Source organism: Manis javanica, chromosome 1 (genome assembly GCF_040802235.1).
Source record: "Manis javanica isolate MJ-LG chromosome 1, MJ_LKY, whole genome shotgun sequence".
NCBI classification, from domain to species: domain Eukaryota; kingdom Metazoa; phylum Chordata; class Mammalia; order Pholidota; family Manidae; genus Manis; species Manis javanica.
The window spans coordinates 35609513-35753691 of record NC_133156.1 but is presented as its reverse complement, the minus strand read 5'-3'; the positions used below and the strand labels follow the sequence as shown (position 1 = coordinate 35753691).

General features: G+C 42.1%; 2 protein-coding genes and 1 long non-coding RNA gene across 6 annotated transcripts; 1 reads left to right on the top strand and 2 right to left on the bottom strand.

The window, feature by feature from the left end:
• Positions 1 to 13326: 13326 nt before the first annotated feature.
• LOC140848348 (uncharacterized) lies at positions 13327 to 39821 on the bottom strand. Its single transcript, XR_012129078.1, has 3 exons — positions 39749 to 39821; positions 17982 to 18039; positions 13327 to 17629 (listed from the first exon to the last, which is right to left on the bottom strand). It is a non-coding gene; the product is annotated as an uncharacterized lncRNA (long non-coding RNA).
• Positions 39822 to 46798: 6977 nt separating this feature from the next.
• Positions 46799 to 61302, bottom strand: MFAP3 (microfibril associated protein 3). The gene is made up of 3 exons (XM_017671285.3): positions 61218 to 61302; positions 53337 to 53799; positions 46799 to 50243 (listed from the first exon to the last, which is right to left on the bottom strand). The coding sequence occupies exons 2-3, from the start codon at positions 53629 to 53631 to the stop codon at positions 49453 to 49455; spliced, it is 1086 nt and encodes a 361-aa protein (XP_017526774.1). The 5' UTR covers positions 53632 to 53799; positions 61218 to 61302; the 3' UTR covers positions 46799 to 49452.
• A 14-nt stretch (positions 61303 to 61316) lies between these two features.
• On the top strand, positions 61317 to 105316 carry FAM114A2 (family with sequence similarity 114 member A2). 4 transcript variants are annotated; one of them, XM_037025131.2, is made up of 14 exons: positions 61317 to 61449; positions 65109 to 65377; positions 65754 to 65853; positions 66258 to 66350; positions 70528 to 70619; positions 71757 to 71891; positions 72366 to 72524; positions 73139 to 73262; positions 82052 to 82131; positions 89097 to 89207; positions 89685 to 89824; positions 99138 to 99210; positions 102094 to 102147; positions 103971 to 105316. In XM_037025131.2, exons 2-14 carry the CDS (start codon positions 65123 to 65125, stop codon positions 104070 to 104072), a joined length of 1518 nt encoding a protein of 505 aa, XP_036881026.2. In that variant the 5' UTR covers positions 61317 to 61449; positions 65109 to 65122; the 3' UTR covers positions 104073 to 105316. The 4 variants fall into 4 exon arrangements, with proteins under 4 accessions (XP_036881026.2, XP_036881025.2, XP_073087266.1 ...); XM_037025130.2 differs by having other exon boundaries at positions 61324 to 61470; XM_073231165.1 differs by lacking the exon at positions 61317 to 61449 and adding an exon at positions 61519 to 61646 and having other exon boundaries at positions 65109 to 65368.
• The last annotated feature ends 38863 nt before the right edge of the window (positions 105317 to 144179 follow it).

Sequence of the window (144179 nt, the reverse complement as noted above, 5' to 3'; positions counted from 1 at the left end):
GTGAGGAAACCATGGCTTAGAGAAATCAAATAAGTTGTTCACCCTATGTCACAGAGGAAAGAACTGGAACTTGAATCCAATTATCCAGAGGTTACCCAGACAATGCTGAGCAGCAGAAGACCTCTAGTGAGGATGTTAGGAATCCTGAGGATCACTCCACCAACCCCAGCCCCCAGTTCCTGTGTTGGAGATCAGCTTAAGGCTAAGAGTCCCTGGTGACCCCCCACCCACCTGCTCAGTGTTACTGGCCAATACACCCAGCAGGAGGAAACCAGTCCTTCCCCAACAGAGCCAGCTGGATGCCTGGAGCAACACCAGTGTGCTGTTGCCGCCAAAGATGACAGTTGCCACCTGGCAGCCTTTGGATGATGCAATGGTTCAGGGACGTGTCATTGCCAACTCACTCACACCTCCCTGCTGCATGTGGCAGCCACAGAACAACAGCATGAGCACTGAAGGTGGACCTTTACTTCTAGACACGTAGATGATGGGTAGGGGGCTGGGCAGGCTGGTTCCTGTACGCAGCCTAACATACCTGCCTTCCCAATCCTCAGGTTCTGAGATTAGGATTCCACAGATACAACTTTTTTGATTTCACCACCACTTGCAACTAACCAGGATTACCTGATATATGGGGAAACAGAGGAACAGACCAGGCAATGACTTGCTCATAGCCATTGCAATTATGAGCTCTGGCTAGAACCTGGGACCCTTCTAAGAACTGGTCTTCAGCCAAGTGTTGAGTATCTGCTATGTGCCAGTCACTGCGCTAGATGCTGACAGGCTCATTTCTACTGAAAAAGAGAGAAGCAACAACAGTTATGAGCACTACATGTGAAAGGAATAGATGAGTACCATCTTCAGGGAGACCTCAAATTAGGCAATCAACAGTCTTCAGTGATGGAGAGAGTAGGCACGGTATGTGGGGTTTGAAGGTCTAATGCAAAGAGCTTTCTCTTGCTCTTCCCAGTAAGATGCATTACTTTTCCATTTGCTTAAACTCAATGAAATTTAAAAAATTTTTTAATTCACTTATTTTAGCTTCAGTTTTGTTTAAAGTGAGCATTTAATCATGAAGGAAGCATTATCATCAAACTGTGTGAGTTTCAGCCAGTCCCTAAACCTCTCTGTATCTCAGTTTCTTCAAAGTGTGCTTGGGAAGACTGAATGAGTTAAAATATACAGTGCTTAGGAAGGGCCCTGCACTCTGCTGTAATTCTTGCTTTCCATTCCAGAGGACACCATTAGGTGGAAATCGGGTATGAATAAGCAACTGCAGCAATTCAGACACCTGCAACTTCCAAATCCTGCCCCTGCAAGCTGCAGGAGCCATGTCTAACCTCAGTGAGCTCGGACCTATGGATGAAGCCTATACCACAATTAATCTACAATCTGCTGCAAGGATCGCTGTGGGATATCCATTTGGTGTGTGAACACGGTGCTTATTGTTTCTCAAAAGACAACCATGTGGCCTGTGGGTTTGTATTTTCTTGTCACAGGCCAATATTTGTCTTGTTCACTAAAGCATGCATACTAAGAAACCCCCCAAAAAGCCTACCCTGCAAATCATTGCTATTGAAAGGCAAGACGCATGTTTAGGCACATCAGGAGACAGGAATGATCATCAGAGCTGTTTTCAAACCCTGCTGAGCTTGTGACTGGGCTTGGAGAGGTCCTACACAGAAGTGACACAGCAAGCAGGTCTTAGCCTGGTGTTTGCTGACATCTCACAGGAGGGGTTGGCAAAGACAGGCCAGATGTGAGTGGAAGTTTGGACTTCAGAACAGGGCAGTAGATGGGAACTTAGAGCCAAATCTCAGTCCCAAGGAGGCTCTAGGACATTAAAGACACACCAAGAAGCCTCTGGAGATAGAAGTACCAACAGCCACTGACCTCAGGTATTAGGGTTGGCTGCCTATGAGCTGGTAAGGGAAACAAGCAGAATTTATCTGGCACTCAGGGTACAGAGCATCTCCAAGTTCTCATAGCCTGGGGGAGGCAGGAGGATGCTCAGTGTTCAGGCCATGCCAAGGTGTAAAAGAACTAAAAACTCAGTTTCAGTGCCCAGTGGAACACAGTAGCTTCTGCAGCTGCTCTGTCTCTGTACCTTCAAGGATGTCATTGCTTTGCCCCATTCTGTGGAATTTTGTCCTCCAGAGGCATCCACCTGCCTACAGCTACTCTTCCAAACCCTGCTTGAGACTTGTTAATTGAATCATGTCACTACTCAACAACCCCTCAACAACTCCCCAGTGCATACTGAATAGAAGTTCACATCCTAAGCTCAGCACCCATGGGTGTGTGCTTTCCCTATATATTGTGGCCCTTAAGTCCCACCGCTTCCTTTATTCCATGTTCTAACCACAGCATACCTACTCACCACGGATAAACCTGTATTCACTATTTCTGGGCCTTTGCCAATGCTGTTCTCTCTGTCTGAGGGCCTTCCTTGCTCTTTGCTCATCCCAACCTTATCATTCATTTGACAAGATTTCATTGACTAATGTGTCTACCATGTGCTAGACACTGCTCTGGTGCTGTCTGAAATGGCCATAGTGGCAGACTGCAGGAAAGGGCACCTCTTTCTCCGCTCTTGGACCCCATGCCCCCTTGCTGTGTAACTTGGAGTGTCCTCTCATGCTCATGCTGGCTTCAGTCACATGACTTGCTTTGGCCAATGGATGTTAGTAAAAGTGATTTGAAAAATGTAACTGAAAAACCCAGGGAAAGATGGAACTATGGCACAGACTGACCCAGGGCTATGTGTGATGCCTTAGACCCACTCTCTGCCTTTCAGTTCTTCTCTTCTATGTGAGCTGTGTGAGCACTCAAGGCTGACATTCTCCTACTTTAGCCTAGAAAAAGAGGATTATTGTTCCAGACCTGAACTCTTTTTTTCTTGGAATCCTCTACCACCTTGTGAATGAGCCTGGGCTAGCCTGCTGGAGGCTGAGAAACCTTGTGAAACTGGGATGATGGCTCAGCTGAGGGCCCTAGACCAGTCAGCCCCAAGTGAACTCTGCCCCTCTTCACAGATACATGAGCGACTCCAAATCCCCAATCACAGAATGCGGTGTTAAATAAATAGTGGCTGTTTTAGGTTTCGCTTTTTGGATGGTTTCTTCAGCGCAATAGATACCCAATGCAACCATCAATTGTTCTTATCAGTCTAATATCTCTTTCCCCTTCTTTTAATAATAGCAACCTGACTTTATATTGATAAACACTGTCCTCCAATCTCAGTCTACACTGCATGTTTCTGGTGATGCTGATCCATTGGCTCTGACTCCAGGGACAGTCAATCAATGTATCTCTGACCAGCGGGTCAGGCACTTGGCTCAAATGGTCTAACGGGACTCAGATCCAGGGTTTTTGTTGAAATTCTTGGAACAATAATCCTCTTTTTCTAGGCTAAAGTAGGAGAATGTCAGCCTTGAGTGCTCACACAGCTCACATAGAAGAGAAGAACTGAAAGGCAGAGAGTGGGTCTAAGGCATCACACATAGCCCTGGGTCAGTCTGTGCCATAGTTCCATCTTTCCCTGGGTTTTTCAGTTACATTTTTCAAAAAATCCTCTATTTCTGTTTAAGCCAGTATGAATGGGACCTCTGTCATTTACAACCAAAACTTTCTGATGCTACATTCTCCAAGAAATTGTACTTCATCTCGCAGAAAAAAATGGAGGTTCCCATAGATTTCTGCATATTGTCAAGAACACTAATTTCGACTCAAAGAGATCGGTCCCCAAATCCTGGGTTTACCATTTGCTGCCTGTAGATATGAGGCAAGCCACTCAACATCTCTAAGCCTGGATAAAACGGCTGCTTTAATATTACACACCAGACAGAGATGCTGTGAAGAGTGCATGAAACCATGAGTATAAATCCCTTGGAATACATTTAACGGTTGCTATTCCTTAGAGCAATATTTTATGATTCTGTGTTCTCCTGATGGCAAGAATAATGGCTTAATTATTCCTTTATACCTTATTTATTATGCCTTAATTTTCTTTCTTTTCTCAGTCCATTGCATAAGGCTTTAAAAATAGCAGATGTACATATTTTTATATGTAGGTTCCTTGGGCAAGATGATAAAGAATATGTCCTCTCATCCAAACACCCTGACAACTTTCTTCCTGCTTATCCAATCACCCCAATGTAGGAAAATGGGTGATTTTTGAGAAGGTATGAGGTTAGAGTCTCAATTACCTAGCATAATTTTCTGGTTTTCTCCTTTGGAACCCATCGGGAACATGAAATATTATCTTTGCTAGTAGTATAGCTTGGTTCCAGAGTGGCAGCCTGATAAAGCACATGTTGTATGTCAGGTACCATGCCAAGTAATTTACGTATGTGATGGAAGTATGTGGCCACTTGTCAGCATTGTGACTATAGTGGACACTGATTTTTGTTGCCAGCCTGTATCCTTTCCTTCCTGTCTTGATACTGCAAGAATCACCCCTGCTCTGTGAAACTGGAGGGGTAGAATTTCCTCTAAATCCAGCTGTGGGCTCTTGAGTCAGGCCTGGCCAACCAGGGCATTCCATCACCCTGACCACAGGGCTTGATCTGGAATTAGCATGTGACCCATGCCAGGCCAGTGAGTGTCAGTTCTGTATGAAACTTTTGCTGAAATATTAAGGAAGATAAGCTGTCTCCGCATTGGGGTTGGTAGGCTAGAAGGATGAGACCAAGAAGAATCTGTGACCTCCGTCTTGCAACCAAGAAGAAAATCCTGTCTAGGGATGATGGAAACAGAGAGGAAGGCCAAGGCAAGACATGGACTGTCATGGCATCTTTAAGCCTCTCTATCTAGTTGAACTTGAAGACCAGCTTACTGGGGCTTTTTAGTCACTGGAGCCAATATATTCCTTTTTTATTTAAGAGGGTCAGAATTGGGTTTCTGTTACTGAAACAGTTCCAAACAGCCTCAGGTTTGTCTTCTGCTACATGGGGTTTAATAATAACTCTCCCATGTATGTAAGGTGTCTAGCACAGTGCTGGCACATAATGGGAGCTCCCCTACTGGTAACTGGCCTTCCCCTGAGCTCTGGGAGTGAGACTGGCTGTCATCTTCTCTTCCCAGGAGCAGTGACTCCTCTGCTGGTCCGCTGACTCGAAATTGCTTAGAAGGCCAACCAGAGAGGCCAGCAGCCTTGTTTTCTTAATGCAAATTGCATCATCTCCATCTGGGGAGATGGAGGGGCTCAGTGGAATGTATATTTATCACGGAGTTCTGGTTTTGGATTGCCACCCAGGATGTGCCCAGCAGGCAGCCTGCTGTGTTCTCCACACCACAGAGAGATGATACGTCTTTGATTTTTTTGCTCTTCTCTGCCTCTTAGAAATAATGGATTCATAATGAATTATATCCCCTCAAATAGCTATAATTGTAACAATGCCACAGAGTGGAAGTGGTAAACCAGCCAGTCCCGTGAAATGTGCTTACTTTGTTCCAATCACTGTCTTTGGAATGGGTACCAACTTTATTTGTTTTTTCCATCCCTAACTTTAAATAAGCACTGGGTTTCCTGTGGGAAATACAGAATGAAAGCCATCCATATAGGAGGTTGTATTTTTGGTTTGCTTACTTTATTCCCTTATCTGTACAATTTCCCTTGGAATTTGGTCTCAGGGAAAGAAGATTTATGAACCCCTTCACCCCCAATATCTTAGCTACCACCAACGTGGCATTATGTCAAGGAAATTGGCACCTCCTTGATATGTGGAGATGTAGAATCACTTGTACACTGTCCAAGGTGCTGATAAATGATAGTCTTACGGAAACCTCAGGAGAGTGGTCTTGGCCCAGCTCAAAGATGGCATTGTGCACAATCAGGGAGATGGGTGGTTGGGGAGGGGATGTAGCAGGGCTGCAAAGGCTGGTAAAGAGGCGAGATCCCTGGCTACCCTGGGTCATTTCCTGTCAGCATCTTCTTGGAAGTCCAAAGCCATCTTGGCTCTCTCTTAGACCCTGTGATCCACACAGAACCATATGATAAGCAGTTAAAAGGATAATAAATATGACTCCCGAATGTTCAGATTATGTAGGAAAACATAAGGAGAATCAGTATTAATTATATTTTAGTAGCTACAATTATTACATACTTGCTATGTGCCAGGCACAGTGCCAAGTACTCAGTATCCATTTTCTCATTAAATCCTTACAACAACCCATTAAGTTAGGTACTAGTATTGTCTCTGTTTTTCAGTCAAGAAAACTGGAACTTAAAAGGAAAAATGGCCTGAACCCAGTGAAAGGTGTGGAGTCCTGCTCCAGTGAGTCCAGGGGTTCCCTCAGGATGGATGGCTTTGGTGAGTGAGTGAGGACACGGACACTAGCAGAGATGCTAGCTAAGCTGGCCATTTATTGACAGAAACTTCAAGTATTATATAGGGATTGGTTACATAAAGTCATCATAAAGCATGCATCATTAGGTATTTTATGACATAATCTACTTCTTGGAAAGTTCCCCTGCTTTTCCAACTATGAAAGGTCATCATGGTCTTTTCCTCAAGATTTTTCTGTTGTTCTTTTACTTTTAGATTCTAATCTCAGGTTAAATTTCTACAAGGCAACACAATGTCTCCTAAATGTGTCTTAAAACTTGCTTAATCTAGGAAAGGTCATCTTAAAATTGGTCTCTCACCTAGACTCGCTGCAGGGGCATGTTTTTTCTATAGTTCCCTGAAACCATTTACAGTAGAATGAGCAGCACTCCTTCTGTTGATCTTGGCTGTAACAACACTTACCGTAACCCCTATAGTAGTGGTTCCTAAGGAGACTCCACCAAGATGTTTGGCCTCTCCAAACAAGGCTCCCGTCTGCTCTCTTGCACCATACCTTATCATGGTCATCTCTTAATTCTCCTGGGAGCCAAGTTGGTCTTGGGTTGTACCCTGAATTCACCTGAACCTTCTTTTATTTCCCAACCCAGGGATAATAACTTTCCGGCCTGGGGGGAATGTGTAGGGTTTTATTTTCTCTTTAGATGAGGGGAGTATCTTTACACAAGATGGGTTTTTATGATTGCTCTACGGTTCTCAACAGTCCTTTCCCCGGGGGCTTTCTTCATTGGCTCATTCTGAGGCCCTTGGCCCCCGGGGGCATTTTCTGATTCATGGGGGCTGTTTGGACTAGGGGAATAGTCCAATTAAGCAATAGAGGAGATATCAGTAGCCTCCCCTTTGGAGGCCCTCTGTGAGGTATCCATCCATTAGCCGCCTGGGCTGTGCCATCAGGCAGGTGGTGTAGGTCGGCTCCTGGCAGAAAGGGCTGGGTTCTGACCCCAGAACCTACCCTTTTAACCATCATCTTATGCTTAATGAACATGCTCAAGGCTGGGTTCTAGAAGACCCAGAAAGGTCAGCCTCCAATGCACTACGTGACTCAGCATGATCCACTACTCTCATCTGAGCCTTGAATTCCCCAACTGAATCCATGGATTAGCTCTAAGGCTTCCAATTAATCAGGTAGCCCCAGCTTAATGGCAATTCCCTATCAAGGGAAGTAAGCTGTGGCAAAGAATGGGAAGCACATGGCAACAGTCACAGAGGGGATTCAGTGGTGGGATGGTGAGCTGGGCCCCCATGACCTTTACAGTTCTCCTGTGAGACTTCTGATGCCAATATATTTTTTCACCAGTTTTCAAATCTAAAAGACAAACATTTGTGCTCCCTGGGTCTTGGTCTTGCCAATCGCAAGGCAGCTCTGTTTGCCTGCTGCCACTTTCTATGGTGACTCAAGAGGAGGCAAGGAGGAGGCACCCATCTGCTCAGCCTTCTTCCTGAAGTCCTTACTTGGCCAAGCACAGGGACACGGGGTAACAGGGCCCCAAGGTAATTGCTCAAAATATGGCTGTTGCTGATGGCCTCTTTGTCTTCTGCAGGCACCACCTTTCCACTCCTAGAAGGTTCTCACTCTGTTGAATGTTGAGTGTACATTAGAGAAGCTTGTCACCATCTTATTTGTGGGAAATGTCTGACACAGAAGGGCAAGTCCCACTTAAAATGTCAAAGCAGCAGTATAGCTGGCAGGTAAATTTCTGGGTAAAAATACACTTTCTTCTTTGGAGCAGGAAAATGATGCAAGATTTCTGATGGCAGTCAGACATGAGGATTGCCTTCAGCCAGAGAGGAAGGGGTAACAATCTCAGTGATCCAGCTGGGTCTTTTAGCAGTCTGACCAGTGCTGATCCCTCTACCTTCACTTTGCCGTCTTCATGCAAGGCACCCTGTTCCCATCCCAAGGCCCCTCTCCACGTTCTCCACTGAGCAACACCTCCATCATTACTTCTCCAATTCTATTGTCATGTCCTCTTGGGATAATGTCCTAACTTATCTTCCTACCTTTAACTTTTCTGCATGACAATATATTCTGCAGTTAGCTGCCATTTGAAGGTGGTTGAAAGGGAATTCTGAGCAACAGCTTTCTCACATGTGAAATTTAAATGGCTTCTTAAATATTAACAAAAAACAAGCAAACCTAACATTGAGTGCTTGCTGCATGATGCCAGGGACTACACTAGGCATTCGTGCATTATCTAGTTTTCACAACAGCCCTATGAGATGGGTATTAAATAGCCTTATACTATAGCTGAATAAACTGAGGCTGAGAGATTAACCTAAGATCTCCCAATATTTAAGTGCATAACCCAGATTGAAACCGAAGTGGTCTGCATTTTTTTCTCTATTTATCATTACTATTTTTTAGAGTAGTTTTAAGTTTATAGAAAAGTTGAGTGGAAAGTATAGAGAGTCCCCATACATAACCCTCTCTAACCCTCCCCCAGCAGTTTCCCCTATTATAAATATCTTGCATTACTGTTGAGCCAGATGTACTATTGGTACATCTGATGAGCCAATATTGATACGTTAGTATTAACTGAAGTCTTGAGTTTCCTTAGGGCCCACTCTTGGTGTTCTACATCCTGTGAGTTTTGACAAATGTATAATGACGTGAATCTGCCACTACAATTTCAAACAGGATAATCTTACTACCTTAAAAATTCCCTGTGTTCCACCTATTCATCCCTCTCCCCAATTCTTGGCAATCACTGATGCTTTTACTCCTTAAGTCCATACCTGGCTGCCTAGAGGCCCTCAGGAGTTTCTAGCTTCTACCACTCCCTGGAAGGATAACGCAGGGCAGGATTCAACAAAGCTATACCCTCCTACCACCACCATTGTTGGGAAGAGGCTTTTTCCACTGACTAGGCCTGGTTCTTATTGGGCTTGTAGGTGCCTAAAAACTCATTATCTGTTTGCCAGTCTCCACAGACTTGGCAGGTGGCTATGGGTGGCGAGATGGAACTGAGAAGCATCATCAGCAGAGTCAGATACTTCAGCATAGAGAGCAGATGATGGGATATGGTAACAAAGAGTTGTTGGGTCAGGCTCATTAAGGCTGGGATGGGGTAGCTAATGCTTACTGAACCTGCTAGTGCCAAGCCTACCTGTAGCATGGCCTAGAGAGGAGCGTCATCCCTACTCCCACCAAAAATGTAGTGCAACACTTCTGAAACTTTAATATACATGTGGATTTCCTTGACATCTTGTTAAAATGCAGATTCTAATTCAGGGAGTCTAGGGTAAAGCCTGATATTCTGCATTTCTAATAAGCTCCCAGGTGAGATGGAGCTATGAGAGGAGCAGGGATGTCAGGTAACAGAAAATGAGTTTATCGTGGGCCCATTGCCTGTTTTGTCATTGGGCTTACTGCCTAATTTCCTTAAAAGCTCTGATTGTTCCTTATGCTTCAGAGAAATACTTGTACCTGGTTGAGTTCAACTCTAAGTTCCATCATTAAACAGGGGCATTTTCAACTTGCAATGTGCTCAGAGGAAGGCACCTGGGATGGATAATGAGGCCAATTATTCAATAACTAATTTAGTCTTTCAGTAAATATCTGCTGAGCTCCTGCAGTGTACTCGACATTGTGCTCTTGGGACTTCTAGTCTAGCAGCCAAAAGGACCAAACCTAAGCAAACAATCAAAGTTATTTCAAGTTGTGATAAGTCCCTGGATGGATAATAACAAAGGACAAAGTCAGAGACCAATGAGGGGGAAGGGAGTATCTTAGAAGTGGTTTTATTAGTTTCCAACTGCTGCTGTGACAAATCAACACAAACTTAGTGGCTGAAAACAACACAAATGTATTCTTTTATGGAATATATATTATAGAAGTTAGAAGTTCAAAATCATTCTCAGTGGGCTAAGGTCTAGGTTTCACAGGGCTGCTTTCCTTCTGGAGGTCCGAGGGGAGAATCTACTTCCTTACCTTTGCTAGCTTCTAGAGGTCACCCACATTCTTTGGCTTATGACCCCTTCCTCATATCATGGCAACCTCTGTGTCTGTTGTCACATCTCCTCTCTGACTCTGGCTATGATTACATTGGGCCCATCAGAACAATCTCTCCTTCTCAAGATCCTTAATCACACCTGCAAAGTCCCTATTGCCATGTAAGGTAACATATTCACAGGTTCTGGGGATTAGGACATGGGTATCTCTGGGCAGGGGCAGGGGATGGGGAGTAATCATTATTCTGCCTACTGCAAGGGTCAAGAAGGCCTCTCTGAGGAGTAACATTTGAGTTAAAGACTCAACACAAGTCAGACATGAGAAGAAGAGAAGAAACAACTTTCTTAGTGGTGGAAACATCAAGGGATAAGACCCTGAGAAGAGAGTTTTTAAAGCCCAGGCATGGAAAGAATCCCACTATGGCAGAGCACAGGGAGAGACAATGAGAGTGAAGCAGATGGCAGGGCTGGGACGTGGGCCCTGTGGGCTGTGGTGAGGACTTCGGGTTTTACTCTAAGTGTGATTGGGAGTAGTTGGAAAGGCAAAGCCAGTTATAGACATGAGCTGTCTCCAAAGGGATAACTGCTCCTGAGCTCCAGCCCATACTTGCCATGTGGAAAGGTGCTACAGACCAGCATGGCCAGGTCTCCTGACTCCACAGGGAAAACTGCAAATTTGGATATTATAAATGTCAAACTCCCAATTTTTAACTACTGACAATATGTTGGAAAATTTTAAAGCACAACACACAAGGAAGGTTTGGCAAGAGATGCCAGGCTATCATCACTGAAAAGGGCCTGCTGCCTAGTTATGGAATGATGGTTACTTCTGGGCCTCAGGTTCCTGGTCTGTACGGTGGAGATAATTATGGTGGTTACTGCAAATAGTTGTGAGGATTTGAAATCCATTAATGAGAGAATCCATATAACATACTTAGCACAATGCCTCGAAGCATTCAGTATGTACATATCCATGTATATATGCTTTTTAATTTGAGGGGATTAGATGAAAGTTTGAAATAGATGACCTTTAAAATTGCTTCTGGCTTTGAGATTCTAAGGTGATAAAAGATTCCCCATTAATCAGACCATATATTTAATAGCAGGAGACTTGAATTGTCTTCCCTTGCCTGGATTTAATTTCCTTACCCAGTATGCCTCGCATAGAATGTTTGTTTAGTGAGATGACAACAGACTCCAAGACAGCTTTGCTTGATGGCCAAAACCATTATAATGAGAAACAAAGCCCCTGTTGCTGACTGTGCACAGCACCAAGGAGCTAGAGTCCCAGCAATCAAGCAGTTAGAGACCCAGCTTCTGCTCAATTTGCCCTTTGCCTGAAGAGTTTTGGAATTAACAACTTCTGGAAATTCACATGTGGTTCCTTCTTTCTACCCAGAGCAGTAAAATCTGGAGAAGGGGTGGGTATGTACAGCTTCTAGGTAGGAGTCTGAAAATTAGAAATAGAAGCTTTTGCAAAGGAGGGCCTCCTCCCAGGGCCATGCTAGGTATGACCCCACCTCCAGGACCCTACTCAGAAAGGCACAGAGCAGAGCCAGGCAATCCTGGTCCCAGGCAGAGTTCCGGGGAGAGTGGTTGTCACCAGGCTCTGGGGGATGTGGTAGGTTTGAATTTTGTCAACAAGAGCAATGATTGCAAATGACAATGATGAATAAACTGCACGGCTCCTTGGAACTCCATCCAAGGACACCTCTGCATACATACACACTCACATGCACACAGAGCTTTGATTTCTTTATCAACCTTCAGGGCAGCTTGGAGTTGGGAAGAGAAAGAGCTATCCCTGATCACCAGCACATCTCTCTCTAACTGAACATCCCCACCAGGAGAATGAGAGCACAGTGGTTGGCTGGCAGGTCCCCAGTACCATGAATCTCAACTTTTAGTCTCTGTAAGGTGAGTATGAGGCCCCAACTGTGCCGCTTTAGGGGGATGCGTGAGGGAGCTGCGGGGCAATATACGATCAGAAGGCATGGATTTTCTTGCTACTCCTGACCTGGACTGGTATTGTTTTGCCCCAGTCTGGCACTCAAGGCTATCTGTTCAGGTTCTTTGCTTGCAAGCCACAAGACCGACTCAGGCTAACTCAGACCCAAAGGGGGCCAAAGGAAGGCTGAGAGGCTGACACAATTTAAAGAAAGGCTAAGGCCTTGGACAGGATCAGCAGAGGCAGCTCTGGGATCCAGAGCAGAGAATGGCTCACTCCCCGAGGACTCCAGCTGGTGAGCTACTGCCGTGGTTTTCAGTCTCTGTGTCATTCTGCATAGGATTCAAATCCCTGAGAGATTCTGGTGGTCAGGATCAGCTTTCTCCTGGCAGGTGTGTGGCCAGGACTGACAGGCCCACCAGACTGCATGCTATGGGGAAGCAGGTTTCCCCAAAGAAATATTTACTGCCACCAGAAAAAAGGGAAGTGGACAGACTGGCAGAAATAGCAGCTGTCTACTGCAAAGACCCTGCATGAAGAGGATGCAGCCACTCTGCTGACCCGTTTCCCATGACTCCCAACACACACTGTCCCCTCTTCTTCACTACATTCCCCATTTCTTCCAGTTCGAGCTCTTATTTCTCTAGGATGTCCTTCCTACCTATTTCTGGATGTTCCCCAAGCTTATGTCACATGAGGTGGACTTCCTCCTAATCTCTGCCTGTTATGCATCAGGCTTTGGGTTGATTTGCACATGGATTAAGGAATAGGCTTTACTGTGGAATGGAAAAACTTATAAAGCTGGCACCCCCGCACCTCACAGAGAGAAGTCATTTCTGGGCCCACAGTGAGGGTCTCATTTCCAGCAGGGACCTACTGGCCTGCCTCTTCTCCTTTTTAAAGGGCAAAAGTGAGAAAACAGCCTTGGGAGAGGAACACATAGACTACTTGGTGCCATTAGTCCAAATGTAGGGTGCCAAAAAATTATAGGAATAGTCTGGGAACATTAGCTGCCCCACAGTTGAACTTGGGGTCCACAGACAGTTAGAGGTCTTGCTATCAGATGAAGGAAGCCATCAGTCCTGTGGAAAGCTGAATTTGGTCCAGCCCCTCTGGTGGGGTGAACAGAGAGGGTTCCTGGTCCCAGCCAGGTGGTTTCCAGGCAATCCTCATACCCAACTCCAAGGCCACTCCTTCTATAGATCTTTTACTGATCCACACTCATAACCTCCTAGCCCCCCAAACTTGACATCTCTCATTTCTCTGAACTCTTGGGTATGACTGCCTTGAGAATTGCCCCCTTTTTCCTGTTTCCACCTTTACTCATCTGTGCCCAGGCTCATACCCTTGATTTTAGATGTCCACATGCCTGCCTTCTCTACTAGATTGGCATCTCTTTAAGGGTATCTCCCATACTCCCATATGTCTCTTATCTTTGCATTCCGTCACTAACTGGAAGCTTAGCCCAACAGGTTTTCCATTCATTGACAGATGAATGAATAGTTTCAGCTGCAAGATGGAAATCTGCTCAGAGATGAAATAAGATGGATCATCCCAAGTAGCTGTCTGGAAACCCGAAGAGGTGGTACGGATGACAACACTCAGAAACAGACGAACAAGGAGAAACTTTTTATGGTATGGAAATGGGGTGGGGTGGCAGGCGTGGAGACAGGTAGAGATACAGTTGTTAAAAACATTGATTTCTTCAACAAATATCCTTGAGCATCTACACACAATAGGCCCTGGGCAAAGCCATGGAATATACCAGTGAATAAAGCATTTAGGTTCCCCACTGTGACAGAGGTAACTGGATCTTCCTTAACTTCCTCTAAACCCTGGGAGTGAATTTTCTTTGCTTCATTAAATCCTTAATACTTCAAGGTAAACTGAGACTTCTCAGATTCAGATTTATTGGTGCATGGCATTGAATCAGAGCGAAAACTGGACCAAAAATGTCCCTATGTTTGTAAGCATTAAAAAAAAGGAATGCTGTCTTTCCTTGAATCCCTACACATTCACATGGTCACATGAAAGTTGAATCAAGACTTGCTCTGCTCAAGCCTGTTATTATGCCAGAGGCACATCAGGGGATGGCATTGTTTTGACAAACTTAAAGGCTTCAAAACCCAACTGGTTTAAATGTAACATGCTGTCTGCATGAGCTGTCATTCAGAAATTGCTCCAACCATTGATCTAGTGAGAGTGAGGAAGGATCAATGGTGGGGTATGGAGAGGTCTGGCTTTGAAGTCCATGCTTCTCTTACTAGCTCTGGTCTTAGAGAGGGATGTGGGAGAGAAGGCATTGGGTTATTTGGAGAACCTTGGTTTAATCAGGAGGAATGAACCTTAGAGATTCTAAAGCATAGGGCCCCCATTCTGCAGATACCGTGGGTGAGGAGCCTTACTAGTGCCTTCCCTAATTGCCTGACTTATTCATTGCCCCACTGACCACTTTATTGACCCTCTGGGATTAAGGAGCCCCAGAGGAGGGAAAGCTCCTTTCTTACTGGGTTACTGACATACAGGAAAAAACTGAGGGTTATACATGTGTCAAAAACAACTCAATTCATTAGTTCTTGTTTGACAAATGCATGTGTAAGTCACTGCTATTTGAATGAAGACCAAGAACTACAGCCACTGAGTGATTAGACTCTTTTAAAACGTAGATTTATTTATTATGTCTCAGACCCAGTGTCTGCTCCTCTAGAATAGCTTTTTCTGCCCCACTCAGTTAGTGGGGTACTTCCTGTATACACCCACCCCATGTATACTTGTGGGAAAGCACTTGTGGAAGCAATTGTGGTTCTTTGGAAACATTGTCCACTGTTAGTCTGTCTCCTTGAGAACAGAGAACCATCTTATTCTTTTCTATATCCTTAGCACCTAGTAGGTATTCAGTAAATTGGTCATGAATGAGGAGCAAATACCCAATTATTACATGCATTCCATATTATAGTAGTTATGAGAGAAAGAGATGGAAAAATTGGAGGTAGAGTGAGGGAGTTCTTAAAGTCAGAGGGAACAGGGAGATAGGAAATGGAAAAAGAGGAACAGACAAGAAAAGAGGGGGACAGAAGGTGACACCCCAGGAAGAGCGGACTTATATGGCAGGAGCTCAGTGGCTTTGAGTGTGATTCCAGAAAAACATCCATCAGACCCTGTGGTTCCCTGGAGTTATTGCTGAGAGTAGATTTCTGTTATCGTTTCTCTCTGAAGTGCTAATTAGAAGATAAGCTATCGTTCTGAGCTCTTTAGCCACTCTTTATCTTCTCCAGCTCCACTCTGTAGAGGAGACTTCAGGGGAACTAATTTTCTGTTCTGTCACCCAAAGCCAGAGTACTACAATGAGAACTGGGTGAAACCACATTTGGCTCATTGAGCTGGCTCATGGGGGTCTTCTCTGTCTCTTTGTTGAAAAGCAAGGTTTTTGCTTCTACTCTGATCAGCCATAGAGATAGATTTCATTCTCCCTACTCAACCACATCTGTTATAAAAAGAGAGATATACAGAGAAAAAGGCAGAGGATGAGAAAGAGGGCTGTGGGGTCCCCATATCCCATTTTTGGCCTCTTACCATGTGCCAGGCACTGCCCTCAACAAATTATATGCACTGCCTCACTTGATTTTCATTTTTGTGGTAGGCATTTTTGTTATTCCCATTCACAGATGAGGGAACTGAAGCTGAGAATGAATAACTTGCCCAAGGTCAGATCCCGGGTCCTAATTAGAGCCCATATACATCTGAGACCAGCCTGATCTGACTACAGAACCCATTCCCTTCACCATGATGTTGCTCAGCCACCACCCACCAAGAGGCACAAGATCACCAACGATGATGGTGATGATACATGGTAACTAAACTATTATACAGCATTTATTTTGTGCCAAACACTACGCAAAATGATTCACATACATTGTCCCATTGACAATCTCCCAATAACCCAGTGAGATGGGTTTTATGACTTATTTACAGATGTTTAACAAATGACGTAAGCACTCATCCAAGGTTGCCAGTGAGTTGTGCATAGCAGAGATCAGGATTGAGACAAAGTCTATCTGACTCTAAAAATAATGCTCAGGATCAGAAGGGTTAAACCGGAGAATTTCTTTCCTGACTGGAGTTCACTCTGACTCACAGAACCTCCCTGGAGGAAAGACTTTCCAGGGACCTGCCTTCCCACCCACCTCTTTTCACCCACCCCTCTGCCTTTGGGCAGGTAAGTCATTATTATCTGCTTTTGATAGTTGCAGTGGGGCCAGGATTTTCAAGGGGCTTGTCCAAGATCACACAGGTTGGATGCTCAGAAATATGTTTGACCTCAACTCAAGTCTCCCTAAGATTGTCGGGTGATTAAGAGTTGTCTGCTCTACCTCCCATGCTCTCTTGGTCTGTCACCATTTCATTCCCCCACCCCGTGGTGCCCACGGTCCATTTGATGTTCCTGGGTTGCTGGGACCCTTATTACTCCTGCATCTCTGCCTTTTTTGACTACCTTTCTTTCAGTAGAATTTATCTCTCCATGTCCCTCCTGACCCTCAGTGGCTAAAGTCAATTTGATCAAACTCATTTGCACTGAAGCATTAATGGCTTATGACAGCAATCCTTCTGGGTAAGTACTGCATTTGAAAACACCCCATCTTAATCCTGGACCAAAGCTGTACTGGTCCAGCTGTACTGCAGCGTAGTGGTAGGCAGCCTGAGAGGTGTTTTGGTGAGGTTTTCTTTCTGGTTAGGTGAGGCTGTTGACCTTCACAGGAAGCAGATTTCCCCAGCGCTTAACCAGTTCAGGGAGGTTTTGCTCACAGAGCTTGTTGCATGAATCTACAAAATGGGGATGGGGATTCTTGCCTGGAAGAAGAGGATTGGGTCTGCTGCTCTTTTGCGGCATTAAGATCAATCTAATTCCAGAAATCTAACCTGGGGAGGCAGAGGCTGTCAGGCAGCCAACAAAATTAATGAGGAAACTGGAGTAAACACACTGTGTGTCTCGTCCACGGACTGAGGTTGGGAGAAGGTGACTCAGTGCCAGTCTGCAGAGTCGGGCTCTCCAGGGTGTGTACACGCGGCCTACGTGCCTCTGTGAAGTGCTGTGTGCTCTGAGCTAATGAATTCAAAGGCACGGATGAGGGCTTGGAAAAGAATCCCTATACCTGGATTGCTGCTGGAGAACCTTTCATTTACTTGAATCACATCTTAGATCTGCCCTCTGTGATCAAACTAATGAGGAGTAGCACACACAATAAAGCCCCTCAGTGTGAGATGAAAAAGACATCATGCTCAATAGGAACGACAAGAGAGAAAAAGCAGTAAGTGATTGAAGAGCTTCTGTGATTCACTGCTGAGGCATCAGCTTCACAAAGCAGGGTTTCTTCTTTTCTCTGCACTGGGAGATGCAAACATCAGGAATGAGAGAGAGTTGCTGTTTGACTACATCCTTGTAATGGGGAGATTCTTTTATAAGGGATGGGCACAGCAGGGGCTGCCATTTCTGACAACCCACTTGCTTTAATCGATCCAATATTTTTATACCTGGCTCTTTCTTTGGGGGAGAAATTTACTTGGCAGAAAACAGGTACAAGTTGGGTGATGAGGATCTAGTCCCATGGACCTGTGCACAGGAAGTGGGAGCAGGGAGTGAGGGCCAAGTGTAGTTTAGGGTGAGAATGACACAGGTTGCCTTAATAACTCTAGAGTTTTTGCTGTCCTGGAAGGGGCATTAAAAGAGCAAGACTTACCCTTTTAATCTTTATAATTGAGGAACAAGAACATAGTGCATAGTTGCATATGCAATACCTACAGGAGGAAAACAAGTGACAAAATTAGGAAATTGGGCTATGTGTGAGAAAGGCAACAGGACAAGCCCAAAAACAAACAGTACTTACCCTCAGTGTCTGGAAATAATAGGCAGTGGTGGGGACTGTGCTGAACCGCAAAGCACTTGGACTGTGAGGGAGCAACCTCTGGAAAGCAGTCTATTTGAATTGGAAACCTGGATTAGAATTTCAGTTCTCCACCTTATTCCTTTTGTGACCATGGGCAAGTTATTTAACTTCACAAAGTGAAAATAGGAGGCTAAAAAGCAGCATGAGGAGGAAGATCCTGTATTGGTCAGTTTGGGCTACAAGGTAACAAGCATCTGCTGCTAAGGATTGAATTGTGTCCCCTTACACTCCAAGTTCATATGTTTTAAGTCCTAACTCCTAGCACCTCAAGTAAAAGCTTTACTGAGGCTTACTGGGAAGTAGGATCATTGCACAGATAATTAATTACAATGAGGTCATTAGGGTGGGCCCTAATCAAATATGACTGGTGTCTTTATTAAAAGGGGGAAATTTGAACACAGACATGCACACTGGAAGGATGCCAAGTGAAGATGAAATCAGAGACCAGGGTGATGCTTCTGCAAGCCAAGGAATGCCGAAGATGGTGGTAAATCACCAGAATCTACCAGAGAGGTGTGGAACAGATTCCCCTTCACAGCCCTCAGAAGAGGCCAAGTTAGGTTGACATCTTGATCTTGGACCTCTAACCTCCAGAATGTGAGACAACAAATTTCTGGTGTTAAGCTGCCCAGTCTGTGTACTTTCTTACAGTAGACCTAGAAAACTAATACATTCAGTGAATCCCAGTGGCTTAAAGCAATGTTTATTTCTTGCGTATGCTATATGCCCATTTGGGGTTGGCAAGGAGCTCTGCTACCATAGTCTTTCAGGTACCCAGGTCAATGAAGTGGCCACTATCTCAAATTGAAGCTTCAGGGTTTGCCTTAGCAGGGGAAGAGGACATGAGGAAGGGTACACCAACTCTTAAACATATTGCTCACATTTCATTGACCAAATCAAGTCACATGACCATGCCTAATATCAGGGGACTGAAGTATAATTTTCCCCTGAACCTGGAAGGAGAAGAGAACAGGTGATGGGCTCAAGTAATATCTATCACCATTATTTCAGAAACTCTACAGAGAGAAAAATGATTGGATACAAAATTTACCAAAGCACTAGTTGATGCTAGGGTGCTTGGATTACTGTATTATTGTATATTTTCAAGAATTTTCCACAAAGGGTGTATATTACTTTTATAAGCAAGGGGAAAAAAAACTTTCACTTTTAAAAAATAAAATAAAGGTTAGACCACTTATCTAAGTTTAACAAGTGGGTGGACCAAAAGAAACTCAACTCTGAATTTCATACTTTTTCTTTCTATTAAATGAATAGGATAACATTATATGTAGTGAAATTCTCTTATCTAACAGGCTTTGCATATAAGATGGACATGGACACCACCAGGTTGTGTTTATTATTACCTAGAAACCTATGGATAAGAGTAGAGAACTTTGAACGGTGACATTGCTATTTACCATGTTTAGATTAATCAGGGAGACTGATTCTGGAGATGGTGGGGAGGGGATGTTTATTTAAGGGAAGATCATCTGCAGACATGGAGGAACAGAAGATAAATGGTGGATGAGAGATGGTGTCTTAGGTCAGGCTCCCCAGAAGGAGACCCTGAGATGATACTGTATTTGCAGGTGGTTTATTAAGGGAGTGTTCTAAATAGAAACTGGTGAGGGATGGGGATAACCAAACAGGATGGGGAAGAGGGCACTCAAAGGTATGATGTAAGGCTTAACTCCAGGCTGCTCCATGGGGAGCTCTGGAGCATAATACCTTGGAGTTGGCCCTGACATGATGCAAGAGAGCTGGGTTTTCATATTCCTGCTCTAGTTGGGCATTGGCTCTTAGGCACTTGCAGCTCTGTGCAAGTGAGGGCAGAGGAGATCCGGCAGCCCAAGGACAGGCCTCTGAAGAAAGTCATAGGTGTGAACCATTAGAAGCAGAGCAACCCAAAAGTGGCTGAGGGATCACAGAAATAGTAAAAGGGGTCTGAGGAGCTACTGGTGGAACATCGACGGTGCCCACTACAGATGGAACTTCCCTAAAGGCTGAGTTTCTGGCCATTCAGATAACATGGACTTTATAGACTGTGTTTAAACAACATGGCTCATAACCTGATCTTTGATGGCAGTGGTGGAAGGGACCCAGGTGGCTTCTGGACACAGATATTTCCATTGGCTGTCATTGGGAAGGACTGAGAGAGATGGTTTCAAATCTACATGGATAGCTAGAAAAAAACACGCATCACTTGGACCATGTCAGGACACACAGTGAGGAATGAAAAATGAGTGGGACTGGTGCCATTATGAAGATTTTCTGGGATGAGGAAATCCTCTCTGCCCTTTCTCACCATTGTCTCCACTGGAATCAAGTCTGCCTGCTTCTCTTCCTCTCTCCCCTTCTGCTAAATGCTAGAAGGCAATAAGTAAAAGTTTTACTGAGGCGTGCATCAAAGAGCACAGGGATAAGACTTGCACAGAGTCAGACCTAGATTCAAATGTGTACTCTATCACTTACTAGCTGAATGAATTAACCTCCCTGAATCTCAAATTCCCTATATATAAAATAGGGAATGATAACACCTACACCTATTGGGACTGTATTTATATTGAAGGTGACTACAACCTTTTTGAATCTTAAGTTCTTCATCTATACCCAAAGTATAATAAAAATAATGATAAATGATGAAAATGCTGATGACCAGGTAGAAGTGGGATTTAAGAACTAAATAGAGCTGATTTTTTGCATAGTGTGCTGTAAAAAGGTTGTTGGACCTGGCCCATCCCAGCTGCCCTTCTACACCCCAAGTCTTATTAAAGTTGAGAAGACCGAGCCTTTCCATTCTTGCCACTACTGCTCCTGCTGGTTTTCTTATAGACTTGAAACCCATTTGAAGTGCTGCACCTTGAGTTTTCTAATGAAAATCCTTTTCTTTAGATGGCTGGTTAGCCAGAGATAGGTAAGATTCCTCAAGGGAGGAACAACCTAAGACAGGCACAGTTGCAGGGGGGCCATCAGGTGAGAAATTGGGGATCAACAGAGGGGAGGCGTAGAACCTCACCCCCCCTGTTTTGAGAGAAATATTCTGCATCTGTGGATGTTTTGTTGCCCTTGTCTAGCTTGGATTAATACTTAGTCTATAGGCACAGACCTGATCATCTACATTTGCCCTCTTACAGCACTAAATTATGTTTTCTACCTTTATCTTGCATCTACCTACCACTTCAGCATTTTATTAAAAAAAGAATAAGGGAGAGATGTGGGATTCACATATAAATCAAGTATAAAAATCAAATGAATAATCATATTTGACTTGATTGTTTATAGTTCATGATGCGTGATCAAAACCGAAAGTTTCTGTGATATGACTGCCCTTGCACTGTTCACCATGTAAGAACTTATTCACTATGTAAGAACTTGTCCACCATGTAAGAACTTGTACATTATGCTTCAGAAGATTGGACACTGTTGAGAATTAGGCTTGGGTTGATTAATGATTGTGCATTGAGTCCCCTATACAGAATTTTATTGTTGTTAACAACCATTTGACCAATAAATATGAGAGATGCCCTTTCAAAAAAAAAATTCCTTTTCTTTTCCTTCCAGCCTTTGTGAGCTCATGACCACAGATATTCCCGGGCAAATGGACACTGAGCTCTCCAGAGGAGAGAAACTCCATGTGGGCAAAATTGCAATATTTCCAGAACTTCTCACCTGGCCTTGTGCATCTCCATTATCAGTAGGTGCTTCCATGGGTGGAGAGAAGTAGTCCATCTCCATATCAACAGGTGATTACAAGGGTGGGGGGAGAGAGAGTATAACTGAACCAGAGAAGTTTGGTGGGGTCCCTTTTTTGCAGTTGGTTGGTGAGAGACATGGGTGAGCAAAAGTAGATGACTCCTTGTAAGCAATAAATGGGTTTCTCCCACTTTATTTCTCCCTTTGACTGATTTTGGTTTCAAAGGTAATTTGCCCAGGGCTCAGAGAAAGATTTTCCCCCAGAGTTACACTTACCGGTAGTCCGCAAGACCTCTGAACCCGAAATCTGTCTCCATGTGTGTGACCCTTGGGTGGTTGCCTCTAGGTGCGGAGATGCCAGAGCACCCCTGTGGATGGGGGGAGGCCCCAGTGGCTGCAGCAGTAGAGGGTGCAGGTTTCACCTGGGAGCCCCCTATCATGGGGCTTCCACTTGGGGAGCCCCTAGTGGGGAATGGTCTAGGGTAAAGTACCTCCTAGTTGGGTGGGGACTTCCCCCAGAATTGGGGAAGGGTGAAGACACTAGAAGCTGTGGAATTAGCCCTCTGTGACATAGAAGACTGCTTAGAGGCCCTGAATGGCTGTGTAGCAGCCAGGATTGTGGGATGTTTGTTTGTCGAGATAGTAGAAAGGGTTATCGAGAAGAGAGAGAGACTTCAGCAGGAGAGAGACACACTTCAGCATCACTTGGAGGGGCTGGGTGATGACCTATGGGATGCCCTTAAGAAAGAGAGACAGATATTGAGAAGACAGGTTGTGCTCCTTGAAGATTCCTTAGCAGCAGCGAGGGAGGAGACAGCAGGAGAAGCCCCATTGCAGGAGGCTGTGGGGGAGGGGGAGGAAAGAGAGGTGCCTTCAGCCCGGAGATGGTAGAGGACATGTCAGGAGAAGATGAGGGGGTGGGGCCAAGGGCAGAACGGCTGCTGAGGCCACCGCCAGAGGCACCAGCCTCTTCTGTATCAAAGGCCCACCTGGTTGTAATTGAGAAAGTAAAAACACAACACTGGGCTCCTCAGGGGGAGTAGCAGCCCCCTCCCTAGGTTGTGGAGCACTCCATGCTCTGCCCCTAGACCCAAGATGAGCTGGTGGACATGAGCATCTGGTTTCAGCAGAAGCCGGGGGAACCTCTGCCTGTATTGCATTTGCATCTTTGGAATCGGGGGTGGAAAGCATTGTTATGTTGGGTTCTGAAATGGGTAGATTGGTTTCCCTGATGACTCCCCCTTCCCTCTGGCAGCAGTTGCAAAGTGCCCGTCACACCTCAGGGAATCAGGTGCTTCTGGTTGGCTGACAGCAGCCATCAGGGCAGTCTGGTCTAATCAGGGTGATTTACTATACTTATCCACTAGCTGGAAAAATGTAGTGCAGAGCTCCAGCAGGTATTACAGGAGCTGGGCATGAAAAATATCTATAATATGGACCCCCAGGGCTCCAACAAGGAGTTTTCACCATAGGAATGAGAAATCTGGTGCTGCATACAGCTCCCCCATCTCTCTTTGGGTCCCTAGTGACTATTCTTGCCCCCCACATAGAGCAACCCATAAGTGAGGCTACTCATACTTTAGCAGATCTGGGGGAGGTTGAAACAATAAGAGCATGGAAGGAAGCATGGGCTATGAAAGGAGAGGTGTAAAGGGCCCCGTGAAGGTCTCGAGGACCCAGATGTGGGTTGATATGATAAAGGACAGGGTAGTGAAAAAAAAACCATGATGGACAGCCCAATAGGATCTTGTTAGAACTGTGGCATCAATTAAAAGCCATAGCAGCAGTTCACTGAGGTCTAGGACACCAAGTTGGAGGCAAAGCTCCATGTCCAGCATGTGTCCCTGAAAGACTCCCTGGGGGAACAGTACTTAGGCTCTGCCTGGGCCCTCCCCCCAACAGGAGGATGACTGGGCATTGCAGTTTGACTTAGTGGGAGTGGTCAAGGTCCCCACCTTGTGGGACATGGTGGGGACCAGTGGCCCCATGTAGAATTAGCAATTCATTGGTCCTCTCTGAATGTACAATGTGTCCTGGCACTGGTGGACACAGGAGCTGAATGTTCTGATTTCTGGCAACCCTGAGCGTTTTCCTGGACCCTCTGCTGTGATAGATGGCTATGGGGGTAAGGCATTTAGAGTGAAGAAAGCCCAAATACCACTGGGGATAGGGCATTTACTCCCAAAAGAGTATACTGTGTATATTTCTCCCATCCCTGAATGTATTTGGGGGGTAGATATCCTGCAGGGCCTGTGGTTACAGACCACTGCAGGTGAGTTCAGACTGAGGGTATGCATATTAAAAGAAGTTCTGAGGGGACATGCTAAGCACCCTCCTGTAGCTCTGCCTGTACCTTTGCAGGTGACAAATACTAAGCAGTTTAAATTGCCAGGGGGCACAAGGAAATTGGAGAAACTCTACAGGAGTTGGAGAGGGTGGGCATCATAAAGCCCACTCACAGTCCTTTTAATTCCATGGTATGGCCAGTGAAAAAGCTGCACAGCTCCTGGCATATGACTGTGGATTACAGGAAATTGAATAAAGTTACACCCCCTTTGTATGCTGCTGTCCCATCTATAGCAGCCCTTATGGACACACTCAGTCATGAACTAGGGACATATCATTATGTCTCATGGACCTTGCTAATGCTTTCTTCTCTATTGACATAGAACAGGAAAGTCAGGAACAGTTTGCCTTCACATGGGAAGGCTGGCAGTAGACATTCACTGTCCTTCCACAGGGATACCTCCACAGTCCCACCATTTGTCATGGACTTGTAGCCCAGGACTTGGCCACATGGAAGAAACCACAAATGGTGCGGCTGTATCACTACATAGATGATATCATGCTCACATCTGATTCTCTTGCAGATTTGGAAGGGGCAGTTCCTAGACTGCTGCAACATCTACAGGAGAAATGATGGACTGTGAACAGCATCCAGGTTCAGGGACCTAGTTTGTCTATAAAGTCGTTGGGGGTTGTCTGGTTGGGTAAAACTAAAGTTATCTCAGAAGCAGTAATAGACAAGGTCCAGGCTTCCCCACCCCTACAGCTGTGGCAGTATTACAAGAGTTTTTGGGTCTTTGGGGCTACTGGAGAGTGTTTATCCCACACTTGGCATAAATTCTGAAGCCCTTATACCAGTTGGTATGAAAGGGCATCAGGTGGGACTGGGATGAGACATGTGCAGCTGCTTTTACTGCTTGCTAAGTGAGCAGTCAAGGCCATACAGGCCTTGAGTGCAATGGACTCATCAAGGCCCTGTGAGCTAGATGTTCATGAACCGAAGATGGTTATGGATGGGGTCTTTGGCAGTGGCTTGAATGGACCCGGCAACCTACTGGATTTTGGTCACAACTATGGAAGGGAGCAGAGTACACCTTGATAGAGAAGCAGCTAGCTGCTGTGTTCCATGCCTTGCTGGCTATGGATCCCATAACCCAGAAAAGCTCCAACTAAGGTAATAACCACCTATTCCATCACGGGGTAGGTGTGAGACTGGACCCAAAGGCCACAGAGTGGTGTGGCACAGACACCTACACTGGCCAAATGGGGTGCATATTTACAGTAACATAGTGCCCTTTCTACTAGGTCCTTAAGTGAAGAACTCCAAAGTTTATTGGGGCCAGTGATGAACACCAGTGGAAAGCAGGAAGAACTTGCTTTTGACCATTGGTAGCTGAGAGTCCTTATCAGGAGGAAAAAGTCTCTATACCTGAAGATGCTTGGTAAATAGATGGCTCCAGTCATGGGCAGCCCCCAGAGTGGAAGGTTGTGGCTTTCTATCCTAAGACTGAGACAATATGGATGGAGGATGGAGAGGGGAAGATCAGCCAATGGGCTGAGTTGTGGGTAGTATGGCTCGTGATCACCCAGGAGCCCTCCCTTGTAGTTGTTCTGCACTGACGACTGGGCCGTCTACTGGGGCTTGACCCTGTAGCTGCCGACATGATACCATGCCAACTGGATGGTTGGTCACTGGTCCCTTTGCGGGCAAGAGTTGTGGCAAGACCTAGTGGCCCAGGTGAATTGGCTAGAAAGAAAGCCTGCCTCTGATGTTGCCCAATGGTTACATCAGTGTTTGTTGCATGAGGGACAGAAGACAATGTGAGCTGTAGCCCATTGGTGGGGCTTGTGATTTACCTTTGAAGAAGTCAGCAGAGCCCAGAAGGAGTGCCTTGTGTGCTCTAAGAGGGACTTACACTGAGTCCCGCAGCAATATGGGACAATAGTGGCAGATAGACTATATTGGGCCTCTGCCTATATCAGAAGGATATTGGTATGCCATGATTTGTGTGACACAGCTACTGGCATGTTGGTTGCTTTTCCTGCACATTGTGTAGATCAGCAAATGACCAAAAGGGGCCTAGAGCACCTCCTCGCAGTTCATGGCTGGCCACAGGTAATTGAAAGCAATCAAGCTCCCACTTTACTGGATGTGCATTACAAGAATGGGTACAGCAATTAGGAATAAAGTGGAGGTTTCTGTACCACATAACCCTACCAGGGAAGGCTAGATAGAGAGGTACAATGGTTTGTTGAAATCTGGCTGGAAGTCGGACACCAATAGTCTATGGTGCTGGTCAGTTCACGTATGGACAGTGCTATGGCATTTGAATGATAAGCCCCCAAAAGGAGGCTTGAGTCCTGTGGACATTCTGACACACATTGCTGCCTCTCCTATACACTTGTATGTGCAAACCAAAAAGGGGTTATTGAAACCAGGATATGGCCAGCAGAGCAACATCCTGCTGCCAGCTCCAACTGCGTTAAACCCTGGAGACTCTGTTGAGTAGACATGGGCCTGGACATTTTGCCACATGGACCAGCAATGGCTGGCCCTTCTGGCACCTTGGGGAAAAGGCGTAGAAGCTGGCCATCTGTGTGTTTCTGAATGAACAGCAGAATGGCCCCCAAGATCACAGTAGTGTACCCAAAACATCTGGGGGGTAAGAGCATCTTATGGGTAAGTTTTTTTTATCTTTATGGCCAGTGCATATACCTCCTGTAGCCTATAAATTGACCCATCTGTAATTCCCACAGGGAGGGGAGTGAAAGTGATACAGTAAACCAGGATGAGATCCCATTCCTGCCACTGTCCTATCACAGGACCACTCTCTTGCATGCATCCTACCTGATGGACAAGATTTGCCTATGCTGGTGTCATTAAAACATGTATTTTACTGCTCTTAAGGTTATTTTCTTCTACAATCCCTGTGGCCTGGACCCACCCCCTGGATGCAGCTGCCACATGATGATTGCTTTGAATTCCCTACCCATTCAGCTACTGACTGCCTGTGGAATGGGCAAGTTATGGACTAAATCTACATAGGACTTTGAACCTAGCTGAATCCTGTGGCTTGGGGATTATCATGATTTTATTGCTGTTGTTATTGTATGTTATTATTCTGGTTACAGTGCTCCAGTTTTCTTGCACAGGAGCCATTGAGGAAGATGGGGAGCAAGTAGATTGTGAGGTGAGATTTCTGGAGGGGAGGGCTGTGGGTAAAATTGCAGTATTTCCAGAATCTCTCACCTGGCCTTGTGCATCTCCATATCAATAGATGTTTCCAAGGGTGGGGAGAAGTAGTCTATCTCCATAGCAATAGGTGATTATAAGGGTGGGGGCATTGAGGGTATAACTGGACCAGAGAAGTTTGGTGGGGTCCCTTTTTTGCACCCAGGTGAGAGACATGGGTGAGCAGAAGTAGATGACTGCCTGTAAGCAATAAATGGATTTCTCCCACTTTATTTCTCCCTTTGATCTCAGTTTCAAAGGTAATTTGTCCTAGACTGGGAGAAAGATTCCACCACCCCCTCCCCCACCCCATGGTTACACTCTGTCAGGCAGACCTTCTGGGACTGGGGGAGAATAACTACAAATGAAGGGATGTCCAGGGCCTTCTCTTTCTCCTGGTACATGCCTGGCACCAACCTGGGCCTGTTTAATTTCTGGGCCAGAAGCACAAATTGAATGTTGCACTATATGCATTTGTCTCCTCTCCCTTTTCTGTTGGAATCTAGTTGGGGATTAATAGGCTCACTCTAAGAGGGAAAGACACAGGACTGCCATTCAGTCCTTTGTGTTTACAGGGTTTGAAAAGATGAATCTAATTTAAGTCTAATTTAATCTTGGCTTAAGTGAAAGTACAGTGAATTCCAGGACAGGAAGAATAAATTGGGATGCCATAGAATGTTAGAGATAATTTAATTTAACTTCCTCACTCAGTAGATAAGGAGTTTATCTTAACCTCAGAGGTTACCCACCCCTGAGGCTTGGGGTAGGGGTGGGGGGCTGAGGTGTCCACAGACATACACCAAGCTGCTGCTGGCTAGAACTGGGGCCAGGTTGCCTGAATCTTGGGTTATCTAGGCTTTGTCATTCCTTTCTACACCATTGTCATGATTTTTGTCATATTTACACACCATCTGTACTTTTATTAACATGGTTTCTTTAATAATTGAATTGACTATTTTTTTATTCCTAAACAAACTTATTTTGGAAGAAAACTGCTGTGAAGGAGAAGCAAGGATCGTTTGCCACAAATAGAGGCAACCATAAAAATAATTGCTGTGAAACATAGCAATACAGTTAAATTTTAGCAAGATAGTGCTATTGGTGAAGAGACCCTTCATTCTCTCTGTTGAGAGAGGTTAGTAATGTCAAAAAGAATTTAAAAGGGAATAGCTTTCTCACCAAAGGAGAGCAGTTTTTTACTGTGTTTGTGGATCACCTAAAATTGTCTCTCATACCATGAGTGACTAAGTGGATCAGGAAAGAAAACAGGTGTAGAAGTTTCTGAGGAAGTCTGATATTTTATACTACCTGGTGAGAATCCCACCTGTGTCATTTACGAGCTACTTCACCTCCTTCTGCCTCAGTTCCTCACTGTAGGTGAAATTGCAGTATTTCCAGAATCTCTCACAAGACTTTAGTGCATCTCCATATCAATAAGTATTTCCAAGGGATGGAGAGAAGTACCATCTCCATATCAATAGGTAATCACAAGGGTGAGCAGGGCATATCTGGACTGGAGAGGTTGGGTGGAGGCCTCTTCTGCAGCTGGGTCGAGAGAGATGCAGGAACACTGCTTGTAAGAAATAAATGGGTTTCTCCCACTTTGACTGGTTTTGGTTTCAAAGGTATTTTGCCCCAGGATTTTTCCCCTGGAGTTATACTCACTCATAAAATGGGAGTCATAGTGTGTGTGTACCATGGGATTGTTGCAAGTATTAAATTAGATAGTACATATAAAGTCCTTAGAAGAGTACTTGGTATAGAGCAAGCACACAATAGAATCAGATATTACTGTAAAACTTAAATGGTATTTCCTCTACAGCAGGATTGCTAACATTATTTGCAAGGGATCACAGAGTAAATACATTAGCCTTTGTGGTCTGTATGGTCTGTGTTGCAACCACCCAACTCTGCCACAGCAGTGAGAAAGCAGCCATAGGCTGTACATAAACAGATGGATTAAGCTATGTGCCAATAAAACTCTCTTTACAAAAATAGGCTGCAGACTGGATTTTGCCTGCAGGCTATTGTTTGTGCTGGAGGCTTATAGGTATGGAATCCAAAAACAGGCCAAATGCTTTGAGGACTATTTTGAATAAAATACCTACTCACAAGAGGTAGCATTGTATCTTATACTTCAGCCCAAATTCCAAGCTCTTGAAGTGAATCTCATACATGTGAAGTTTTATTCTTATTACCTGCCATCTTCTTAACTGTCCCCCAAATGGTCATGGGACCTGAACAGCCCTTGAACTTGAGGTAGAATCAAAGTTAAAAGCATGGGCTTTGGGAGTCAGAATGACCTGGGTTTGCCACTCACCCTGCAAGGGGTGTCATTTCCTTCTTACACAAGAGGAAATTGCTTCTCCGTGGGTGGAGTAATTTGCCCAATGTCACATAGCCGGCAAGTTGGGATCAATTCCACAAACATGAAATTCAGTTCTAATCCAGAAACCCCAGGGCCAGCTGCACATCACCATGATACTTCCTTTTCTTGTTTCTAATCTCTAGACAAAGGAGGGGAGAGCAGGAGAAGGACTGATAGAGGGGGTGACTGATGTTAATGGCTGAGTGCCCAATTGTTACCCAAGGAGGAAGGAGACTGTAGTAAGTTAGAGCAAATAGTGCATGGGCCTGACCCACTTGTCTTGCACTGTGTGCCCGGGCGGGTCTGCTCATCTCTGGGTTCCTCACTTTCCCCCTGTGTAATTATCAGAAGCAGCATTTATTGAGCTGGTACACAGGGCACAATAATTTCCAATACCTTTATCTCATTTTCTCCTTACAACAATCCTGATATTTTTATCCCCATTGTACAGACAAGTAAGGTGTGGCTCAAAAAAATCATTTAAATTGCTCGGGGTGACACAGCTAGAGATAGTGCAGCTGGAATTTGAGTGCTGGTCTGTCTGGTTACAAGTTTTTCCAGTGCAAGATAGTCCTCAAAGGAGTCTACATCCCCTCAAGGTGAGCCTACACTCCTCAAATGAGGAGGATGTACCTGGGTGTTCTTTAACTCTAGAAACAGAGCTATCTCATGTTGCACTCTTATCAAGTGCTTGGCATTGTGCAGGGCCAACCTTCCCAATGACCCTGGGAACTGAGAACTAATGGGATCTTCTTTCTGCAGATGTAGAAACTGAGGCTCAGAGACCTTAAGGAACTTGTCCAAGGTCACTCAGCTACTAAGAAGCAAGACAGGGGCTTGTATCCAAGCCAAACTCACTCCCAAGCCAATGCTCTTAATAGAGTTTATTGTCCAACTCAGGACACTTTTGAGAGTGAAGTCACTATCAGTCTTTAAACCAGGGTAGCAAGCAGAGACAGGAATGTGTGGTTAGACTTGCCCTTGACCCTGGGGTCCCCCCATCCCTCAGGACCACTGTGAATCAGGGTGACACAGAGAGGAAATCTACCAGAGCTTGGCAGCACTATTACAATGAATACTTTTATTGCTCTTAAGAAGCATTTTAGGGAAGAGATAAAGTCCTGTGGAAATGGAGGATTTAGTGCTTGAGATTTTTAGGAAGGGGTGAATTTAATCACTCCTGGAATTACTACAGGTAGTCAAAGCACCGTGGGCACCAGGCCCTTCCTTCACTCGCTGCCTGTGGGCGCTGGGTGAAAAGGAGAGATGGATGCAAAGGGTGCTCCAAGAAATTGGAGATCAATGACTTCACATTTGGTAAAGAAGACTAAGGAATTTCTTAGATCCAGAAACGATAGCAAACCTTTATCAGGCTATTGCTTGAAACCACATGTACCTCTAACTCAAGGCTATTATCACATGGGGGCAATGCTGGTTGCTGTCCCCACTGGACGTTTGCAGGCAGGCTGGAGACAATTTTCTACATCAGAATTCCTAGAATTCTACCAAAAGGGCCTTATCTCTTTGGATAAAGGTTTCTTTCCTCTAGGAGACCAGACTTTAAAGTAAACAGCCCACAGAACCATTTCAGCTCATTATCAGTCATAAACATGGTCAAACTCAGTACAGATCAGATTTCCTTTTGTATTTGACAGTTGGCTGGGATGTAGGAAAGTTAAGTTGTGACAGAGAACTAGGCAGAGAGGAAGCTTCAGCACAGGGACTTTTGCCCAAGAACGTTACCTTAGTGTGGGGTCCTGGGCAGCCAAGGGGCAGCAAAAAAAGCCTTTGGGCCTAAGTGGTGCCAGCAGAGGAGTGCTGGGGGAGAAGGTGGCACCAGGTGGGTAAAGTCTACCACTGCAGCCTTGTCTACGCTCCACTCCAGGGCAGCGGCCGTGCAGAGAAGGGTGAGGTCATGGCAGTTAAGTGAGTGCAAGGAAAAGAGGCCAGGGAGCAAGGGTCTGGGGTGCTGAGGCAGCTGTGCTAGAGGCGAGGCCCCAGGCAAGCTAGTCATCCTGTGACACCTCATCTACCGAGTGTGAAAGCTGGCTGAAAATGAAATAATCCAAGGTATTTTTCAGCTCTAATACCAGATGAGATTCTAGACTGTGTCACTAAGTAAATCGTGCTGTGCCTGAGTAGGTGGCTTACAGCTAAGAGGCTCTCGACTGGAGTGCAGGTGTGACCCACGGCACTGATTTCTCCCTCCACATTATTCCTTCTCTTCACCTTAATTCTCTTGATGACCAAGGGAGCTTTTAACCTCTCCTTGTCCCATTTCTTCCTTTCGATCCATGGAGAGGCGGCATGAGAGAAGGGCCAGCAAGAGGGAGGGTGGCTGGACCAGAAGCAGGCCCTGCCTTCCAGGGTCCCACCTTGGCGGAGTCATAATGGGCTGAGAAAGCAGCCAAGCTAAAACCGTAGCTGGAGATGGCCCAAGGCCTGACCACAGAATCTGAGAGAACACTCTGGGTACAGTCAGTAAGACAGTTAGTCTCTCAGTGTTTTGTTTTTTTTCATCTTTAATAAGGAGTCAGGGGTGGACTAATATTTATACATCTACTTTCACGGAACTGGCTGGGTGCTTTCTGTGTTATCTCATTTATTCTTCACAACAACCCTTCAAGGGAAATACTGTCTTCGTTTTACAAAGGAAGAAACCACAGCTTAAAGAAGGTAAATCATTCCCAAGTTCACGCAGCTCAGAAGTAGCAGAGCTGGGATGCAGAGCAGTCTGTCTGACCCCAAGGCCCAAGGCGGGTCTACCACAACATGCTACCAGTTTACAAAGGAGCCGGATTTCACTGTGCACCTAGCTCACTCACAGGCTGGGGGGGCAGGAGGCAGACTGCCTGCGTGTAAATCTCATGTATTAGCCTGTTACTTGGGGCAAGCTCCTTAACCTCTCTGAGCCTTAGTTTCCTCATCTATATAATGCAGGATTAGAAGAGCTCTTATCTCATAGATTTGTTGTTAGGATTAAATAAAATTACGTATGTAATGGGTTTATAGGCTCATAACAAGGACTCCATATTTTTAATATATATAATTATTATATAATTACAATTATATAATATAATTTATAATAATTATATTTTTATAATTTATATTATTCTTAAATTACATGCAAACCACATGCAAATAAACCTGTGGCTCCCTGAATTCCACAACTGGGTGGGGTCTTCTGATAAACCCCTGCTGGTTTCAAGTGCCATCTGTGAAAGCTAAGAAGGCATTCCCATCATCATCAGGAAAACACTCCTGACATTTGAACAGCTCCCAAGGACCCTTCGTGATGTTTCATCATCTGATGAGCACAGCTAATCTGTGTGGTAGGGAACAGAGATACACAAGCCACTTTCTTCAGGGAAGATGAGTCACACAGCTGTAAATGGGACAATAGTCTTTTGTTTGGGTTTGGTTTTTAGTTCCTAAGCCCAGAGATTTTTTCTCTTGTGTCATAGAGAATGAAAGCTTTGAGGTATATGTGTGTATGTACGTATACGTGTGGATAAGTAGATGCTATATTTATGAGGAAAGAGTAAAGAATGGGCCCTGGAACATTGCAGATTCAGGTAGGGATGTATTCAAGCTAGACGCCTCACCTATTCCCTTTGAATTCTTAGAAATTTGGGTTTTGGACTTGAACTTGGTGTTACTACCCCACAGTCTAATTCTGACCCTGCGTCTGCCAAGACTAGGCTAAATTCAATCCTTCCCCTCAGCTTTTCCCGGAGAGTTGGTGTCCATCAAACCCCCAAGGAGACTTATGGAAATGCTTTCAACCTGATGTGTTCACTTCTAAAAGCTTACCGAGTGTGGGTTGCAGCTGATCTCCTGCAGCTGCTGGCTTGGTACTGGGCACCAGGCTTTACGAGGCAATAACAACGTTCCCACCCGGAGCTGGGCCACCCAGAGCTCTGTCTTAGAGGGTTGGCTATGCAGCTGCGAGCCTTCCTCTCTGTTCTGTGATGCAACAGCGCCCTCTGGTTTCCATCTGCAGGCACTCTTGTCAGGTCCCTCACCAAGTTTCGGGGTTTTCTTCCTCCTTTCTGTTTGTATTTATTGAGACCTACTGCGTGCAAGCCAAGGTTCTAGACTCTGGGGACATATCAGTGAACAAAACAAAATCCTTTAATTTATAAAGTTTACACTTCAGTATGTGTGAGTTGGGGACAGAAAATATGTATACATACATGTGTACATATATGTCAGAAGAACTATGGAAAAATAAAGCAGGGAAGATGGAGAGAAGGGTAACACTTTTCAATAGTGGTCAGAAAAGCTACAGTGATAAGGTGACATATCAGAGGAACTTGAGAAAGATGGGGAGGAATACCCAGGTGGTTGAAACAGCAAGGATTATAAAGGCCTTGAAGTGAGAGGCCACCTGGCCTGTTTTAGGGACAAGGAGACCAGTTGGGCTGGAACAGACTGAGTGAGGGAGAGGTTGTGGCATGAGATCACATAGGCATGGGCCTCAACGTGTGGTCCCAGCCTGCCATCATCACTGTCACCTGGGAACTTTTTAGAGATGGCAAGTCACCAGACCCTGCCCCAAACGTGCTGAGTCAGAAACTGGAAGTGGGTTCCAGCAGTCTGTTTTAACAAGCCTAGGTAGGTGAGTCTGAGAACCACTCACACGAGGCCTCAGGGCCATTGTTTTGAGAAAGTCAAAAACTTTGACTTTAATTCTGTGATCAGAAGCCATTGGAAGTTTTTGGGCAGAGGAGTCATGTGATATGACCTTAAAAAAAACATACTTGTGCCCTGGCCCTACAGAGTCTGACTTAATTAGTCTGAGTTATGGGCTGGGCATTGGACTTTCTGAAAGTCTCCAGGTGTCTTTAACGCATAGCCAAGAGTGAGGTCACTTTGGCTTTTGGGATGAGGATAGGCTTGGTGGGGGGTGGTCGGGGGAAGAAGCAGGGAGCTCAGCTGGGAGGCTATTGCTGTAACATAGATGAGGAATGATGGGGCTTAGACAAGAGAAGCAGCAGTGGAGGTGGTGAAAAATAACCAGATTCTGGATCTGTTTTGAAGGTAGTATTATTAGGATTTCTGATGGATTTGATACAGGGTGTAAGAGAAAGTGAAAAGTCAGGATGACCCCCAGGTTTTACCCTGAGCAGTAGGAAGCATGCAGATTCCAGGGAGGATTGTGGGAGGAGGTTTTCCAAAGAGGGGAATCAGGAGTTGAACTTTGAACATGTTAAGTTTAAAAGGTCTATTTGAGATCCAAATGGAGATGCTTAATAGGTTCAGGGGAGAGGTCCAGGCTGGACATCTAAGTTTGTCAGCAGTCAGTGATAGATGGTGTTAAAAGCAATAAGGGTAGAAGAGATCACTTAGGAAGAAAGTGTAGATAAAAAAGAGAAGTTGGAGGGAACCCTAGGGCACTCCAATGTAAGAGGGAAGAAGGGTTCCTGGAACACCGAGGGCTAATGGTGTTCCAGGAACCCAGCAAAAAAGTATTTCAAGAAGGAGAGAATTGTCAGTTGTCACAAGCAGCTGACTGGTCAAGTAAGGGGAAGACAGAGAACTGACAGCTGCAATAGCAGCATCTAGGTCACAAGTCATGGAGGACCACAGTGACTGAGAACAGTGTCAGGGGAGGTGTTGGGATGGGGCTGGGGCAGGCCGGTGTGTAGAATGGGGGAGAGGAAATGGAGACACAGAAGATAAATAATGCTTTTGCAAAATTTTGCTGTGAAGAAAGGTTTTTGGGGTTTTTTTTTTCCCAATATGAGAGAAATAACAACTCGCTTCTACCTTTGTTGGGAAAGATCTTCCAGCCTACAGAAAAATTGGTAGACATCTTAATAACAACAAATATCTATTAAGCATTTTTATGCTCCTAGCACTGTATTTAATGTCACTCATTAATGATTTTCCTCCCATTTCCTCCTCACCACAATCCTATAAGGAGGGTTGTTACTATTCCAATTTGTAGGCAAAGGAGCCTGAGCTCTGAGAAATGAACTAGTGTTTCCAAAGACACAGCTGATGAGATGGGAGACCAGAGGTTCCTCCCTAGAATCGCCTCCAGAGCTAGAGCCCTTCACCTCTGCTCTGCAGAGCCTAACCATCAGACTTGCTGCATTTTAAATGTTTAAATTTTTGGTAGGCATGAAATGACTCAAAACAGTACCCAAGAAACCAACGATCAGTTAAAAGTAATCATGACTAGAGCATTGTTAAAAAATCTCCCAGCTGTACCTCGGAGAAAAGCTTCCAGTTATCTTACCCTTTACTCTGAAACCCCCAACACAATGTTGCTCTCGCACAGACCCTTTTACTACCTGTAACATCCCGGCTGCCCCACCTGGCCATGCTTGTCCTGTCATACCTATCTGCAAGGAAGGCAGTCTCACTGATTCCATTAAACTCACTCCCTTCCTTGTTGCCAGCCCCCATGCTCAGATGTACTGCCTACCTCTTCCTTGCAGAGTGACCCTGTGTGTACCTCTCCTGCTCTGTGTCTACTGGTAGTACTGCTTAACAGTCCCTATCCTTGGTAGAAGCAAAAGGAAGTAGCATTTCTACTGAGCTCAGGAATGTCCCTCACCCCCAGACTTCATGTCCACCTGGAACCTCAAATGGGAAATGGAAATGGGTCCTTCCAGGTGTAACTGCAATTTAATAGATGAATCATATGGATTTGGGTGGGCCTACTCCAGGGCGTTGCCCTTAGAAGAAGAGGTAACAGACACAGACAGATCCTCAGATAGAATGCCATGTGACCACAGAGTCAGAGATTAGAGTGATACAGCTACAAGCCTTGGGTTCTGGCTTGGAGGATTGCTGGTAACACCAGCAGCCTGGAAGAGGCAAGGAAGGATCCTTCTGAAGAGCGTTCAGAGAGAGCAAGGTTCTACTGACACCTTGATTCCAGACTTCTTGCTTCCAGAACTGTGAGAGAATAAATTCCTGTTGTCTTAAACCACTACATCTGTGGTCATTTGCTGTGGCAGCTAAGGAAACGAATACAGTACATATTGCTCAGAACTAGGCAGTAGTCCTGTGAAAGATTTTGTGGTACCCTCATGTGCCATGCACATCAATTAGTACTGCTTTGTATTGAGAACACCATTGAAAACACATTAAGGAGAGGCACAGAATGATTCATCTGGGAGGATCCTTGGAGGTAATGTAGTTCAGCCAGCTTAATTTGAAGGTGTGGGAGTGAAGTACAAGAAGGGTAAGAGGCTTGTCCAAGGTCACATGGCTCTGTAATTCAGGTCCCCTATATGTCTGGTTTACATTGCATCCTCTGTAATCTGGAACCCTGACTGGTATCTAGCAGGTGCTCAATAAGCATTTGTTGGATAAATGAATGGAACCCAAATGCCTGGTCTCCAGTGCAGGGTCCCTTCAAATCGTGTTTCATGGCTTGGTAAAATGAAAACCAACACTACTTTGCTTACAACTGGCAATTCCTTTTCACCATATGCTCAGATTAACACCTACCAGCTATGGATTGAATTCTGTTGAAAATGTCAAAGTTTCCTGGAGATCTAGCTAGGGAAATTTTCTAATATTGGAGCATAATGCTTTGTAACTTTTCATTTACCACCTAAAAAGGACTTCCCTGTTCCATTGGATATTCCTCTTAAATAAATGGGTGAGTATTCTAAAAATAGTGCCACCTAAAACTTACTAATACTACATCAACCCATTGACTCCAGTTATATTTAGCCTCAGGTTTGGAGATATATTCTTGACTGGCTGTTTACAAGGATAAAGGCAATATGACTAATAGCTACTATTTATCAGGTAACAGGTATGTCAGATATTCATTAAGCACTTTACTACATTATCACCTATCTTCACAATAAAGATTAATGATACCTTTCAAGGTACTGACTGTACCTGTGTTGTCCAGTAAGGTAAGCCACTGGCCTTGGAAGGAGCTCTTTTTTGGAAGTTTGATGTTAGCAATGATAGGCTGAGGGCTCAGTGAACACACAGGAGGATGTTTAATCTGGGTTTTAAAATCTCTAAGAACTTAATTTACAGATAAAGTCCCTCAAGTGTGCAAAGACATATGTCCAAAGATATTTGTTAAAGAAATGTTTGTAAGAGCAAAAGACTGGAAACATCTAAAATGTCTATCAAAAGAGGTTAGTTAAAAGATACATTCCATTAATAGAATGCCAGAAAGCCACTCGAAAGAATGGGGCAGAACTATAGGTATTCCTATGGAAAAATGTCAAGGTATAGGGTCTGAATAGGAAAGTCCCATTTGTGTAAAATAAATACAATGATATAAAATACATGTAGGAAGGAAGGCGGGACAGAAGGATGGTATAATCTTATTTGTGTAAAATAAAGACAATTATGTAGAATATATACAGAAAGAAATGAAGGAAGAGAGGGAGGGAAAACATTTCTGGAAGAATGTACGAAATACAGCTAATCAGGGAGCTGGGGAGTGGGGGCAGTGGGGGGACGAAGCAAAGAAAATATATATATTTTTTTACTTAAAAACTTCCTATACTGTTCATATTTTTAAACAATGTGCATGTATTGAACTTGTTATTTAAAAATAATAAGAAAAATAGGGTGTATATAAATTGTTATTAACACCCTTAGGGGCTACAAAGACACAACAAAGAAACCAGGCAAGCTCATTTCTGCACCAATGTTCAAAAATTAAGAAAATGTTGACTTTCAGCAGAATTTATACTGATACATGCAAGCTCACGTTAATAACATGCTCAGAATAGATAGACCAGGCATAGTAGCACTGAACACATTCAAAGCAGAGTTTGGTCAAGCTGTTAGAGGAAAGATATTCCAGAGCACAAATGTTGGACAGATGGATGGCACAAGATGCTTCCCAAAAAGTTACCAAGTCTCAAAAGGATTCAGAGAAATGTAATATGTAGCATGAGTTCTTAATTCATGAAGAGCCTCTTTTTTCCTGAAGGAAACATTCTTTCTTCTGCTTTAGAGGGCTAATATGTGAGCCTCAGTATGTGAGATATTAAGCTATAAAATTAGGGTGATCCTAACATTTACTAATTGCTTTCTCCATGCTAGGCATTCAGCCCTGACAACCAAAGTTTTCATAGGTAGGCAATCTGATGTTCAAAGAAGTTAGTGACCTGTGGAAGGTCGCTTGATGAGTAGGTGGTGGAGCCCTGAGCCTGCTGCCTGCTAAGCTATCAGCATTCCAGAGTGGAGGGCTCCTCGGGCATCATTTATTCCAGAGGAAAGGAAAGTAAGGTCCATAGGGGAAGAAAATTCCCCAAGGCCAGAGTACAGGTGGTGGTTGAGGTGGGCATGCAGTTCAAGCATCTGGTCCGAGAGCATGTGCATCCACCCTAATAACCCTCTCCTTAGGCTCTGGGTATATAGCAGATGTTTCAGACAAGGCTGAACTGAATTAAATGGGGCTCTTCTCTTACATGTACAGCATTGCAATAGGCCTCCAGTAATGAAGTTCCTCTCTGAAAACTTGCACTTCCCAAACCTAGTCTCCCCTTCTGGAGTTTTGCAGTATCCGGATGCCCCAGAGCACTACCTGACAATTTCCCAGTTTGTGGAAGGTGGGTGGCACCACTTATTGTAAATTCATCTAAACCAAAAATATGTGTGAAAGCACAGGTTTAGTGGTTAATGTTCTAACAGATATTTTGAAGTGCAATGCTGATCATGTTACTCCCCTTTTTAAGAATATTTAATTTGTTTTTAGAATGAAGACTCAAATTCCTGGCTGGGCCTATGGGAGGAGGGGTCTGCCATCTGGCCCACTGGCTCTGCAGCAGCTGTCAGGAGCCACGCTGGGCTTTTATCTGCCCAAACGCACCTTGGCTCCCACCGCTCACAGCCTCTGCACATGCTCTTCCATCTGCCTGGAGCACTCTTCCTCTGAGCAACTCATTTGTAGGAACCAGCTCAAAGGCCACTCCTTTGGGGAGGCCTTTCCCAAGTCCCAGGGTAAGCCTTTCAGATTCTTGTCACACTTGTACTTACTTGAACCTGTAATCTTCCCCAGCAGACTGTGGGCTCCAAGAGGGCAGAGACTACATTTTGCTTGTTTATCAGTTTGGGTGTAGTCCTCAGAGCCAGCCTGCAGGCGCCAGGTGCCCTACCAATGGATTAAATGAGAGAAGGGAGAAAAACCTATGCAATACACATAAGGGATCTCAGATAGCATAACGGTTCTACACATCTGTGATTTCAGAGTTTGTCACTATTTCACCCCCAAATGTAACAATGTAAGCTTATAATGATGCCCCCAAGTTATTAGCAAAAACTCTGTTCACTGTGCTGCCAGAGAAAGTGGCACTGAAATTCATTTGAAAACTATTTCCATTAAGACAGTCAAACTGAAAAAATTCTTCTTACAATGGGAACATTGTCTAAAAAAAAAAACACTTAGCAAAATACCTATTGATGCCAGATAAACAGAGTGATACTCTGCTTTGAATTAATGTAAGCTGTATTTATGAATTTTTATACTACAGTTGGGTACATTTCATTTTCCTCCATTTTACTCAGTCCCCAGGAGGTTCATGGGTAATAAAACAAATGAATTTCTTTCTCCATTAGCCTATCTTTGACACTTTCACATGGCTCCTTGCCCATACAATCCAGTATTTTTCTCACAAATGGTAAAGCCTTCAGCCTTCTCATTTATTTTAACCACTTTCTTTGTTTTCCAGAAGAGACAGTAGTTATATCGCCTTCTGTCTACATGACGGAAGGGGGTAAAATGAAGCAAAGATGCTAAATTATTTCTTATAATTAGTTCATATAATCAGTTTTCATCCATCCATCTTTATCAATGGTGCAAAAAATATTTAGTGATTGCCAACTCTGGTGCCCAGCTGTTTTAGTTGCTGGGAATATAATAGGAAACAAGATAGATAAAGTCCCTGCTTTCATGTAGCTGATAGTCTAAACAAATAAATAAAAAATTAGTATAATTAGTGCTATATACTGAATGTTTGTGTCATCTTCCATCCCTGCACCTCTCCCCTGCCACACACAATTCATAGGTTGAAATCTAATCCCCAGTGTGGTGGTATTAGGAGATAGGGCTTTCGGAAGATGATTAGGTCATATGGATAGGATTAGTGCCCTGATAAAAGTGGCCCCAGAGACCTCCCTCACCCCTTCATGTGAGGACACAGCAAGAAGACTGCTGTTTGCAAACTAGAAAGCAGGTTCTCACCAGACACCAAATCTGCTGGTACTTTGATCTCAGACTTCTCAGATTCCAGAATTGTAAGAAATAAATTTGTTTTAATCCACTCAGACTATGGTACTTTGTTTTAGCAGCCTCAGTGGACTCAGACAAATAGTAACAAACACAAGAATGAAAATAAAAGAGAATTATTCTTAGAGTTATTTAACCCTGAACTCTAAGCCCAATCAATGCTGGGTGCATCTACTCTTGTGTGGTCAGGGAGACCTCTCTAAAATGATAGTGAATATGCTGAGATCTGAATGCCCAGAAGAGGCTAGTAAAGGGAACATCTGAGGACAGATCACTCTGGGCAGAGGGAACAACAAGACCAAAGGTTTCGAGGTGGGAGCAAGCTTGGTGTTCTGAGGAACAGCAAGGAGGTCAGGGTGGCTGGAATGTGATGAGTGAGGCGGAGAATGGTGTGCAGTGAGCTCAGACACGCAGGAAGGAGCCAGCTCATCCAGAGCCTGTAGGCCATGGTAGGGAGGATGGATTTTCTTATGGTGATGGGAAAAACCATAGAATATAAGCAGAGAAGACATGACATGATTTATTCTTGAAAGTTCATTCTGGTTGCAAGGTGGAATGGAAGACCTTCTACCACAGTGGAAACAGGGAGCTCAGGGGGGCCGCCAAATAGTAAAGGCAAGAGATAATAGTGTCTTGGAGTAGGATAGTGTCCATGCAAGTAGAGAGTAATGGGTAGAGTAGATACATGTTTTTTGAAGCAAAACAACAGAACTTGGTGATCTATTGGAAGTGGAGAGTAAGGCAAATTGAGTCAAGAATGACACAGGTTTTTGGCTTGAGTGAATGAATAGATGATGGTGTATTTATTGAGAGAAGTATTCAAACAAGTATAGAAACTGATTATTCTTTTGTTATTAGGGTAGGGAATCAAAAATTCTGTTTTGGACATATTAATTTTGAGATGCTTTTTAGAGATGCCTGGCCAAGCGGAAATGCCAAGTAGAGAGGTGTTAGATCCACAAGTGTGGAAGAGAGCATTTAGAGCTGAAAATATACATTTGGGAGTCACCAGTGAAGATGGTATTTAAAACTTTGAAAGTGGGTGATGTCACCAGGAAGAGAGTGCTGTTGGAGAAGGGGCAGCCACACCTCCCAAACCCTCATCCCTAAGTCCCACATTGACCAATGGTCATGATCATATACAGTGTCACAACACTGTCACCCCTCCCATCCCATGAAACAAACATTTGCTGTCTCTCTTTTTTTTAATTTTATTATCAAGTATACATCACAGTGGTTCAACAGTCCCCCGCCACTGCCTTGGTAACCACTAGTCACTTCTCAGTGTTTATGAATCTAATGCTGTTCCTTGTTTGGCTTTGTTTTTATATTCCACAAATAAGTGCTGTCTCTTCTATATGAAAGGTGTTACACTAATGAATAGGTGACTAATGATGCCATCTCTCAAGTTGCCCACAAATTGATAAGAAAAGAGTACTTATAATATAAAAGGTAGAAAGGGGAGTGGCGGGGCCTCCAAACATAAGCTTGGGAGGACTTATGTCAGGGAGGATCAAGAAATTAGATTTTATCTTTCTGCTTAGATAACAAGATACCACTGAAGACTTCTGAGTTCCATGATCAGATTAATGCCTTTCCTTCCCATCCCTGGTTTATTCATTTTCAGATAAGATCAAATGTCATCCCATTCACAAAATATTTCTTACCCTCTGCTACCACTCACTTCACTTCTTTTAAGTCCTTCTGGGTATTTTACCTAGTACTAATACATTTAGCACTTGATGACAGCACTGTCTCTTCCAGTTGGTTTATTTTAGGAACATTTTACTTTTTCAACTGGTCTATGCATTCCTTCCAAGCAGGATCCATAACTTAAGTCCACAGTCTATGGCTCAGGGATAGGAACATGTCAAATACCTGCCGCTTCAAATGTCTCTTCTGCAGGGAATTCTTCTCTGACTTCCGATTGGATCATTTTCCTTTGTTCTAGGCTCTCTCATAGAACATTTTCTAGCACACTTCTCAGTTTTTCCTTATAAAACCCTTGTGTGACTGTTTGAATAGGATTCGCCTTCCCACAGGGTATAAGTTCCCAAAGAGCCTCTTGTTTATGGTAGCATTCCTAGGTTGTGAAAAATCAAATGAATAGGCATGGCCTTAAGTATTCAGGGGTCAAGGGGCTTGAGCAGAGCAGCCTCAGGCATGGTCCAACTGTCTGCCTGCAGTTTCGGTAAGAGCAATGAAATGCAAATGGCAAAACTACTCCACAGAGGGAGCTCCTCCTGATGAACTTCTCTTCTGCTTAGGGACAAACTATTTCCCAGAGGGCAGATCTTCTATCAGAAGGAGGCTCCTCGAAGGCTGATTTATCATCACTCAGGACACTTGAATTCTCCCTTTTGCACAGCTGAGCAGGAGGGAAAGCAGAGTGTTTCCAACTGTCAGGAAGAATAAGATGCACGCTGGCAGCAGTCACTGATCTTCTAGGCAGATGGAGCAACATATGTATATTTACATATATATTTCCTAATCAATAGATTCCAGCAAAAACATGAAAACTCAAGAACATGATTGGAATTCAAGGGGCCCTGAAGGAGTTTAATTTTTTAACAAAAATCAGCACAATTTTTTTTTTATGCAGCAGATGACTTCAGGATAAAACAAGGACTACTGAATAATCAAACATCACTCCCTAAATATGTAACTCTCTTCTTTTTAATCAGGTACTTCCAGCATTTCTTTTACAAAAAGCGTTTCTGAGGCCAGCTAAATTGCGCTTTGAAATCTTTTCACCATATTTCTGGCCCCTTACCTGCTTCTCTGTCTCCCTTCACTAGCCACACAGGCCAATTTCTTCTATATCTCCAACATGCCAACCTGTGGTCCCCTAGGGACTTTGTCATTGCTTGTTTCCCTGTTTGGAGTGCCCTTTGCCCTAACCTGTGAGTATTTCAATCTGCAACATTTGGGGCTCAGCACAATGTCTTCTTTCAAGAGGCTTCCCTGATAACACCTGCCAGTTACTGTGGAGTTCCTGGCCCCTGGAAGCACCTGACACTTTGCATGTGGTAAGTACCTGCTATTAAACAAACAGATTGATAAGCCAATTATTCCTCAGCAGAATCCCGTAACTTGTCTGCTGTTTGAACCACGTATATTGGAGATAATAAAACTGATGGCCTGAAGATTTAACCGAAGGTTTATTGCTTCTGATTCTTGCTTTTTTCACACATGTGAATATTTCCATGGAACATAGTTTGCAATTTTACCCACTACAGAATCACATTTTGCTCCTGTAATTCATGTGATGATTGCACATTATTCATTGCCTCCAACTTCCATTCTTCCCTACTCTCTTAATAATAGAACATTCTGGGGCAATGTGTCCAGTTAAAAAAATACTCATACTTATCTCCCAGGCTTTCTTATAGCTGCAGCAGGTAGCCAGGTAACCCAGTCCTGGCAGCTGAACAGCAGAAATTGCGTGAGGCTTTGGGAAAGCTGTATCTTGACAAAAAGATACAGACTCAGCTGCTGCATGTCTTTTGCCCTTTGACCATCTACCCTTCCCCCTGCCTGGAATGCAGACATGATGCTGAAGGTCAGAGTTGCCCTGGGTAGCAGGTGCTTGGACCTATAGAGTGTAGCTGTCATTGCTCTGCCCATAACCCCTTGACACTCACCACTTCTATATTCACTGCAGGTTTCTTACTGAAAGCTCCCGACTCTGCCTGAGGGCTTTTGCGGGCTACAGCATCATGCTTAGTCTGTGTGTGGCAGGTTGGAAATGCCAGAATTAGTGAGCCTGGGAGCAGCCCTCAGTAATAATGGGAGTTGGCACATAAATATCTGAGCTCTGTGGCCTCTGGATGGGGCAACTTTGAGCCATGAGCTACATACACTGGGGGGCAGAGCTACATAGCTCTGAAGGATTTCCTCAAGAAGTGATATAAAGCAACAGCTTTGAGACATGAACTATATATACTGTCTCACTTCCCTAGCCTCCTACCCTTCTGAGATGACCTTTCAAATAAACTACTTGGGAACAAATTCTTGTCTCAGGGACTCTTAGGGAAACCCAGTCCAAGACATCTTGTGACCATGGGGATGAAAATCACATACAAAGTCAGGGTGGAGAGGAATCTAGAAGGAGCCTAAGGCCTTGATGCCAGACTTGAGCTCATGCACGATCCCTGGACCGACTTCCTCTGGACTTCTTGACAAAAACAAAGCCCTTGCATGGGTAGACACCACAGTTGGGTTTCTAAGGCATGCAGCCAAATGCAATTGTAACAGAGAGATCTTTAGAATCTAGTTGAGTCCAAATGCCGTCAGTCAGCGGGACACTGCTGCTGACACTGAGGCTGCATGGTTACTCATCCCTTACACTGTACAGCAATGTTACAGCAGGAAGAGTGTTTACTCACCTGTTGCTGTATTTAACCCTATTAATTTTGTGGGGTAGGCATTATCAACTCCATTTCACTGAAGTCTAGAGAGGCCAACTCCCATGGTTGCATGGTTATTGGTGGAATCAGGACTCAAGTTGTGATCTTTTGCCATAGGGAGATTGGGGCTAGGTTTTCATTCTAAGGAGTCTGTGGTATTTAAATGAGTCACACCTGTTTCCTTTGCCTGTCTCCTGACATCCTGCGCTTTTCCATGCCTGCTCTCCATGTTCACTCTCCACTCCCATGGAACTGCAAATGTCGTGTCTACCACAGCTGACCCCTTCCCAACTGCCAAATCTCACCCCAAATGACATACTAATCACATGTTCTTCAAAACACGTGCTAAATCCTTTTATCTCTAGGCCTTTGCTCCCGCTCTTGCCTTTGCCTGGAATGTTTTACTTCAGAAGTCGAAAATACTCCACTTAGGGATGGTCTGGTAATTGCACTCATGATAACTGCAGACAGGACACCCATCTCAGTATTGTTCATAGCACCAAAAGCATATGGATACCTAGTATATATTCGCAAAGCTGAAGTGGGTAGCCATAGTGGAATCCAAGTTGAATTAAAATTTACCTGTTTAAAATCATTAACATCAAATTCCATCACATGTAAAAATGAATATATATACTCTATAGTAAAGATTTCAGACAAATGAAATATTCTCCATTGAACATTTAATGTTACATTCAAGTACTGTTTTTTAAAAGACAAATTATAATGTAAGTATTCATTATTATAAGTGACCATTTAAACATCATCTGAAGCATACCGAATTAATACTCACTTACTTTCAAGAAATGTGTTGAGAACCTAGGCTTTTTTTTGTATAAGGCTGAGCATTTTCAACATTCCCAGCCTAGATGAGAAAGACTATTCTCTTACTGGTCACTCAGGAAATATGGTACTCTGTATCACAGCTGCTGGTGTGTGGAGATAAGGTTAGCACCCATGACCGGCTGCACTCTGGAGAATGAGCAGGCCATGCTCCCATGCCGCTCTGGGACATGGGAGAAGAAGTCTGATCTAGGCTGAAACTGCACACAGGATGTGAAGAGCATGGCGTCACAGGGTCCACTGAGGCTGGAGAACCAAAGCGAGAGTAGTGTGCTTTGCCTTTAAAATACATGTTTAGTGGGGCAAAGAAGCCAGGAGCTTCTCACAACTATTCCAGGCCAGCAACTCCTGAGATATTTATATCAAGGGAGTTGGTAGGAAATACAAATATTCACTGGGCTGGACTCAAGAATTAAACTATCATTAACAGATGCAACTTTGAGGATGGGCTTATCAAACTGCCTATGAACTCAAGTGGGGTATCAGCTCAAAAGATGCCCATCTGTCTGGTTTCAGCTAGTAAGGAATCAACAAAAATGTTCACATGTCTACTTTTGGAAGATTTATTTCACAGAGCCACCATTTCATTTTATAAGGATAAAGACAAAATTTATAAATGTGATGACAGAACTATATCGAACACATTTTGTTCAGTAAAGACATTTTCACTAACTATAAAATCCAGTGAGACAAAAGGATAATTACACCACAGTGAAGACTTTTAGACTAGTTTAAGTTCAAAAGGTTAAGATTTTACAAAAAGATAACAAACTATTAATTATACATAAGAATACTTGATTAGACACAGAAAATATTAAGTGTGATTTCCTACCTCTTGAAAACTAGCTTCAGAAACTAATAACAACTCCAATTAAATTTTGACATACTTTAATTCCTTATCAACAGCACTATAACCTGGAATATTCAAAGTAATCCAGTTACTTTGGTGACCAAGTTACATTTATGTTTCCAAAATAATTTATCCAGGATACACTCAGTAACCAATACTTGTTATACAGTATTGTGTAAACATGTTTTTTTTTCAGTATTTCCTGTTTTTCCAAAGTTCTATTTCCCAAGATGCTGATCATTAAATGTTTACCTTAAGATTTCAAACACTCATGTTCACTGTGAAAAGATGTGGAGTAAATCTTTTCCCATTAATGTGACAAGCTACATTCAAAGAAATGACCCCAAGGTTGCTATACTGGGATGAGGCTGTACTATCTGAAGATCTGAGGGCTCTTCAGGGACAGATCTCAAACACTGAATTTTTAAAATAAAAAAAACATTTTTCAAGAGAAACATTCTGGGAAGGGAAAGTGTTCTATAACCCAAGTATGTATGTTCAAGAGCCCTTGCTCTCAAAGCCAAACGTATGCAAACAGTTTTCCTTAAAGAAATACAGGTCTGTGTATATAGCAAGCTTTGGCTAAATGATTGGTAGGTTTTGTTTCACTTTGGAGGTTTCCATGGAAACAGCCTGAGACAGAAAAGGCAGCGTATCTTCTTAATCCTTAACACCATCTGACAAAGCTGCACTTTGATTCATTCATGCTATCCAGAGCAGATGTATTATGCCTGATAAGCCTGGACAAAAGGAGGCAGGAGTTCCGTCTGGTTCCTCTCTGAATTTCCTGCCTTCCTCCATTTGAGACCTTAAATTAAAATCCTGATAAAACCTCCTCTGAACATTTCCTGCAGGAACCTCTAGTTCAAGGAAAGCTTCAATAATCAGAAACCAAATGAAGAAACATGAAACACCAAATGGAGCTCCATTGCCAAGTTCTTAAAATTATAGACACCCAGGTTCCTGTTGCTAAAGAAATAATTCTGAAGAGTATTTACAATTCTGTTTTACCAAATCTTAGCCAGGCAAGAAATACTGTCTTATGTGTTTAGTTGAATCAGATGGCACCACCCATAAGTTTTCTTCCTCTTCATGTCTAGATCATTTCTGTGTATATACATCTCTATCTATATCTGTATCTACATATTTAACATAGTAACATACAGCACACACCATTATCTAATCTTATTCCAGGTTAATCCTTCTCAGAAAGGCTGCAAAAGCAGGCCTAACTCAGAATTTTGTATCTGAAATATAGAAAAATAAAAACTTCAGTAACAATAAAATATAAACAAAGCAAACAAGATAAGGAGGCATGCAGCCTTTAGCACCATATTTAAGACCATGGAGAACAAGACTGTTGACAGAGGTCTGAAGAGGAATGCAGTCCTGTTATTTTCTGCCTGGAATGGGATCCCAAACACAACCCTCTGAGAGTCTAGTACTTTTAAAAAGCGAAAGCCTGAGAAATTCTATTACCAGAAATGTCAAAATTCATGATTTACCAGAGACAGATGATTTGACACTGTTTATTCTAAAAGCATTGAAGGCATTATTCCTTAGCAACAAATTGCTCTTTTGTAGATCAGCTGGGAAATCACTGCCAGCTCAATGAACTAAATAATGCCTCAGTAAGTTAAAAAGACTTGATATATCCCCCAAAAGGACCAATCTACTTATGGAAAGTGGTTTACTAATGAGCAGTTAGCTCTGGTATCTGTATAACAATACAGACATAGGCTACACTGAAAAGATTCAACTTACCACATAAAATTGTATGTCATACAAGGCAAAACATATGAACACCTCCTGCATCTCTGTGCAACTATGGCACTGGAGTGGGAATCTAAATCATGAATTCAGTCTCAGCTTGGTCCCTTCCATAAAAAGGGACTACAAGTCTAGGGAAGGGTTTATTTAGAAGATGTGCTTTAGATTTTGGTGGTTTAAAGGTGACAGGCAAGAAGCTATAGAGCTAGAAATGACTTTGGATATCATCAGATGCAAATTCCTCATCTTATTGGTGTAAAACTGAGGCCTCAAGCCAAGTGTCAGCCCTAACCAATGGAAGAACCATGGCCAGAAGAGAGGCCAGGGAACTCTTAGTGTGGTACTTCCCCTGTTGTTTATCTCTCAGGTTCCTTTAAATCTTAGTATGTGTCATTTAATTAGGCTCAAGAGAAATATCAGATAGGATAAATGCTGAATTTTTACATAGATTTTGGCAATAATTCATGTTCTGATGTACTTAATATTCACAAGGGGAAAAAACCCAGGCATCTCTTGGTATAGATGTTATTTCAGGAAATAACACCTCTCTTTTTTGAGCTGTGTTTGTAGGTACTGGGATAGCTCACAGCTGGCAGCTTTCATATGCTCCATCTTTGTAGTGAGAGTTCAGTTCTGCAGGTCCTGTATCATCAGGTGGGCTGAAATGGCTGCTGTCTTGAGAATCTGTATCAATACTTTTGGTCTCTGACTGAAGGTGAACAGAAACCTGAACTGCTATCTCCTGGCCTTGTTCATTCAGAGACCCATCATCTGAATCTCCTGGTGAATTACTCCGGCCCATCTCTGGGTTAATGACATAGATGCTACCTTGTGCATTCAAGGCAGGTCTCTCTTTAATTCTTTCTCCCATATCATCAGGGTCATCCACGCGCACAGCCTCAAACATCTCCTCCACAAAGGCCCGACAGTTTAGAATAAGGGGTGGAAGAGGGACACTTCTTGCCAGTTCTTCAATATAACGAGCAAACTCCATCGTCTTAAATTGTGTGACTTTGGCAAGCTCCAGAGTCTTGGCTGAGGTGATGATGGGGATACGTTTTGCAATCTCAAAGGCCTTCTGAAGTTTCTCGGCCCCCTCAGTTCTAAAGAATTCGTTGATAGCCTTCTCAGTCTTACGAAGATGGCTGCTCATCATGCACAGCCGTGTGACATTCAAGATGAGAGTGATTGTAAAGGCAATCAGGCAAACAATCATGTAATAGACACTCATGTCTCCAGAGGTGAAGATAACACACAGAGTGACAGAATAGGAGGCACGAACTGGAGAGGTGACGAAACACGTATAGAGCCCACGGTCATCAAAGGCTACACTGGTGATATTCAGGACGTTACCAGAAACCAACCATTTTCCACCTGATAACCCAACAGAAATAAAAAATCCAGCATGAAGAATATCATTAATAAATACACCAACTGCCTTATCAGTATTCCACTTCTCTGTGAGAGTATTTTAAATCAACTCATCTCATCTCTTAGGTTCTGCTATTTGTTTAAATCATGTAAGAAAGGGCAGACGTTTATGTCTAGAGTTGGAATTTAAAAAGCCTGGAACTTAAAAAGATAATCAAGATTGTCCTTCCTGACACTAATGATTATCATAGCTACTTTTTCACATTAACAAGCTTTTCAGGGAGACAGGTATGTCTATACAACGCTACATAACTCATCTTAAAAAAATGTTTGGATGTTGTTTACACCACAATCTCTACCTATACATTTTCATACACTAGAAGGATATGACTCAGAAATATAAAGCAGTGGTTACTTCTGGGATAATGGTTTCTGACTAATTTTTATTTAAATAAAAATCTTTTTATTTAACTGTTTACTTTTGATAATGAACTTATATAACAAGACAAAAATTATTTTTAAAAAAACCCTACCAATTTAACACATTCATTCAATTACTAACTGCCTAATCTGGCATGCTTTCACATGTTAATTTGTTTTGTTAGAAAAGGTCTGTTGATATCCTGATTTTCTGGCAAGAGAAACTGAAGGACAAGACAAAAGCTATGTCTCACAAGTCAGGGTTCGAACAGCTTGGCAAAGAATAAAGTTGCCCTTAAGATGCACAGGCTTCTGTGTTAAACCTAAAACATGCTGCCTCTTTTTCATATATGAAGGGGTCTTCATTCAGGGAACACGTATACATTGGTACTTGAGAGTGAAATGCAAAGCATACTGACCTTCCAGCTAGATTCAACATCTTTAAATGACCTGGCTCTGCCTGAACAATTCTCATGTTTGTGGTAAACTGTCAGTGTACTCTGTGCTTTAACTCTGAATAGATGGAATGGGCTAACCTAGGTGTAGGTGTATGTCCCAGTGACTAGAGGTGGTACTCCAGGGGAGGCTGGGTGAAGGCTTAAGAACTGAAGGGTCCCCACCAGTAAGATGGCAAACTTCCAGCTTCTCTTCAGGGTCCTCGGTTCCCGCCGGCGCCACCTGAAGCCCAATCACCTCTCACCCCCCTCCCAATCCCAGCACCTAGCCAACAGCCACCAGCCCCGTAGAAGTAACACCACAATCACCCTATGCCCCTTCCTAAATAACCCAGCACCTTTCCCTAATAAAGCGGAATTCTCCGGTGAATTGCTGCTGTGTGTCGCTCCTTTCCTTTCAAGAACCACCATCTGAGTGGCTCACTTCAATCTCTTCTCTGGCTCCATATTATTTTATGGCACATCAATTAGTAAGTACTCTGGATTGTGCTCACTTTTATCATCATCAAAATTTATCTAAATTCTATAGTTACATGTAAGAGCTATCACTTCACTAATGTAGAAGAGAGAGGAGGAAAATACGTTATACTGAGCATATTCATTATTCCACAAGTTTCTGTTCTATGAAAAGGATATACCCTATGAATCCAAGGTATGAAGTACACAGACTCCATTCCTCAACTACTGCAATAAGACCACAATCCAAACTCTCTAGCTTACTTGCTGATAATAGCTCAAGATTTATGAACCTCATGCTAGACTGATACGCTCTTTAAACTACTCTCACTTGAGATTCATAAAACTTAACAAAATTTTCCAGAGCTGGTACTGAAAGCAGCAATGATAGATGTTAGTGATTTTCAAAGTAAAAGCAAAACAGGAAAATCAAACTGCTATTCTACTTGGTTGGTCTCATCCTAACCTAAGCTTTGTTTATGCAGTTGATCTGTAATGATCATTGACTGAATAATTCAGATCTCAGATGCACTTGGTTAGGATCCCAAAGCCCAAAGGAGATAAGAGGCTAGATCAGTGTGTCCAATGTGGACACCAAATATGTTCACAAAATACACATTCTGAGCACCACTCTAGAGATTCTAATTCAATAGGTCTGTATTTTTAAGGAGTTGAAAAAATACTCTATTTTAACAATTCAAACTCTTCAATCCCTTCGTGGTCAGTTAGTCTGTAGGTTAAAATGTTTTGTGCATATTTTAGAAGGAAACACCATTTGTCTCCTTTTCTGCTTTCCATTCTAATATGAATAATTAAATATCCTTTACATTCCAAGAGGTAAGACTATCCTAGCAAAAAATATAAGGGAACCTTTGAAAGTGTAGCTTGTGAGGATCTCAGAATTTAATCTTATCCAATATATAAATTTTTCATGGTGATTTCTTTTTGAGGTGCTTTAACACAAGCAGTCTTCAAAAAGATCTTTCTTGCAGAACACTAGTTAAGGAAATAGTATTCTGATTAAGAGTCTTCACAGGTCTACAAATAGCAAAATTGAATAAAAACCTCTCAAAAAGGAGACTCTGCTCACATTATTATTATGTTTGTGTGATTTTTAAGACTGAGAGACAAAAAAAAATACAAGAGAAACTCTCCTGTTCAAGTAAATTAAGGTATAGAATAAAAAAAAAATTGAGCTGTAAGGGCTTATAGCTCTCCTCTTCAGAGCCCTTCTAATTCTCAGATGGACTTTAAGTTTTCTGCACAGATATATAATCATTTTAAAACACTAACCTTTTTTGTAACTCATTTCCAAGCAACATTTTTTTTAATGTATGACAAGTTTACTTCAGTCTAGCCAAAACCCTTCCTGCTGTATTCTCGCAGGGCCTCCATCCCGCACTCTTCATATTACAGTCTAGTGGAATGCTGAGTGCCCCTGGAGTTGTGTAGTGCACAGCCTACATGGCTGTATGCAGCAACCCTGAAGTAGTCTACCTTTAACAGCTCACCAGAAGGAAAAAAATTGTTCATTATCATCATGTGAGCACCTTTCAAGTTCCTAGTTATTTTTTTCTTCTTTTGGTTAAATAATTTTAATTATTGCTTTTTGATAGGTATAATGCTCCAGGCCTTTAAAAAGTTTTTTAACTATTTACCCTGGAATCTCATTGTTGAAATTTCTTGTTGAATATGCCATAAACCCAGTAAGACAGAAATGACAGGAAATGAGTAACCTTGATTAATTATATCCTGGCACAATTACCTCTGCCTCTGTCATCCAGTTGCTGTCCTTTCGAGTTGTACCAATTGACATCTTCATAGTGGTTGACTGTGAGAAGACACTCAATCGAAACACTTGTTCCTTCTTTGGCTATGATGACATCATCACCTGAGTGAGAACCTGCTGAGAGTTCAAAGCCTGGAGGAAATGATGCATTGAAAGAACTATGATTTGTTCCCAGTGGGGCCATTCGGTTGAAGCCTACATCTTCCCAAACAAAAGCCACCGGCACAGTAACGCTCACCACTAAAGTGAATAAACAACACTGTGGCTTCATGGGAAAATGCAAGAAAAATCTTGTTTAGATTTGGAGAACTGAAGAGCTTCTAAAGTATAACAACAGCACAGTGGCTAATTTATTGCTTGGTATTTGAGTTTTCCAAAAAAGTGGCAGATCCAGGTATTTTGAAGTCTTCAAGATTAAAAGATGTTAGTGGAGGCCAACCTAAAAGAAAGCCAGATAATAAAAAAGTTTGACCAATACTCATGACAGGTGACACTCTATGTTCTAGAAATGAATATATATGAAATTGATTAGAATAACTGGCACTGACGTCAGGGAGTGAAATAGAATATAGCCTAAAAATCTCACATACAGACAGTAGAAAGACAATGAGTTGGGAAATGGCAGACCTAGATTCTGGTGCTAGCTTTGCTATCAAGCTATACTGATCTGGATAAGCAGCATTCCCTTTGGGATTGTTTTCTTATCTGTCAAATGAAGAACTGGATGAGAGCACCTCTAAAGGCTCTCCAAGTTCTGAAATGCTGTGATTCTATTTCACTGTGACAACTTCTATGCAACAGGGAGACAATGAAGGCTAAAATATTTTGCTTACTGATCTTTTATTTCAACCTACACTATTACCATCTGTTCTTATATCAATAATGTAAATCAAATGGTACCTCATAATCATTACCATGGAACTCAAACTTTTAGTAATTCAAGTATATAATATATTAGATATAAATAATGCAAGGACACATAAGTTTGTTTTTCTGTTTTAATATTAGAAAGAAAATTGCACTGCTACAAATATGCAATTACTCACTTCTGAGGCTACTCACTTGGGCAATAATATTAGACAGAAGAATTTTCCTTTAATAGTTTCTTTAATATCAAGAGAATATAGTATATTTAACAGTCTGTGTGACTACCAAGTTTCTAACTCAAAGTATGTAAAAAATTAGCTAAGGGAGGAACTGACAATTTAAATGTCTAGTTGATAGAAATGCAAATATAAACTACAGGGAAAGACCGCCTGACAAATATCATCAATAAAGAGCAAAATAAGATCCCAATCTAAAAGTCTATGTGATTATGATCATCTTCTTGGTAAATTGATTCCTCTTATAAATCACTGACTCTCAAAATTTTCAACTTCTATTTCTATAAAAGATGAGATGAAACACCTAGTTCTATTTCTTATAAAGGCTCAAAATAATTAGTTTTTGAAATGACGTTAGTGCCCTTTACAGTTACATGAAAGCTGCTTCATAATACAACATAAAAAGCAATGGATCATCATATTTTGCCATCAAAGTACTCAAAGTATGAATTAAAATAAATTGTAAATGTCATTTAATTTTTGTTAGCCACTGAAAGGATGGTAAATGATAATTTTCTGTATCTTTTTATAGCTTTAAAGTTTAAGGATAGACTACTTAGACTAAAACAAAGAACTTCAGATTTTGCTAAACATAATAGACTGAACATGTATTTACTTTCATTCCTTCCCAAACCCCAGTAAAATGACACTAAAAGAAACAAAGAACTTGCATATCTGAGGGGATTTTAGAAATAATCTGATCTAACCCACTCACTTCACACTGACTTGCTCCCTTGGATTATAAATTAGGAGAATCCTCGTCTCTGTTAGGAGGGAGTGGTGAGTAGAAACAATGGAAATAACATTAAACGAATGCCTTAAACCAGCTAGAGGCTTGACATGTGTGAACTCCCAAGTTCTTTTTCACTACAAGATAGGTAACAATTGGTGGATATGACTTTTATCCTTTATTCTAGACTAGGGCATTCTCAATGGTGACAGGAAATGAGTGTACTGAAAAAGTGCTCCAGGTTTTCTCCAGGACTTAAATAATGTGAGTTCCTGAGGCTCCATCCAAGTCAGCATTTTCCAGATTTCATTAATTTCTTCTATTGTTAGGATTTTTTTTTTGCTGTGTCTGTGTACCAAATTATTATTTATACTTTTTCCTTAGATCAAACTATTTTCCTTTTATACATTTTAGAAGAAAGTTTGTATGATATCTGTGGATAAAAGTACTGTACACACTGAAAATAAATCCATGTTATTAACTTCAGAGATACTGTCATCTGCTAAAGGATCTGAGCTGGAGCCCTGCTCTTTGTAGGGAAAACAAACAAACAAACAAACAAACAAACAAATCACTCACAACTCCACTTTTTTCTAATAGCACATCATTTCTTATTTTGCCATCCCCATCCAACTCCGCTTCTTACACACTGGGGTGTGGCACACAAACTGCCCATGTGGCCAAGACCTGCAATCCCTGCTCTGTACAGACACAACCATTTGCCTCTACTAAAAGTTTAGAGAGCCCTACAAGGCAGGATCTAGAAAAGTACCATGAACATCCTTAAATTGCACATAGGTCAAAGGTGGCACAGAAGCTTGTGTACAGAGACTTTATGCATGGGAGCAGTAGATCCCATAATATGCTTTTATGTCCAGTCAATAAAGGGAGGCTCAGCCTGGGAACTTCATACTCATACCTTGGGCATCTGGAACACAAAGGACTTCTAATCTGAGCTGCTAAGAGACACAACCCATTTGCAGATAAAAGGCTGTAGAGCAGCTGGGAGAGGAAACACTGGCAAAGATACGGGTCCAGGATGGTGACAGAAGTAGGGGTCTGAGGGAACAAACCACCCTTGAAATCAGGATACCTCTTGAATTATCTCCTCATACTCACTTTCTTTTTAGTTAAGTAAGCATGAATTGGTTTCTGCTACTTTCAACAAAAACTACATTGACTATGACCATTTTACTCATTCTGGAGTAATGATTTTAAAGCAGCTCAGCTAAATTGTGTGCAAGATAAAGTACTGGGTGCTGCAAGGGATGCTCAGATTAATGAGGATATTTTTCCAGACCCTCAGGAATTTATACACTAACATGGAAGGTAGGGACAGAAACAGCCAACTATATGCAAGACAGTATGAGAAGTACTGAAAAGAAGTATCATTGTGCTGTGAATGCAAAAGAGAAAGGACTTCATGAATTTTAGGAATGCAATTCACCTCTAAGATTGGGACTTCCCATAATATCATTCCTGCTATCCTCAATGCAGCAGCTGACATTTGAAGGCTAAGAAGAAAGCATTCATAAAGGAAAATCAAAGTGCCAACTTTTTATAAACAGTTAAAAAGGGCTATGCTTTGCTGTGGGTGAAGTTACTTGGTAGAATTTGTTATTACTTCTCTTTCAGCATTAATAAAGATAACAGAAAAGTAAAAAGGGCTATGCTTTGCTGTGGGTGAAGTTACTTGGTAGAATTTGTCATTACTTCTCTTTCAGCATTAATAAAGATAACAGAAAAGTGTGATGTTCAAGTTTAATCCAATTCCTTTTTCATTTTTTAAGTAAAGTGTAAGCTTTTCTAGGATCATGAATAATCAGAAGTGTAGATAATACTACCCTGAAGAACCATTCTGAATATTGGCTGTACCATTAAAATAAAAAAAAAGAAAAGAAAGACATGAAAGGACTTAAGCTATCATCCCTACCAGATTGTCTTGTTGCTCTTCCTGCCAATTTCTAAGAGAAGATTTATCTCCAGTCTGTTCCAATTCTGTTCTTGACTTACAGAAGTAAATAAGGAAGTAATGTGGCTGATTTCCATTCTCGTAGCTCCATATTAAGTTGGTTGAGGAAACTGCCGTTTGCAGAAATAGTTCTGGGATAATTCAAAGTTGGTGGGGGGAGAAACACTGATGCCCAGATGGTATTGGTTTTTGCTCCAACTATACTGCAATATTAATGCTTCTTTCTCCATAATCAAATGTGTTCTTGGCTGTATTTACAGCTCATCCACTCTCTGCCAGCACTGTTATACTTGAAAAATGAAGTTCCCCCACAGTGGGCACACAAATGGTCAAAGTGCCGTTAAATTGGCAAGGGGAAGAAAATGCAAATAAAGAGCAGATTGTTAGCACTCCTCTATCCTTTTCAAAGAACAAATAGAAAGCTGTTTTGCCTAAACTCAAGCATTATTATAGGGATCTTAAACATAAAGAAGGTTAGTAGTATTCAAACAGAAATCATCATTTTGAGAGCTATTTTGTGAAAAGTTTCTAGTTAAAAAAGCTCCTGTGTCCCCAAAAGTATTTTGAAGCCATCACACACCTCATAACTGGCATTTGGGCACTCTGATCAAACTTCAACATATTTTCTGGCACACTGAAAAACACCTGATTTTATTGGAGCTTTGCTCTAAATTCAGGATTGTTATATCTGTGACTTTTACCCTTTTTGCCATAATCATTTGCTGAAGCTACTGGATGCAAATAACCAAGACATCAATGCAACAGGCTTAGATTCATAATCTCCTTGCCCAATTTTTTTCCCCTCTATAGTCTAAAAATACCTCGAACTCAGTATAACTAGAACAGAGCTCCTTACTCTCACCCTTAGATCTACCTGTGCAGCATATTATACATAGCTTGAAAAATAGCCACATAATACAATTCTTACAGTTTTGCAAGACCAAAGTTTCGAGATCTTCATGGCACCATGGTGAGGAGTATACAGAGTTGAGCTACAATGCCTGATCCTATCCCTGGGTGAAGCCATGGGCTCGTGAGCCTTAGTTTTCACATCTCTTGGGTAAGGTTATTACAGTAATGATCTCATAGGGTAGTTGTGAGCATAAGTTGAACTAATGTGAGTACATTATAAATACACGCTATTGCTATTATTATTCTGCCTCTTAGGTGTTTTTCAATTGAGTCCTACTATCCCTGCCCTAGGTACCAGTCCTTCTACCTTACCTGGGTACAACACTATCCTTTAAATTTCTATGAGTCTCCTTCTTAACTCTAACCATGCCCCTTTGATGTCCCAACACTGTTCCTCTCAGAATTGGTCTTGAACACAAATCCAAGAAAGTGAAGGTAACTTTAAAGGCCATTGTTGATTTTCCATTGTTCATGAGATTAAGCTTCAAATTCAGGCCTGATATCCCTAGTTTTCCAGGAATAGATTCACATGGCAGAACAGAAGTAGCTGGACAGAGTCCAGCACTGCCTGTATGCACAATGATTGCTTGCCGAAGGAATAAATGAGTTTAGAAGTCTGGTGTTCAGTTACACCTTTATCACTAACTAGCTATCATCTCTGGTGGTCTTAGTGCCATCATCTAGAGGCTGACTGTTACTAGCATTCCTTTCTCTGCTTAAAGACTATGCTCTTCCCAGTTTCCGTCATGGCTTAAAGCCCTAACTACACTTGTTTTGTTCTCTATTTCACCTTTTCACTTTAAAGTTTTGGTTCTCATTGTTCCTTTTGCTTGAAACATCCTGCCCCTCCCCCACCATCTTCCTGTGGAAATTCCACCCTCTCTACAACTCCAACTGAAATTTTACTTATTTAAGAAGCCTCATCTAAACTCTCACCTGTGCCCTCTTAATTTTGGGTAAATTTCTTTTGCTGTCAGTCCCCTTGCACACTGAAAGTACTCGACTGTGAGCAATCAGTTGCCTCTTCTATCAGTTATATATTTGCCAAAGGACTGTAAGATTAGATGATAGGATCTAAACACTCTCTCAGTCCTTGACTAAGACTGGATTCAATATTTTGAATTCAGACACTCATCAACAGGGTGGTTGGAATAGTACCCGCTACAAAGCTTGAACTGACTCTCCAGAGTCCTAGACTCTGTAAACTGTTGAGATATTTGAAGATATGGAAACAGCATTTTTTTTTCTTTCTTTAAACACTTTTTTTCTTTCTAAAAACACTATACAGTGTTTTTAAAGTGGGCAAAACACTGTATAGAGTGAATTTGATCTATAGCTAGTTTTCTCAGAGTGTACATCAAATTAATCTGTGGTGACTGTCAAAATGCAGATATATTGGCCCCACTCTGGCTTACTGATTTGCTATCTCTAAGGGTGAGGCCAGGGCATCTACAATTTTCATGTGCATGTAATTTTAATGACTTACATATCAAGCCCTTATTTCTTTCAATTGTCATAACAGAATTGTAATTTAGCAATTCTCAGTGTGGCACAGGGGTTGGGCGAGGCGGCAGGGGGCGGGGGGATACCTGAGATTCTTATCCTTTAAAATAATTTTCATAATAATACTAGGACATTATTTGCTTTTTCACTCTCATTCTCACACAACATGGTGCAATTTTCCAGGAGCTACATGATGAATGATATCACAGGAGAATGAATGCAGAAGGAGATAGGAGAATCTGGCTGTCTTCTATCAAGCTAGATATTAAAGAGCCTTGTAAAAATGTTAAAACAATGCCATTTTTAATAACTTTTTGTTTTAGAAAATATTCTTCATGGAAATGTTGTTTATGTTAATTTGTAATGAATTTATCATTTTTAATAAGTTAACTTATTTGAAAGTTGTTTTGATATCTAAAATGGTAAATATTGTTAGATATAACCCAAACAAAAACCTTTTTTTTGATGTTCTCAGTAAGTTTTAAAAGTGTAATTGGATCCTAACATCAAAAGGTTTGAGAACTGCTGCTTTATTATCAGCAGCATTTTAAAGATAAGACACAGTTAAGTGGCTTACTGAGATTCTATACTTAACCCCTAAATTTATGCACTTTCAATTTCAACAGAAAAATCAGAGAAAATTACCTATTTTATACTTATGGTTTTTTGGAGCAGGCATTTTAATAAGCTTCCTGGTGATACTGATGCTCCTAAATTTAGAGAACCGCCATCGAAAGCAAACTAATCTGAAGGGTTTTAGGAAGTGCCCATTTTTATATATGGATATTAAGATGATAATTCTTAAGGTATTAAACGGATTTGGGAGACTTCAGTTCTTAAAGGGCCAAGTCCCTTCACCTCTCTTGGACTTAGTTTCTCACATCTTTACAATGAGCGTGTCTCTAAGACCTTTCTGCTTGCCAGTCTGGGTTTCATGGATTCTCATTGCTCAACGCAAACATGAATGATAATATCTTTCTGATGAGGGGTCAGCAGTAATTTTAAAGTCATAAATCAGAGCATGTTACTCTTCTGATTAGAAACCTTCAATCGTTTTCCATTGCTTTCCAAATAAAAGTCAAACCTTGTCATGACTCTTAGACCCTGCAAGATTTGGCCCTTAAGTCTCTGACCTCATCTTCCTCTTTTTGTTCTATTCACACCAGCCTTTTTTGTTTTGATTGCCATTACTAAGTTTGTTCCCGTTTTAAGCAAGGTCTTTGCACTTGCTATTCTTTCGGTCTCGAACGCTTTTCTCCAAATTTTCATAAGGCTTACTTCCTCATTTCGTTGTCACAATTACCCTGGTTAATTTTCCCTAAAGCACTCACTACCTTCTTAGATAATCGTGTTTGCTTGATAATTTGTTCAAGACCCCACTAGAGTATCAATTACTTGAGAGCAATGCATAGTGGGTTTGTAATTCGTATGTCCCAGGCGCCCAGGGTAGTGGCTGGCAGGTAACTGGTGCTCAGTAAACGTAGGATGGACGAACTCCTGCAGCCCAGGCCGGGCTTTCCAAAGGCCCACAGACATCCTAGCTTCCTTTACGTCGGACCTCAACCCACCGGCTTGAACCCCTGCCTCTGCCACCCCAGAACCTCCCTCGCAGCAACCCCAACGGAGCCCTTACTCACCGGACCGGCGCCGAGCTCCTTCCGGCCTAAGCGGCGGCTTCACCCAGAAATACTCTCCGTCGGGGCGGGGGAGGGGGGGAGGTGCCACACACACTGAGGAAGTACTTCCGGGGCAGCAAAGAGGCTCGTCGGTGGCTGTGGGGACGGTGAGGTTGGCGGCGGGACGGTAGCGAAGCTTCCCGGGAGGAAGCTGGCGGCGTGCGAGGTCGTGGGGCCCCGCTCGGCAGACCAGGTCGCTGGGGAGGGGAAGGAGGTAACTTGGGGCTGGGCGGTCTATCCCTCGGGGCCGGACGCGGAGGCTGTGAAAGCGCTTTGGTTATTGAAATTTTATGTTTGTGTGAGGACTTGTGGTCGTTGTCAGCGTCGGAGAATTTAGGAGCGGATGTTTACACCGTATGTCTCGTTTGGGATGTATTCCTGCACGTGGGCGTAAGTGAGGGCCGTGTGTTTGTCCGTCTGGGGACCTGTTAATAATGATAGTAATGACAAACCACCACCACAAGCACTAACAGTTACCTGTGCGACGTTATGTTCCGGTCTGTGTTCCAAGGCCCTTACCACAAACATCGTATCGTTGAGTCTTCATAGAGGTATTACTACTCCCATGTTACAGATGAGAAAAGGGAGACGCAGGTAGGTGAACAAACCCCCGCACAGTTAATGCGGCAGAAAGTTGGAAGAAAGTCTAACTCTAGAACCAGTGCTCTTAGCTGCTCAGCTACACCGCCTTCCACATTGGTAACGCCGTGGCTGGAAGTTCCCATAGAATATGGAGCTGTTTATATACATACTTTTTTATTTAAAAAATATATATGACTCAGCCGTTCAGCTGTATTTATAATGATCCGGTTCTTGGAATCTTTCTACTCTAATTATGAAAATAATACTAAAGAACACATGGAAAATTTGCAAAAACATTTAGCAGTACAATCCCAGGTATCTGATATTTATTTATTTATTTATTGTCCTTTTCTGCTAGATTATGAATCCTTTGAGAAGAGGACGGTACAGCCATTCTGATAACAAAAGGAATGATAATGATGGTTAAGATGATACAGTCACCACCGCAAAAAATTCTCTTCTCACCTAGTTCAAATTTCTAGCACATTTTAGATACTTATGAAATCTTTGCACAAATGAAAGAACACAGCAAGTGTTTAACGTTTTGGAGTATGTCCTTCCAGTCTTATGAAATTTTATGAATAATTAATGTAATGTGTACATTATGTTATGCATGATATACAGCATGTAAGATATATATTTATTATGTATTGTAACTTGGAGAGTGCATAGAGCATATGGACAGTGAAATAAGTGTAAAATAAGTACATATTTATTGAACTACACAAAACTGATTGAACTTTGTGCAAGAACGGTGTAGTCTTTCCTATTAGGCCCTTGGAGTAAGTGGGGCAACCAATTGTATCTTAAATTAGTTCTTAATCTCCAGAGCTTGGTATATTGTAGGTGACCAAAAAATGCTTGCAAGAGAAGGAATAATTATTTCAGAGTTGGTTTGTGGGTCTTTGGGTAGTTGTATCTGGATTTTTTTTTTATCTATGTGTTTTGGGAATGTATAATGTATGTATATCATGTACTCATATGATCTGGTATCCATGTTACTGTATAATATACCTTTCTAGCCTTGTATCTTCTTCCCACCATACTCCTCCCTCTATACTACTTATGTCTGTCCATACCGTATTGTCAGACTTCAGGCCGTGAGCTTTTGCCTGTTTGTTTCCACACCGTTGAATTCTGTCATTGGTATCTTCATCTGTCAGAATCCTAAGTGCCCTTTAAATCAGGTGTTGCATGTTCAGATGCCTGCAGGGGCTAATTTGGTAACATAAATAAATCAGTTGGATTTGGGTGGAGATTGTAGGGAACTAGAGAGTAAAACCCTGTCTAAAAAGGCTTAGCAACCATTTGGTCTGAGCTACTTACTACCAAATCATGTCAGCACAGTGTTGCCACTTCTTTAAATTTTACAATGGAAGTTGAAAATCTCTATTTATATGCAAAGTCTGATTTTTAAGTGTTAGCAGTTAATATAAAACAAGTTTTTAAAGACTGTGCAGGCCAAATAAAAGCATCTGTAGGCTTCATTTGGTGCTTATTCCCACTTTTTGACCATTATGCTTATTTCAGATATTATGTGCATGAATTTATTCCCTGATTGTAGCAGAGTTCTACCTCTCTGTTCTTTTAGCATTTTGTGTATACCTCAATTATAGTGCTGCTTCCAAGCTGCCTTAGTTGTTAATGTCTCTTTTTGCTAGTATGTTAGAAAACATTTTGAAGACATAGATTGGGTCTGATTCTGCACTTAGCACATATTGGTATGAAGTATATACTAAGGTCTTGGTGTATGGATATGTATGGATGTGTGGGATACATTCATTTCTCTCCAGGTAATAATTTGGTTATCTTGAAAACCAGCATCTACTTTTTGTAAAAATACCAATAGTGTCTTGGCTTTAATTGCCAAAGGGCTGTACTTCAGGGAGGAATTGAATTGTTTTTTTTTGAATTGCTGTACAAAAGCTGGTCTGATGTATATCCTACCTGAAGGCTTAAATTTCATAATCTCCTCTCTGAGAAACTGAGATAGAAATGGCTAATGACTTCATTTTTTTTCTTAAAGTATCATTGATATATAACCTTATGATTATTTCATATAAAGACTCAAAAATTTTAATGATAGTCCATAAAAGGAAAAATTGATATAAATTGGACCTCAGTGAAATTAAAAAACTTTTGCTTTGTAAGATCCTATGAAGAAGATGAAAAGATAAGCTACAGACTGGGATAAAATATTTGTAAACCCACATGAATTTAGAATATATAAAGAATGCTTAAAATTCAACGGTAAAAAAATTAACTAGAAAATCAGCAAAAAATACAAATAGGTATTTCACTTAAGATAAAAATATAACAAATAAGCACATGAAAAGATGTTCAGTATCATTAGGCATTAAAGAACTACAACTTAAAGCCATTGCTTGATTATCATTATACACCTATCAGAATGACTCAAACAGAAAAATAACAGTACCACCAAATGCTGGTGAGAATGGAGAGAAATTGATCATATATTACTGGTAGTACACATTCATGAAAAACTAAGCAAATACTTAACTTATGACCCAGTGATTTCACTCTTGGTCATTTATTCCAGAGAAATGAAAGCTCATGTTCCCACAAAAACCTGTATATGAATGTTCATAGCTGTTTGATTCGCAATAGTCCCAAATTGGGATCAGCCCAGGTATCCTTCAACAGGTAAGTGTTTAAACAGATTGAGACAGCATCCATACCAAGGAATGCTACTCATCCATAAAAAGGAAGAAGCTGTTTATTGATGTACACAACAGCTTGGATGGATCTTGAGGGACTATGCTAAGTGAAAAAAGTTGATATCAAAAGGGTATGTACTGTATGATAACATTTACATAACATCTTGAAATGACAGAATTATAAAGATGGAGAACAGGCCAATGGTTACTGTGGGTTGGGAAAAGGGTGGGACATAGCTAAAAAAAGATAACACAGGAGATCCTTTGAATTGTTCTGTATCCTGAGTGTGGTGATGGTCACACAAATCTATATATATGATAAAATTTCATAGAAGTAAATACACACAATATGAGTGCATGTAAAACTGGTAAAAACTGACTAAGTTCAGTGGATTGCATCTATTAATTTTCTGGTTGTGATGTTATAGTATATAGATTGTTACTACTGGGGAAAACTGGGTGAAAGGTATATAAAATCTTTCTTTGATCTGCTTGTGAATATATGATAGTCTCAAAATAAAAAAAAAACAAAAAACTGATGCCCAAAAAGCCTATGTAATTAATTTTTTTCTTGGGATTTTATTTTAACCAGGTGATGATCTAATCATGGCAGATAAGGATGACATTGAGACTCCAGATAAGGATGACATTGAGACTCCAGTGATAACCAAAGCAACCTTCACCCATGGAGATGGGAAATATGAGCCAGCTGAGAATTCTGAGTCTTTTGACCAAAGTACCAAGCCAAAGAGTAAATCAGAGTCTGTGGCTTCCACTCGGAAAAGACCAGAATCCAAACCTTCCAGTGACCTTGAGACTTTAGAAGTTCTCCCTGTCCAGGCTTCACAGGCTGTAGGCAAAGTAGAGTATCTCTTAAAACATTGGTATTAAGAAAATGTCCAGAGTTAAACAGAATTGGGGAACAATACCACTTTTAGGGTTGTACCTATTTTTTCCTTCTACAGCCATAAAACACAATTTTCTCAGTTCTGTAAATGGCTGTATGAGTGGCTGCCTTCGCGGCTTTATGAATGGCTGCCTTTGCTATGTGGTGCTTGCATGTGGGTAACATACATCTGTCTGTCAGTCAAGCAATACATTTCTTTAGCCAAGTGATATGTATTTATTTACTCATACTTTTAACTAATAATTAGATATCTTGTTTGTATACTCTTATTCTCCTCTAATTTTTTCATTTTCCTTTGCCTTTTGTTTTTCTGTCTACTGTGAAAAATAGGAGTCTGTTTCCAAAGATGTACCCCAGACTGGATGGGGCTACTGGGGCAGTTGGGGCAAGTCCTTACTCTCCTCAGCCTCAGCTACAGTAGCTACAGTAGGTAAGGTCCATTAGTCATTTTATTAATTTTATGTGTATTTTGCTATAGATCAGTGTTAAACTGACTTTAATAATTCCTCTTCCATGTTCACTCAAGGGCTTTATATAGTTTGAGGATGCATTAGTGTTGATGGGCTGATTTATAATGCCACCAGAATTTTCAGCATTATCTCATTAAGGTTGATATCTAGGAATTGTTAGTATAAAACTATTCTTTGGTGATAATGAGTCCTTTTTTTTTCTTTGGTGAGGATACACTCAAAGATTAGTTATATAGAGTCACAATAGCATGTATTTTGGCTGTAATGATTTTAAAAGCATACAGTTTTGATACTTGGTTTGTTTCGTAAGTTTTGTTGACTAATAGTTAATATTCAAATTAAAAATGTATCATTTTCTCATTAGGGCAAGGTATTTCAAATGTTATTGAGAAGGCAGAGACTTCCATTGGAATCCCTAGTTCCAGTAACATTTCAACTGAAGTCCAATATGCAACAGGTCAGTATGTGGAAGCATTAATAACTAGAGTTATGGATTGAAATGGAACAATGAGCTCATTTTTTGTGTCTGTTTATTATCTGATATTCAGAGCATTGTGGGACTTGTGAGAAAGGGAATTTGGAATCTTTGACAGAGGTCTGTGTCCTTTAGCCACTTATTTGTCTCTTCATTTCACTTTCCTCACCTATGAAAGGGGATGATATTTTATATCTCTTTATTTATTTATATATATTAAATAAATAAAGCCATGAATGTAGAAAGTAAAAATTTTCTAACATTGTGCTTGGCAGAACTGAGTAAGAACTCAGTAAGAATTAGCTGAATTTGACTCTTGTCATGGCCTGAAAAAATATTTTTATGTATGAGTTTTGGGAGTGTTGTTTTTTGTATCTGATTTTTATGAAGGTGAAGTTTAATTCTAGAGGCCTGTGTTGATCAAATAGAAACCTGCTTTCACTTAAGCCATAGTGGGCAGAGTTATAACCAAGGATTAAGGATTAATGGGGCCTGGGATCAGAAAAACAAAGCTTTTCAGGGCCTGCTTTTGCGTTCTGTATCTCTCAGGGGCTTTATTGTCTCCCATTCTTGCTTCTCTTTGATCATCTGTATCATTTTGCTTTTGAAGTAGACTGGTTTTCTCTGCTTATCTTCCCCTGCTCCAGCTTTCTGTTGGGTCATGGTATAAGTGCCCATTAAGGACAAACTGGAATCAGTTATTTCTACTTCTAACTCCCCAGGAGAGAGAATTAGGTGAGCCTAAGCTTGGATTACATATCCATGTACCAGCTGTAGCCAGCAGCCATCACATTATACAAACATCAATGTAAAGGACTACGTGTATAAGCTGGGGTCACTGTTAGTGATATCTGCAGCAGACTACTTTGGCTGCAAGTAATATGTGACTAAAATGAGTTTATTTTTCTCTTAGGAACACCAGACGTAGGCTATTTTAGATTTAGTTTAGTGACTCATTGATTTCAGAGTTCAGTGTTGGCTTCTCCATGATTTTCTTTGTGTCTATGGTTACCAGACAATACTGCAGCTCAAAGTATAGTGTTCTAATATTATAGTGCTCAAAGTCAGGAATTAAGTGGATAGGAAGTATCATTCTCCTCATGTATCTCTCTCCCCTAAACGAGAGAAAAACTTACCAGCAATGCCTAGTGTATTTCCGATTCCATTGGTTGAACAGTGTCTCATGTTCATGCTGTAGCAGCAAGAGATGCTGGGACAATGATTTTGGGGCATTATTGTAAACCTCCATATTAGAAGCTGGGCTTAACAGGCAAGGAGAAAGGGATTAGAAATGGTCTTGGTTAGGTAAACAGCAGTGTCTTCCATGACAACCACAAAGATGTCTGCCACACAAGTCATATTTTAAGAAAGGCATTGAAAAACTGGATCAATCTTAAAAAGAGTGAGCTAGATAGTGAAATATCTAGAGTTAAGGTCTTACAAGAGAAAGTTGAAGGTATGGATATGGAATCAGTAAATTTGGGGAAAGGGAGATTGGAGGAACATGTCAGTTCCTTTCACATCTTTAAAGACTACTGTGGAGACGTTGGCTTAGATTTATTCTTTGTGGCTCATGAGGAGAGAACTAGTACCACTCTGGAAGTTATATGGTTTTAGTTTAGTAAAAAATTTTTAAAAGATTATGAGAATAAAGATAATTTTTGTCAAAATTGTTAGAATAAAAGAGAAGGAACTTCGCAAAATTAGAATGAAAGCTTTATAATAATAAACTCCACCTGCCAAGGGGAATTAATGCCCCTGCCAAGGATATTGTAGCTGAGATATGTCTTCTCAGAATTTTGAGGTAAACAGAAGCCACTGATGGAAATCATTCAGTCATCTTTCAGGGTTGGGGTAGAGTGATCCATCCTATGACAGGAAAGACCAGTAATTGATAGAGGGAATAGGAAGAAAGAACTGGTATGACCTGAGACACAGACTGGTACTATACAGAAGTATTTGTTGAGTGTTTACCCTTCAAGTGCCCTATCTGTGTTCTTTTATGCTTACAAACCCTCATGTATCTCTCTCCTGGGGGAAACGGGGGGAAAATGTCAAATGAGTACATTAGTGGGTTAAGGAATAAAGCATGTTTTATGCTTGTATTTGCATCAAAGGTTCATTTCCTTTTTAGTGTAGGTAGGCAGTGTCTCTTGCTTTAGACATCAGAGATATTATAGGAAGATTATTTTTCTGAACTCATTCTGACAGATTAATACACTCAACAGAAATTTACTAGGTGCCTGTTCAGTGCCAGACACTATTTTAAGTGCTGCTGGGGGAGGCATCAGTGAGCAAACCAAACAAGATCTGTACCTTAATGGTAAAATGAAATGAAGAAAAATGAGGAGGCAGAGTGCCTGTCATGAACAAAGCCCAATGCTTGGTGTTGCAAGAACTTGCAAATGAGTTAGACATAGAACCTGACCTCCCTTCTGGATTTAATGGATGAACTCATCACTGAAAGAACTAACCAGAGCACAAGTTGGCTGAAGTCAAATGTGGTTGAGGTTCCAACAAAGGGCTGTGGGATCTTCAAGCAATTAATTTATGTTTTCAGGAAGTAAGATATTTGAGTTAGATTTTGAGAATGGTTATAGTGTTGACAGAGAAGCTGTGGTAGGGATTTTGAGGTTAAGGAAGCAGCATGAATTTTAAAAAGTGAAAAGACATGGGGGTGTTTGTGGAAGACCAAAACCCAGGGTTTGTATAGGGATGGAGGAAGAGATAAGCCTGAAAAGTGGGTTACATGTCATAGACATACTTGTTTTTCAAAGCAAAAATAACTAAATTTTTTCCTGATTTTTGAAAATGATAATGCTCATCAGAGGAAAACTAATAAAAAAATAGAAAGTTATAAATAAGTAAGTGAAAAAATCTGATTCTGTCTAGAAATAACATTTTGGTATTTATCACTGCAGATTTTTTTTGTGTGTATATAAATACATACATTTAGGAAACTGTAATCATACTACTTTTTTTTGACTTACCTTTGTTTAAAGCTTAGATTGATCATTTTAAGGCTTGTTTTTAAGCTTCTTTAGAGTGAATCTAGAGTAGCCTTTACTCTTAAGTGCTAATTGAGCCCCACTACTAAGGCCTCTGACCCTTCTAAGGTCTCTACCTAATACTAAGTGTTTAACCCTAGGTCTCTCTACTTGATTGGTCAAAGTTAAATGTCTCTCAGCCTAGCATGAACTTTGGACATTGTTTAGATTATGACTCCATGGTAGTTCTTTGCTCAGTATTGTGGAGTCTTCCAATGCATGAGCACCTTATTTATCCAACTGAAGACTTAAGGGCACTCCTGTGTAGATTTCTGGAACTCTTTACTCTATAGCCCCCTCTTCTCTAGTTCTCTGACTCACAAATTCCAAGTGCTTCAGTCTTTCTGTTCTCCAGTCTTTGTCTCTTCCATTCATTCAGCAAGACTACCATGCTCTGCTTAGTTTTCCCCTCTCAGTGCTGAGGTCTGGAAAGCTAAGCCAGTCATATGGTTCTTGTCATTTGTTTCTCTTATCTCCTGGACCGTAGTCCTATACTGTCTATGTCCAATGTCTGAAGGCAGTTTTTTCTTATGTTTTGTGTAGTTTTCTAGATGCCGTGGTAGAAGGCCAGTTCCAATACCAGTTAGTCCCTCATAGCTGGAAGTGGAAGTCCTCCCTATAATAGTAATTCTTTGTTGATCTCCTATAAGAGATTTCAAAGTAAATAAAATAGGACAGATTTTTTTTTAGTGAAATATACCCATGTTTGTAATGCATGTCTGACTCCTATGATTAAGCATATTTTTCTAGGATAAAATTTAGAATAGGCTGGATTTTTAAAAGTAAGTTTTTTTGAGTAATAAATTTATATACACTACGTTTACTCTTTTTAGGTATACAGTTTTACTTGTTTTGACAAATATATAGTCTGTTGTTACGTATATCAGTAGTTTGTTCAAAAGACTGGATTTTATTTTTGAAATGAAAATGAGAAAAAGCCATCAGCTTTCATTTTTAAATAGGCAAATAGTTTAATAATAATAATAATAATACAAAAAGGGCCTTCTGTGTGGGAAGCAGGGTCTAATTTTTTTTAATTCACGTAGATGCTAATAAATCAAAACTACTTATGGACCATCCCTTCATGTTTACACATCCTTTCCCTCCTATAGGAGAGACAAAGGCCAAAGAAAATGAAAATGCCTCTCCAATGACTGGGCCATTTGGTGTATTCTCGACCATCTCTACTGCTGTTCAGAGCACAGTGAGTAAAAAGTGTTAGGTGGCCTGCTCCCTTCTATGATTGTAATGGGTTTTTGTCTTGAAAAGCCATGGGGACTCATTACCTTTATGGGAGTTCAAATCTCTGAGGTCAGTCACTTTGATCTTTCAAAGTAGAATGAGAGCTACTTGAAAACTTAAAAGAAGTAAAAGAGGGAACAGGAGATGAAAAGTAATGGGGGCAATGTATGTAGTATTTTATGGACTAGGAAGTCTTAGTTTGGTGGCCCTAGAAAACTTCTCTGCCTAACAAAAATGTGTTTCTCATAATTGCATCTTTTAGGTAAAGGGGAAATTATACTATTCATGATAGATACTTATAAAACTATAGATGATTAGAAACATTTTTGAAAGAATTATATAGGAAGTTTAATAGCTTTTCTACATGAGGATAGATGGCTAATACTTTTTAATTTTAACTTTTTTTCAAGTATAACATATATACAGAAAAGTGAAATCATAAGTACTCAGTTTGAGTTTTCACAGTGTAAATATTCAGATTAAAAAACAACATGGTGGTGCATCTGGTGTCTCTCCTATGCTCACTCTTAGTCATCTGTGCCTCCCCCTCTTGCCCACGAAGATAACCACAGTCCTGACTTTCTGCTGTTACAGATGCTGTTGAACTTTATGTAAATGAATCGTACAGTATGTACTCTGTTGTATCAGCTTCTTTCATTCAACATAAAATTTGTACGCTTTATCCTTGGTGTCATTTGTGTGGTGTATTCCATTTTCTTTGCTGTATTCCATTGTGCTACTATGTCACATTTATTCATTCCACAGTTGTTGAGAATTGGTTTTTAGCTTTTACAAATAGTGCTGCTGTGAGCACTCTTGTATGTCTTTTGATGAACCTTTGTACACATTTTTCTTGAGTTACACACTCAAACGTGTGGAGTTGCTGCGTCATAGGATATTAATATGTTCAACAGTGGTTGGTAGTGACAGTTTTCTAAAATGATTATACTAGTTTACATTCCCACAAAGAGTATGTGATTATTTCAGTTGCTCAGCATTCTTGCTTGTGCCTGGCATTGTTAGCCACTACTTCATACAGACAAAACATGCACATGTCTTTTTTCAATATTATTGTAATGAGGTTGTACATGTTTCCTAGGGAAAGAGTGTTATCAGTGGGGGCTTGGATGCCTTAGAATTCATTGGGAAAAAGACAATGGATGTAATAGCAGAAGGGGATCCTGGATTTAAAAGAACCAAGGGTTTGATGAATCGGAATTCTACACTCTCTCAGGTACTGTGTCTTTACCTGTTTATTTCCTGTCTCTGTTTTAATCTGTGTTTTGCCTGGGGCAACTTGGGACCTTGCTGGGTTTTCCTTTTGAAGAATTTTCAATTATTTTTTTGGCAGTGAGAGCTCTAGTGCTCAGAATGCCCACTTTTTTCCTCCTCTTTCATTTGCATAGGAGTCTCATGTCACTGCAGTATATGATGTCAAGCCCTTTCAGAGTCATTTATTAGATTAATGTGTAAACCACTTTCAGAGAAATGCTGGGTTCCTTGGGTGTTATTTACCTGCCTAGTGTCAAAGTATGTGTGATCATTTTTTTCTTGCAGCTCCTCAGCCTGTTGGATTTGAATTGCAATGGCAAGAAGGAAGGGTGGTGTCTGTACTGTTACCAGCTCAGCTTTGCTTCCCAGAACTCTCCAAACTCACCTTTGGGCTCTTATTACTTGCTTCAGTGTAATGCCTCCATCTCTTTTTCAGGCTTTACGAGAGGCAAAGGAGAAAGAAGAGCTATGGACCTCCAGTGAGATTAGCATGGAAACAGACAAGAAAACTCATTATGGGCTACTCTTTGATGAATTTCAAGGCCTTTCACATCTAGAAGCTTTGGAGATGCTGTCCCAAGAAAGTGAAATAAAGGTAATTCCAACCAAAAATTTCAACTGGAGTAGTGTCCAAGCAAAGGAATACTGCATAGTTTCCTTTCTTTTTGTAAGTTGGAAGATGGAATGTATTTCAGGTGGAGGCTTGAGACTTTGTAAAAATACCATACCAAAACAAAAAAGCAACTAATTGCTAGAAGTAGAATGAATCAAGTCTTGTATCTTGAAATTTAAACAAAGAAGAACAGATTAACAAAGAGGTTGTAATAGCACATCTGTTTTTTTGCTTCATGTTAGTCTTTTCTTTTTCCTTTTTTTTTAAGTTTCTTTGGTTCAAACTGCCAATTTGGGTACAGTTACCCATTAGTTTTTAGTAGATTGAAGACTATTTCATTTCTGCCTAATTTCTAAACTACTGTTAAGCACTAATAATTTCCAGACATTTCTGACTTGTATATTTTTGAAAGTCCAAATTCTCCCTTCCTTTCTATAATGACCAGCATCTTGTGTTAAGGTTCTTAAGGAATTAGCTGTGTTGACTGGTGAGTTCATAATTTTGATTTTAATTTGATCTATAGCCTTTTCTCCATTTGAAGATGTTTTTTTCTTTCATACTCCACAAATTTTTATTATTATTTTATATCCATTCAGGTGAAATCTATTCTTAATTCTCTAAGTGGAGAAGAATTAGAGAATCTAAAGCTTGAATTGGAGCAACTCAAAGAAGCATTTTCTCTGGAAGAGTTCTTTGAGGAAGAGGAAGAAGAAATAAAAGGTAATGTGAAAATCCAGCATCTGAGTGGAAAGGGTGTACTGTATTTATATGAAGTGTATTGCCCTTGAAATAAACTATTTTCTCCAATTACACTAGCCCACTAGCCTGATTTTAATTTTTTCATTGAGAATTTTCATGCAAAATTCTCTGGAGCCTTGCCCCAGACTAGGCATAGATGTAAGCAGTTGACCGATGTGCATGTCTTACCCTTCCATTCCCTACCCCACACTTTTTGTGGCTGCTTCTCCAAGTCTAATCTTGCAACTCATATCTCTGCCTGCTTTTTCAGTTAGAGAGCTGCCCTTGTCTGATTCCTGCCTCAGTTTGACTGGTCAATCCTATGAGCTTTTTCTGTCCCTAGATAATCCTTTCATGCCTGATTCTTCTGTCCTCTGTTGTCATCTTGAATTGAGGTGTGAGGGGAGCACTTATCCAAAATGTGGGTGATGGTTTGTCTTTTTTGTTTCTAAAAGTTTTTAAAATCATAGTAAAATATTTGCATCCTTCAGAAAATAAAAGCCTAGTACCTACTCATTTTTGCTAACTTATCAGGACATGAGGTAGCATAATTTCTAGGCAATTGAATCTTAAGCTTTAAGAGTTGTTCTACTTTAAAAATTTAGCTGGGATTATTCTAATATATTTTATACACTAACTGGCCTTTTGTTTTTTTAGCAAGATGCACTTTTGCCTTTTTTTTTCCCGAGTAAGCAATAAGTTATAAGCATTAAAAGTGAATTGAAAAATTCCCTCAGGGTCCATCAGGACATGTAGGGCCAGTCACTCATGTTGTAAATTAAATCAGTGGTTTAAAAAGTATGGTCTTCAAATTCTCTTCAGAGAGACCTCTTCAGGGAGTCCATGAATCAAGATGTTAACGTTGCATACAATACCAAAATGTTACTTGCTTCTTTCTTTTTTCTTTTATTTTCTTTGTTTTATTATTTTGACATTTGCTGTGATGGTTAAAATGCACTCATGGGAGAAACTACTGTTGCCTTAGCACAAATCAAGACAATGGCACTAAACCTTATGTATATTTGTGTTCATAATATTTGCCATGCTCTCACATTAAAAAAAAGTTCTAGTTTCATTCAACTTTGTCCGGGTGAACCAGTAACAATTACTAATTTTATTAAATCTTGACCCTTGAGTACACTTATTTTTCATATTCTGTGTGATGCATACTGAAATTGTCTCAAGAAAAAGCACTTGTATTATTTGAGTTGTAAGTAGAACTCCCTGTTTTTTTCATGGAGTGCTATTTTTATTTAAAAAGATTATAGTCAGTCACATAGACTCCTTAGAGTAGGATATTTGGCAAACACTTGCCTAAAAATGAGTGAAATAGCCTTTACTTCCAGGAAAGCAACTGACAGGATTTGGGAGCAATAAAGTTCAAAGTGTAAGTTGTAAAATATATTTCTACTGTGGTAAGTTTGATAGTTTCCCAGTGCTTATGGATTTTTCTGATGAAATTGGTGGTGATAGTAACAAATTTGATATTTTGGGAATATCTTATAATGAAATGTGCCAGAGAACCAGTATTTCCCAAATGACTAATATATGTTCTTATATATTCATGCATGGACAAAAGATAGACTAATGGATTTAATGTAACTGAGTTCAAAATTTCATGATAATGGTTTCAGGTTCCACATTGCAGCTAACCTTTAACAAGTAAACCTTTGCTGATTTTGGTGTAATGATAAATATCCTCAAGTGTCTGAAAAGGCTATTCCCCCTCTTTCCAACTGCATATCTTTGTGAGCTTGAATTTTCTTCATCTACTTAAACAGATTGAATATAAAAACAGTTAAAAGAATCCAGGTGTCTTTAAGCTATAAATTAAAGAGATTTGCAGATACAAAACAATGATACTCGTCTCACTAAAATTTTTCTTTTTTTGGAAAATGTAGTTATTTTTCTTAGAAAGCATGATATTTGTGTTAAGTAATGGGTTTATTATCATTTTCAATGAATTAAATACTTCAAATATTTCAGTTCTAATTTTTAATATGATAAATGTTGATAGATATATAATTATTAAAAAAAGACTGGAGTTCTCAAAGCACTTAAGTTTAAGGGGGTCCTGAGGTGAAAAGGTTTGAGAACTGCTAGATTAAATTACCCTAAACTGCTATACTTTTAGGAATATCTCTTAATTACTTTTTAAAATTGTGCATCTTTCTCTTCACTGTCATTGAGCTTTCTTTTCATATCCATTGAATCTTATTTTCTATTTCTAATATGTTGTGGTAGAAAACCAGGTAACTAGTCTTACTCAAGTTGTATATTAAAAGCAGAGCTCTCTGAGTGAGTGTTATGGTCTTCCTTGTGAGAGAAAGATGTAAAGTTGAATGCATGGATTTTGTACGGGGATAAACTTTTTCTTTTTTATTCCCATTTGTGTTCTGTATTGTGTTTTAAGAAAAATTGGCTGGTTATATAACATCTTTCTAAATACTCTATTGTTTGGTTCTTGAATGTAAGTTTTAAAGCTTACCTGAGGTGTTGAGAAGGCTGTTTAGGATGGTGAATGAAAGGAGGGCTTTGGAGTTAGATCTGGGTTCAAAGTCAAGATACCTTTACTAAGCTATGTGACCTTGGGAAATAACAATGAGCTTTTGTTTCAATTGTAAGAATAGAATGCTAGTTCCTCTCAGGTTGTTATAAGGACTAAATGACATATTTAATCTGTGACATATGGTAAGCATTCAACAAATGATGACTATTATAATTTTCATTATTAGGATGGCATAGGTAAATAGGTAAAGATCTGTGTTTTTGAAAGTCTTACTTAGGAAATTCGTAAAATAATTTTGATTTGCTTAAGTTGCTCTATTGTTCCTAACCAAGGCCTAGTATGACAATCCCTAGTTACTTATAAACTTAATTTATTTGTACATAGTGCTATCAACAGTATTTGTTCATTTAGTCAACATCTGTCTCTGTATAGTAACCAGAAATCCTGGTCTTTAAACACCATTCAGAGGACTCTAATGGGGTTTCTAAACAGGTGGATTTTTGTCTATGATATTTTTCTTCCCTATCTGCTTGTCAGAGATCAGGACTCTGACAAGATTGCACTGAAGTGCTGCTCGCCCGCCTCCCCAGTAGTCCTAGTCCTCCCCATTCATTTTGAATGAGGTTGCAACACAACCCTTGGTAATTAATTATATCTTAAAGAAGTTGTCTTGAAAGATGGTGGTAGTAGCAGAGGGGAGAGCAAAAACTAGAATCTCGTTCTGGTGATGATAGTCATCTTCATTTTCTATCAGTGTCCCTAGCCCTTGCCCTTGTAACTTACATCCCTGATCCTTTTGCCTCAGAAGACTTCCTCTTCAGGGAGATGCCAGTCTCTCTCCTGAGTCCCTCCAAAGCACTAGCCCTGCCTCCTTTCCATCTTTACACAATTTTACTCAAATGCAACAATTACGTTTATACTGAGGTCTGTGGGGTGTACATGGCAGGTATTTCCAAACATTTTTTCGATCAACATTTAGCAGTGAAAGTTTTGAGTACCTAGACCTAATATATGTATATTTCAATGTTTTTATTATATACATGCACTACTATAATAATACATCATTTACACCCTAAAGTATACCCTAGAATAGAAATTTTTAAAGAATAAGACAAATGTCTACTGAATGTAAGTCATGAAACCATACAACTCTAAGAAGAAAACATAGGCAAAAATCTCTTGAATATAAACAGGAGCAACTTTTTCATGAACATATCTCCTCAGGCAAGAGAAACAAAAGCAATAATGAACAAGTGGGACTGTATCAAACCAAAAAGCTTCTGTACAGCACAGGACACCATCAGTAGAACAAAAAGGCATCCTACAGTATGGGAGAATATATCCCTAAATAACATATCTGATAAGGCGTTGACATCCAAAATATATAAAGAGCTCATGCACCTCAACAACCAAAAAGCGAAGAACCCGATTTAAAATGGGCAGAGGATCTGAACAGACAATTCTCCAAAGAAGAAATTTAGATGGCCAACAGGCACATGAAAAGATGCTCCACATCACTAATCATCAGAGAAATGCAAATTAAGACCACAATGAGATATCTATTACCTCACACCAGTTAGGATGGCCAACATCCAAAAGACAAAACAACAACCAATGTTGGCGAGAATATGGAGAAAGGGGAACCCTCCTACACTGCTGGTGGGAATGTACATTAGTTCAACCATTGTGGAAAACAGTATGGAGTTTCTTCAAAAAACTAAAAATAGGAACACCATTTGACCCAGGAATTCCACTCCTAGGAATTTACCCTAGAAATGCAGGAGCCCAGTTTGAAAAAGACATATGCATCCCTATGTTTATCGCAGCACTATTCATAACAGCCAAGATATGGAAACAACCTAAGTGTCCATTAGTAGATTAATAGATAAAGAAGATGTGGTACATATACAATGGAATATTATTCAGCCATAAGAAGAAAACAAATCCTACCATTTGCAACAACATTGAAGGAACTAGAGGTTATTATGCTCAGTGAAATATGCCAGGCAGAGAAAGACAAGTACCAAATGATTTCAGTCATCTGTGGAATATAAGAACAAAGAAAAAGCTGAAGGAACAAAACAGCAGCAGACTCACAGAACCCAAGAATGGACTAACAGTTACCAAAGGGAAGGGGACTGGGAAGGGTGGGTGGGAAGGTAGAGATAAGGGGATTAAGGGGCATTATGATTAGCATAATATAGCAGGGAGCACGGGGTGGGGGGGGAAGGAAGTATAGAAGACAAATAGTGACTCTATAGCGTCTTACTGTGCTGCTGGACAGTGACTGTAATGGGGTATGTTGTGGGGACTTGATAATAGGGGGAAGGTAGTAACCACAATGTTGCTCATGTGAAACCTGAGCGTAAGATTGTATATCAGTGATACCTTAAAAAAAAAAAGAATATGACAGTGTCTGTAAATAAAAGTTTTGTTTCCTTCTGCACTCTATTGGATTGTTTTGTGAATATATCCCCATATGGATCCACATTCATCCCTGGCACCCAAATAATTTGGAGCTTAACTGGAAAACAAAATACCTACCTGAGAGTCAGGTTTTAGATTTTTTTTTAACAGTAGAATATGATTAGGAGTTGTTTAGATGAGGTATAAGTCACAATTGTATCATTTAATGAGATTAGCTTTTCCCAAACCATATGATACCTGGGATTCACTAAACCATTTTAATTCTCTGCCTTAAATACTGAGAGAGAAGGACAAAAGGAGAGCAGATGGAGAGAGCAGAATCATGTTAAGAATTTTTTTCTGAGGGTTTTGAAGAGAAAGTAATAATTTGCCTTGGTAAACCATGACCTGGTGACTAAAAAAGTACTCATGTAGATTTTAAGTGTTAGAAGATTTCTGTGTACAAAGGCTCTCTCTCTTCATTCTATGCTGCAGAGAAGCCATGGGCTGGGCTTCAAAAGGGAGATTGGAAGGCATTTATATGAGTCAAGGAAAAGAGAACATTTCCTGCCATTTTTTTGTTTGTGTCGATTATTTTTTGATCTTGACTCCTCTATTTACTTGTATCTTTTTCAAGTACAACTGTTCTGTGTTCCCCATTATCTCTTAACAGGCTTGTTTAACTAAATTTCCTTACCATCTTTCCAACATTCTGGAATCCATTTTCCTTATCCTTTCTTCTTAAACACCGTTATTTCTTACCTGGATCCTGGATTATTGCCTCACCCAGAATTAATCCCTATGCAGAAGCTGAATTGATCTTTCTAAAATTTGAATTGGACATATCTGTCTCTGTTTAAAATCATTCAGTGGATCCTCACTGCTTTAAAAAGTTGGACTATCTCACCTAATTTATAAGGCCATTTATTACCTGGATCCTACTTACCTTTTTGGCTTCACTGTTACCCTCCCCTTAAATTACTCCCAACATATTCAGCCTTTTGCCATGCTTTTTTCTATCTCTGGATCTTTGTACTTGCTTTCTTTGCCTGAAACTCTTCCCCTTTCCCCTGGCAAACTTTATGTCCTTTATGTCCTGCTTTAAAATTCCACTTCCTTGGTAGCATATGTGTATGACATAATTAGTGCTCTGCCTTCACCAGTTCTGCATTCATACTTCTGGGATGTAATACAAAGAGCACCAGCTTTGAACTGGGCGTGGGAAGGCAAAGGTTTGACCCCTGATCTTTGCTAGGAAGATTTTGGGGAAATTTAACCTCTTCAAGCCCTAGTTTCTTTCTATTTTTTTATTTAATTTAATTTAATTTTCAAAAATTTTTTTATTAAGGTATCATTGACATACATACTTATGAAGGTTTTACATGAAAAACATTGTAGTTACTACATTCACCCATATTATCAACTCCCCCCATGCCCTATTGCAGTCACTGTCCATCAGTGTAGTAAGATGTCATAGAGTCACTACTTGTCTTCTCTGTGCTACACTGTCTTCCCCATGACCCACCACACACCATGTGTACTAATCATAATACCCCTCAATCCCCTTCTCCCTTCCTCCCCAACCCCTCCCCTTTGGTAACTGCTAGTCCCATCTTGACTCTGAGTCTGCTGCTGTTTTTTTCCTTCAGTTTTGCTTTGTTGTTATACTCCACAAAATAGGGAAATAGTTTGGTACTTGTCTTTCTCCGCCTGGCTTACTTCACTGAGCATAATAACCCTCTAGCTCCATGTTGTTGCAAATGGTAGCATTTGTTTTCTTCTTATGGTTGAATACTATTCCATTGTGTGTAGTACCACCTCTTCTTTATCCATTCATCTACAGATGGACACTTAGGTTGCTTTCATACCTTCACTATTGTAAATAGTGCTGCAATAAACATAGGGGTGCCTATGTCTTTTTGAATCTGAGATCTTGTTTTCTTTGCCTAAATTCCTAGGAGTGGAATTCCTGGGTTAAATGGTATTTCTATTTTGAGTTTTTTGAGGTACCTCCATATTGATTTCCATAATGGCTGAACTAGTTTACATTTCCACCAGCAGTATAGGAGGGTTCCCCTTTCTCCGTATCCTCGCTAGCATTTGTTGTTTCTAGTCTTTTCTATGTTGGCCATTCCAACTGGTGTGAGGCAATACCTCATTGTGTTTTTAGTTTGCATTTCTCTGATAATTAGCGATGTGGAGCATCTTTTCATGTGCCTGTTGGCCATCTGAATTTCTTCTTTGGAGAAAGTCTGTTCATATCCTCTGCCCATTTTTTAATAATGTTATTTGCTTTTTGGGTGTTGAGGCGTGTGAGGTCTTTATATATTTTGGATGTTAACCCCTTGTCGTATATGTCATTTACAAATATATTCTCCCATCCTGTAGGGTGCCTTTTTGTTCTACTGATGGTGTCCTTTGCTGTACAGAAGCTTTCTAGCTTGATGTAGTCCCATTTGTTCATTATTGCTTTTGTTTCCCTTGCCTGAGGAAATGCATTCAGGAAAAAGTTGCTCATGTTTATATTCAAGAGATTTTTGCCTATGTTTTCTTCTAAGAGTTTTATGATTTCATGACTTCCATTCAGATCTTTGATCCATTTCAGGTTGAGTTTTGTGTATGGAGTTAGACAATAATCCAGTTTCATTCTCTTACATGTAGCTGTCCAGTTTTGCCAACACCAGTTGTTGAAGAGGGTGTCATTTCCCCATTGTATTTCCATGGCTGTTTTATTGTGTATTAATTGACCATATATGTGTGGATTTATATCTGGGCCCTCTATGCTGTTCCTTTGCTCTATGGGTCTGTTCTTGTGCCAATACCAAATTGTCTTGATTACTGTGGCTTTGTAGTAGAGCTTGAAGTCAGGGAGCATAATCCCTCCAGCTTTATTTTTCCTTCTCAGGATTGTTTTGATTTTTTGGGGTCTTTTGTGGTTCCATATGAATTTTAGAACTATATGCTCTAGTTTGTTGAGGAATGCTTTTGGTATTTTGATAGGGATTGCATTGAATCTGTGGTTGCTTTAGGCAGGATGGCCATTTTGACAATATTAATTCTTCTGTCCATGAGCATGGGTTGTAGTTCCATTTATTGGTATCTGCTTTAATTTCTCTCATGAGTGTCTTGTAGTTTTCAGAGTATAGGTCTTTCACCTCCTTAGTTAGGTTTATTCCTAGGTATTTTATTTTTGATGCAATTGTGAATGGAATTGTTTTCCTGATTTCTCTTTCTGCTAGTTCATTGTTATTATATAGGAATGCAACAGATTTCTGTGTATTGATTTTGTATCCTGCAACTTTGTTGAATTCAGTTATTCTAGTAGTTTTGGGTTGGATTCTTTAGGGTGTTTTATGTACAGTATCATGTCATCCATAAACAGGGACAGTTTAACTTCTTCCTTACTAATCTGGATGCCTTTTATTTCTTTGTGTTGTCTGATTGCCGTGGCTAGGACCTCCAGAACTATGTTGAATAAAAGTGGGGAGAGTTGGCATCCTTGTCTTGTTTCTGATTTTAAAGGAAAAGCTTTCAGCTTCTCACTATTAAATATGATGTTGACTGTGGGTTTGTTATATATTTCAAGCCCTAGTTTCTTCATCTCTAGAATGGGATAATGACACTCTTTACAAACCCATTGAAAAAATTCACTGATACAGTATACATAAAAGGATTCTGTAAGTACTGATGTACCATGCTCACGTAAACTGCTGCTGCTGTTATTACTACCATTTCTGCTGCTACTACCATGTCTTTCCCTTTTCCCTTTCCTCCTTGTTTTCCCCCAGCACACACTGTGGTCCTTAATCCTTACCAGTTTTTTTGTAGTGTTTTACATGGGACCTGTTTATTTTAGGAGATGAAGATTTTACCAAAGAGATAACAGAACTATTTTCTCAGCTGCATGTCTCCTCAAAACCAGAAAAACTTGTCAAGGTAAGTTATTACTTCTTGGTAATTTTCATTTTTTTACTTGTATGGATTTAGTGGATAATGTAAGATTGTAACTTCTTGGCAAAGGTGTCATCAAATTCAAGGGTATATTCTTAGTTACACCCTTTTGCTTGCCTTCTGCTGTTACAGGTGAGCCTGCTGAACTCACATCTGTTCCCTGAATGTATCTGCCATCCTCATGTATTTTGATTTGTAATGCTTTGCTTCTCTGAAAGCTTATATTAGGCCTCAGTATGGTCACTTAGGTTGGCAGTGCTCACCAGCCTTCACGGTACCAATGGGCTGGCTTCTATTGAGGTTTCACTGTTTTCAGGGCTCTCGGTGATTCAGAGACAATGGAATGTGGCCATTGCTTTTAGAGGGCTGAAGGTTACTCTTTCTCAGAGCCCAGCGACCTTTAGCTTGTGAAAGTGAGAAAGTCCCATGGACCTAGACCTTTCTTTGGTGGTGATGCCTGAGCTGTCTCACAATGTGGAAATCTAGTGGCTTTAGTGAAAGCCCAAGTGAGTAGGGAGGGCCTGTTTCCAGAGCAGTACTCACATGTCATAGATGCCAGTGTCAGCTCTACTCACTGGGTCTTGGGCTGCTTGCTGCCTCTTCACCTTCCTCCCCCAGTCTCAGGAAACATCTCAGGACCAGTTAGTAGCAGGCACACATTGCTTCCTAGCCAGGGATTGTTGATAGCCATTGTATAGTCACCATAGTTACCTTCTGCATATGCCAGGGTAAGGAATATACTTTATTTGTTATCTCATCTGTGCCTGGTGAAAATGCTGCAATCTCCAAGGAAGCTTTGCAGACTGCGCACCCAGCAGCTCATGTTCCTCATCTCAACTGTAACTGTAGCTCTTTCTAGCTTGTGTCATAGTGTTTTTTTTGTTTTGGAAATAATACCAAACTTAGAGAAAAGTTGTACAAATAGTGCAGATAACATTCATTACCTTTTATGCAAATACATCTATTGCTAACATCTTAGTACATTTGTTTACTTTGTGCTGGCTTGGGCATGTGTCCTCTCTTTCCCCCTTCATATCCCTGTGTTTCCCGACCTCCTTCCTTCCCTCACCCTCATATAGTTATTATTTTTGAGAGTAAATTGTAAACATAGTCTTTTGTACATTTCAATATGTATCTCCTAAGATATGGGTATTCTTTACATAATCACACCAGTTATCAACTGCAGTAAATTTAACATTGATGACACATTTTTATTTAATCTGTTGTCCCCTTTCCAGTGTTATCAATTGACCCCAATATTGCCCTGCATATCAGATTTTTTTCCCTAATATTGGAGCCAGTACATGATTATGAATTTTTGTTAGCTGTCATGTACTTCTTCTTTTTATGATTTTGATTTTATTTTCATTATATACTATTTAAAAGTACTATTACATTGTCTATTACTGGAGCTGCTGTGTCTTTATTAGTTTAGATTATTTTTTTATTGAAGTATCATTGATGTACCATCTAATATTGGTTTCAAATGTACAACATGGTGGTTCAGCAGTTACCCATATTATTAAATCCTTACCCCCTCTAGTATGGTTACTATGTATTAGCATAGAACGATGTTACAGAATCATTGACTGTATTCTCCATGTTGTACTGCTGTCCCCATTACCGACTTATATTGTGATTGTGAATTCTTGTGCCCCTTACCCCTTCAATACCCCTCACCACCCACCCCAGTTGTCATGTATTTTTAATATCATTTCATTTGGAATAGTTCCTTAGCCTTTGTCTTTTATGATATTGGCATATCTATTATCTCCTTCAAGTACATTAAATATATGGTTATCAGTTTTTCTTTTATGTGGCTTTATCTCTCCCCATTTTTCTTTCTTTTTTTAATCTCCGTAAATCAAGAGGTAAGCCCTTTATAAAACAGAGTATTCCTCATTTGGGGTTTGTCTGATGTTTTCTCATGATTAGTCTTAGGTTACGCATCCCCAGGCGAGAGACTTCAAAAGTGATACATCCTTCCCAGGGTATTGTATCTAGAGGCACACAATGTCCATCTGCCCATTATTGGTGATGTGTTGTCTGATTTCTTATGGTGTAGATATGATTTTTTTCCTGTGGTACTAATTAACTGCACCAATCTTTACTATGAGATTTGCTAAGTGATGACTTGTTTCAGTTCCAGCACTTGTTCCATGTTTACCAGCTGACTTTTGGCCTACTACAATTAACAGCCCTTCCCCCTCTACTATTTCTTTTATCTACTTCTTAGTAGCATGATATCATGGATTTCTATTTTTTCCCCCCTTCTGTTTATAATTCACTGCTGTCTTTAAATATTTTGGTATTCAAATTGGCCTTTAGTCTGACCTTTAGTCACACAAGCCTTTAGTCTTGTGTGACATGCCCCCATCATTTTTTGAGTATTTCCTTATTTTGTGGCATAATAAGATATTCTAGACTCATCTTGTAAGTCTCCATACTCTACCCCTGGAATCAGCCATTTCTTCAAGGAGCCATCATTCCTTTTCAGCATTACCAGCCAAGATCTGGGCATTGTGTTCCTTGCTTCTGGGATGTCTTTTTGTTCTAGACCCTGTTTGCAGAACTAGGGAGATGTATTCAGGTAGAAATACATATACCTATATGTGCACATGTACAGGTACACATATGTTAGAGATCATGAGTTCACACATAACTCAATTTTCAGTCCATCTCTACAGGGTTCTTCCTTACTTTTCCCCTTTACACATTTGTATCTCTTTAAATGTATTGTATTATTGTATTATTTTGTATTATCTCTTTGTAGGGATAATGTAGGGCTTCTGTGAGGATTGAGTGTGTTAATATAGAAAAAACAAAGCCCTAACAAAGTGTGTGGCTCATAGTAAATGCTCTCAGTTGATGGTCCTATAGCAACTAGCCTAATGTACTTTACATTTTGGCATATTATAAATATATGTATATTCAATAAGCCTTTATTTTGCTAGGTGCTAGGGAAGTAGTAATGAAAAAGATCTCATTTCTGTGCTCAAGGAGATCATAATAATAAATAAATAATTTTTAAGCGACTAGTAACCTCTTATCCACCTGGTAGTTCTTGTCATTCTCTGAAAGCAGTCTTCATATTGTTTGCATTTTGGGTGTTGAGACATAAGATGTAGAATGGGTGAACAATGGCCTGATTGTTCCCAAGAACTTATAGAAGTGGTGCAATGCAGGAGAAAAGCAATAAAGCAGGAGTCTGAGAGCATAATTCTGATTGTTATTCTGACCCTTCTGTGTGGTAAAGGAAAATTCCATTCTTTCTCCAGGCCTCACTTTTTTTCAGCTGGGAAAAAAAAGTGGCTGGAGAAGGTAAGCTCAAAAATGCCTTTTACTTCCAAAGTCTCCAGATCTTACCAGTGGAACCACTGGACTAAATTCTGGGTGTGGATGGTTGGTAACATTGATAATTTTCAAAAGGGATGTTAAATTACTTGAGTTGGTGTAGCAGTTCCTTATGACTTCATTTACCATATTTATTCCAAGAGGGGTCTTTTGAGTATACACTATGCCTACTAAAATACCTCTTCTAAGTATATTATATTTATGGTATCAGTTTTTTCCTTTTATGTGGCCTTATCTCTTCCCCTTTCTTTTTCTTTTTTAAAATCTCAGATAAATAAATCCCTGATTTTTCTCTCATTGTATCTCTTCAAAGAAATTGCAGAGAATCACATATACTGTTTGGACTCTTAGTCTCTTGTCATGATTCTTTCCAGTCTCATCTCTCACTATTTATTCTCTTATGTAAAAATCCCAACACTTCAACCTCATCTTCTAACATCTACCAAATTGGCCTTCGTTCTGTTTCTTGAATACACCAACCTGATTTCACTCCACTTACAACTCTCATTGTCCAGTTATTTGCATGGCTGACTCTTTGTAAACTTTGTATTTCAGTTTAAATATCATTCCTCAGAGATCCTTCCTGACCACCCAAACCCATTGTGCTTTCCACTCACCCAGTCCACACTTGCCATTACTCCATTTTCTTCACGCATTTGTTTGCTTGTTGATGGTCTTCTACACTAAAGAAGAGCAGGGCCATAGTTTGTCTTAGTCTAGATACCACTGTATCCCTTAGTCTAGATACCACTGTATCCCTAGGATGTAGGATAGTGCTTAGTACATATTTGCAGTAAATGAATTAAAAAAGATCTGCACGGTATGCTTTGGTCTTACTAATTACATCACAGTTTACACAGCACACTTTTGTTTTCTTGTTTCTAATCCTTTATATAGTTAATTATTTTTGTTTTTTGTTTTTAATTTGAGAGGTTAGTGCCTAAGTGGTAGGTAGATTATAGATCAGAGCAGATTATTCCTGAGGGTTTTTGTGGTAGTCTGTATAGGGAAAAGAACCTTGAAGTGAATGTCTCAATATATAGGTTCTGCTCTAGTTCATTCATGTTGAGGCTATGGGTGTAGCCCTACCTGTTGATTTTCAAAGGTTCAATGCCAATGCTAGTCTGTAATTAATCTGTAATTGATTCTCTCAGTTCTCAGTTGGAATGACTCAAGATCTCTGAATTCCTATTGCCAAGTTACAGCTCTGAACACATTCTGTCTCTATAAAGTTACTCAAGTGGATGCCTTCATTTAATGACAACAAACCTTTCCTTAGAAACCAGGACTCTTTTGGTTGCAAATGACAGAAACTCAAGTCAGACTGGGTTAAGGAAAAAGGGGCTTTATTAGCTCAAGAAACTAGAAAATCAAGGAGCAAGACTGGCTTTAGGCATGGGCTTCCACTCAGGAATTTCCCCCCTTTCCATCTCATGAGTCTGCTTTCTTCTGTTTTGGCTTTATTCTTAGGAGAGCTTTCCCCCATGGTGGTAAGATGACTACTGGTAACCTCAGGCTGATTTTTTCCAGCTGAGTAGTAACTCCAACAGAAGGGAGCCTCCCTTTCTCAGTAATTTTACCAGATGTCCTGAGGCTGATGCCCATTGACCTGGCTTGGGTCACTTTTCCATCCATGAGTCAATCACTGTAAAGACAGGGGGATTAATTTTCCTAGTAGGTAAACCTGAGTTGTTTGCCAACCTTTAGAGTTAGAGGATAGAAGCAACCCCACTCAAACCATATAAACTGAGAAAAATCTGGAGGCTACTTAAAAGAAAGGAGATATGGATGCTGGCCAGGTAGAACAGTGTGCTAAGCATGGTATGCAAGTTCAAACAAGATACTATACAGCTATCCAGTAATAATGTAATTTATTTAGGAGGTAGACACAGTTAATTTCAGTGTATTTTAGTAAGTACTGAGTTTGAAGGGGTGTTCAGGAGATGGGGACATTCATAGAAGGGTTGTTTAGGTGCGCAGTCTTCTCAGAGGCCTTGGAAAATTGCCTAAAAGAGAGAACATCTTGGTGGAGGATTGAAAGAAAGTTAAGAGCTGCCCTGATTTAGAAGGAAAAAAAAAAATGGAAAGGGCATTTTATCCTACGAAAATAGTGTGAACAAAGAATGGGCACATTGTAGGTCATTATTATCAGATCATAGGTGGAAAGTGGTGAGAGATGAGGCTGGAGAAGTAGGTAAGGTCTAGGTCATGGGGACTTCTTAGATCATGTGAAAGAGCATGATCTAGTTGATGGGGTGCATTGAAGGAAAGAGGGATGATCAGCTCTGGGCTTAGATAGACGACTGGTGGCATTATGGAAGATGGGTTTAAGATGAGCCAGATCAGAAACAGGGAAAACAGAGTGCTATTGCCATAAAGGGGATCTAAACTCAAGTGGTAGTAATAGGAAGAGGAACGGTAGACTGGGGAAATACGTTGGGTTAACTCAGATCATGTTGGTGATTAATTGGAAAGGGAAGAATCTAGGATGGCTCTCATATTTGGCTTAGGCGAATGATATACAATAGCTTCTCTAAGCTTTAGGGAATAAAATAGGGTGAAATACTTGGAGGTAGGGAGAGAAGAATGATGAATTCCAATTTTTTACATGTTGTTTGTGAGATGCCTATAGAATATCTTGATGCATACATCCAGCAGGCTGTTGGAATATGTTGTCTTCAGGAGATGTCAGTGCTGGAAATAAGGATTCAGGAGTCACCAGCAGGTAGGGAATATTTAAAAATCACTGAAATAGGCTGGGTTGAGAGGAGAGGGAGTAGGGTGAGACAAGTAGAGAGCCAACACTAAAATTCCAGGTAATACTGGTGTTTAAGGGACTGTGAAAGGAGGATCATGACACATAAGAGCCTGAGGAGGGATGCTTTCAAGGGTTGGGGGAGAACCAGAAGATAGTGGTGGTAGGAAAGTCAAAACTAGAGACACTCCAAAGGTCCATTATCAGGAGAATGGATAAATTATGGTATACGTATAAAGTGAAGTAATATACAGCAAGAAATAAGAATGAACTACTGATACTTGCAAAACATGGATAAATCTGGCAGACAATATGTTGTGCATAAGAAGCCAGACACAAGTTAGAATTTACTTAGGATTCCATTTACTTGAATTTTAAGAGCAGGTAAAATTAATTTTTAGTGAGACAGAAGAGTGGTTACTTTTGGGCAGGAGAAGGGGGACTCTTTTGTCCTAGAAGGGGACTCTCTAGCAGTATTGACTAGGAAGGGGCATGAAAGGGCCTTCTAGGGTGGTGGGAATGTTCTGTATCTTGATCAGCATTGCAGGTGTGCAGGCATATACACATGTAAATAATTTTCCTGTTGTGCTCTGAAGATTTGTGCACTTCACTGTATGTAAAAACAGCCAAAGGATTAGAGAATTTCAAGGAAGAATTAGTGGACAGTAGTGTTAAGTGTTGCAGAGAGAACTAGTGAGCTAAATAATGAAAAGCTACATGGCATGTTCAGATGAGAACAAGAGGACCAGCTTCCACGATGCTGACATGTTCCTGGTAGGTGCCTCGTAATTATGGTGAGCTGAATTGAACTGATAATGGACAATAATCTTTTCTAATTTAGGCAAGAAATACTGCCTACAAATGGATTAGTACATCTCTGGCTAAGCCACTGAAAGAGAAGGAAGAAAAACAGTTGGAAACAACCGAGCAAATCAATAATAATTCAATAGAGGTAACCACAGCAACAAAGCCTTTTTTTTTCTTTTTTTTGAAAAAATAGATTGTGATGTGGATATTGCATTCAGGCTACTAGGCACCTCCTGTTTTGTTGCATTGCTCTCCATAATTTCAGCCTTGTGATCCAAGGTTGTAATACCTAAGTTCCAGACTATAGGGTAAAAGAAGGAGTGAAGTAGGAAACAGACAAATGATGTATGTGTGTTGTGTCACAAGGAAAGTTCCCTGAAGCTGCACAAGACATTATCTAAATCTTTGGCCAAAACTTAGTCCCATGGTCACACCTGATTTAAGCATCTGTTTTTACAGCTATGAACTCAGCTGTAAAATTGCATCCCTGCTATATAAGAAGAGGAGGTTCACTGAAGGGCAGCCATGAGTCTCTGCTGCTTCCAAGATATTGAATCCTTCAGTATAAGAGAAGCAGTTTCCTCTGTGCTAATAAAACTATGCTTTGTTTTTTTTCCATAAGGATATCCATGCATTTGCAATCAAGAGCCTAGCAGAACTGACTGCCAGCTCAATTGAACTGTTTCACAAAACAGCAGCATTGGTTCTGCATGGCCAGAAGCAGGAAGTGACAGCCATAGAAAGGAGCAGAACCCTTTCCCAGTAAGTGTATTAATTATCCATCTAAATGATGCAAATTGCTGAAAGAATTGTCTCTGCTCATTTCCCAAGTTTTAGAAACTTCCCTCTCAACAAAATGCAGTTCACTTTGCACCATTCAAGTATTTGAGATTTGTTCATTTTGGGTTTTAATCAATAAATAGCTAAGGGTATATTGTTTTTTGTTTTGTTTTGTTTTATTAAGGTATCATTGATACACAATATTATAAAGGTTTCAAATGAGCAACATTGTTACATTCACCCATATTATGAAGTCCTCCCTCACACATCCCATTGCAGTCATTGTCCATCAGCATAGTAAGATGCTATATGGTCACTACTTATCTTCTCTACTATACTGCCTTCCCAGTGACCCCCCTGCATTATGTGTGCTAATCATAATGCCGCTTAATCCCCTCCTCCCTCCCACCCCATCTCCTCACCCCCTTCTTTTTGGTAAACACTAGTTCCTTATTGACTCTGTGAGTCTGCTGCTGTTTTGTCCCATTTGTTCATTTTCGCTTTTGTTTTCCTTGCCCAAGGAAATGTGTTCAGGAAAAAGTTGCTCATGTTTATATTCAAGAGATTTTTGCCTATGTTTTCTTCTAAGAGTTTTATGGTTTCATGACTTACATTCAGGTTGATCCATTTTAAGTTTACTTTTGTGTATGGAGTTAGACAGTGATCCAGTTTCATTCTCTTAAATGTAGCTGTCCAGTTTTGCCAACAACAGTTTTTGAAGAGGTTGTCATTTCCCCATTGTATATCCATGGCTCCTTTATTCTGTATTTATTAACCATATATGCTTGGGTTTATATCTGGGCTCTCTATTCTATTCCATTGAACTATGAGTCTGTTCTTGTGCCAGTGACAAATTTTCTTGATTACCGTGGCTTTGTAGTAGAGCTTGAAGTCGGGGAGCATAATCATTATGCCCAGCTTTATTTTTCCTTCTCAGGATTGCTTTGGCTATTTGGGGTCTTTTGTGGTTCCATATGAATATTTATTTTTTATTTTGTTTATTTTGGTCTCATTAATATAAAATCACATAAGCAACATTGTGGTTACTAGAATCCCCCCACTATCAAGTCCCCACCACATACCCCACTACAGTCACTGTCCAGCAGAGTAATAAGATGCTATAGAGTTACTACTTGTCTCCTCTGTGCTATACTAACTTCCCCATGCCCCCCTCCTATGGTATGTGTGCTAATTGTAAGGCCCCTTATTCACTGTCTCCTTCCCTTCGTACCCATGCTCCCCAGTTCCTTTCCCTTTGGTAACTGTTAGTCCATTCTTGGGTTCTGTGAGTCTGCCGCTGTTTTGCTCCTTCAGTTTTTGCTTTGTTCTTATGCTCCAGAGATGACTGAAATCATTTGTTACTTGTCTTTCTCCACCTGGCTTATTTCACTGAACATAATAACCTCTAATTCTATCCATGTTGTTGCAAGTGGTAGGATTTGTTTTCTTCTTATGGCTGAATAATATTCCATTGTGTATATGTACCACAACTTCTTTATCCATTCATCTACTGATGGACACTTAGGTTGCTTCCATTTCTTGGCTATTGTAAATAGTGCTGCAATAAACATAGGGGTGCATATGTCTTTTTGAAACTGGTCTCCTGCATTCTTAGCATAAATTCCTAGGAGTGGAATTCCTGGGTCAAATGGTATTTCTATTTTTAGTTTTTTTAATAACCTTCATACTGCTTTCCACAATGGTTGAACTAATTTACATTCCCACCAGCAGTGTAGGAGGATTCTCCTTTTTCTGCATCCTTGCCAGCATTTGTTGTTCCAGTCTTTTGTATGTTGGCCATCCTAACTAGTGTGAGGTGATATCTCATTGTGGTTTTAATTTGCATTTCTTTAATGATTAGCAATGTGGAGCATCTTTTCATGTGCCTTTTGGCTATCTGAATTTCTTCTTTGGAAAAGTATCTGTTCAGATCCTCTGCCCATTTTTTAATAGGGTTAATTGCTTTTTGGTTGTTGAGGCACATGAGTTCTTTATATATTTGGGATGTTAACCCCTTGTTGGATATGTCATTTACAAATATATTCTCCCAAACTGTAGGATGCCTTTTTGTTCTGCTGATGGTGTCCTTTGCTGTACAGAAGCTTTTTAGCTTGATGTAGTCCCATTTGTTCATTTTTGCTTTTGTTTCCCTTATCTGAGGAGATATGTTCAGGAAAAAGTTGCTCATGTTTATATTCAAGAGATTTTTGCCCGTTTTAAGAGTTTGATGGTTTCATGACTTACATTCAGGTCTTTGATCCATTTTGAGTTGACTTTTGTGTATGGGGTTAGACAATAATCCAGTTTCATTCTCTTCCATTTAGCTGTCCAGTTTTGCCAACACCTGTTTTTGAAGAGGCTGTCATTTCCCCATTGTATATCCATGGCTCCTTTATCATATATTAATTGACCATATATGCTTGGGTTTGTATCTGGGCTCTCTATTCTGTTCCATTGGTCCATGGGTCTTTTCTTGTGCCAGTACCAAATTATCTTGATTACTGTGGCTTTGTAGTAGAGCTTGAAGTCAGGGAGCATAATCGCCCCAGCTTTGTCCTTCCTTCTCAGGATTGCTTTGGCTATTCGGGGTCTTTTGTGGTTCCCTATGAATTTTAGAACTATTTGTTCCAGTTCTTTGAAGAATGCTGTTGGTATTTTGATAGGGATTGCATTGAATCTGAAGACTACTTTAGGTAGGATGGCCATTTTGACAATAGTCATTCTTCCTATCCATGAGCACGAGATGTGTTTCTATTTATTGGTATCTTCTTTAATTTCTCTCATGAGTGTTTGGTAGTTTTCAGAGTATAGGTCTTTCACCTCCTTAGTCAGGTTTATTCCTAGCTATTTTTTCTTTTTGATGCAATTGTGAATGGAATTGTTTTCCTGATTTCTCTTTCTGCTAGTTCATTGTTAGTGTATAGTAATGCAACAGATTTCTGTGTATTAATTTTGTATCCCGCAACTTTGCTGATTTCAGATATTAGATTAGTAGTTTTGGAGTGGATTATTTAGGGATTTTTATGTACAATATCATGTCATCCGTAAACAGAGACAGTTTAACTTCTTCTTTGCCAGTCTAAATGCCTTTTATTTCTTTGTGTTGTCTGATTGCCATGTCTAGGAGCTCCAGAACTGTGCTGAATTAAAAAGTGGGGTGAGTGGGCATCCTTGTCTTGTGTCCGATCGTAAAGGAAAAGCTTTCAGCTTCTCACTGTTAAGTATAATGTTGGCTGTGGGTTTGTCATATATGGCCTTTATTATGTTGAGGTAGTTGCCCTCTGTACCCATTTTTTGAGAGTTTTTATCATGAATGGATGTTGAATCTTGTCGAATGCTTTCTCAGCATCTATGGAGATGATGATGTGGTTTTTGTCCTTTTTGTTTATGTGGTGGGTGATGTTGATGGATTTTCCAATGTTGTACCATTCTTGCACCCCTGGAATAAATCCTACTTGATCATGATGGGTGGTCTTTTTGATGTATTTTTAAATTCAGTTTGCTAATATTTTGTTGAGTATTTTTGCATCTGTGTTCATCAGAGATATTGATCTGTAATTTTCTTTTGTTTGTGGTGTCTTTGCCTGGTTTTGGTATTAGAGTGATGCTGGCCTCATAGAATGAGTTTGGGAGTATTCCCTCCTCTTTTACTTTTTGGAAAACTTTAAGGAGAGTAGGTATTAGGTCTTCACTAAATGTTTGATAAAATTCAGCAGTGAAGCCATCCCATCCATGGCTTTTGTACTTAGGTAGTTTTTTGATTACCAATTTAATTTCGTTGCTTGTAATTGGTCTATTCAAATTTTCTGTTTCTTCCTGGGTCAGCCTTGGAAGGTTGTATTTTTCTAGAAAGTTGTCCGTTTCTTCTAGTTTATCCAGTTTGTTAGCATAAAATTTTTCATAGTATTCTCTCATAGTTCTTTGTATTTCTGTGGTGTCTGTAGTGATTTTTCCATTTTCATTTCTCATTCTTTTTACATGTGTGGACTCTTGTGTTTTTTTTGGTCTGTCTGGCTAGTGGTTTATCTATTTTGTTTATTTTCTTGAAGAACCAGTTCCTTCTTTCACTGATTCTTTCTATTGTTTTATTCTCGATTTTATTTATTTCTGCTCATCTTTATTATGTTCCTCCTTCTACTGACTTTGGTACTCATTTATTCTTCTTTTTCTAGTTTCTTTAATTGTGAGTTTAGACTGTACATATTTGATTGTTCTTCTCTTCTGAGGTAGGCCAGTACTGCAGTATACTTCCCTCTTAGCACAGCCTTCACTGTATCCTGCAGATTTTACAGTGTGGTTATTGTCATTTATCTCCATTTATTGCTTGATCTCTGTTTATATTTGGTAATTGATCCATTGATTATTTAAGAGTATGTTGTTAAACTTCCATGTGTTTGTCAGCTTTTTTGTTTTCTTTGCATAATTTATTTCTAGTTTCATACCTTTGTGGTCTGAGAAGTTGTTTGGTACAATTCAAATGTTTTTGAATTTACTGAGATTTTTTGTGGCCTAGTTCATGATCTATTCTTGAAAATGTTCCATGTGCACTTGAGAAGAATGTGTATCCTGTTGCTTTTGGATGTAGTGTTCCTTAGATGTTTGTTAGGTCCATCTGTTCTAAGGTGTGGTTGAGTGCCTCTAGCTCCTTACTTATTTTCTGTCTGGTTGATCTGTCCTTTGGAGTGAGTGGTATATTGAAGTCTCTTAAAATGAATCCATTGCATTCTGTTTCCCCCTATAATTCTGTTAGTATTTGTTCCACATATGTAGGTGCTCCTATGTTGGGTGCATAGATATTTATAATGGTTATATCCTCTTGTTGGACTGGCCCCTTTATCATGATCTAATGTCCTTCTTTGTCTCTTGTTACTTTCTTTTGAAGTATATTTTTTCTGGTACAAGTACTGCAACTCCTGCTTTTTTCTCCCTATTATTTGCATGAAATACCTTTTTCCATCCCTTCACTTTTAGTCTGTGTATGTCTTTGGTTTTGAAATGAGTCTCTTGTAGGCAGAATAAAGATGGGTCTTGTTTTTTTATCCATTCAGTGACTATGTGTCTTGATTGGTGCATTCAGACCATTTACATTTAGGGTGATTATCAATAGGTATGTACTTATTGCCATTGTAGGCTTTAGATTCGTGGTTTCCAATGATTCAAGGGTAACTTCCTTGCTATCTAACATACTAATTTAACTCACTTATTACAAACACAATCTAAAGGTTCTTTTTTTTTTCTCCTTTTTCTTCCTCCTCCATTCTTTATATATTAGGTGTCATGTTCTGTACTCTTTGTCAATCCCTTGACTGACTTTGGGGGTAGTTGATTTGATTTTGTATCTGCTTAGTAATTAATTGTTCTACTTTATTTACTGTGGGTTTATTTCCTCTTTTGACAGCTATTTTGCCTTAGGAACAGGTCCATCTATAGCAGTCCCTCCAAAATACACTGTAGGTATAATATGTGGGAGGTAAATTCTGTCAGTTTTTGCTTATCTGGAAATTATTTAATCCCTTCTTCAAATTTAAATGATAATATTGCTGGGTAGAGTATTCTTGGTTCAGGCCCTCCTTTTTCATTGCATTAAATATATCATGCCACTCCCTTCTGGCCTGTAAGGTTCTTGTTGCGAATTCTGATGTTAGCCTGGTGGGTTTTCCTTTGTAGGTGATATTTTTTTCTCTCTTTGCTGCCTGTAGTACTTATCCTTATACTTGATCTTTGCCATTTTAATTATTCTGTGTCTTGGTGTTGTCTTCCTTGGGTCCCTTGTTTTGGGAGATCTGTGCACCTGCATGGCCTGAGAGGCTATCTCTTTCCCCAGATTGGGGAAGTTTTCAGGAATTACCTCCTCAAAGATACTTTCTATCCCTTTTTTTCTCTCTTCTTGTGGTACCCCTATAATGCGAATATTATTCCTTTTGGATTTGTCTCACAGCTCTCTTAATATTTTTTTTTCATTCCTAGAGATCCTTTATTCTCTTTGCCTCAGGTTCTTTGTATTCCTGTTGTCTAATTTCTGTTTCATTTACTGTTTCTTCTACCTCATCTAATCTGCTGTTAAATCCGTCCATTGTATGTTTCATTTCAGGGACTGTATTTTTTCAATGTTTCTTTCTCTTTCTTGAAGTCCTCCCTGATGTCTTCAGTATTTTTCTGTAGCTCTCTGAGCATGTTTATGATTTTTATTTTGAAATCTTTATGGGGAAGATTGGTGTTTTCAAAAGTTTCAGTTCACCCTTTTTCTGGTGTTTGAGGGATTTTGGTCTGTACTAAGTTTTTTTGCCCTTTCCTATTCCTAATGATTCCTATGAGATAATAACTTTGTGTAGGCGGTGCCCTCTAGTTCCCAAAAACTCTACTCCCTGGAGCTGCCTAACCCCTGGAGTGATGGCAGGGGTCACAGGCGCACGGCACCAGTGCCTGCCATGAGGAGAGAGCTCTTTCCTGCTTCCTGGCGGCAGTGCCTGCCTCCACCGCCAGGGCCAGTGAGCTGAGTGTTTAGGGAGGAGGCTCTATGCTACATCCTTGTAGCTGCTCTAGGCAGGGCCTCCCTCCAGCTTGCCTGGCACATTGACAGGAGCAGCTATTTTGTGAACTGGTGCTGACCAGGAGGAAGGAGCATCAGGATGCGTATCGCAGTGGGGGACCTCAGTGCTGTGTTGCTAGCCAGGGGGATGGAGTATGTGAAGCTTCTGAAAGTTCCCAAGCTGCTGGGCTGAGTGTTCAGGATGATTTTGTATACCTGTCGTTTCTCCTGAGCAGCAAGTTCTGTGTAAACCTTGCCCCTTCAGTAGCCCTCTTGCTGTTGGGAAGTCTTTTAATGTGCCTATCTTTCTTTTGTCCCAGAATGGCTGGTTGTGGGTACCTGTTCTCCACAAGTGGCTGGAATCTCAGTGTCTTCCAGTATTCTGCCTATGTTTGCTTCCCAACCCCTCTAATCTCCAGAGCTCCTGTAATGTGGGTGTGTGCTACTGGAGTAGATCTCCAGGCATGGGTATTTAGCAGCCCTGGGCTTCCACTCACTCCCTGCTCCATTTCTCTTCCCCTCACCTGTGAGCTGGGGTTGGGGAAGGCTTGGGTCCTGCCGGATCGCATCTTTGCTACTTTACCCTTTTCAGTGAGGTCTTCTCTTTTCCCTAGATAATAGGCCATCTGTTGCAGTCTTCTTTCCAGTTGCTCTTTCAGGATTAGTTGTGTTTGCTGTGGTTTTGTGTCATATGTGGTTTTGGGAGGAGGTTTCTGCCTCACTTCTCATGCTGCCATCTTGTTTAATCTTGTTTTCTAATTTTTTTTCATTGAGTCATAAGTCTGCATTATATATCTGCCCTTTGTTAACCAACTCATACTCTGAAAACTAGTTCTTCTCAAATTATTCATCTTAGTAGGAATAGAATTTTACATAAAGAAAAACAGAAAATAGCTCTGAGAACCTCAATTCTTAATCATAGTTTTATTAGTTACTGAGTGCTAATTATATGCCAGGCAGCATGTTAAGGGATTTACATGTCTCATTTCTAATTTTGACATCAACTCCAAAGGTAAGTGATTAGTGCAGCTTTGAAAATGAGGAAACACATACAAGAAGTTATCTGCTCAGGTTGTGCTGACTGGGAATTAAACCCAGGTCCTGCTAAGTCCAGAAAGCCTTTTTACTTCCTTACCATATAGCTGATTTTAATAGGCTGTACTTATTCACAGGAGGAAGAAAAAAGACCTACTGCTTTCTAAATAAATCTCCTAATTAAATGATGAGAATTTTCTTTGGAAAAAGAAATATGTGTGAGAGTGTCCAGTGGTTTATAGTGCGGCTCTTGCTATCTCAAGACCACTTCTTCACCTACAGCTTTGCTGTCGCTCTATGCTATCCCACAAGGGGGCTTGGTTTTGTCTTCAGTATCTTTTGGGTGAGTGACTTACAACCCCAAAGCAGCCTGTTCTGGGGGAAAGTGGCAATTTCCACTGCTTGGAATGTTCTGATCCTGGCTCACTCCCTCGCAGAATTTAGGTTTCCATTCAAACCCCACCTTTTTAGAGGGGCCTTCTTTCCCATCTATTCTAAAATATAGTTTGTTCTACCATGCTCTAATCCTTTACTTGCTTTATTTTCTTAGCTCATATCACCATCTAGTGCATATATATTAATGTGAATGCATGTATGTATGTGTGTTTATATGTCTATATGTTTATATGTCTGTATGTGTATACATATACCTACATTTACACTGTGTGTGTGTACATACATCCATATGTATTTATAGTATCCCCATTATTTAGTAAATATGTTAAAATCCATGAAAACTGGGACTTTACTTGTTTAATGATATATCCCCAGTGCTTAGAACAATAACTGGCACGTAAAAGACTTTCAGTAAATATTTGTTGAATGAATGAATGAATACAGTTACTTTAACTATATAGTTGACCCTTGAATAAACAGGTTTGAGCTGCACAGGTTCACTTGTGTGTCAGTTTTTTTCAATAAATGTGTTATTTGAGAAATTTTTTTGAGATTCATGACAGTTTGGAGAAACATTTTCTTTTCTCTGGCTTATTGTAAGAATACAGTAATACATTAAAATCCATGAAACTGGGACTTTACTTGTTTAATGATATATCCCCAGTACTTAGAACAGTACCTGGCACATAAAAGACTTTCAGTAAATATTTGTTGAATGAATGAATAAATACATTTTTTTACTTAACTATATAGTTTTTTTACTTAAACTATATAGTTGACCTTTGAATAAATAGGTATAGTATACATATATAACATGTATAACATTTAAAAATGAGTTAATGACTTTAGATTATTGGTAAGGCTTCTGGTCAGCAGTAGTCAGTTAGTTGTAGTTCTTGGGGAATCAAAAGTTATATGCAGATTTTGTATTGTGCTGGGAGTCCTGCATTGTTCAAGAATCAACTGTATCTCTAAATGGAATGTAGAGTCTTTTAAATGCTATCTTGTCTTCCTTAAAATGTATTTTAGTTATTTCCTTTGATTTAACTTGAAAGTATAGCACTTTCTAGAGGATTTTGTAGAAAAATGTTTTCCTAAGGACTGAACCTCCTCTTTCTGTAACATGAATGCCTGCTCAAATGTGTCACCAAATACTAAATTAAGCTGCTGATTTAGGCATATGTACTACTACCTTGAAAAGCTTTTCTTCTTTCACATTTAGTACCAGGAATGATTTTTTTCTTCTGACAGTTATTACATATAGCTTATTAAAAAAGAGAAAGAAAGAAAACAAAAAACAAGAAACTTCCCTGACTTTTCTCCTTTCTTTCCTAGGATGACAGTTGTGTTATGTGAGGAGTTGTCCTCTCTGTCTAAAGAGTTCACCACCTGCCTAACAACTGCTGGGGTAAGAAGTCACACCTCTGTGTGGCACTGTCATCTTCTTTTTAAACAGCTTTATGAAGATATAGTTTACATACCACATTCAGTGGTTTTTAGTATATGTACGGAGTTGTGCAGCATCACCATAATCTAATTTTAAACCATTTCATCATCCCCCAGAAAACCTCATCCCATTAACAGTCACTCACACTCCTTCCTCTCCACACTCTTGTAGCCCTAAACAGTGTGACCTACTTTCTGTCTATGCATTTGCCTGTTTGTACATTTCATATAAATGGGATCATACAATATATACTTTGTTCCTGGTTTCTTTCACTTAGAATAATGTTTTTGAAGTTCATCCACACTGTAGCACGTATCTGTACTTACTTTTATTACCAAATAATGCCCTATTTTATGGATATATAACACATTTTATTTATCTGTTCATCTGATACAGATGTTTGAGTGTTTTCAATTTTTGGCTGTAATGAATAATGTTGATATGAGCATACATGTATATTTTCATCTCTCTTGGGTGGATAGCTAGGAGTGGAATTGCTGGATCATATGGGTGATATGGGCCACTGAGGAACTGCCAAACTGTTTTCCATAGTGGTTGTTCCATTTTACAGTCTTGCCAGCAGTGTATGAGTGCTCTGGTTTCTCCACATCCTTGACAACACTTGTTATTGTCTGTTTTCTAAAAAGTTTTAGCCATCTTAGTAGATATGAAGTAGTTATCTCATTGTTTTATTTGCATTTCCCTGATGGCTGATGATACTGAGCATGTTTTCATGTGCTTGTTGGCTACATGTATATGTCTTTTTTAGTCTTTTGTCTACTTTTAAATTGGGTTATTTGTCTTTTTATTATTATTTTTTTAATTGGGTTTATTATTTAATGTCTTTTTATCATTTAATTATTTGATTTTATTCTTCATATATTCTGGGTAGAAGTTCCTTATCAGATACATGATATGCACATATTTTCTCCCAGTCCATGAGTTCTCTTTTCACTGTCTTGATAATGTCTCTGCACAAGTTTTTAATGTTGACAGAGACCAGCTTGTCAGTATTCTCTTTTATCACTTATGTTTTTGGTATTGAATCTAAAGAATCATTGCCTAACCCAAGTCATGAAGTCTTATTTCTCCTGTTTTTTTCTCAGAGTTTGTTATAGCCCTTCCTATTTGGGTAGGGTATAAAGTAGGGATCCAACTTCATTCTTCTGCATGTGGATATTCAGTTGTCAAAGCACCATTTGTTGAAAAGTTTTCACCTATTGAATTGTCTTGGCTTATTTGTCAAAAATCAGTTGAACATAGATGAATGGGTTTATTTCTGGACTGTCATTTCTGTTCCATTGATCCCTATGTGTGTCCCTACGATGCTAGTACCATTGTCTTGATTACTTTAGTTTTGTAGTAAGTCTTAAAATCAAGAACTGTAAGTCTTCCAATGTTCTTCTTCTTTTCCAAGAGTTTAAAAATTTAGTGGGGAGGGCCTGTGCATTTTCATATGAATTTTAGGGTCAGCTTGTCTATGTCTGATTTTTGAAGTTCATTTTTGTTTTTTTTTAATTAACTGCAGTATATTTTTTACTGTCCACTGAGACCTGTACTGGAAATGTAGACCTTGATAACAGTAAAAACAAAGTTTGACTCTAGTTTTAAGGAACAGCCCCTTTCTTTGATTCTGGCAACTCATATTTTGCAGTTGCCAGCCAGTAGGAGAGTTGTAGTTAAAGTTTTTTGGTTTCTTTTTTTCTTTAAAGGAATTGTAAAAATTTATTAAAGATGTGTGAACTATGGAAGATGATCTGGAAATCAGCATTCACAAATTAGGATAAAATCAAGAGTATTTTTAAAAGGGCAACTGAACATCACTTTGTAGTAAACTAAGCTCAGAAATAAAGAGAAAAGATTGGTAGTTGCAGAGGCAGGGGATTTGGGGATGGGGTGGTCAGAATGGGTAAAGGAGGTCAAAGGTACAAATTTGCAATTACAAAATAAATAAATCATCGGGATATAATGTACAGCACAGTGATGATACTTAATACCATATTGCACACTTGAAAATTGCTAAGAGAGTAGATCTTTAAAGTTCTCATTACAATAAAAAAAATATGTAAATATGTATGGTAATGGGTGTTAACTAGACTTATTGTGACCAGTTTTGCAATATATGTAAATATCAGACCTGAGCAACATAGTGTTGTATGTCAATTATACCTCAATTTGAATGAATCACTTTGTAATAAGTATATGTGTCAGTGTGGCAACAAAGCCCTTAAATTTATTTTAGTTAAGAACATGGCCCAATTTAATTTTTCTTACCTTGAGTTTAGACTACTCCCATGGTGTGTAATCCTGTGATATAAATTATTTTTCCCTTTTAAAAGAGCTTTTCTGTTTCTGAAGTTCTGAGGTATACTAAGGCCAAATCTTTCTATTTGTTTTATGACACTTTAACCCAAAAAGTCAGCTATAAGGTGCTAACAAAAGCACCTTAAATTTGTGTTTTTTCCATGTTTTCCAAGCAGCTCCTCTTAAAAACCACTGAGTATTTTGAGCACATGTTCCATATCTGCGTATTTTGTTTTAAATTTTTTCCGAAATTTTCTAGTCAAATGTACCATTTCTTCCAAATGAAGATACTTTTTTAAAATCAGTAAAAAACTACAAAGCAGTACATTTTCAATTTGGATAGCACAGAAAGATATAAAGAAAGAAGTTTAAAGTACTTCCAGAGACAATATTTTGCTCTCAGTGCAGACTTCTACGCTTATATTTATATATAGGAGTATGTGTATATTTGTGTGTGTGTGTGTTTCAAAGTGGGATCATGCTCTGCATATTGTTTTTTCAATCTACTCTACTCACTTAACACTGTATCCTTTATTCTAGGTCAAAGAAAAGGCAGATATCCTTAATCCATTAATCACTGCAGTATTTCTAGAGGTTAGTAGTAGTTGTTTTTATGTCTCTTTTAGGGCATTAATATTAACTCACCGTAAGTCTTTATTTTTCGGCTTTTTTGTTTTTTTCAGCAGATTGGTAGTTTAGCCATGTTGATGCAGATAAGAACAAAATGGTGTATAGTTGGTGCATATTCCTTGTTCATTAATTACAAAGTGTAAAGATGAAGCTATTGGGTAAAGTGCAAAGGAAGAAGCAGTAGGCTGCCATTACTTAACACTACCTCTTGGCAGTGAATGGACAGTTCTCAGTAATGAAACACCTGGAGACCATCTGGCAAACATCATAAAGGGCTGAAAATTACAAACAGGCAAGATTTTTTACAAAACAAAACAATCAAAAACAAAACATTTTGTCTTTTTTCTTGCCAAGAAATTTGCTTTGTTTTGTCAGAGAGGTACCTGTATTTACATAATCCTCCACAGTCCTTTAGATTTAAGGAGGTGTGGGTGGTTTAAGTCCATGGAAAAGGGAGAGAGAGGAGCATCCCATGGTCAGTTACATTGCCTCCAGGTGCGATGCTTTCTGGATTCCATGTTTAAGAACTCTGTCCTGTGGATGACTTTTGCAAATAATGTACATGTTTGATCTATTTAAAACATTTAAGTCTGAGGGGAGAAAATATATCTGATAATTGGTTAGGTTTTAAATATGAATTGAAAAGAGTTTTTTAACTTAAACTGTTACTTCTTTAGTTTTGAATTCTTTTAAAATTATCACCAAGGAAATGCCTATAATTCCTTAACTATACATTTTCTTTGAACAGTCAGTGAAATTATTCTGATTACTCAAACAATTAAAAAAAAAGTTTGTGATTTCATAGATGTTAGAGTGGTATTCATAAGAGATGTTTGCAAACCAGGAGGCCAGTCCGGTCCTGAGTCTTCTCTGGTTTGTTGTATGACCCTGGACTTAGAAATCTCATTATCTTTATGTGTCAATTAAGAGATCTAACTGGTAATCTCTGAAGTCTCTTTTCGCTGGAAAACTCAGTGCCAAATGTCACACTGAAGTTCAAAAAGGAGTGTGTACCACTGATAAATACAAAAGAGGTAAACTCACTTGATGTTTCCTATGATATTTTAAGTTGGTTACTCTTGGTTTGTAGATTTGAAACTCTTTGTCCTTGAACTTAACACATTTTTATCTGGATGTGATGAAGTCTCTATCTTCTAGGTCAGAACTTGTCAAATATAAATGAAGTCTGGCAAACTCTGAGCATTGAAGCTCTGAGCATTGAAGATCTTTTAGTAATGGGGTTTTTGTTGTTTGAATAATGCTTCTCATAAATATGTCTGTTGTACCAGATGGAAATGTGTCTATACTGTATATCTTGAAAGCAATAGTCTGTTCATATTTGTGAGCACCTATTTTGTGTTCACTGATTGTGTTGAGTCCATGGAAGAAGAGCTGTGACAATGGACTGGAAATCCTGTTGATGTGGGATTCATAGCCTGTGAAATCCTTTTGAGTAATTGACTGAAATGCTGTGATATAATCTCCCCATTCAATAAAGGACTAAATAAGCTTTGACTGCTGAATTTGTGCAGGAAGTCAAAGAATGGCTGTCATTTCCAAGGGGCAAGTCGTATAGAAATGCTGATATTCTTTTTTGGTGCTGTCATATCATCTTAAGAGCTAGATCATTCTTTCCCATATAACTTTACTGAAATGGTTTGCATGCTCATTTGTGAAGCTATAGATTCAGTTAGATTGTAAAATTTAATCTGTTTTTTGTTATCTTATAGTGTATTTTGTCTTTTAAGTGACTGTGATATTTTCTTTTTCTTGTTTTGCAATCCCAGGCATCAAACAGTGCTTCCTACATTCAGGATGCATTTCAGCTCCTCTTACCCGTGCTGGAGATGTCCCTCATTGAGAACAAAACTAAACCACCAGAGGCGTGAGCTGTAGGTCCAGAGGCCTTAGTCAGGACACTGAAGAACAGAGAAGGTTCAACCAGAGACCTCTGATGGCCAATAAATGCCCCTCTCTTTGGGGTACCCTTGTAAAAGTGAGAGAGGAGGGTTATTTTAGTATTTAAAAATTCAGGCAGGAGAGCATGTTTAAAGGAAGTTTGTTGACTTCACTGTTTGGCTGAATATTCAGGTCTTCACACTTTTCTTCCCAGTTGTTATGTTATTAAGTTATTTGAAAAGAAATTTTTATAGAAAGTTAAATAATAATTCTAGATAAAGCTCTAGATAAAGGTTAGTGGGACACTCAAGCAAAAATATTGGTCTTTCTTTGACATGATGCAAAACACTGACTTCATGGGTATATGATTTTGCAACCCATGGATTGTTTGTTAAGAGAAAAACTAATCCGGTATTCTAGAATTCACAAGCTTGATCTATTAATGCCATGTACTTTCTCCATTCTATAATAAAATCCATGGCTTTAAGAACACTAAGTATATATAAACTGTTATGATTGCTCTTTATTACATGAATTCTTAGAATTGGTTAGAAAATTTCATCTGCTCTTTAATGCTCAGTTGATGTTTAGCATTGAGGAGAAACTTAGGGAATATATTTAAAACCACATGGACTAACTACAGCAAAGAGCCCTTTGGCCTCAAATTGTTCTCCTATCTCAAGATGACAAGCTTCAGGTTGTAGTTGACCCCCATGCAACTGGATTCAAGACTAGTAAGTTGCAATTCAGAGAATCGATTTCATGTTTGCCGATATTCTGTGTCTCTCCAGGATGTTTTTCGTGCACACTATATGTGCAGGATAAATTCTGTAATAGCCAACTCCAAAGGAGTGTTGAAGCTCTTTTAGTAATGGGGTTTTTGTTGTTTGAATATTGTTGAAGTGGACTGTAGAGTCCCATAGAAATAATGTTCATTTATAACAGGATTTAAACTATAATACACAATATGTTTTCCTCACCCTTTTTGTTCTGTTTGTTTTAGTATATTCTTTAGCATGTATGTAAATAGTACTTTTATCCTTCAAATCTTAAACTGTCTTTTGCTCTCTTCAACAATTTAAGAAATTAATAAGGTGTCATCTTCCTAAAAGCTATTTTGGTATCCTCTCTTTTTAAAAAAACTCTCCAACTGTTTTTTAATGATTTAGGTAACTTGTGTGAGCTCTGCCAGTCACTTCTAAAGCCTTTAAATAAAATGTGGCAGTTGTGTCAATGATCTTTTCACTTACCTTTCCAAAACATAAGCGTCAATATGTCATACCAAAGAAACAGCAAAATGAAGATGTAACATAGATTGATATCAAGACTGTTTCTGTGTAACCACCTTATTTGGGCTTGGGGCAGTTTGTAAGAAGGAGGAAAATAAATAGATGGGACTAAAAAGTACATCAATAATCCTAACATGTTAGTCTGCTTATATTCAAATATGAACAGAAAAGTTTTTGAACATTTCTTTTTATGGACAAATTTAACCCTTCCCAAACTGAGTAATTCTGAAATTTCAGAAAAACAAGTTGCCTTGTGGCTAACAAAGCTGGTTTTCCCAGCCCTGTTTTGTTGCCTCAAGCTCAGTTGCTGTGTCTGAACCTGGATCCCTTGAGCAAGGTATTCCTTGGTCACACTGCCTACTACCTATTCAGACTCTTGTACAACGACAATCTGTGGTTTTTACTCATTGATCTAGAAATATATCCAAGGTTTTTGATTCAAGAAGATGGATATAGTTAAGGGTGACAGAACAGTGGCTCTTTTTATGAACTTAATTAGATTGCAGCCCTGAATTTGACCAGTTTTAGATTAGATTTTACCAAATGTGAATGCAGTCACCCCCTCACCCACCCAAATGTTTCTTAATGAATTTAGACCATCAATGAAATGATGAAAGAACCTGTTAATTCTGAGGAACAATTGCTTGCCTTTCATTTAGACTATACTGAAAAAGGTTGAAAGTTCCTTGATTCAGTAGACTGCAGAAAAATAAAAGCATAAACATTCATTGATATGGAAAGTAAATTCAGGGGAAACTTTGGAGCCAGTTGGATTATGGTGACATAGATCATTATTCCCTTTGGGGTGGGTACATGATGTAGTTTCTTGATGATACCTACTCTTTGGTGTCACTTCCTTTACATTTTCTGGTGTCTAGGACTTACTACTGTGTCCTCTATGTGATACCCTCTTCCCAATATACTTAACACTTTGGTAGTTAAAGTGTTCACTTATTACTAGGGTAAGTGCTTTTCTTATTATTGGGTTCTTTAAAGGCCTTGATTAAAAGAGACTTCAGTAATTTGAGTTAAAAGAAATAGAAACTTTGCAAATGAATTCTTGCTTTCTTTTCCTTTATATAATACTTTGGATATATATCCAAAGTGTTAAGGACAAGCTGTATTTTCATTATAATTGTCTTTAATGGATTTTTTTTTAGAGATACCCGGTCTGACAGGCCTCTGGAATGTGACAGTGTAATTCAGGTAGATGGCATTACCGCAAATCTGAAATCAGTGCTGATGCACAAATGTGAATTTTCCAGTCTACAATCAGGAAACAAGATCTTGTGGGTCTGACTCCTGAATGATGACCCTCTCTTTTGTACTTGCTTTTATCTAAGACCTATTTGAGGGAGAGATGTTTTTAAGTAGTTGCTATTGATGTCATTTGAGAAACAGACATTTTTCTTTATTTTTAGATGGTGCTCTGAATTTTAAAGGTGAGGATATTCTTCAGGTTGGAAAAACCCAGAATAAAATTGTACCCACAGTGGGCATTCAATAAGCATGGTATTTCACAAATGTCAAAGATTGAAATCTCTTATTATGCCTTACCAACATAATGTGGTGTTCATTTTCATTGAAGACTTTCACTGAGAAATGAGGAAGTTCTAAAAAGAACAAACCTCTTAATTAACATTTTATGAAGGTGTCTGGCTAATATATGAGGGGAATTTTGAAAACTTGCCCAATATAGTACTTTCCAACTACAACCTGATGCTTCCCAAGCACCAGTCCACTCGTTTCCACATTTTGCTTACAAACCTTGTTATTACATTCTTGCTTTTTATTACATCATCAGGCCCAACCCCAAAGTCCCTTCATGTCTATCCCTTCCCCAATCAACTTTTCAGGAAAATTAAAAAAAAAAAGAATCAGAGTGTTCTCTGAACTCATTTGTCCTTTAAGCTAAAGGCAATGCAAGGCTATAGTGATCGATCCACTTTGCACATCAATGTAGAATTTTCCAGACACATTTAAAGTTCTTACTGGCCTGCTCTTGTAGGGGCAGATACAGAGACTACAAATCAAATGAATTCATCATTTGTTTCTATTTGTCAGCCCCACATTGTCTCCTTCTGTCCGCAGTGGCCATTGCCATGCTCTTAACTTAGTTCTAAAGAGGAAGTCATTTTGCCAACTTGACTGAATGCACCAGTATGCTTCAGTGTTTGGAGAACATGTGTAAGCTGGAATTGGGGTAGTTTGTTACGGAGTTTTCACCATCCAGTATCATCTAGGTAACTGGTCCAATGACCTTGGCAATTTCAGCCAAGCCTCTTTAAGCCTGAATTGTCTGCATAATAGTAGTAGCTGTTTATGTCAGTATTGAAGGACTTACATGTTTAGTACAACTGGATCTTTACCTCTCCCACACATATCATTGAGAGTGATAAGGACTGCATAGTTAGCTTGTTATATTGAAGCAAAATTTTTAAAATAAGAATTGGATGTTTTTATGCATTTTCAGCGTTAAGTAAATCGGCAAACACTTTTTAAGTCCCTTTCCTCTGTATTTTCTTGTTCTGAGAAAGACAGAATTGAGATCCCAGTTTCTGGCATAGGGTCTGGCACTTGATAGGAAATATATATTGGCTGACTGAAAGAAGTAAGAAAGGAGGAAGAAAAAGGAGAGAGAGAAGGGAAAGTGAAGGAAAGGAAGACAAGAAAAAGGTTGCCTAGTGCTTTGCTTCTAATAGAGGGTACAGCACTGGAAGGGACTCTCGAGCATGTAAGGTTGAAACCCCTCATTTCACACTGAGGCCTCATAAGAGGAAGTGACTCCTCTGAAGTCACATAGCTGATAGGAGGCTCACTGGAGACCTGGATCCAGGTCTTCAGATTCCCAGCTCGGGGCTCCTTGTTCCACCAGAGCCTCACTGGGGTTCTGTTCACATTTACTGAGAGGCTACTCCTAGACACTGAGTCAAGGGCTGGGAGAACAAAATGCAGAATGCATGGTTCCTGTCTTGAAGGAGCGCACATTGATGCTGCTCTGAACAATCTCTGCCTTGTAGCTGAAAAGCTCTCTCAGAAAGGAAATGAGTTGCTCTGTTGTAATGAAGTGTGGCTAAGTTAGGTAGACTTGTCTCGAATCTGATTGTGATTGTTGGGTCAGGTCATCATTGCAATTGTTTGCAGAAATGTTTGCCCTTAAAAAAAAAAAAATAGAACATGAGCGTCGCAGCCAGACAGCCTGGGTTCACACTGCAGGGACTCTGCCATTTATAGTTGTGAAATTTTGAGCAAGTCACTAACCCCTCTGAATCTGTTTCATAATCATTGCTATGGCAGCTGTGTAATGCAATGGTTATAAACAGGGACTTTGGTACAAAGCTGCCAGGGGTTGATTCCTAACTCTACCACTTGTTGGCTGTGTGACCAGATGTTTGGTCTGTGTCACCAAATGTTTGCGCCATCAAAACCATTAAATCACTATTTTTGTTTTGGTGGTTTTGTGACAGGTTGAATTTGTTCTCCTCCATTCTTATCCCTGTTGTAACAGAGAATTGAAAGGCAGAGACACAGTAACAAAGCAGAGTGAAAGTTTTATTTGAATACATTCCAAGGGAGAAGTGGGCCAGTCAAGGTAGACAAAGTTAGGCTGCACACTGTGAGGCTTCTTTTTATGAGGTTTTTGGCAGGACAGAGAAGTCCTTGATTGACGACAGTCTTTGACCTTGGAGGCCTCGATCAGGAGACACAGGTCATGCAATGGAGACACGGGTCATGCTCTCTGGATTCTTTGCCTGTCCTCTGAGGTTTTTTTCTTTTTTCATCTGGGGAGTGTCTGGACATCCCAAGTCACTCCTGGTCTTTGAAATGAACTCTGTGAGTCCTTTCTGGCTCTCTGGTTAACTCTTTGAGTTCCTTTTAGAGGACTTTACTGGCTTTATTCTCCCTCCACCTGCTCATGCCTCCCTTTCTGCCTAACAGTTTGTGTCTTGAGAGGCCAGTTTCTGCCCTGTGTAGACTACAGAATGCTCTGTTTATCAACCATCAGTAGTTAAAAGAGGTTACTAACATGTGTAAGCAGCTTTAACAGCAGGCGCCATGGCATACAGTTTTCTTTGTGATCCTCACACTGCTGTCTGGGATGCAGGGCAACGGCTCCCCTAGTTCATGAGCTGCAGGATAGTGTACAAGTTAGGAGCAAAGGCAGACTTAACAATTAACCTGAGGTCCTTCATGTTCCAGTCCTGTGTTCATGAGCAAGTGACTTAATCCCTTAAATTACAGTTTTGTCATCTGTAAAATCAATCTCTTAACAACATGTGTGTTATAAAGTCATTGATAGTATTAAATAAAATAACCTGTGTAAAGTGCTTAGACCAGTACCTGCCACAGAGCAATATGGCTAATGCTTCTGAACATATTGTGGTAGACACTGTTCTGAATCTCTTACATGATTTAATTTAATAATTCCATCAACCCCATGAGATAGGTACTATTAGCATGCCCATTTACAGAAGAGAAAAACTGAAGCACAGAGAGGTTCAATAACTTGCATGAGGTCATACAGCCAACAAGTGGTAGAGTCAGAATTCAAACCCTGGCAGCTTGGTACGAAAGTCCCTGTTTATAACCATTGCATTACACAGATGCCATAATGGTGATTATGAAACAGATTTAGAGGGGTTAGTGACTTGCTCAAAATTTCACAACTATAAATGACAGAGCCCCAGCAGTGTGAGGCCAGGTTGTCTGGCTCCCAACCTCATGTTTATCCTATTTTATTTCTTTCAGGGGAAAGGATGCCTCTCTAGTGATAAATGTCTGTAGGGGAGCATTTGGGCACATGACCCAAAGCCACTAGGAGTTGGCATTGAAACGATGGTGTGGTGACAAGTCATGTTTGCCACAGCAGGAGCTAAGGTCTCAGTGAAGTGAGAGCATCTGTGTCAGTTAGTGATCAAAAAGGAGAGCAGAGTACACGAGTGTTCCCAGCAGCCTTATGTAATGGCCCCAGCGTGGAAACTACACAGATGTCCTTAAGTGGAAGAATTGATTAAACAAACCGTGGCACATTCACACCTTGGCTTACTACTTATGCATTTAAAAGGAGCAAACTATTGATACATGCAAGAACTTGGATGACTCTTAAGGGAATTTATGCTGAGTAAAAAAAAAAAATCCAGTTCCCAAAGGTTATATAACATGTTTTAGCACACTGTAATTACAAAAGTCCAGAAATCGAGAACAGATTGATAGTTTTCAGGTGTTAGGAATGGGAATTGGGAAGGAAGTAGGTAGGTGTGGTTTTAAGAGGCCAACAGGAGGGTTTCTTGAGGGTGATGGAGCACCTTGACTATGCTGGTAGTTACATGGACCTACTTGTGATAAAGTGTGTAGAAGCAGTATGTGTGCATACACACAGGAGTACAAGAGAAACTAATCAGGATGAGATAGATGGATTGTATCAATGTCAATAACCCTGTTGTGAAATTTTAGTTTTGCATAGTACTATTGGAAATTGGATAAAGGGTACACAGGATCTCTCTGGTTCTCAATTGTTTCAGTTAAAAAAGTGTGGCGAAGTTGGGGTTGCTATGGCCAGGATCCTCACTGAACTTAAACCACCTGATGATGTAACTGGCCTGTTGCTAGGCTACCACTTCCACTCCTTTAGGCAATAAGCTATTACTGTGCTATTATAGAGAGCTTGGCCCAGAGCTCGACCTATTGCCGGGAGAACAAGCCGGGTAATAAACTCTTTCACCCCAAAGAACATTTTGCTTTCAATTTCTTTGGTCACATTGAATCCATAGTGAACTTGCCCGGGGCTGAAACCCATTGGCAAGACAAAAAGAAAAAAGAAAGGAGAGGGCTTTGAATCAAGAGAGCCAGAGTTAAGAAATGTTGCCCAAAAATGTCCTCTCTCCTCTTGGGAGGGAGGAAATATCCTCTACCCCTCAAGGTTCTTTTAGTCTAAGAATCAAGTTGACATGAGATACGTAAACAGGAGGGAAATAAACCAAAGTTTAATTAAAAAACCAAAGTTTAATTGCATTCGTGTGGGGAAGCCATAGCCTGGGTCCTAAAGACAGTCAGGAGAATGAGGTGTATATGTCATCTGAACCTAGGAGTCGGGGGTCTGAGACTTCAAAGGGAAAGAGAAAGAAAAAGACTTTCATTTTCACAGGAGTATGAAAAGCGTAAATGTTGAACAACATACTTGATGGGCCACACAGTGGGGCAGAGAGAGCTATTTTAGTAAACAGGCTTTGTTACATTCCTTCCTATCTATCACCCTTGGTTTACATTATAATACAACTAGCTATGGGGATGACACTTCTCCTGGAGCAAGTCCTCCTAAATTCCTTTTATGCAGTTGCGGGGGAAAGGTCAAAGTACCTTCTGAGTCTTTTGGGTTTTGATGGTTTTCAGCTCAAAACAATCTGTCTGCCAAATTGACACGTCTTGGGGTGGCCTGCCCTTGGTCCATACACTCCCATGTGACATCCCTATCACAGGTTCTCAGAAGCAGGAATGGTGGAAAGGTGACTGGCTTCTCTCAATAAGCAGGTGCTCTGGTGGCAGGTTTCAGGGAGCACTAAAGGCCGAGGTGGAAGAGAGAGACCAAGGTCCAGTGGGAGAGGAGAGAGGATACAACAGCACAATCACGAATGCTGCTAAGGTGTTTCCTACTGCATCTCATAGTTTCTTGGCAGAACAGCAGAATGTCCAAGAGCCAGCGTGAGCTCTGGAGGCAGGCAGTCTCACTTCAGGCCCTGGCGCCACCTCTTACTAGTTCTGTGACCCAGTGAGTTCATCAGCCTCTGTGCACCTCAGTTTCATGACTGTAAAAGGAGGATGGCCCCTGCCTCACAGAGCTGGATAAGGTGATGTACACTGGGGCCACATGCTTGGCACAGTAATCCCTCCATAAACTTAGTTCTGATAATTATGACTGAGATAGCAGAAGATGCTAATATTAGGAGGCCCCCAAAACTGCCTGGTATTCTGCATGCCTGGCTAGTTTCTGTCTTTGTGGTGGGGCTCTGGGGCCTCATGCAGGGTGAGTGGAGAAACTGAGCTTACCTTAGTCCTTTGGCTTTTCTGAGTCTTAGCTTCCTCATCCAGAAAATGGGAATAATATCTGGCTCTGTCTCATGGTATCTTATGGGTCTCAAGATAATGTATATGGTAGCATTTTAAGGCAAAGAGGTCCTTAAGGCCAGACTGTTAAAGATATTCTTGAATAAATGATGACTATTTTGAGACTACTTCCTCCTAGGTGGAATAATATAGTGATACCTACCTCCCAGAGGGAGGGTGTGGATAAAATGAGAGTTCCTGTGGCTAGGATTCTCACCTGGCCCTGGTTGATTAGCTCACTGCACACCTGTGGGCAATACATGGCTGTTGACTCTATATAAAGGGCTCTGCCCAGTGCTCTGGGCACGACATGGTGGCAGGGCTGTAAGGCTGCAGGAGAGCAGAGCAGAGGCTGGAGTGGTGGCAGCACCGAGGACGGGCCCAGAGGACGGCCGTGTGGGACGACTGTGAGGACAGAGGGGCCCAGAGGCAGAGATCAACTTGCTGCACACAGACTTGCTCTGAGTGAACGGGACTTTAGTGACTGACCTGCCACCTGGAAATAAAGTTGGGTATAACCCTTTCACCCCAAGAACATTTTGCTGTCCTTTTCTTTGGTCACACTGAATCCATAGTGAACTTGCCTGGGACTGAAACCCATTGGCAAGACAGAGGGTGAAGGTGACAAGTCCTTGGAACACAATACCAGTCCAGAATCTGCTCCCTCCCTGCCCCTTGGCTTCCCCATCACAGTCATGTTTCCTAGCTAAGGTTTGAGAGTGTGAGAGATGTGTCTGGAGGAGAGAAGTGTGGTCGCCGGGAGAGGCAAACCTGTGGCCAAGCTTCATCGGAGCCACCCACACCAGTTTGGACCTGCTAGATTCTGCTTATTTCCTTCACGCTGGAGTCAAAGCTATAGGTTGGACTTCCTTTCCCCACCCCATCTCCATCCACTTTGTCAATAGTGAGTTATGCTTACAAGTTTACTTTAGAGAATGGCAAGAAGGGATCTGGGATCATTTGAAGGTCAGATGCTGGTCCTCTGAATACAGGGCTTCTCTTAAGCCTCTTTCTTGCTACTTCCCCACGGAAGACAGGGTTGCTCACATTTCCAGTCCCCAGTGGCTGTTACACACCAGCTCTTGTAGACAAATCATCAGTACAGTAAAAACAGCCACCTTCTGGCTGGCCAGTCCTTGCAGATGCAGACAAAGTCTGATGATGTCTAATGGTAACAGTACCACTTTCCATTTGTAAAGAACCTCCACAGTTGTATTTCCATCCATTTTCAGATGGGGCACCGCAGGTCTGGAGGAGGCACGAGGAGGATCCTTCAGCTTACAGGTGGAGTGTGGTCCACAGCTTACAGGCTCTGCTGGAGTGTGGTCCTTGTGGGTTCTCCTCTGGGGTCCACTCAGCGTCCTCGAGAGTGGAAGCTCACACAGCCAGATGAAACCCTTGTCCTAGTGGATCAGGCAAGCACCTTTCAGCTGCCAGAAAAGATATTTTGAGGTGTGAGGGCTTTCCTAATCCCCTCACACCCCCAAATGAGCTCTGCTTCCTCTGTCCAGGTGGAGGCTGACTCTGGTGGGAATCGTGTCAGCCTTGATTCTGGTTGGAGGACACCAGGGCTGCTGCTCTGGAGGGGCTCCCCAGCTGTGCAGTCACCTCACTTCCCACAGCACAGTGTTAAGACCACAGGCCTTGGGCCAGACTGACCTGGGTTTAAAGTCTGCCTAAGCCACTTCCAGTTCTGTACTTTGGGTAACATACCCTCTAAGCCTAACTTCCTTGCCTATGAAATGGAATAAAATGAGCACGATCCTTAGAGGGATGTTTTGGACTTAACCCACGGCTGGCTGCTTAATTTGTGGGCTCCAGTGCAAAATAGAAATGAGGAACTCCTTGCTCAAAAAGCAAGAATAAAACGTTTTCCCTTGTTCCACAGTCCCTCTCCTGGCCTGTCATGGTGTTTTTATTTGCTATTGAATCTTGTGCTTTCTCAGGCATGCAGATACTTGCCAGGTGAGTGCAGACCCTCACAGGTGCCCAGAACCCACCAAGACCAAGTGTACTGGGCCATGGTTCCAGACCCACAGGCTTCAAAACCCAGCCCATATTTTATTGTCCCATCAGACTTCACTTACAAAAAATTGAAAGCCTTACAAAATGGTGATCACAGAGCATTGAACCCTCAAAGGCAGGCCTTTCTGAGTGTGAGCTTTGTGTAATTATATTAACCACATGCCCAGGAAGCTGGCCCTGAATATGCTTGTAAGCATTTAGCATAGCCTCTACATTGTAGTAAGGACTCAGTAAATGGCCAGTAGAGAAAGCCTTAGCTTTGCTCACTGGTCACCTTAGGAATCCCATAGCTCAGCCTTCAGTTGAGCTTTTGCATCTGAAGCCTGGCTCATGGGACAGTCAGAGGTGTAATAATCACCCTGGAACCAGTGGGGAAACTGAGGCTCAGAGAGGTGTTTGGACTTGGCTATGTTGACCATCTAGTTAGTGAGTAACAGAGTCAGAAGTGAGCAGTGATCTCCAGACTGTTTCAGTGCTGAGCATCTCAAGTTCAGTGTCCACTCTGGGCTGCCCTGCTTTACCGGTGGGCCTCCTTAGTTTAAGCTAGCAGCAGTCCATGCAGCTTCTGTCAGGAGTGCAACCTCTGCCTTAGCCCCTTATGTAGCTTTCCCAATCTTCGCTCAATGTCTCTCCTTCAGAAAGCCTTCCCTGAAAAGGACCTCCCCATAGGATTTTTTCTTTCATATGCACATTCACCCAGAATTCAATCATATGGAGTATAGCTTTGTTTCCTGTGCTTTTTATATTACCAAACATATGAACATACTTCCAGCTTCTTAAGTATTTTTAACCTTATTTATAATAGCTTCATAATATTTCATTTCAAGCAAGCTCCATAATTTATTTGACCAATCCCCTATTATTAGTCACTCAGGTTGTTTCCAATTATTTTCCAGTTACTGAAAGGCATATCAACTTTTAAACTGGGGATAATTATAGTATCTGGTTCATGGGTCATTATGAGGATTAAATAAATTAGGGAAAACATTTAGGAAATGAAACAAGTACTGTACATATATTGTCTAATATTCTGTTAGCTATTGTTTTGATAATGCTTGAGTTGATAACGTTTCACATACAGCTTTTGAATATTCAAGTGATTATTTTCTAGCAGTCGAATTACTGGGTCTGAGGGGAGAGCATTTTGAAGGCTGGCATAGAATGTGTCCACAATTTATGGAGGGTGTGCCCCATGGCTGATGTAGAGATCAATAGGGTGAGGGGGGCAGGGGACTGAGCTCTAGGCTTTGACCAGAAACATTTGTCACAGTCCTGACAGATGACTGAGGATGTTTGGACAACCAGTCTGTCCACTTCAGGGCTGAAAGCAGGAAGGAGCAAGAGTATAAAACCTAAGTGTGGGTTCCAGAAAGCCCCTGCTAGCCCAGCACAGACAGGGCAGTTCGCCCTCCAGCTCCACAATTTAAAGTGGCTATTTTTCTCTGTTCTCTCCAGTAGTTCCGGCTATGACTAAGGCATTCAGGCCTTGGCTGCAAGGGAGTTGAGATGAAATTGGATGGGAACATTGAGTCTTAAGTAGCCAGGGTTCTGTGAGTGTAGGCTGTCATTTAAGCCAGCCCTGGGTGCAGGAGCCAGGGGGGATTAACAGCTGCCCTTGTGGTCTGCCTGCCCCCAATATCTCCTCTGTGAACTATCTTCCATCATGGATTTGTGACTTTGTTACTTAAAAGTAATTTGTCTTTAGGATGCCCTTTATGCAACACAAATACTCAAGGAAGATAGTTATTTCAAAGAATGATAGAATCAGAATTTTAGAGATGAAAGGAAATTCCATCCAGTACTCTCCTAGAGCAGAAATTCTCAAACATTTGTTTGTCAGTATCCTACATCTGGGGAATGTAGAATCACCTGGGGCTTATTAAAAAGGTTGGTTCCTGGGGCCACACTCAGGGTCTGAGTCAGTGGTCCTGAGTGGGTCCCAGGAAGCTGGCCCTTTAAGAATCTCCCAGGTCATTTATGCTGATGCAGGTGATTTACACTTGGAGGAATTCTGTTCTCTATTATCCCTAGCAGGTTGCCTGCCCCTGGTATTAGGGAGCTCACCACTTCAGGAGATGGTCTATTCCATTTTTATAACAGCTCTGACTATAAGAAAGTTAATCTTCTGAAGCATAACGAACAAGTTCTTACATGGTGAACGAATGGAATAAATTCTTACATGCAGGACAAGGGCAGTCATCACAGAAACTTTCAGTTTTGATCATGCAATATGACCTATAAACAATCAGGTCAAATATGAATATTCGTTTGGTACTTGATTTATATGTTGATCCCACATTTCTCCTATTATTATTATTATTTTTATTTTTAATAAAATGCTGAAGTGGTAGGTAGATGCTAAAGGTAGAAAACATAGTTTAGTGCTGTAAGAAGGCAAATGTAGATGATCCTGTGTGCCTATGGACTAAGTATTAATCCAGGCTAGACAAGGGCAGCAAGACATCCACGGATGCAGAAGATTTCTCTCAAAGCAGGGGGGGTGAGGTTCTGAGCCTCACCTCTGTTGATCCCCAAATTCTCACCTGATGGCCCCCCTGCGACTGTGCCTGTCTTAGGTTGTTCCTCCCTTGAGGAATCTTACCCATCTCTGGCTAACCAGTCATCTTCCGGGGCCATACAGGGAAATTAAAGTTGGTAAGTGAGAGAGAAGCCATATTGTTTTGCAAAGGTTAGCTTTTTACTTCTTTGCAGATTTATGCCCTGTGGCTTCTATGCCCAGCACTTGTCAGGTATCTTTACCACCTGGAGGAATTATGATACTCGGTAAATTCGATGGGCACGAATTCTATTTAAGGGTTGTAATTAGGAAGGAAGAAGAAAAGCTATAGATGTAGCATATGAAGGAAACTTGGGAGGATTGATTATTTCTTTGACATATCTTCTTGTATAGTACCTTAAGTATGTATAGGTTTTAAACTACTAACTAATTTGCACACACATATTAACATAATAGGAATACGGTGACATAAACAAAGCAAATCCATCCATCTCCAGTGAAGCCAAGACAACCATTTAGGCACCCTAGGCATTTGTGAAAATTTATCTATGATATGATGGATATTGTCCAACTGTACTTGAACCATCAGACAAATTAAAGCAGCCCATTTCTGGAATCTCACATTCTGGAGATTTTGGAGTGCTACAACTTGGGTTGAGTTCCAACAGTACAGATCCGGTCAAATTCGTTGTCTCAAGCACATGCCAGCCTAGACATCTCCCTCCTCATTCCTATGGCAAGTCCAGGAGACGGTGGGCTGGATGCAGCCACAACTGCAGCATCGTCCGGATCCCTGTGGAGGCTTTTTGATGATCCATCCCCCGGCACAAGTCCTCCAGAGAGTGCTGATGCTGGAAGCTCCTCCTCATATCGTATCTTAGTTCATTTTCTGGGTATCCAAGCTAGGCCTTGATCTTCTGCATAGAAACCAGCATGGAGCTGGACTCTGCCTCTATAAATTTCACCCACTGGTCCTGATTCTATCCACTGGGCCTTGGAGAGGTTAAGTCCAATTCCTCCAGCCTTTGATGGGCAGGGGAACTTGAGTTCTGAAATCCCATTTTTAAAGGGCTCTCTATGATCTGGCCTCCTCTTTGCTACTCTGGCAAGTTTTCTGGTGGGGGTAGCAAGAGGGGAGGTGTCAGTGTTCCTAAGTGAGAATCCTGAGACAGAGGCTGAGAAGGAGCACATTCGGGTCATCCAGCAGAGTGGCTCCTGTTGGACCAAGGTGGGGGTGGAGTCATGAAGAAGGAAAGGGCAGGCCTTGGCGCTGTGGTCTGTGCTCTGAAACAAGGTGGCCAGGGCTGTGGATCCCTGAAGCCTGTGCTCCCCAGGCTGAAAGGGGCTCCCTGTGGGGGTCCCCATCTAAGGAGCAGAACCCTTCAGACTTGGAGGTTCTAGAGGCCAAGGCCTTTCTGAGGGAGACAGAAAATAGTATAACAAGGAGGTTCTATGGGTTATCAAAGGGTCCTTTGCACCCCACCCTGCGTCTCTACCTGACCCATCTGTCAGGAGATACCTGAGGTTTTGGACAAAGAGCTCTGTGTGAGCACTGACTGTCTGTGGGTTCTTAGGACATTCCTGTCACTTCCCTGGGCCTCCATTTCTTCATCTGTCCAATGGGCTAATAATGCTGATCTCATAGGGCTGATGTGCTCATAATGTAAGACAGTGTCCATAAACACCCTCTGTAAACTGCACATGCCAGAAAGGTACCAGCTGCTGTTACTCTGTTTGTTCTCAGGTTGGTGTGTTCAGAAGGAAGAAATCTCAGGTGAGATGGCTTCCGTCCCTAAGCCTGGGTTCCTGGGTTCCTGCATGTATGGGGGTTCCTGGGTTTCTGCATGTATGGGACTTTGTCTCTGTGTCCTGGGCATGTCTCTCAGGCGGCAGTGACTTGGGGCATGGTGGAAGAAGGGCCAACTCAGTGGGAAAATTTCCCCAGAGTTGCCTGAGATCTGATTAGGATTTACAGGAAAAAAAAGATGTGTATTGGGAAGTCTGGAGCCACAGACTGACAATACTGGAGGGAGAAGCCATGCCAGCTGTGAGCAGAAATGGCCTCCGGGAGTTACATGTGTGAGTTCAAATGGATTAGCCCATGCATATGCACAAACACCATGCACCAGGTGCCCACACATCCCTGTGCACAGACGCCCTAGGGCTCACCTCAGCCGGTGCCATGCTTAGCAGAGACTCCAGGTCTTTTCTGAGGAAGTGTTGAACTATAGGGCCACCCCTCATTGTTGATGGGGGAGCTGGGATGTTTCCTTCATCAACAGTCATGTTCTGCTTGGCTGGGGAAGGACCTGGACTGGGAGGAAGCAATCTAAGATTCTAGTTCCACTGTTGCTTCAATTTCCTTATGTTTTCAGGTGTCGCTTTCTGTATCTGGACCTCAGTTTCCTTCTCTGAAAAATGGGTCCATAATCCCTTCTCTGTTTACTTCTGAAAATGGTAGTAGGGCTCAGATGGAATAGTAGATGTGAAAGTGCTTTGAGAACGTGGAGGAGGGGCAAGGGGCCAGGTGGACACGGGGCCAAACAGGCCCTGGCAGCTTCAGGTCACACTATCAAGCCAGCCTCTCCTGGAGCCTGTTATCTCTCCACCGCAACCTCCAGGGTTTGGCAAAGATGAAGACAAAGAGAAGGAGCAGCAGCAGCAGGAGAAGGGGGAGCTGAAGAGAAAGCCGTGTGAGGAGCAGCAGAAGGGGGAGCGGATGGTGAGCCTTCTGTACGCTCACTGGGCCAGAAGAGCCCAGAAACGAGGCTTGTGCAGTTCACAGGAAGACCCTGGGGCGGCTGTGCGGCCCAGGTCTGAGCTGCTGCTGGCAGGCCGGTGACAGGTCCCGGGTGAGGGGGGGCTGGCCCTGCTCAGGGAGTGGAGGGCCCAGGGTGAGGCTGCTGGCCCGCTGCACTGTGCCTCCCGTGCTCTGTGAGTGGGCCAGTCGGTTAAACGGGCACGTGAGTGGATCGCAGACTCACCCATGTAGATTACTGAGCGGGGCTGAGAGGCCCAGAAAAAGAGCCCGAGCTCCCCAGGTGGTGCTGGCGTGGAGGACGCTGCTGCTGTCCGAGCGGCTCTGCTCCTGATACAGCCCCAGGCGCCACCTGAGAGCCTTGTGTCCAAGCCCCGTGTCTAAGCAGCACCATTCCCAAATAACCTTCTCCTTTTCCTCTGGAAATTTACCTCCTGAACAAACTTCTCTTTGAAGCTTGTGAAGAAGCAGATTAACTGCAGCTGCCTTCCTCCTCCGGCAGCTCTTGGAGAAGTCATAACGCTGGAAAAGGAGGGGCCACCCATCAGTTTTCTCTGCTTCTCCTTCTCTGCCCTCCCCTTGTGGCCTCTCTCCTTCCACCTGTACCATGCTTTCAGGAAAGAATCTGACGGCAACCATTTACAGTATAAGGTCAGAAACTTCTAGAAGCTAGTCTCAGAATCCGGACTAAAATCTATGTCCATTGCAGTGTTCTCCTGGCTGGTCTTTACTGCCCAGGTTGCATTTCTCCATATCACTGCTCCTGAGCACACCTCCTTGCAATGACCATGTTAATGTTCTGTGCCCTCTGCATATTCCACACGTAGCTGAGGGTCTGGAGGAAAGTGGAGGTTCTCTGAGGGCAGTGAGGGCTCCACATGCTGGGGGGCCCCTGGCCCAGCACCGCCCCCCCCATATTCACAATGTGTTTCCCTAGTAGGTGGGTAAAGGCAATGAGAGTGACAGCGGCGGCAGTGATGAGGGGCCTGCACGAGTCTGGTAAAGGCGCGAGACTGGGTCTTGGCCTCCCAGCACCTAGAGCACCAGGAGAACAGTCCTGAGGGGGAAGGGAGTCACCAGCGCTCTTGCTGTCAGTCAGAGCAGAGCTGGGTTGGACCCCAGGGCAGCTCAAGCCCAGGGAGGAAATGAACTCATTGGGAGGCTCTGACTGAAGGGTGTCAGGGCAAGGCCAGACCCCAGGCCAGGGTCTCCTGGCTTCTAGCACAGTGCTCTTCCCACTGGGCTATGCATCTGAGTTGCCGGCCTTGGGATGGGCATTACAGAGGAGACAAGGGGAGCTGGTACCACCTCTGTCTCTAGAAGGAAGCTTTGGGTCTCTCTGAAGAAATATCCTCACCTGTGAACCAGATACAGTAGTATCCTTTGTGGGAAGGCAGGGACTGGCCTGGGCTGTGAGGGGACAGAAAGTTCTCTGGCTGGATCCAGGAATATCTGCAGGAGACGGGCAGAGGCACAGAGGGACTAGGGCGCTTTTCACCTGGAATGGAGAGGGAAATAGAAACAGCAGGGAATGGCATTTCAATTCTGGAGAAACTGAGAGCATGCAGAAGCAGAATCTGAGGTTACGGCTAGGGACCCCCAACCTCCCTGGGGGCTTCTACATGCTCTGGCTGTGCGGTCCCTGCCACCTCCCTTCTGCCTTGCCTCCTTGGCAAGCTCTGATTTTCTTCTTGTCACACAGAACCAGATGATCACTAAGAAAAAGAAGCAGCACTTCAATCAATGGGGGGAGCCACTGACAGCAGAGTCAGTTGCTGGAGCCCTAGAGGGATGGGAGAAAGGGCACTTGGGGGAAAGGGAATAAGAAGGAATGTCACACAATGCAACTGCCCACTTCACCTGTTTTAGGTCATTTTTGACATAAATGTCCTAGTAACGACAAAGCCCTAATATTTACTGAACATCTGCTGTACCACAGTCTTGGTGTTTAGAGGTCTTTTCAATTACTTAATGCAATGCCCCAAACAATGCCATGGGTCCATAGTATCATCATTCTAAGTTACAGATGAGCATTAGGTCTGGGAAGTTTCAGAGACTTGCCCAAGGTCAACACAGCTGTGGGGGTGGGTGGGGGAGGAGAGTTTCAAACATGAGTGTTTGACATATCATCTATCCACATGTGAAACACACGAAACCCCAACCCCATCCACATAAAGGGTCACTATTATCTTCCTCATCCTCTCCAGCTCCCATCACCCTAACACCAATGAGCTATAACTACATCAGGGCATGCTGGAAGGAACTCAGCTTGACCAGAAACCTAGGTGTAAACAGAGAGGACAGTGGGGTAGAAGGCTACTCACTGGCTCCAGGGACAGGAGATGGGGCTTGGGACTTGGTTCCCAGCCCTGTCACTGAGTAGGTGGGAGACCTTGTGCACCTCTTAAGTGCCTTTGTGGTGCAGTTTCTGCACCTGTAGCCCTAGCAATAGAAACTCATGAAGTAAAGCTGTTTAGGTTTCCAGGAATTTGCCTCCATCTTCTGGTCAGTTCTGATCATTGCAGCTTTTTGCAGTGTTGCCATCTGCTGTGGACACGGTTCATTTCGAGGCTTCTAGGAAACTTAGGTCACTGTTGGGGCTGGAGGTCGGGTGGGGCAGAAACAGAGCAGACCTGAAAGTCTGGTCTGTGGGTTGCGTTGTCCTCTGCTAGTGGCTGGGTGGGCTCTCAGGGAGGCAGCACCGAGAAGAGGCTGGAAGCTTTCCCTTCTTGGGTCTTGAGTTCCCAGCGCAGTCTCAATTCTGCTGGAACTTCCGAGTGATGGAGGAGCAGGAGGTGACAAGAGAGAGCTAAGGTCATCCAGAGCAGCCTTGCCTTCTTGTATGACCTGCAAGGTGGGGATATCGCTATCTTTCCTGGAAGCCCAGTTCCCTCAAGGCAGCTCTGACCCTTTGAAAAGTCCCACTCAGCATTTTTTAAAAACTGAAGTATAGTTGATATACAATATTATATTGATTTCAAGTATACAACATAGTGATTCAGCAGTTATCTACATTATTAATTGCTCACCCCAACTAGTGTAGTTACTGTCAACATAGAAAGATTTACAGAACTACTGACTATATTCTCTATGCTGTACTTTCATCCCTGGGATTAATTTATATCATGATTGAGATTTTGTGCCCCTTTATTTCTCTTACCCTCCTCACCCACCCATCTCAGCCCCTCTCTCATGGTAACCACCAGTCACTTCTTAGTGTCTCTGAGTCTACTGCTGTTTTGTTCAATTTGTTTGTTTTTTAGATTGCACATAAAAGTGAAATCATACAGTATTTGTCCTTCTCCACCTGACTTATTTCACTGTGCATAATACCCTCTAGGTTTAGCCATGTTGCAACTGGCAGGATTTCTTTCTTTTTTTTTTATGGCTTTCTAGAGGGTGCATCTGACACCACTTGCCTTACAGTCACCTGCAGTGACTTGCTGGAGCAGAACACCTGGAAATCTGCTTCTACAACAGCCTCTGCAGGTAAGGCACCCAGACTTCAGACCCAGGGGTCCACCTCTGTTACCCTGGGAGTGACAGCTGCCAGCCTTACCCCCTGCCCTGGAGATGGTTCTGCCAACTGTTTCTGACAGGACGTGATTTTTCTCTTTTCTCAATATATTCTGCTCCTTTGTCACTTTCCATGTTCTTCTTTCTCTTTCCTGATCTCCATGCTTGCTTTGTAAGTAGAACATCATAGAACTTAGGGGCTAGAGGTATTTTTGTCAGAATATCCTATCCAACTCCTTGATTTATAGATGGGGTATTTGTGACCAGAGAAGGGAGTGTCTTGCTCCAGGTCATGCAGCCGTTTCATGGGAGCTGCTGGGAGACCCAGTGGCATGACTCCCGATGGGTGCTCTTCCCCACCGTGTGGATCTATCCTGTGGTAGAGCCTGCACTGCAGGGTGAATGCTCATCCCAGGCCCCTTCGTAGACAAAGGCTTTCATGGTGTCAGCACATGACCCTGCCTGGCCAAAACCGACTGGTCAGGAGTGGTCATCTGACCTCCGAGTTGGGCCCATCAGATTTTCTCTTGAAGAGAGGCCCTGACGCTGTTGAGCATGGGGCCTAAGAGGTCAAGTAAACTCCAGGATCAGGTGGCAAAGTGCACTGTGTGTGCTGAGGAGCAGGCAGAGGAAGGTGACCTGCAGATGAGATGTGGAGAGGCAGGGCCATTAGAGAGAGCGGCGGAGAGAGAGAGAGACAGAGGGTGATGGGGAGAGGGAGAGAGACAGACAAGCTGAAATAGATTGGAATAAAGATGAGAGCAAGACAGAGACACATGCATACAAAATGATGCAGGGAGACTGAGATGTAAACATAGAGCGACTACAGGGACACAGAGGGAGAGAGAAGAAGAGAGAGTAAGAGTGAGAGAGATGCTGAGACAGAGATAATTAAAGAGAAAAAGTCAGAGAGACAGAGCTCCTGCCCTGGCACTTGGTATTTTTCCAGTCTTTCCCAAGGACCAGCTGACCTTCCTGAGAATCCCCCAATTTTCCCCTAACTACCTTTATACTTGAGTGCACTTCAGTGGGTTTTGGCCTCTTGCAAAGATGCAATTATGGACCAAGCCTGGAGGGGCTTTGGGGAATGGGTGGGGGCTCACAGCCCTGCTGGGGAAGCAACTGCTCCATCCTGCCCCACAGGCTGTGTCACTTCGGGGTACCTCCGGGACCTGGAGATGACTCTGTTCCTCTGCAAACATCAGCGGAGCTGCAAACTCCCAGTGGGTGGCTGGTCTCTTGTCAGGCAGGCAGAGCAGACTCCCTGCTTGTGGAGCAGAGTTAATGAGGCCCAACTGTGCTCTTTGGCACCTCCGGGTAGATGCTTGTCCCTCCAGGAGCTGTCCCTGCCAACGGTCCTCTGTGCTAGACCAAGCCCACCCACCTTTCCACTCCTTCAGGAAGCCTTCCTGACAGCCGACTCTGCAGGACACACAGATCCTTCCCTCTCTAAACTATCCTATTTTATCCTTTAGTTCATATTGCTCCATAATTATGTCACACAGGGGGCTATTATCCTAAGTTAGAAGCCCATCAAGCTTACTATATGAGTGGAAAAGGAAATCATGACATCCGTATTGTTTCATGAGGTAAGAGCTATTCATCATATAGAATGTTAGTTGGATGCTGTGAACCTCCGGGTGCTGTTCTAAGCAATTGTTTCCTAGTAACTCATCTGATCCTCAGGACCATTTAGAACAGGGACCTGGGGCACTGAAAAGGTAAGCCACTTGCTAAAGGTTACATCTGCAGTCAATGGCAGAGGTCAGAGGAGAGCTCAAGGCAGATCCCTCCCCACTCGCACTTGGCTGGCCAGTGCCTCATAGCCCAACACTGGAATTTTTCCTTTTATCTTAAGGCCATAATTTCTGTAAAATACAGATTTTGCGGGCAGAAAGGGAGCTGAGGAAGAATGAAGGGAAGGCTTCCCAGACCATCACAAGTTACCTCCCTGAACTAAACATCTGGAACCAGCGCCCTACCATTTTCTAAGTACATCCTGTGCAATGATTGTTCCTCGGGATGTTCAATGAGTTATAAAGTTAACTGAGCGTGGGAAGCACTAGGTTAAATCCTGTCTTGCTGAATGTCTCTCAGAGCCTCACCCCCTCATGCAGAGGGTCTGGGGTTATAAGAAGGGGAGAAATGTGCTGTAATCACTGAGCAGATCTGACTATGGGGTTTATTCTCAGAGATCACCTCTCAAATTAGGCTTTATTGGACCTTTCTTCAAGAAACGCTGCCTGAACCCACTGGATAACCAAGTCCCCACTGGCCACACGACTCGGATTTTTAGGGCTTCCTGTGGACACATGACTGGCTGCCCTTCCATTGTGCTCGGTGGCCTTGCCTGTCAAGTGGCTTCTCAGACAGACCAGATAGACTGGCTCACATGCACCTTCCTTTAGGACTTCAGGATGCCCTGTTCCTAGCCAGCTGTGTTTGCAGGGTCAGGGCCCTGGAGCAACCAGCCCTTCTTGGCCTAGGTCCTTGCCTGACATCACTCGCTCACACAGTCATCCTTTCAGAACAGGTTTTTAGCATCTCCAAGACGCTAGGCTCTGGAGGAGTCCCTGAGGGAATCAGAATCTGGCCCTGGCCTGGGGTCTGACCCGGGATCATGGACGCAGGGAGGGGGAAGGGTAGGTGGTGGGGCTGCTGAGAAGGGAGAGTTGACTTTCAGCTAGGGGTGGGGAAGGTGCACTCCGAGCTGGCCTGGAAGGGTGATAGGAGCTGACAGGTGGGGCTTGTGGTTGAGAGGGGGCAGAACTCGGCAGGCAGCAGCAGCAGGCCAGACCCCGAAGGTGCCTCGGCCCCTCGCCCTCTCTGGCTGTGCAGAGCGGATGAGCCCATGGCAGCCTGATGGGCTCGGGCTCCTCTGACCACCAGGATGGGGAGAGGCGCGCCCCTGTGCTCTCCTTCTCTGTGGCCCACCCTGAACGCACTCATGAGGAGGAAGCATTTATATCTGGAGCTCCAGGAAAGAGACGTACTTGGCTGGTTCTTACGGCACCCCAGGGCCTGCAGAGGGACCCACAGGCCTTTGCTGAGGGAATGCACCACCACTCCTTCCCCAAGCCCTGTCCTCCTGCTCTGCTTTCTGTTTACAAAGGGCCTTGTTTTGGCACCAACCCGTGAGTCTACCGAAGAGCGAGCTGCTCCAGAAACAGTTTTCTCTCCACGCAGAGCTCTTGAGGAGAAAACAGACTTGAAAGTTCACAAGTAGATGTTCACAGAAGCAAGTCCTTGAATGTCAGGCGACTGAGCAGAGGGCATGTTGAAATGCAGAGCGGTGGCCCATCAGGAGCTGTGACGACGGGCAGACCAGGAGCAGAGCAGAGGGGGCCTTGTAAGTGGTAGAAATAATATATCGGTTGTGCATCAGAAAGCTCAGATTCTGGAACCCGGCTTGTGTCAGGTTCCACTCCCAGTAGGGATGTGTGGCATTGGTCAGGATTTACTTGAACCAGATTCCTCCTCCCTAGAACGATGATACCTTCTATCAAAAGAAATTATTGTGCTAAATGAGGCAAAGCTTGTCAAAGCCCTGTGTTACTTACACAGCTGCTGTCATACAAGGGAAGTAACCATCCTGTGGTGCTCTGGACTCGGGGCCAGTGACCATGGGTTCTCACGGGGTTTCAGTTCCCTGCTTGCTTCCACATTGTTTTTTTATGTTGCTGTGAACCTGCTTCCCTGTAATAACATTCCCTCTCCTCATCCTGGGATTTAATATTTCCCCCAGAGCCTTTCTCTGCAGGATGACAGCCTTTCAAGAGCTGTTAAGTTCGTGTCAGCAACCTCAGTCACGGCTTCTGCCTCTATAAGGTGGCCATACAGTTGGGTCTTGCCCCCTAGGGAGGTACAAAGATAAAAGAGAGGACATGTATCCAGGTATATAATGTACAGGTGTGTGTATTTTGTAGTGCAGGGCTTGGCACCATGTGCATGAAATGGCTGGTGTTCCTGATCCCATTGCCCTGCTCCACACCAAGTGGATATTGTTTCTCATTGAGGGGATTGGAGAGGCTTCCTGGAGCAGGTGAGAATTGAGTGGACTTTAAAGGACTGAGAATTTTCACAACTCTGCAAGAGTAGGAATGTGATTGGATTGGGGCGGGGGTGGAGGTGAGGGAGGTTTGGAACAGAGGAGAAAAAGTGGGAAGTCTCCAGGTTTGCTCAGGGGACCAAGGGGAAGCTATCTTGGCCTGTGTGGGTTCACTGGGGGAACCAGAGAGAGGCAAACCTGAAAGAATAGGGTGGAACCCTGGAATCAAAAGATGGAGCTGGAGGGGGCCTGCGGGGTCACCTGGCCCAGTCTTTTACCTGCAGTGGGCATACTTGAGAGTAAGAGTGTGGCTTCGTAGTAGTAAAAGCCTGGTCAGAGGCTCTGCTCACTGTGTGTTCTTTGATAAATTACATACCATCTCTGATCTGGATCCTTCCTATGTTTGATGGAAATACTAATTCTTGCCCTGCTTGCTGAAGGAGAGCAGAATATACCACCTCAAAATATGCTACTTGGACATACTGACCATCCTGAATGAAAATTATTTGAGAAACCCTGCAGGAAGGACACTCTGACCCTCCCTTGTCCCCCAGAAAGCAGAAATCTCCCATGTGGAAGGTATTTTCCTTGTATCAGGAGAAAGAAACATCATTATCACCAGGGAGGAATTCAGGGCCCAGAAGGCGGTATAAACAAACTTTGTTAGACCCTCACTAATTTACCACCCCAAGCCCAAACTTCCTTGTCTTATCAGTTCTTCACAAATTTATTGATTATTTGTGTTTGGTATAAAAACTGCCTGCTTTGGTCACTTCCTTGGGTCTCATATTCTTAACGGGGCTTCCATACATATGAAATTAAATCTCCTTTCTTTTATTAATCTGTCTTTTGTCAACTTAATGATTAGGCCAGCCACACAACATAGAAGGCAAGAAGGGCACGCTTTCCTCTTTGCACGTCTCTGTCACGAGGATCTAGGGAGCCTGGGCTGGGGATTCGCTGAGCGATGCTGGGCACAGGGCTGCCTCCTCCTCTCTGGACCTCCCCTTACTCTTGGCAAAATGGAGACCCCTGTCCGTCTCCCAGGTGCAGGGAGCCTTTGAGTCTAGCCAGGATTTGGCCTTGAGGAGGGGAGAGGAAGGTGACCTGGGAGGGCCCCCTAGGAAATGGAGGAGCTGCTGCTCCAGGCATGACCAGGGTTTTCCTCCCTCTTCCCACTGGCTTCTCTGAAAGGAGCAGCCTATTGCGGTGGCTGCTGTGGGTTCACAGCTGGGATTCTGTCTCCTCCCTGTTTCTTTCTTGGATGGGTTGCATAGCTCACAAGGGACGAGCTCCTGCTGAGGTCGAGTGCCTTCTCTTCCGCCCTGCACACCCAGTCCCAGGCACCCTGGCCGATCCTGAAGCCAGAGGCCCGGGGCGCCAGACCTGTGCCCCCCCTGCCCCCACCCATCACCTCTGTCCTCCCCGCCCTGACTCCAGGAATTGCATGTGTGCCCGGGCCTCTCATTCTCGAGGAGAGAGCCCACGGAGGGACGCATACACCGCGGATCTGATGTTTCTTGCTTCTCCCGTCAGCACTGGCATCGCAGCTTCCACATCACATGCCCCGGGGGGCGCATGCCAGGCAGGACTCCCAGCAGCATTTCATGGGTGGGGACGTGGAGACATGCCCTTCTGGTAGAGCATCAGACCAGAACTCTTACCCTGCTGCTCCTTGCGCTATGCTAGTGGCTCTAAAACTTGGGGCAGCGTTAAGAATCACATGAGAGTTTCCTAAAATGCAGACTCCTAGGTCCTCATCCCCAGGTAGCAGATGCAGCAGATTCAGAGCAACTGCGGAGGGACCTGAGCTCCTGCCTGACAAACGCCCAGAAAAGCATGTTCCCAAGCTCTAGGGCTTGAAAATCCCTGCTCAGTACCACACCTTCTGAGGTATGCACAGTGTGGTGGGAGGAGAGGTCCAGAGGAAATGTAACCTCTGTTGAGTTTGTCCCACGTCAGGCATTTTACATGGATCATCACCCTAGTAGGAGACATTGTTTTTCCCATTTCATAGAGGAGGAAACTGAGGCCTGGGGAGGCTCCACAGTGTATCTGAGTCTCACAGATGGAAGTAGAAAGCTGGGATTTGAACTGGGGTCTCAGCTCCAGAGCCCAAATCCCTCCCACCCAAACCTTTCCAGTGGAATCATCTCCGTATTTTCCCAGCTGGGATTGAAGATCCCCCAGCCTGTGGGAAAGGTGTCTTTTCACGCAAAGCTCGGCTCCTACCAGCAGGTGGCAGTGCGGGACTGTTTATGTCCAAGGGGCGGGAGAAGCTAATTGGAGGGTTTGTAATCCTTTGTTTCCGCAACCATTTTTCAGCTTCTTTCCTAGGCCACTGGGTTTGCATTTGCTGCGTGCTGTTTTTCAGGTTGGGATGCCCCAGAAATTCCAAATCCCAGAGCCATCGTCTGGTGGTAGACTGGGAAGCCAGCTGCAGCAGTAGTTTATATTTGCCAAGTATTTGCTTGGTGCCTTTTACAAGCTTTCTACACTTTGCCTTGTTTCATCCTCCCTACCCACCTAATCTCTCTGGGTTAGGTACTGTCATTCCACACGCTTGTTTAGAAGAGGAAATTGAAGCTCTGAGAGGCTAAGTCGCTTGGTGAAGGTCAAGAAACTGGTTAAGAGGCAGTGCCAGGCATGAACCTAGAAGTTTCTGGCTGCAGAGCTGTGTCCATAACCATTAGGCTCTCATTTATAGAGATGGGGAAACTGACACCTGGAAAAGGAAGGATTTGTTGCTGGGAATTAGCAGCAGTGCTGGGATTAAAATCCAGGCCTTTTATTAATCCTGGGCCTTCTCTGACTCTTGCTTTGGATGAGGTCCTGGGCAGTGGGGAGTCCCCACCTCAATCCTCTTCAGGCACGGGGTAATAGGCAGGTGCTGTGCTCAGAGCCAGGCTGAGGTGGCTGGGAGTCAGGCATTGCAGGACATCGTGAGGCGCGACATTTTCCTGTCAGCATGTGTCCCCAGCTCCGAGCCTGGCCTGGCCTAAAGTTTGTGCTCTTTTATCTATTAGTATTTGTGCAGTGAATGTTCATTCCTCCTCCTTGACAACCTTCTCATGCTCTCTTTCCTGGCCACTCAGCCAGCAGGCGTTCTGTACTTTGGGGTCCTCTGGCCCTGCTAGTGTCATGAATCTGGTTTTTCAGCCCAGACTGTCTCCTTGTTCTTCAGCTTTCCAGATTGGTCCTTTATCTATCCTGCCTCTACTCCAGATGGAAAAACCTTCTGGGACAATCTCTTATGTTCCTAGGTATGCTTCATGGTGTCTAGCACAAGGTTGAAATAAAAAATAAGCTCTATACAAAAACAAATGTGTACTGTTTTATCCAAGCAGTACATGTTCATTGTTGCAAAACAGAAAAGAAGCCAAAGGAAGAAAATTAAAATCACCCCCATGATAATAGCATCTTTTCTTCAATGATATTTTAATGGAATTGAGTTTTTTCCATTCTCTTTTTATTATGCAATAAATACATATTTTTTGTACAAACATAAAACACACAGAGAAGCAAAAACATTTTAATTCACTGCAAATATTGCTTCATAAGCCTGTCAACAATTCCATTAACAATGATAATGGCAATAACCACTTCTGTGATGTTGAAGGCTTGCTATGAATGGGCAGCTTTACAAATTTTTTAAGAACTTTATCGAGGTATAATTTATATACCATAAAATCCACCCACTTTAATGAATGCGAAAATTTCTAGTAATTTACTGAGTCATGCAACTATGACTATAGTCCAGTTTTAGAATATTTCCATTGTTCCAAATAAAATCCCTCAGGCCCCATTTACAGGTAATCCCTATTCGCAGCCCTCAGCGCCAGGCAATCACTGATCTACTTGCTATCTGTGTTGTTCTGCCTGTTCTGGACGTTTCATATAGATGGAACCATATACAAGGTGCTGTTTTGTATTTGATTCATACACTGATGATGTTAGGTGCAGCTTCTCATTTACAGATGAGGGAACTGAGGCTTTGTGAGGCTAAGTGACTTGCTGGAAGTAGCCACCTGAGTAGTGAGTGGAGTAGCCTGGGTTTAGTTAAGGTCTCTACCATCCTCTGTCACCTTGTCATTGTGACATGGCTTTTCATGTCCCAGTCTCTGTAACTATATGTTCATATATATATGTTCATATATATATATATATATATATTTCCTCCCAACAGGATTGTATATACTCCACGAGTTCTTTGGCCACTTTTCACTTAGTAATGGGTTATGAGCGTGTTCCCATGTGATTAAGTCTACACCTACAACAGCCTCAGGAGGTCCTTGGTAAGTTCAGTGCAGCATTTCAGGCTTTGGAGCCTCACTGGCTAGGCTTCAATACCAATTCTGCCACTTATTAGTCATGCGACTTGGGGAAAATTACTTAAGAGTGGTGTGACTCAGTTTCCTTGCCTGTAAGAAGGAGCTGTGAGCTAATGCATATGGAGCGCCTGGTGTCTGGGCACCACTCGGTCAAGGCCAGCATGTTTGCTGGCAATCGTTGAATAATGAACGAGCCCCTGCTTTTGCACATCGATTTCAGCCTGGAAGCTGGCCCTGGGAGTGGACGAAGATCACACTGTCTCCCTGCCATCTCCACCAGAGCTGGACTCTTGGCTGTGTCTCTGTGGATCAGCGGAAGTGGGCCTGGTAAGGCCAGCAGACCGACAGCTGACTCCAGCGGGAAGTCCCTCCCTGGGGAGTTTAGGAGCTGAGCTCCAGAGCTGGGGACAATGTTGGTATCAGCTCCACACTAAGAGGGCAGTGATCCGGGGCTCCTGGACCTGGGGTCAGCTCCCAGCCCTGCCCACTGGGGTCCAGGCAGCACCTCCCCAGGGCTCCAGTCTGGCTTCTGCTCTCAGTGCCCTGGAGCCAGAAGGCTGTCCCAGTGCCACCCGTCAGCCTGCAGTCAGTGAGGTGGAGGCGCGTGGGCTGATTTGCAGATTGTGGGTGGGAGGACAGGATGTGGTGGGAAATAACTCACCAACTCTAGGGGCGGGGGTGGCATTTGTCTGTGTTCCCTGGTGATTTGGCAATGGAGGCTGCCGGGTACTCGCATGGAGTTGGCAGCCACCGAAAAGCCCTGCCGGAGCCCAGACCTTTCCTCCTGTTGGGCCACAGGTGGGGCCACCAGCTTTGTCCTCTGGGCAGCAGGGTCAGCAAGGCCGAGGCCAGGACACCAGACACATCCCGGGGGAGGGGTGAGGAGCTGAGGACAGGTGTGAGATGGGTGAGGGCTGACTGTAGGCCTGGGGTGGGAACCAGAGATGGGCAAGGGCAGGAGCCCGGGAGGGGAGCGCAGGCTGCAGGGGGTGGACCTCAACCACAGGGACTCGGGACAGGGACTTGGGCAAACCGATGATGCCTATGGAAGTTCATGGAAATGATATAAATGATCTACAGAGCTTGTGTGGAAGTTCAGTTTTCTGGCTTTTCTTGGAAAACTGAGAGTTCAGCAGCACAGCCTCCAAGCCCGACTGAGGCTGTGCAGCAGTTGCCCCCTTTGGACAGGGCACCTGTTCTCTGGTGTGATACAGTGGCCCAGCCCAGAAGCCCAGCCACAGCCATTCATCTGCCTACACTGGGCTGGACTCATGTTTTTAGTTTGTGACCTTTGGCCTGGGGATGCTGTGCTAAGGATCTGGCTCCCTACCCAGAGTGGTCAGGAGGCTCTGGGGTAAGGGTGAGGGGGTGACTCCAAGCTGAGACCTGAAGTCCCAACCTGTCCTGTGAAGAGTACCCACAGCAAGTGCAAAGGCCTGGAGACAGGAAAGGGCTTCTGGTACTCTCAGAACTCTTGGAATGGACAGCTCAAGACAGACTACACATCAGAAAGAGAGAGAGAAACTTTTGAAACAAGTTAGAGGATATCCCAGCTGGGACAGAGATGGGACAACCAGGAAAGGCCCACTGTGGATATGCACAAGAGGGCAGAGCTCTTAGGGGAGAGTTGGGTGGATGGCCAATGGGCTCGCAAGGAATCTCTGCCCTGAGGCTGACTTGGTCCTCAGGGATGGGTGGAAACCACTGGGTACTGCCCACACCTGTTTCTGACCATCAGGAAAATTTCTGCCCTTCCCTGTCAAGGTTGCTGTCAGCAAACTGTCTTCCTCAGTAGCGTCTGAGGCTCCTATCCAGTTCTGGGGGCAGGGTGAGAGGGTGGGGGTGGTCTCCTTGGCTGGCACCCAGCGTCAGGGCCAGGGCTGGGCTGTCCTTAGCCTTGGGCCTGGGAGGGCAGATCTTACACAGCTGACCCTTCTGCAGCCTGACAGCCCCCGGAGTTTGCCCACCCAGTAAGTAAATGGATTTAGGGCATGGAGTCTTGGGGGTAGCGGGCAAACAGAGCATAAAGAAGCTGCCCTTTGGGGTCATTTTGGACTCTGAAAGCAGGGAGAAGGCTACTCAGCTAACCCCTTTGTCCACGTGGCTCCATCTCCTGGGCCCCTGCTGACCGAGGAGCAGGGTCCTGAGCTAGCTGGGGTGGGACTGCAGGGGGCTGGCTCTCCCCTGGGGCTTCTCAGGACTTCAGGGAACAGAGAGGCCTTTCTGGTCTGCTTTAAATACAATTTAATTTTCTCTAATTACGAAAGATATGTATGGTCATTACAGAAAATATTGACAAGAACACAGAGAATTATGATTTCCAAGATTATACTATGAACCTTTTAATACATGCGCTTCTGGTGTCTCCTCTGCAGAGGGGTTCTCACAGCCAGACATGGACAGTGGGGGCCGTGGAAGGTGAGGGACATGGAAGTGTGGGGTGACCAAAAACCTTGTTCTGAAGCTTGTGAGCTGCACAGCCTGCAGGGAGCTACTTGTTCTTGGTGCCTCAGTTTCCTGACCTGTAAAATGAGAATAATGGTATTACCTTCCTTATGGGATGACACAGACTACACTGTTTTGTGACTAGTTTCCTTCACTTTGCTCCTACAGTCAGTATGGATTTTATTCCACAAATCTGGTCCATGAAAGGAGGCAGACTAGCACTTTAAATCAAATATTTTCACACTCGGCACCCACCCTTCCTAGCTGGTGGGCTCTCCTCGTCTACCCCTGGGGTCTCCCTAGAACTGGCCTGGAGCTAGCGGCAGGCTTGTGTCAGGTCCCGTGTGCGTGCCATGATGTGAGCTCACTGCCAGTGGTGCAGGGTCCCTTGGCAGCAGGTCTGTGCGGGGTTTGCAAGAGGACCTCGGTCTGGGTGGGGCAGGGCAGGGGCTGGAGCGTGGGCCGCATCCTCCACATCCCCAGCGTGCACTGCCGCTAGTCCCCTGAGGACCACCGTCTGCCTGGGGCACCATCAGGGTGTGGGGTGGGGACAGGAAGGGAGCAGGGGCAAACACTTCCCTCCACCTTTCTCTCTCCCCATCAACAACTTCTCCCTGTCCCTGCAAACTGCCCCAGTGAATTTAGAATTTAGAACCAAAACCCAGAAGGGAGGTGGCCTTGCAGCACAAGTCCCCCTGAGGCCAGTGAGCACAGCGGGTCTTGTATGGGAGGGAAAAACGTAGGGAGAACAAAATGCAGTAGTTCCTGTTCCCCGATCCGTCTCCGTGGTGACAGCAAACACCAACGAGTATCTCGGCTTGCTTTGATACTGGGACTGTTTTCTAAATGTCACAAAGAATTCCACAGGACAGATTTTATTAGCCGCAAGAGATCCCATCATGTGGATAGTTCGTTTTCCCAATGCTTTCCCAATATATGTAACTGGAATGAACATTCTTATTCCTAGAATGCAGATGGATCTCTGATCTTTTCTTAGAATTCTTAGCAGAGGGATTACTGGGTCAAAGGTCTAGCTTTTAACAGTTTTGAAAAATTTTGCTTTATTTTTTAATTTTTTATTGTTGCAAGAAAAGACAATATGTGATCTACCCGCTTAAATGTTTAAGAGTGTGTACAGTATTGTTAACCATAGGTAGAGTGCTGTACAGCCGATCTCTAGAGCTTATGCCTCTTGAGGAACTGAGATTTTATACCTGCGAACAGCCCCTCCTATGTCCCCTTCCTTTCAGCCCCCTGTCTGGCTTGCTTTTAAGGCTTTGGTCTTTTTTGTTCTCCAGACTGTTGGGTGAAATATGGTCAATCTGCAATAAGTGAGAGTTCAAAGTTCTTCTCATGGATATGAGGGGCCTTCTTGACTAGCTCTAGGGGCTTCACCAAGTCTGACTTGGGGATGCAGTGGCTTCTTTTTGTAGGTTTCCTGGAAGCTTCATTGAACCCCGCTGTGAAATCCCCCTGGTCACATAGAACCTGGTGAAACCAGCTCTCTTCCTGGCTGGCTTTCTCCGTAGCTTTCCCCTGGACCTGGGGCTAGCAGTGGGGAACAGACACACCTTAGGACCTTAGGGAGCAGATGGTGCTGGCATAGTCCTGGGCTGGCTCCCTGCTAAGGGGGAGGCTTTTGAAAGGTGTGTATGTATGCATGGGACCCTGGGTGCATTGCTACACAATACAGGTTTACCTGATGAGGGTGGCAGGGGATGGGTGAAATGACAAAGTCCTCTGAGACATCACAGTAGGGCTAAGTAAGGGTCTTGTGGAAGGGGCAACACTTGCAAGAAGCCATAGTGGGTAGAGGTTGAGTTGGTCATGAGAGGGAAGAAGTCCAAGGGACAGGCTGGAGGGAGAGTCCAGTTCTTTGACATCAGCAAGTCTAATGCCATAGGCAGCATCCCCCAGGGGGCTCCCCCGCGTCCACTTGCAGTGGGTCCTGACAGGAGACTGAGTGCTTCAAGGCAGGGAAGATCACAGACAGGCTGATGCTGTGGATTTACGATGGCCAGTTCTGGGGAGGCGGCAGGAGTGGCCTCTGAACAATAGGTGCTCACTTCCTCATTCCTGGAATTAGGGGGACTTCCCCCTCCAATGTTTCTTCCCTGCAGCTCCTTCCAAATGCCCATTTGCACACTGACATAGGTCTGCGATGGAATTTTCATTTTTCTGTGGCAAACAGAAAAAAAAAAGGACTTGAAGTGAATTTTTAATGAGGCTAGGTTTAATTTTAAGGATGTCCTTTATTCTGGGGTAATGACCTTCCTTTTGGTATTAAAATGTTCTTTCTTTTATGAAATGATTATGCAAGTAAACGGCATTTTCTTTCACTTCCCTCACTTAGCTATTTAAAAAGCTGGAAGTTTGGTGTGGGTATATTTCTATACTTGCCCGCCCCCTGCTTTTGTGTTTATATGTGAATTTAGCCAATAAAAATCCGAAAACAGAGTCCACAAGGTAAGTCCTCTGAAGGGTGAACCCAGCCTATGGCTCTAGTCCTCATCATATGGGGCTTTATCCAACAAACTCTCCATCCAATAAATCTCAAGAGCCCGCCCTGCCAGGCCTTGCACCAGGAGCTGCGCTAGTAGAGCTGGCTGCTGGCTGATGGTGGAACGCGTCATGCTTGGCCAAGCTTCCTGAGCCCTTGGCCCTGCTGCGGCAGATGGAAACTGCTGCTTAGAAGATAGCCACACCAGGTCTCTGGAACCCGTGAGGGGACCTTATTGCGCCAACACTGTGATTGAGCCGAGGATCCTGAAAGGAGGCATTTATCTGGGAGGACCCAACACGCGGTCACACGTACTCTCGTAAGAGAAGGGCAGAGGGGGTTTTGAGACAGCGACACAGAAGAGGAGGAGGCCAGGCCAGACAAGCCCAGGAAGACTGCAGTTACCAGAAGCTGGAAGAGGCAAAGAATAGATTCTGCCCCAGAGCCTCTGGAAGGTGCGAGGCTCTCCTCTGCCAACACTTTGACTTTGGACTTCCGGCCTCCAGAACTGTGAAGAACAATTTCCTGTTCTTTTCAGAATATGTTTTCCTCCAAGTCAGTGAGAGTGGCTAAGCCTGGATGAATGACGGGTAGCTGGTTGTCCTGAAGGTATCAGGACCTACTAACCTTGCTTATCAGTCTGAACCCTGTGTAATGGGTTTTAGCTAGTCCCCTCTTGCTGGGAACCCCCCAAATCTTTTCCACCAACACCTGGACCAGCCCTTGGCGGCCTTGTCTCGCCGTCTGCTCCATGGGATTCTACCCCTGCCATAGCTAACAGCATCAGTGTCAGGAGTGACACTCCAACCGCAGATGTTTTTTTCTTTCTGAAACAAGTAGAATCTACTGCAAGGTTTCATTGTTCTGGGTGGTGGGGAATTCAATGTCAGTCAGCCCCAGGGCTCTTCCTTGTCCCCTGTGGGGAAACTTCCCGAGGTCTTGTGCGCTGGTGGGCTGCTCAGAGCTTGTTGCCTCATCACAGCTGATACCCTCATTGTCCAAGTGTGAGCGACCTTTTGGGCAAGTGGCTCTGCACCTTCTGTAATTAGCTGTCCTGTGGGAGTCACAGTGATGGAGTGCAGCCTCTTAAAATGTGCCACAAAGATCCCCTTTGGTTTCCTAGCACTTCCCAGCCCAGCAAGGAGCATGAGACACAGTGCCTTTCATTCACCCAGCCCTGCAGGATGCTTTCTGCTGCTTCCTCCTCTGACTTCTCTGCCTCTTTAACTCCCAGACTCACCTCTCTCCCTCCCTCTCTGTAACAATTCAGTGTCATCTCACTATAATAGACTGAATTGTGTCCCCCCAGCAACAAAGCTGTGCATTGAGGCCCTAACCTCCAATGTGACTATATTTGGAGATGGGGCCTTCAAGGAGGTAATTAAGGTGAAATGAGGCCATAAGGCTGGGTCCTAATCTGAGAAGGCTGGCGTCCCTATACGGAGTGGGAAATACACCAGGGATGCATGTGCACAGAGAAGGGGTCAGCAAAGCACGTGGCAAGAAGGTGGCTGTCCTCAAGCCCGCAGGAGAGGTCTCACCAGAGACCAGCCTGACAGCATCTTGATCTTGGACTCAGAGCCTCCAGAACTGCGAGAACGTAAGTTTCTGTTGTTTAAGCCACCATGCTTTTTTGTTACGGTGGACTGGCAGACCAATACATCACCTCAGTGAGGTTAGTCTTTCCTAAAACAGAAGCCATGGACTGACTCATGCTTCTGATGGCCAGTCTCCTCCATGCAGAAACACCAAAGGAAAGGGAGAGGGCTGCGAAGCCCCCTCCTGGTGATGTTCTAGCGTGGCGAGCAGCTGTTGCCTACCTGTAAGGCACCAAGAGCACCAGTGCATAGCTAACTCATATCCCTGCCATCTTGGCACTGGATCTGTTTGTAAACACATGGATACCTTGGGGCTGACTGCACATTGTTCAACATGGCCCTTTAAGGACATGAGTGCCCAGTGCCTCCAGCTCTCAGATGGAGGTCTCCAAGGCCTGGCATGACTGGGCAGGAGAGGCAAATGGCACAGTAAAACCTCAGAGGTGAGAAGGGAGTGGGTCTATGTAGATAACATGAAGGTTCTGGTGGCCAGGATTCTCACCTGACCCTGGTTAGCTAGCTCACTATACACGTGTGGGCAATACGTTGTTATTGACTCTATATAAAGAGCTCTGCCCAGTGCTCTGGGTGACGTGGTGGCAGGGCTGCAAGGCTGCAGAAGAGCAGAACAGAGGCTGGAGTGGTGGCAGCGCCAAGGACAGACACTGGGACAGCTGTGCAGGTGAGAGGCCCAGAGGACGGCTGTGCGGGCAAAGATGCCCAGAGGCAGAGACCGGCTTGCTGCATGCAGACTCGCTCTGAGTGGACGGGATTCTAGTGATTGACCTGCCACTGTGGGAATAAAGTTGGGTATAACCCTTTCACCCCAAGAATGTTCTACTGTCATTTCTTTGGTCACATTGAATCCATAGTGAACTTGCCCAGGGCTGAAACCCATTGACAGGACAGTCTAGAATTCTGCACATCTCTATTTCCCAAAATACATCTCCTGGGGGCATAGGTGGTATATGAAACAGAGTTTTGTGGTGTCAGATTAGGGAAATGTTGGGTTAAATTTAATTAAGCTTTTTTTTTTTTTGCTTTAGGTATTCACAGTCTTTCACAGGCTGGTGCCCACTGTGAATCTCTTAAGGGGGCAAGGGGCGTTCTCATATGCAGTATTTCCCAAACCCGTGGGACCACTGAGTTCCCCTTTCACTGAGCGTCTCACAGGTAAGTGTTTGGTGGATGCCATTTTGGAAACTGATGATATTCAGTGGAGAATTATGAAATATGAGACCTGGAACAGACTCTTGAGATTATACAATCTGTCATCCTTGGATTTAAATTTGTGGACACTGAAACTCAGAGAGATAAAGGGACTTGCCACAGTCATCCAGTTGTTAGTGGAAGATCCAGGGCTAGAACCCGGGTCTGATGATTCCCTGACTGGTTCTCCCACACCCTTGCTGCCTCCTATGCTGATAAACATGGGAAGCAGGAGGGGATCCTGAGAAAATGCTGCTTCCAGGGAGACTCAGGCAGGCACCGGGCCTTGATCTGCCTCCTCCTTAGGGGCAGCGCTGACTTTGGTGATGCTTATTAATTCCAGCATTGAGTGGCTTGGAAGGGCACTCAGTATCTTGCCTGTATTTTTTTTTTAAGGGAAGAGAACATTTTGCATTTGATAAATCAAATCCAAATCTATTTTATCTAGCACATTTCCTGATAAGATTGAAGGCCTCAGGGAAATTTAATCCCATGTTTCTGATTCATCTTTGTTTGAACTCATCTATTTTTGTTCTCTCTGTTATTTCCCTGGCCCCAGCCCTCTGAGTTTTTTCTACTAAATGTCTCTTCCCTCAGAAACAAAGCATTCTATTTGGACAGATGGAAAGGTCCCCTGCCCAACCCAGACTGCCTCCCAACCCCCTCAAAGAAAAAGGAATGGAAAAGGGAAAACAGCCCTGGAAATTCTTAAGTACCTTTCAAAATGGAGAGTGCATGTCAGACAGTGGCGGAGAATTAGAGTGTTTGGGATAAGAGATGGAAATGATTAATAGCTCAAAAAGATCAGGCCTGGGAAGACCTAGAATGAGTCAGCCTGAAAGATGACCAAGGGGTGACTTAACAATCTTGGCAGAAGAGTAATTATTTCCAAACTTAGGGATGAGTTCCTCTAGAAGCAGAGCAGGAGGAATGAAGGTAGGCATATGGAAGGGTCCCTTGAATGAGATGGTCTTTAACACTTCAGAGTGGAGATGAAAGATTTATAGGGAGGCCCACAGGGTAGTGGACAGATCATAACCTTGGAAGGTAGAGGTTTGATGTCTGGTCCTGCTATACTTTTGAGGTACGCAAACTTGGGTAAGATGCAGACCTTGAGATTTTGTGCATCTGAAAAAGTGGAGGTGATATACTCACCTCATGGCATCGACAGGAAGATTGGACAATCTGTGCCACATTCTGGGCCCACATGAAGGGTTCAAAACTCGTAGTGCTTAAGATGGTGATGACCCTAATGATTACCACAAGTGATCAATGAGCCCTGGGTCCCATTCCTGTTCCCTTGCCCTTATAATCTTACTTGTATGAAGCTCTATGTTTTGAATTATCCAATAACCAAGGAAGGGGCAATGGTTGCCTGGGGTGCTTGAAAGAGTTATGCTCCTCAGGAACTCCTGGACATGGACCCAACTTTTTTTCCCCAAGGTGAATATAGCCTAAGTGATGCTGAGATTGTTTCAAAGACTAGGAGTTCCTAAAATCTAGCAATAGTCCTCGCATGGAGTCATTATAGGATTATAGGCACATATTATTTGAGTAAATTCTTCCTGAATGGTGATGTGGGGCTGTTGTACAACAAGACCGCTACTACTAGATACAGCTAAGATAAGGTGTTCAGATCAGAGGAGATCCTGGCTTTGGTGGAGAAAGTCATGGGTAGCTGAGGACCTCCCACTAGGAGGTTTGAGGGAGACTGCACTGGATTTTTCTCTGCATGGCCACTTCCCTTTGGCTTAAGTTTCTGATTTATTTTAGCAAGTATTCCGTTGGGGTCAGGGTGTGGAGTCTCTTCCTGAGAATATATAGCCTACCTGATAGATGCACTGCCCTCTCTAGCTAATTGGGACAGCAAGGGCATAGTGAGTCATAAGCAGTATAGACTGAATCAGAGAGGGGTGAGATCAGGACAGCCAGGGTAACCAAGGCAAGCTTCGTGAAGGAGTGGGACTTGTCTAGGCCAAGGGATGGATAGTTCTTGGATGGGGCAGAAGTGGGAAGGGGGGGCCATTCAGGTGGGGAGACAGCCTGGACCAAACTTTGAGGTTAGGCATGAACTAATGGTCAGGACTGAACATGTGGATGCCACTTAGGAGAGAAGTAAGAAATGAGGCAGATCTGAAGACTGCGGGCAGCTTATCGAGTCCATGGAAGTCATGCCAATGTGGCATTTGAACTCAGTGCAGCAGGCAATGAGGAAGTGGAGACAGTTTTTTAACAACAGAACAACATGACAAAATGGGTATGACTGTATGTGGCAAACAGAATATTTAAGTGCTGAGTGGAATATCTTCCAAATTTAAAGAGAAAAATTGGGGGAAAAATTCAATTATAAAAATATTTTATGTTTATAATTTAACATTTAGAAAATACAGAAAAGTATAAGAAAAAGATCAGTTTTTGCCTTACTACTTACAGATTTAAGGATTTGTTAGTTTTTCTTATTCTCTTACTTTTTTTTGCATATATGTATATAATTTGTATTTGTAAAATGTATATATTCAACTTGACATATTTTAAAAATGTAACTGCTTTTCATTATTATGAATTCTTTGTAAATGTAATATCTAATGTCTCATGATATTAAGTTACACACCAAAGTATTCCCCAGCTGGTACTTCTTTGTTTTAAAATTCCTAGTTATAATAAATATGATTTGGTAAATATTTTGTATGTGGATATGTGTGTGTGTGTGTGTGTGTGTCTATATTTCAATTTTTAAAAAAATACTACTCAAAGTAGAAATAGTACATCAAAGTACATGAATAAATTAAATAATTAAAGATTTTTGGACAATACTGCAAAATTGCTTTCCAAAAGAGTGGCACCACTTTACATGTCTATTAACAGTGTTTGATCATGTTTGTTTAAACACCTTTGCCTGCACTGTGCATTTTAAATGAAAAGAATCTTAGCTAAATTGAAAGGTGTAAATATTTTAATTTTCACCTCTTTGATTACTTGTAAAGCTGAATATTTTTCCATATATTTGTATGTTATTTAAACTTCTTTTTATGAATTGTTCATTGATATTCTCTGGCCATTATTTCTATCGGAACTATGGTGTTTTCTTATTACTGAGTGAACCCTTTATATAGTTATGATTTCTAATAACTATTTTTTCTGGTAATGAGTTTTCTCTTTGAAAAAAATCAGAAAAATACATTTTTAATGAAGAAAGCAAATATCAGTCATAATCCAACTATCCCAAGATAAACACTGTTGGTATGAGTACCTTTACAAATTTTTTTCCTCCTGATCATATGTATATGTGTGTGTGTGTCTCTTTCTCTCTCTTTCTCTCTCACACACACACACACACACACACACACACACACACACACACACACACACACACACAAATAGGGACATATGTCAAAAATGAGAAAAATGGGTCTACAATTTCCATACCATTTTGTAACTGCTTTGTTTCATATAGTTGATTAAAGACATCTTTTCCATAAATGTAATATATCATTTACATCTATGTAAATGATAGCCATATTACCATTGTTAACATTAAAAATAAAAGTCATTTTACCAGCAAAAATGGGTTTATTCTAGAATAGCAGAGAATCACAATTTGGGACAATCAAGCTATGGCAAAGCCCTCGGCATGTCTGGAGAACAAAGAGGAGGACCGCCTTTGATACAGGAAAGAGCTGAGGTGGGAGGGCTGTGCCTAAGCAGAAAGCTACTGGAGGAAACTGGGAGCTCCACGCACCATGGCTGCTCACTGGCTGAGCTGTGACGGCCTCTCATTAGCTGGGCTGTTGTGTGGGAGGGAGGAGAGGCAGGAGACCCAAGGCAGAGGCCTTTCTTCTTCCTACTGGGGAGTAAAGCAGCTGAATCGGTATGGCATCATGCTCTCCCAGTGACGTGTGAGATTCGTGAGGCGGGGTCGGCCTAAGAACTTCCCCTGACCGCCTCCTAGCACCGTGTTGTGAAGTTTCCCCTTTTCAGGTTTCACATCATATTATTATTTGGGTAGTACTTCATTATTTAGATTGTCAACCTTAAAAATAGTCGTTTATTAGCAAAATGAAGTTATTTGGGAATAGCACAGGAATTTCAATTTGGGACAGGGAAACTGTGTGTGGGTAAAATTGCAGTATTTCTAGAACCTCTCACCTTGCCTTAGTGCAGCTCCATCCATGTTATCAGCAGGTGTTTCCAAGGGGTGGAGAGAAGTAGCCCATCTCCATATCAGTAGGCGATTGCAGGGGGGAGCGAGGGCGTGTCTGGCCCGGAGAGGCTGCGTGGGGCCCCTTCTGCGGCCAGGTTGCCAAAGACCCGAGAGGGCAGCAGAGGACGACTGCTTGTGAGCAACAGATGCAGCTCTCCCACTGTATTTCTCCCTTTGACTGACTTTGCTTTCAAAGGTATTTTTCCCTGGGCTGGGAAAATATTTTCCCCTCAGAGTTACACTATGCCAAACCCCAAGCAAGTCCCAAAAGACAAAGGGAAGGTCAGTTTTTATAAGGTTTTAGGAGCAAATTTGAGGAGGGTTGTCTTGAACAAATTCATTGGAGAAGAACAAAAGTTGAGGATGTGGAGGTTTCTCACTGGCAGCAATCAGTGGTTCGGGGGTCGTTGAGGGGAGAATTCTTTCTTCTCTTTTTGAAAGTAGGAGGTAAAATTCCTATGGGAAAGGTGTCCTCCCTTGTCAAGATAAAAATCATCTTCCTGCTTCCTGCGTGTTGTATAGGCATGACTTGAGGGGCCCGTGGTCTGAGGGGTAATT

What these genes read in the sequence shown, in the direction of transcription:
- FAM114A2 (XM_037025128.2), top strand. Translation starts at nt 61,613, where the DNA reads ATGTCTCGTTTGGGATGTATTCCTGCACGTGGGC. An exon ending in ATGTATTCCTGCACGTGGGC is followed by an intron (nt 61,647 to 65,108) that starts GTAAGTGAGGGC and finishes TATTTTAACCAG; the next exon opens with GTGATGATCTAATCATGGCA. An exon ending in TCAATAATAATTCAATAGAG is followed by an intron (nt 89,208 to 89,684) that starts GTAACCACAGCA and finishes TTTTTCCATAAG; the next exon opens with GATATCCATGCATTTGCAAT.
- MFAP3 (XM_017671285.3), bottom strand. Translation starts at nt 53,631, where the DNA reads ATGAAGCCACAGTGTTGTTTATTCACTTTAGTGGTGAGCGTTACTGTG. An exon ending in ACTGGATGACAGAGGCAGAG is followed by an intron (nt 50,244 to 53,336) that starts GTAATTGTGCCA and finishes TTGGGTTATCAG; the next exon opens with GTGGAAAATGGTTGGTTTCT.